This window comes from Sphaerodactylus townsendi, linkage group LG07, assembly GCF_021028975.2.
Source record: "Sphaerodactylus townsendi isolate TG3544 linkage group LG07, MPM_Stown_v2.3, whole genome shotgun sequence".
In the NCBI taxonomy this organism is placed as follows: Eukaryota; Metazoa; Chordata; class Lepidosauria; order Squamata; family Sphaerodactylidae; genus Sphaerodactylus; species Sphaerodactylus townsendi.
In genome coordinates, this window is record NC_059431.1 from 37,008,729 (window position 1) to 37,151,554 (window position 142,826).

Consider the following 142,826-nt stretch of genomic DNA (forward strand, 5'->3'; position numbering starts at 1 on the left):
AAGGAGAAGGAGAAGGAGGAGGAAAAGAAGAAGAAGAAGAAGAAGAAGAAGAAGAAGAAGAAGAAGAAGAAGAAGAAGAAGAAGAAGAAGAAGAAGAAGAAGAAGAGGAGTAGGAGTAGGAGGAGGAGTAAGAGTTTGGATATATATCCCTCCTTTTTCTCCCCCTTTTTTATCAAAGGGATTTACAATCTCCTTTCCCTCCCCCCCCCCACAAACACCCTGTGAGGTGGGTGGGCTGAGAGAGCTCTGAAGAACTGTGACTAGCCCAAGGTCACCCAGATGGCATGTGTTGGAGTGCACAAGCTAATCTGGTTCACCAGATAAGCTTCCACAGCAGAGGGGACAGAGTGGGGAACAGAGACGTACTGGGGGGGAAATGGTGCCCGGAGACATCCGTTCTCTGGGTGCCCCCTGTCTGGGGCAAGGCCCACTCCCCCCAAGTTCTGCCCCCCCTCCTGGCTGCCAGCTCTGAGCCGGCAGCTGGCAGTCTCCTCTGTCCTTCCCTCTGAGGAGGACAGAAGCAACTGGAAGGCTCCGTGCTGGGCAGTGGCGTTCCTGCCTAGGGACAGGGGGTACCCTTTGTCCCCGGGCGCCCCCCATTTGGTCACATGGGGGGGCGCCAACATTTCAGGGTCGTTTGTGTGTTTTTTAATGTTTTAAGTGTTTTTTTCACGTTCCGGCCTGCAGGGGGCGCATTTTTAAGGCTAGCGGCACCAAAATTTCAGGGTACCATCCAGAGATTGTTCTGATGATACCACCAAATTTGGTGATGGTCCAGGCAAAGCATGGGCTCTCAAAGGTGCCCCCATCCCCATTGTTTTCAATGGGAGCTAACCTGAGATGGGGGCTACCCATTTGAGGGACCATAACTTTGGTCCCCCCTGAACATAACTTCACCAAACTTGGGTGGCATCATAAGAATAGTTAACAGATGATACCCTGAACATTTGGTGTCACTAGCTTTAAAAATACACCCCTTCCAGGCACCCCAATAAATTTGCCCAAGATTCTTTGTTTTGCAGTGACTTTGCTCCATTGTAGCCAATGGGGAATTTCTGAGTGTGTAGGCAGGCTGCACATTCTTGAAGATAGAGGCACCAGACTTTCAGGGTGGCTCCAGGAGCGCCTCCTGGTAATAGCACCCAGGTTTGGAGACCTTTGCTTCTGGGGGTTCAATTTTATGGGCCCCCAAAAGGCTTATTTTGTTTCCCCGCTCCTGCATATGAAAGCCTGTGGGCTGAGTTATCTCAGAACTCTCTCAACTCCCCCACCCCACACCAGAAGAAAAGCTCACCAAGCTTGGATGCTATTACTCAAGGCCTCTTGGAGCCACCTTGAAAGTCTGGCACCTCTATCTTCAAAAATGTGCAGCCTGCCTCAGAAATTCCTCATAAGCTACAATGGAGCAAAGTCACTGCAAAACAAAGAATCTTGGCCAAATTTTTTGGGGTGCCTGGAAGGGGTGTATTTTTAAAGCTAGTGACACCAAAATTTCAGGGTATCATCTGTTAACTATTCTTAGGATTGTCACCCAAGTTTGGTGAAGTTATGTTCAGGGGGACCAAAGTTATGGTCCCTCAAATGGGTAGCCCCCATCTCAGGTTAGCTCCCATTGGAAACAATGAGGATGGGGCATTCCATTTGGGCATCCATAACTTTGCTGCCCCTGAACCAAACATCACCAAACTCGGGTGGTATCATCAGGACAGTCTCTGGATGATGCCCTGAAATCCTGGGGCCCCCAGCTTTAAAAAATGCGCTCATGCAGGCCTTAAACCCCTCAAAATACCCCCCCAAAACCCCAAATACCTTGTATCAAAAGATTTGTTCATATTTGGGCAGGACATAACCGACAATTTTGTCCGGAATAAAGCCCAATTCTGCCCAGATTCCAGCCAAAACTGCTATTTGTTTCCCATCCACCCTCCAACCCTCAAAAGTGATGCTGTTTGAGAATCCACCCCCCAACCGCATCACTTTCAATTTTGTTTTAACCGGGGACCCCAGATTCTCCCTTTAATGTAGATTTAAAAAGAAGAATTTGACCTAGTTTAAACACTCCATTGAAAGTGATTCTGTTTGGGGTGGGATTCCACTGAGGTGTTTTGTGAGAGATGATGCTGACATTTGTTTGGTAAATCGTTTTACTGGGGTGACGTAGAGAGATTTACATGCTTAATACCCACTGCACTGGCTTGGAGTTGTTTTCTCAGGCTAACAACCTACCTCTTCATAGGGTTGCTGGTGATTAGGAAATTAGGAAAAAGAGCTGGTGGGAGAGAGCCATGTATGTTTTGCTGGGAGTGGAAGGTGTTTGTGAGCTGGGTACAAAAAATCATTGTTTGGTCATGGTGGAGGGTGGCCGCCTACACGCTGGGGCCAACCCAGGTTTTGTCCCCGGCCAGTGTGCCTAGGTATCGCTCTCTGGTGTTAGTCCTTTGCTTTATGTTTGGGGGGTGGGCCTATGTCTCCAAGCTTATAAAAGCAAAGGCTCCAGTGCGGAGCCTTCCAGTTGCTTCTGTCCTCCCCAGAGGGAAGGACAGAGGGGACTGTCAGCTGCCTGCTCAGAGCTGGCAGCCAGGAGGGGGGGGGGCAGGACTTGGGGGGAGCCAGCACCCGGGAGGGGGGCAAGGCTTGGGGGGTCCTCTGGCTTCCTTGGCCCTACCCATGTCAATGATTACATGGGCAGGGCCATGGGCACCAGAAGATGACAAGACAGCAGGACTTTCTGCTGCCTTGCTGTCTTCCTGGTCACGGGGGGGGGGGCTGATTTTGCACCCCCCACGTGACCAGATCAGTGGCACCCAGGGACAGAGGGCACCCCCCTGTTCCTAGGCAAAGACGCCACTGGCAGGGAATCAAACCTGGTTCTCCAGATTAGTGTGTACCTGCTCTTAACCAATACACTGTGCTGGCTCTGCAACTGCAACGCTATTGCTAGCTTCAAACCTTGGTTTCTGTCAGTAAAAGGCATGGAGAAGGGGTAGGGCCCTTCCCAGGGCTGTTTAGGTGTTTACAGAATGACTAATCAGACCAGATCTGGCAGCAACCACTGACCAGTTTGATACCATGTTACCTATATGATGCAACCACGACTAAGTGGTTGCTACTGTTGAACAGCAACTGGTCCTTGAATCTAGTGTGATGTAGTGCTTAGAATTTCAGACTTGGATCTGGGAGACCCAACTATGGATACCTCTGCTTTGCTATGCAAGATCACTGGAGGACCTTGGGCCAATTACATATTCTCAGTCTAACTTACATCACAGGGGTTGTTATGAGGATAAAATGGAGGAGACAGTGATGACGTGGGCAGCTTTGGCTCTCCATTGTGGACAATGGCAGAGCAAAAATTAAGTAAACAAATGCTAAATATGGCTGAAGATAAAAGTTAGGTCAGTAGTCAGATGGCAGGAAGTGAATGAAGCAGGGAAATGTGGGGGATCTGGGGTTGCCAAGAGGAGTGAAAGAGAAAGTAGTGTGGAGAGTGTGAGGAATACAGGGGAAAGTTAGGTGCTTCTTACAAGTGGCCAGCTCAGTTGGGCCATAGTTTTCTTGAACAGGGGCAGCTGGGGGTGGAAAACTGAACACAGTGTGCAAATAAATAGTAGAGGAAATAGTAGAGGAAGGAGAAATTAGATTCTTCTACAAATCCTTGCTGATGATGCCCCACTTATTTTCTAATTTTGTAATCCAGCATGAGAGGTTTTTTGCATTGCATTATGCATCACATTGTTTAGAACAATGGATCTGCCCCAGGCCTACATAGGGACATAGGATTCTTATCTCAGTACAGATGCTAATCTTCTGCACCCAAGCATTTCCCCTTTGCTCTAAACAAGCTGATTGCAACGTGCATTGTACTTTTGCATTCTTTACAAGCATTCTTTACAACATGTCAAAAGACCAGGAGAGAAGGGGTGCATGCCTGTCTTTGCCAAGCATCTTCGTCCTTACTCTGGCATTGAGTTCAGTGTTGCTTACACTTCTTGTTCAACGTCACTTGCTGATTCAGCATGAAGCTTCTCAGGAGCTCCGTCCAGCTATCCTGGCTGCCTGGGATGGCCTCCGAGGTACACCACCCATGCCTGGAGCCCTCGCCTCTTGCCTCCTCCTGGCAGGATTTTGGCTCACCTCCTGCAAAGTCACTCAGGCTGTCCCGGTATTCCAATTCAGCTTCTGAAGCACCATCATAACTGATGACCACCGACCTCCAGTCCTAAGCTCCGCAGTCCAGAGAAGTCACAGCAGTGATGTAGGTATAGATTTTTAATGGGGTGGCCCTACCCCCACCTGCCCCTGGGGGCATGGCCCTGCCCCCAGCCTGTGCTTATAAAAGCAGCTCTCCGAGGCCAGGGATGGCAGACTCCCCTCCCCTTCCCCCACCCACTGGGCTCCCAGCTGGCAGTCTCTTCTGCCCTCCCCTCCGAGCAGAGGCATAACCGTGTAGCTAGGAAAAATGGAGCTTGGTGCAAAATCTGAATTTTGCACCCCCCCCCCATGGGTGGCTGCTGTGATGCTGGAATCCACCCCCAAACAGCATCACTTTCAATTGTGTTTAAATTAGGGAGCCCAGATTCTCCTTTTAAATCCACCTTAAAGGGAGAATCTGGTCCCCAGTTAAACCAATATTGAAAGTGATGCTGTTTGGGGTGGATGATCCCCCATCCTGAAACAGCATCACTTTCAATGTTTAAACTGGGGACCTCAGATTCTCCCTTTAAATCCATGCAGAAGGGGGGGGATTTAAAAGAAGAATCTGGGGAAATTTGGGTGGTGCCTGCTGTCAGGGGTGCAATTGTTAAGCTAGCAGCAGCAAACTTTCAGGGTATCTTTAGGATACTCTCCTAATGATACCACCCAGGTTTAGTGAAGTTTGGTTCAGGGGATCCAAAGTTATGTAGCCCCCATCTTCTATTAGCTCCCATTGGAAACAATGGGGGATGAGGGCATCCCTTTTGGGAGTCCATAACTCTGGACCCCTTGAACCAAGCCTCACCAAACCTGGGTGGTATCATCAGGAGAGTCTCCCAACAAATCTCTGAAATTTTGGTGCTGTTAGCCTAAAACTGTGCCCCCTAATGGCCAAAAACTGAAAAAACACTACAAATATAAAAAACACAAATGGGGGGGTGGACTTCGGACATGTAATCGGGGGGTTGAACCCGAGAACCACCATCCCCTTACCTATGTCCTTGAGTCACAGGCAGGGTGGGGAAGCAGTTTTTATATCAGCTGTATTTAGATTGTGTAAAAATGTCATGAAAGAAAAACAATTAGGAAGATCAATATTAGGGAAAATGGGGGTTAAGCATGATATTACAGGTAGAGAAATGCAATAACCCAGTAATTTCTTGGTACGATTTTTAGATGCCCCAATAAGCAAGAAACATCACAAATTTGATCAAATGCTGTTGCCAATTGCAAATATTCAGAGTGCTTCAAAATGGTGTTCTCTTTTTGCAAACAAATGGCAATAGTGTATCTTAACAGTAGACATGTCTAAAGTTAAAGGATACATACAAACTAAAAATAAACGGGAGTTGATAAGTCCATGGTTTGTGTTAGGTGTGTTTTGAAATAGTATTTCTGTTTCTTCCTCCTTCCTAATTTTATACTATAATTCATAATTTTTCTAAGCAACTTAATCAATTTCATAACAGTGGGGAAAAAAGAAAAAGTGTGCCTGTTCATACTTCCACTGGCTGTCCAAGGAGTATTGTTGTGTGACGTCGCCATCTTCTGGCCAGATGGTTTAAAAAAAATTTAAAAAAACAGAACTCACATTAATAAACTTTGATTAGCGGTGGGGGCAAAACAACCAAATAAGTAGGTTCTAGCTCAGGGGTCTGCAACCGCCAATTGGCCATGCTGGCTGGGGCTGATGGGATTTGTAGTCCATGAACATCTGGAGAGTCGCAGGTTGCAGACCCCTGTTCTAGCTCAAATCAAGCCTGAACTATCCTTAAAAGTTAAGATGATTGAAGTGAGGCTGTTGTGGTTTGGTCACATAATGGGAAGACAAGAGTCACTGGAAAAGAAAATAAGGTTGAAGACAGCAGGAAAAAGAAAGACCAAACATGAGATGGATTGACTCTGTAAAGAAAGCTGTTGCTCTCAGTTTACAAGACCTGAGTAAGGCTGTTAATGAGGACATTGATTCATGGGGTCGCCATGAGTTGGAAGCTACTTGATGGCAGTTAACACGCACACACACACAGAACCAAATTGTCACACAGTATGTGAGCTTTCAAGTCCATGTGAATTCTTCCTCAGGCTGGATGTTACCTAAATAAATATGCTTTTAAAAAAAGAAAGGAAAACTCCTCAGAAATGAGGGTGAGTCCAGGTCAAACCTGCATGTGTTACATGCAGAGCTGCTTTACATGGTGCTCAAATGTAAAGTTTGCATTCTTTCAGCTTAAAATCTACTACGAAGTCATACGCCTGGCAGATGAAGCGGTTCAACTATCGTTATGGTAAGTGGTTGGCTTTAGCATGCTTGGAATTTGCTGGAGGCAGGGATCATCCTTTGCAAGCTTAGGGAGATTTTTTCCCAGTACTTCCTGACCAGATGGAAAATCAGATTCCTGCAGGTACCTCAGCAAACTTCTGCCTTGCCACGGATTGGTTGATGGGACTGACAGTCCAAGAGTTTGTTGGAGATGTAAGAGCAGACTCTTATGAGGTGCTGTAGTTCTTCCTAGAATTTTTTTTTAAAACACAGAATGGGGAGAATTTAGATGTACCAATTTGTCCCTTTTCTCCTGTGTCATGGAAAGACAGCTATGAGGTTGGAAAGGACTTGCATGATGGACTGGAAAGTATAAGTGTCAGTGATGTGTCTGTGAAGAACTTGGAAAGTAAGTGGTATGTGCACAAATGGAACGAGATACATGAGGGCTTAGCACAACTGTGTAAATAAAAAGGAGACATGGTGTTGCCAAAAGAAAGAAAAAAATTCTCCAGATTTTTGTGTTGTTACAAGTGTTCAATTGAACTGTTCTAATAGCCATGGTCTACCAGCTTTAGCCTACCGATTATTGTGATAGGCTAATACTCCTCTGGCTATTTTAAGCTTCAGCAGGCATCTATTTGCCCTCCCCTTCTTACAGAGGCACTTAATGGGAATATATGTGTATTATTCAGGGCAGTAGGTATCATCAAATGTGGTTGGAAGTGGTCAAAATGCTAGTGCGTAAATGCATTCTTTAAAATTGTATATGAATACATTTGATTTTAATTGCAAGAGCACTAACCCGCCCCCACAGCTTTTTTATTTAAGTTATTTACCCTAATCTTAAAAACCAAGGTTTATTTACTTCACTTCTACCTGCCTGTCTCCTCAATGGAGACACAAGGGAGTTTATATCGTTCTCCTTTGCTCCATTTTACCTTCGCAACAAACCTTGAGTTAGGTTAGACTGAGAGGTCCAAAGTCACCCAACAGATCTTTCATGGTAGAGTGGGGATTTAAATCCATCTCACATCCCAATCTGACACCATTACCCCCACACTGACTCTCAGATCACAAATAGGGCTGCTTGGGAGGAAAAAACATCCAGTCCTTTTAATGGAAGCTTAATGTTTGGAAATGGGTAGTTGAAGCTTTTCATGAAACTGAGGACAAAAACATAACCTGATAAATAACATTCCATCATGATTCCATGAAAGATATGAGACATTTCTCTTTAGGCAGCCGGCAACCATATTTCACAAGCAAATATTCAATATTCGGCTCAAAAAACCCCCTAAGTTATCAAAAGACCCATATCTCTAAAACACAAATTTGCTTAGAAACTTGCCAAAATTAAACCGATGCTGTGCTCATGCATACAGAATTTTAATGTATTTAAAGTTCATCTTTGTGGATCTTCATTTGGTTCAAAACAAGACAAATGGCACCAGCATTAATACATTCCCACAAAATACATAGCTAAGTGATAATGAAATGATAATGTGCCCCAAAATCAGGTCCCCTGCTATCATATGTAAAACATGAAGCTTCCTAAAACAGAGAGAATTTTAGATTATTCTCATTTGTTTTACAGCTTCAGAGTAGTATATCAATGGAGCAGATAAGAGTGAATTAAAACATAACCTCTCATCATCACAAGGAGTTTGACGGGGCAGCTGGTTTTAGGACAATGACAAATATAGTAGGTGTGGTCCCAGGTGCATTCACTCGCAGCTCAGTGACAGAGCATTTAATTCTGTGAAAATTTAAAACAGTAAACTGGCACATAATTTGTAAGACACATTTTTATTGCAGTTGAAGCTGAAGCACTTCAGCTTCAACTATATGTATGCCTGGGGGGGGATACGACTTATTTTGCGGCCCAATCCTACATGCTCAGTCCCCCTTGGATTTATAAGTGTGTTTAGAATTGCAGTCTTACTAGAACAATCCGATTGAGTTTAGTAGTCCTTGTGTCAGCATAATCATGCTTATGATTGCAGGACCCAACTCTGGGAAACACAAATCAGCTATAAACATCTTTTATTGGAATATATCTCTTGCAGAGTTCCATGAAAAATACCTGCATTGTAAGAGCCCAAGTCATTTGACACGCCTACTTTTTGTCCTGATAGTCTTTTCTTTTAAAATTTAAGCACCACCAACACAATTACATGCAGGTGTGTGTGCAGTTAATACCCTCATCAGCTGACTTCAGATACATTTCAGGAGGTCTGCAGGGCCACCATCCTATGCAAACTCACTCAGTCTAAGACAATTGAAATCACTGGGTTCAAGCCTCTGCATTGGGATTATTTTAGGACAGAATATCCTTTGCTACAGAGTGAAGTCTTCTTTGTAGTTTCATGTTTTTAATTTAAACACGCATCTCTTTTTTATCTTTACAGGGGCATTCTTATTGTGTCCCCTTCACCTATACTGGAACAGTAGACAGACAGGCACAATGCTTCCCCTCCCTCACCCACCATTCCCTGCCCATCGGTCTGTACGTTACTGGCACGATCTCTCTCCACTGGTTTTTTATGCAGCCATTGCTTTAAGCCCTGCTGCAGCAATCCATCAGCAAAGATGCCGCTCCTGAGCCCCTTCCCCGAGAAGGCGCCGGCGTGACACGGCAGCGCTTCCCTCCCGTTCAGACGCGTGATCCGGCTGCTTCCCGCGGAGGCTGGTGGGGGGCTCCAGATGTGATCCGCCGCCCGGTTTCTTTTGTTGCAACAGCAGCAGGAGAGGGCAGCGAGTGGGTGCAGCCGAAAGCGTTGCAGAGCCAGTGCGTCAGCTGCCTCGGCGAGCGCGGAGAGGGAGGGACGCCGGGGATGAGCTCAGGGGCCGGGCAGCGATAGTGGGAGAAGCCCAAGGTGAGCTCGGGTGGCTTCTTCGTCCACGCAGCCCCGCCGCCCACCTTTGCCACCCTTTCCTCCGCAGCCCCCAAGGACAGATTGGGCAGAGGTGAGCGACTGCTGGCGCAGGGGGGCTGGCGACTGCTGCCAACCTGCCGGCGCCGAGGCTGATTGATTTCCCGTCTCCTCTTCTCCCCCTGCCAGATAATCCCGGCCTGTTTCAGAGCTTGGAAAGCATCTGCTCTGATTCCGGTGAGGAGCGGGGGACGCATCTTCTTTGCTAGGGGTTCCGCGGCTGCGTTTGTGGGTGGGGCGCTAATGGGACCCTGGGAACCCGAGGGCGGTGTCAGGCAGGTAAGGGGGCGCCGGTTCCTGGGGGTAGAAACCCTTGCGCCTGTCTCACGCGCACACCCACCTCCGTCCATGTTCTTTAGGCCTTTATGCGCCAGCTAGGTGCGTGCGTGCGTGCATGTGTTGGCATCCCTTATGCAGCCCAGGGGATTTGGCTGAGCCTCCTGGCGGCCGCGTGCGTGCTCCTGAACTCCCCCCCCCCCCCAGGATCGCCCTGGCCTTCTGCTCCCACCACCCTTGCCCGATTTCCCTTGCACGCCCACCTCTGCTGTTAGTGGCTTATCTGGGGAACTCCGGGAATGCAACGGGAGTGGAGCGCGTTCATGCCGGCCTCAGCTGGGCAGAATGAATTAAATCTGCGCTCCGGGTTCAGGTTGCTGCCCTCAACGGAATAGCAAAGGAACGAGGGGTCTGGAGGAGGTAGATAAGTATTGCAACCGCCGCTCGGCAAAATTCTTCTGGCCAGCAGCCTTCTGTTTGCATTTTTCCTGTAAATCGCCCCGTTCCCCCTCCCCCCAGCTCTTGTAATACCGCGATGTTGCTTGCAGCCTTTCCCTGCCGGGCCATTGAGAATGGTCGGGCAATAGCTAGAATTGGGCTGTTTTAAGTCTGTGGCGCGGGAGGTGGGTGTGCAGAAAACAGTGTATTTCCAAAAATCTGTGAAAGGAATATAATTAGTTAAGGATGCTGGCAGCTTGTATGGTTTTTCTTACAGCCGGCTGTTTACACAAAGGCTTTGGGCAAAGGTTTGCAACCAGTAAAGGGTTAACTTTGCCAGTAGGAGGGCTTATTGAAGGGTGGAGTTGCACATGCTTAGACGACGGTGGGCTTTGGCCCATAAGAGGTATTTAGGTAAGTTGATGTTACCAGGAAAATGTCTATTTGAATTGTTTTTGGGAAAATTAGTCTGGGGACTATTGAGGAAGGCATGAGTAACTGTGGCTTTGCTTGTAGATGGTGTACGTTGTTGTTTGCTGGGTTGGCTTTACTGTAGTAAAACCTGCTTTTATCAGTGTGGAAAATTCACATGGTATGTAAATGCTAGTGTTGTAACTGAAAGTGTGTGCCTGAAAACAGATTGCGCTCCCCCTGCATTTTCGTGTGACTTGCAGAGGCATAATAAATCTGAAGTGCCTGAGTAAAGCTGGTCTCCTGAGCTCTTCCATCTCTTGTTGACATTAATTATCTCAAAGCATATTTCCCACTCTCTCTTGCAGGTTTCTTTCCTTTCATCTATTTAATCTAGGCAAACTAACTGTTTTGCATCTGTCTCCTGTTATATTTGATGAATCACAATTTTTCTTGCTTTAGGACAATTCTGGGGCAAAGTTGGAGAACCTAGACTACTTGTTCTAGTCGACTGAGAATAGTTTTAACATCTTTACAAAGCACCTGTGCCCTTTGGACTTCCACAGGACCTCACTAAATGCATTGATTTGACAATGGGGTATGACAGCAACTGTTACACCACAAATAGTTGCACCATAGTTAGAAATTCAAATCAAATATGTGAGGTGGTTTATTTTCCCATGGATGGATCTCCATTTCTAATTATTAATTGCTTCATAAAATCAATTAACGATGAATGAATGGCATTTCTAATACAATATTAAGAAAGTTTGGCAGTTAGAAAAGTTATAATTAATGTTTTTTGGGGTGATTAGCCTGAGGGATTATGTGAGATGGTGCAGTGACGTTTTATTGATTTGAAAACTGGGATTGGGGGGATAAAACTACAAATTCACGAACAGATGAAGTTGCCTTATGCTGGATCAGACCTTTGGTCCATCAAAGTCCGACCAGCCTATTGTGGGTTTGTATTCCGTTTTCAGATAAACATGGATTTCATAGCCTATCAGCCCCTGCCAGCATGGGGCCATGCTGGCAGGGGCTGATGGGGTTTGTAGTCCATGAACATCTGGAGAGCCACAGGTTGCAGACCCCTGGTCTACTCAGACTGGCAGCAACTCTCCAGGGTCTCAGGCTGATTGAACCCAGGACCACACAGATGCTTTACCACTGAGCCACAGCCTCTCTCCCAATGCATAAACTTACACATAGAAACACCTAGTTAGGAAATTCATGTGGTTATCAAAGCCAGTGCTAAAACTGTGTGACATACTGAAAGAGATCACTGTAGTCCTCAATCTGACATGGAGTTTACAAATAATGTGTGTTCCACATGGACATTTTGCCCTTTGAGATGCCTTTCCTTTTTTTTGGCAGGCTTAGAGGAGAGAGCCTTTGCAGGTCAATGGGCTCATGGGCTTCCCCTTTAAGCTAGAGCAAAGGAACATAAAGAGAAAGTGGTTGGTGCTGTAAGGCAGAGCCTCTTTGTGGAAACTCAATCCACAGCTGGTCTGGAGAAGGGTAGAACTCAACTCCAGCTTCTCCAGTGCCTGTTAGGCCTTTAACTGTGGCTCCGTTGTGAAGGGACAGCTGAAAATGTTAACACACTAATTTTGGGGGGAGATTTCCAGTTCTAATTGTTCTGGAAAGGCCACATCCTTGTTTCTATTAAGCATGAAAATAGTATTGAAATAGGGGTTTAGTTTTTACATGTGAAGATTCTATTCAGATGTTCCAACAGAGATCTTGTTGTCGTCTTACTCTAGGTAAGAACTGCCAAGAAAAGGAATGAGATATCAAAGGGAAAAATATGTGTCTAAGGCCACTTTTGGATGGATTATTTCATCCCAAGTTCAGTGCTTTTCCCCTGCTTCCCCACACCATTCTGGTACATTTGTGGGTTTTTTATTCAATTATTTAGTGAAAATCAATTAAAGAGACTGTAGTGAACTCTTTAATTTGTTGCTGAAGGCTTTCATGGCCAGATTCAACTGGTTGTGGTGGGTTTTCCGAGCTATGTTGCCGTGGTCTGGTGGATCTTGTTCCTAACGTTTTGCCTGCATCTGTGGCTGGCATCTTCAGAGGTGTATCACCGAGGGAAGTCTGTTACACACTGTGTCTGTTACACACTGACACAGTGTATAACAGGCTTCCCTCTGTGATACACCTCTGAAAATGCCAGCCACAGATGCAGGCAAAACGTTAGAAACAACACCTTTAATTTGTCTTCTCCACTTTTCTTTTTGGAAACTGTTGCTTTGCTGGAATAATATTCAGCTTTGCTGATGTAACTATTTTTTCTAGCTGCTTCTTTTGTACTTCTCCATTCAAAGTGACATGTAGTCTTGGATTTAGAAACCAAACTTCTATCCTGTGTGTGTGTCAAGTGCCGTCAAGTTGCAGTTGACTTATGGCAACTTAGTAGGGTTTTCAACACAAGAGACTAACAGAGGTAGTTTGCCATGGCCTTCCTCTGCATAGTGATCCTGGAATTCCATAGTGGTATCTCATCCAAGCACTAACCATAGCTGACCCTGCTTAGCTTCTGCAATCTGATGACATCAGGTCATCCTGGGCTGTATCCTAGAAGAACTTGATTGATGATTGTGAGCGAACGTTGCTCTACAGTTGTATGTTAGCATGCCTGTGTTTGGCTATGCATGTGCACTTAAAAATCCAGCGTTCCTTGCAAGTTTTGTGTTGCAAGGGAAGATAGTGGATAATGGCTACCAATCTCTTTGTTACGGAAAGCCTGATAATCTTCTGTGGAACCCTGAGGTTCCTGTGTTTGAAAACCAAGCAAATAATTAATGAGATATGAATCTGTTGTACTAGGTCTAAGAGAATAGTGTTGCACTTAACAGAAACTGTAGCGCCTCCATTGGCAGATGTTAACTGTAGATCCTAATAAATTTTTTAACCTTTCCAGCATAAAGTGTTTGACAACATCATATCCCCAGGCACTGTGAATATTTGTTGCACTATCTTTTTTCTGATCTGACCATGTCCAGTTTCTATAATGCAGGGTGAAAAAAAATGCTGAAAATGTTGTGTAACAGAAGTGCGCCATGCCGCCATGCATGGCTGCCAGAATAGCACATATTTTGTGAATGTATTCACTTGGTGGCTTTGTATCCTGTAACAAAGTAATGTGTGCTTGATGAAATTCCACAAAAGCTATACATTAGTTGACTTGAGAAAAGGATTTATTTGCAGAAGTGATTTTCAAACTAATCCTAAACATTGGAATTAATTCCTCAGCCTCTGCTGAGATTTGCTTTGTGGTAAGCATGGTGAGCATTGCATCCCCTATTGAACTGAATTTCCTCATCCATTGTGAACTACTACTAGCTCCCATGTTGTTTACTTCAGTTAACTATATGGCTAAATGGTTTTCTTACTAGTGCTGTAGAATGGTGTTAACTCACCTTTAGCAGTTTGAGAATGGGGCTTTAGATCAGTGGTTCTCAACCTTCCTCATTCTGTGACCCTTTAATACAGTTCCTCATGTTGTGGTGACCCCCAACCCTAACATTTATCCATTTTACAGATGGAGAACACTGATGCAGAGAGTCTTAGGCCACCCCTGTGAAAGGGTCGTTCGGCCCCCAAAGGGGTCCCGACCCCCAGGTTGAGAACCACTGCTCTAGATGAAGACAAGTAACAACGGCACTTTTAGAGTAGTGAGGCAGATTTGTAGCTGTGCTTATAGTGCAGAATTCAAACATACCTTTCTTCAGGACTTCAGCTGTGAACAAAAAAGAGTATACAAGGCTTTAGGGCAGATGTTCATGGACTACAAATCCCATCAGCCCCTGCCCATTGACTGTGCTGGAGAGCCGCAGGTTGCAGACCCCTGCTTTAGGGGAAGCTGAACTCAACGGTGATGGGGTTGGATCCAGCACAGAGCTTCTGCAGGTTGACTTCTACCCATGGAGTGCACCTTTCTCAATTTCCTCCACTTGTGGCAGCCCTAAATGTTCCAGGAACCCTATTATTGGGGGGTTTCTCATTCCATTTTTGGGCTGCCATGAGAAGGGAGAGCTGAGAAAGTCTTGCTCTGCAAGCTCTGCAAGCGGATGCCCTTGTGCTCTCAGATGCCATGGTGGATCCAACCCAGGGGCTGGAATGCCATGATGCCAGCAAGAAAACCTCATTTCCTCATTCGAATGTGGACTTTCAAAAAAATCAGTTTCAAGTGACTAAAGTGAAAAATGTACATGTGGGAAAAGATAATGCCCGATTGCATTCCCAAAGCTTAGAGCGGCAGTGGCAAGACATTCGACCCAACCAATATTTGATTTGTTCACATGTGCCTCTGTCTTATCAGTTTGTGGCTGTAGGAAGAAGCCAAATTCACCCTGCAGTTGAGCAGTACACTGCTGGGAGCCCATTTCTCTTTTCACCTTTCACTGTCCTTTTGTTTTGATTCTCATGAAACTAATGAGCAGAACTCAAGTCACTCACACATGCATACATTTACTGAAAAAAAGAGGTCATTTTGGTTCTTTGGATTTGGAGGAAAGTGGAGAATGCTTTTTCTGAGTGTCAACTACTGATGGTGTGGTAAAGGGGAAGGACAAACTTGAGTGTGGAGGGTTGGCTCTTGTTTCATTATTTCATTTGGATTATAGCAACCAAGAGGAGACACGCACTGTGATATCTGAAGGCCATTCCATACACTCTTGTTCTTGTGGGAAGATTGCACAGTGATAAAATAGCTTGTTGCTAGTTTTAGGAAATTGGTGTTAAGCACCAGATGTACTGGAATTGTGAACTGTTTTAGGTTCTTTTATATAGGAAAAGTAGGTATGCTAGTGTTAGAGGTTCTATTGGAGAGTGTCTGTGCCATCACTTCACAAGTACTTATTCTTGCAGTAAGTTCTGGACTAGTTTGTGCTCCACATCACTATAGTCAATTTATAAAGTGGGGTAGACTACTCCTTTTATTCATGCCCTGCTGTTTGATGATACCCTGGTGTCAGGTGGGTTTTTCCATTCTTATTTCTCTGGAGAAACACTTGGAGATGCTACCTCAATTAGGAATCTAACTGATAGTTATTTCCTGCAATGTGCTTGCTGCATGATGGGAGCGAATGTCCATCGCAGCATGATTTCTTGTAAGGAGCTGTTTCCTCAAGCCTCTCACTTTCCATTCTCTCTGTGGCAAGCGAGACTGCTTTTAGAATGACTTTTAATTTGCTTTGCTGCCAGAATGGGACAGATTTGCCCTGGAGATCTTTCTTCCACCCACAGCCAGCCTTCCCTCTCCCTTGCACCGCTTTGCACGCCTTCCTCATTGCCCCCCCCCCATGTTGCTGACTGCTTCAAGTCATAGAAAAGAAGTTCACTCACACTCATACAATACTCACCTCTAATTTTCTTGATATTTTGAGATATTGATATAAAATTGGCTTCAGTCCTCCAACAGCAGCAGCAGAAAGTGTTGTGTGGAGGGAAGGGTAGGGGAGGTGGGAGAGAATATTTGCTCTAGGATGGTCCTCTTCTTTAGTAGCCTGTGGTCCAGGGAATTGTTTTGCCTTTTTCATTTGTGGCAGGAGGGAGGATTGCTTTTGGAACAGTAATATAGACATATGTACAGCTTAAAGGGCTAAGTCAGCAGTCTTGACTACTAGGTGTAATGAGATCTGTTGTCTTTAAGAAACACTTGACAGGTGGTGTTAGAAGCAGGCCTGGAGAGCTCTCTGCAGAAAAACGCCAGGGAAAGGAGGGCGTGCCTCCTCACATGTAAACAGAGAAACACGAGGAAAGCCCTCTGCAAGCTCACTGTGCAGAGAAGAGTCCTGAGATAAGCATTCCATGCACAATAGGTATGCATTGCCTGCATCAGTTAGATATCTGCAAGCCCAGATATTTTCCTTTATCAGAAATCCTTCGGTTTCTGATAAACTCTTTGGACAGTTTCCAAGTCTCTTCTTCACTTCAAGAATTTGTTTTGAGCAGAACTTGTGCAAAATGAAGGTGTATCATTTCATTAATAGATTAGGCCTGCAAAACTTCCATTCTGCAAATTCAGTATACTAGTTAAAGGGACCAGGCAATTTGCAAATCAGAAAGTGAAAGAGGTATCTGGGTGTCGTTTGCATGTTACTATGAATGTCAGAAATTGCAGATTGTTGATGTTCCCTGATAAATGACAACCAGAGTCTCTTCAGTGTCAATGGCTTGAAAGCTGGCAATTTCAAATGCTTATCCTGTCTGTTTGGCATAGAATAAGGAATAAGCTACCAATGCAGGCATTCATAAGAACCTCCATGCTTAGAAGTTATTTTGGTCCTGGAGGAGGAGGCAGTTTGCCTTTGTTTTTTGCAACAGTTTATTAACCACCACTGAGTTCTTGTTCTTATCGTGTGACTTGCAAAGATTCCCTGTTGAAGTTCTTAACAAATAGGCACAGTATTCCAAGGATCGGTGTCAGTAGTGCATTAACTATACCAGGCTACCTGCACTATATAAGATTCTACTCCAGTATGGTGTTTGAGTAGGCTTCCGTTTTGGGGTCTGCACCCTGGAAGAGTTCTCGTGTTCTACCAATCCCCCCTGTACATTTCTAGGCCTATTGCTGTTGCCACCTGCCTCTTCGGTTGCCAGAGTGAAGGCCCAAAGGGCCTTGTGCATTCAATGGAATCTCCATGAGCAGATACTGTGGAAATTGTGTTTCTCATAAGAGCTCTGTGCCCCATCTCAGGGCAGTTCAGCCTGGTGCAGCCAAAACAATAATGTCTCGTGGTACCTTGAAAACAAATAATACAAGGATTCAGGAGCCAGAGTCTATTATACCAGGTGCATGGTTACATTTTATAATTAGCAAATATAATTAATTTAGAATATTAGAAAATAATTAGAAAATAATTAATTTAGAATATAATTAGAATTTAATTTTTTTCCTTCTTGGAGCTTGTCAATTTGACAGGAATTTGGAGAACCTAGAGTCCAAATAATTTGATTGGTTTGGACAAACCTGAAAACACATAAAGCAGGGTATGTAAAATTGACAAATTTTGCTAATATTAAAATGTCTACCAAAAATGTAGCAGAACTAGTAGGGTAGGACCTTTGAATTTCATTGAAGAGGAGATCTGCTTGCATAAAAAAGATGGCTGTGCTGTTTTGACCATGTCTTTTCTGACTGAAAGGCTTATGGTATTCTAGAGATGGGCTACCTACAGTGTACAAGTTATGTGAAGATTTCTGGGATAGTTCTGGGTGGCTTACAGATGCTTATCACAGAGTCCTTATTTTCTGTGACTGTTATGGCCATAAGGGAGAGGTCATGGCTCAATGGAAAAACATTTGCTTGACATGCAGAAAGTCCCAGGTTCAATCCCTGGCATCTTTAGTTAAAGGGACCAAGTAGCAAGTGATGTGAAAGACCTCTGTCCAGTGGTGGGATCCAAAAATTTTAGTAACAGGTTCCCATGGTAGTGGGATTCAAACTGTGGCGTAGCGCCAATGGGGCTGGGTGGGGCACGACGGGGGCGTGGCCGGGCATTCTGGGGGTGGGGCATTCCTGGGCAGGGCTGTGGCAAGGATGCAGCCGCTGCGCTGGTCCTTGGGCAGGAAACGAATGCACGCAGGCGCAGGCTGCCACGCACACCGGTGCACCTCCTGCTAGACTGCTTCAAGTTCTGCGCACTACTGCTGAGAGGAGGGGCGTAACTAAGGCAAAAATCACATGGCAAAATTACCAATTAGTAACCCCCTCTCGACACACACAAATAATTAGTAACCTACTCTCGGGAACCTTTGAGAACCTGCTGGATCCCATTTCTGCCTCTGGCCGTTTCCGCATGGCCTCCTGCTGCCCCCACGCCGCCAAGAGTGCGGGCGGCGTGGGGGCGGAAGCCCATTCGCATGCAAGCATGCGAACGGGCGAAGCGGAGGCCGGCAGACGGCAGGCGGCTCCGCACGGAGCCGCCTCTGCTCGACCCCACTCCACGGTGTCCTTCTCAGCCTGCCCGAGGCGCCACAGCCTCGCCTTCATGCTGCCCTCTGACCCCTGGAGGTCGGAGGACAGTGTGGGCGGGGCTGCGACGCCCCGCAGGTGACGAGGAGGACACCGTGAGTGGGGCGGAGACGGGAGACAGCGTCTTCCCGGCGGCGCGGTTCGCACCGCGCCACAGGGAAGACGCTCCCTCCCCAACAACAACCCTTTAGAGGGTTGTTGTTTAGGGCGGCTTGACGCCGCCCTGGGGGGAGGGAAGAAGAGTCAGGTCGCCGCTGCTGCCTGTGCGAACGGCGGCCTGGGGGCGCCTTTTTTGGCGCCCCCAGGCCGTCATAAATGGGCCGTGCGGAAACGGCCTCTGTCTGAGACCTTAGAGAGCCACTGCCGGTCTGGGGTAGACAATACTGACTTTGATGGACCAAGGGTCTGATTCACTATAAAGGAGCTTCTGGTGTTCATATATTTAATGTAAGTTGCTAGCTTTAAAGGTGGCAGAGATATACCAAAATGTGATAACAAATAATTCCAAAAGATTAAATACAGTGTGATGTGATGTTGCAATTTACTGGTTTTGAAATGCCGCGTAATGGAATATTTTTAGGGGTAAGTTGGAATTTTTTTAATGTGAGAGAGGGAACTGTTGATAAAGGAATAATGATTGAAAACGTCTGTGCATACTACTGGCCATTTGGTATCAGTGACTCAGCTGAAACATGACGTAGATGATCCATGATCTGTTTCTATCTGTTGCTGGTGCAGAGCAAGTACTATTTGTGTTACCTTTGTGATTCTGGCAAATTAAAGATGCAGATGTAGAAAAAAGATATAGAAAAAGATTGAAGAAAATTTAATTCCATCACAAACTTTTCATGCATTCTATCACATGAATTGGACTGTAGTCCACAAAAGACTTACGCAGCAACACTGTCGTTGTTATTGTCTTTAGTGAGTCACTAGACTTGTGTTTGTTTTGGGCGGCAGGAGGCTAACATGACAACCTCTGAAAGGATCAGATCAGAAATATTTTTCAGCTCAGTATTAAATGTAATATTCTGGTTGATCTTTATGTCTAAGATGTTGATAATTGCAATGAGTATGTCCTCCCCACCCCCCCAAAAATCCCCCTGATCTTGCTATTGTACTTTGAATGACTACTGCCTTAAACAGGAACTATTGAAACTATATTACTGGCTGATGTTTGAGGGGGAGGAGAATGAATAACTTCAGTTTTACTTTGTGTTCAGATTGAAAGCTATCATTTTTCTCTCTTACTAGTACGCAGCATCGTAAGCTGCTTCAGAGAGATTACTCATAATGCTGACTGCATTAATTGGGTTTGCTTTGTGGCTGCTGACAGTTTATTTTTGCATTAGGCAAATGGAACTTCAGTGGGTTTCAGTGTAATGTTGGATGTCCTGAGATCTTGTGGAAGATCTTATTTTTTTTGCTTTTAAACAGCTGCAGGAAACTGCCTGCAGGGATTCGGAGTGAGATGTCATAAGTATGCTGATGACACAGTTCTGTTTCTTCTTTACAGCTGAACCCGGTGAGGTGGTGTCATATCTCAGTGGCTGCCTGATTTCATGAATGGACTGGATCGAATGAGAAAGGGCAAAGAAGGGGGGACTGGGGGGTATGCCTGTCCCTTCAGGGGGAATATGACCCCAACTACAAGTGATGGATGTGACTTGTATTTGTGATTTCCTCCAAGGCTCAGCCAGCTTGACAGGGCTAGCTTTTCCTGTAGACAGGGTTAAGCTCCAAAATAGAGATTCTGCAGTACTAGTCTGTTAAATTTCTTGGTAGGCTCTTTTGCTACTCATCAAAAGGCTGTCTCTTTTCTCCCCTTCCTCTATGTGCTATTTGATTTCTAGTTCTTGTAAGGTGTCCTGAATTGCTCTAGGAAATTCCTGGTCAGTTACCTTCAGGGAAACCTGCAGAATTTTGAGACCCTGTAAGTTGAAACCCTGTCACAGTGATGACCATTGTGTTTCCTGCCAGCATTCTGGTGGTTACCGCCAGTATGTTTCAGCTGCGTACGCTGTCAGCCAATCATATGGGCTAGAAGCTTGTCCCTTAATGAAGCTTGAGATTGCCAGGAAGTTGAATTTGGTGCCCATTATAGTGCTTCATGAAATGATGGGGTACAACTACAGTTCTTGCCAAGAGAAAAAGAATTCTGTCCTTTTAATATAGGCTTAATGGGATGTTTTCTTCCCTATCATTGAAAAGCTTCAAGTGTCAATTTCTATACTTTATTCATTTATTAAAGTGACATCTCTGGTCCTGTTTTGCTTCCTGTAAAAATCACTCATTAGCTCATCATTTATACAACTAATTTCGACGATTTTGACATAAAAATGATGTAGAGACACGTTCTCTATTTTCGTTCTGTGATTCCTTGTATTGAATTCAAATGCAGCAGAACAACACTGTTACTAAGGAATGTGCTGCGTGTAGTGTAACCATTCTGCATGATCATGGCAAGATTGAAAAGCCTTGTGGCTATTATAGAGGAAACCAAGCTTGACTTCTGGGTCTTAGTACAAAAAGCCTTTAATGCTGTTATGTAAGCATGTATTGTGGTGCCTCCATGTGTGGTTTTTTAAAAATAATGTGAGAAAATGAGTGTAAACTTATTTCAGTCATAGAAAGAAGCATTCCCCTAATTGTTCCTTAATTACTGGATTTTCCCTCCCCCTTTTCCCTTTTAATTTCCGTTTTGCACGAATGCTCATGACAGCCTAGTTTGCTTTAGGCTACATTGACTTTGCTCAGCCAGCCAGAATATTTACTGGCCAATCGGGTGGTTATCCTATGAAGAGAGTACAGTCCCAGAGAACATGACATGGATTTGACCTGACAGGTCCACTGTCATGCAGTGTGCAGAGGCTTAAACCAATGGGAAGGAGTAACAGATTTAAGCTTCACAAGGGAGACTGTACTATCTCCCTCCCCAAGAAAAAACTTCAGTGGAAGGTGCTAGGGGCTCCCCAGAATAGCAGCTTTGCTCCAGTAGTACCTGCTAACTTTTAAAAAGACCAGCTTCATGTTTTAAAGAGCCAAGAGATGACAACCACACGTGTGTTCAGAGTTCCCCAAATGGCAATTCTGAAAATATCTGCCGTCTGAAAAATAGAGTGCAAACCGGGGTCTTTTAAACCTTGAGAAGCTTTTTCATGACTTCTAATTTTTAAGCCTTCAGTAACTTTTTAGATGCCGTCTCTCAGACAGTCGTTGGGAAGATTAGGCATAAATATTTTAAGAAAAACAAAGCTGAGGATTAAATTTGCTTTTTCAAGAAGTTTGTTTACATCTTAATGGGGATTTTACATTTTTTTATTGCTGTCTTCTGGTAAAAATAGATTATCCTATAGAAATAGTGATTGAAATGGAGAATTTATTTCTCAAATTGTTGCTCAATATGTTTAAAACCAAAAATGAAAGCGGAAGCAATTGAGACTAGTTCAGTTATGCTTGACAAGTAGAAAGAAACAACTTCTCTGTGAGTTGTATGTGGTTTTCGAATTTATAGCCCACATTTCTTGAGACTCAGAGCAGATTATTAAAACAATGTAGTTAGTTAGACAGCATACAATATCCAATGAACAATGCAGTGGGAGTAGTATCACAGAAAGAAAAGATAATTCAGACAAAAACATTGTTGTGGCCTGGGATAGCAAGAGAGGTGGTCCAGAAGATATGTGAATTCAAGGCTGTTAATGGCTTTTAAGGTGATAAGTATTTTCAGTCAAACACATAAATGATTGGTAACCAGTAGAGTGACTGTAAAATGTGTGTGATGTGCATTCTTCTTAGTTCCTGATAATGACCAAGCTGAGCCAATTGGAGTTTCTGAGTGGACTTTAATTACAGACTCATTCAATAAACTGATTTACTTCTGAGTCAGGATGCGTGCTCATATAAAGGAGCTTGCTAAATTCTTTTGCTCCTTCCTGAATGTTTTAATAATTGGAAATAAAGTTGGGTGTGTTTTTACACAGCTGTTGCATATTTTCTGCTTGGATTCTACTTTATTCTAAAAATGTCAGGAATGATGACCTAGAGGCTTTGTTGTTGTTACACCAGGTGGTTTGCGTGTCTTGCCATTGTGTAAGCATGAAGGAAGCTTATACTATAATATGCTGTGATTCCTCTGTACCCCCTCCCTCCTTTTCAAGAAATACACTGGCTTTCTTAGGTGCCTCAGTTCTGATTAATTCATTTTTGTTGTGTTGAATAAATGGCTTTTTCATTTATTAATTGTGTGCTTGATCCTTAGTTGTGCTTCCTTGTTATAGATCTTCAGTGAAATGTCATACTAGTATGACATACTAGTAAAGTAAAATGTGTGTTCAGGGTTAGTAATGGGTCCTGGATACCAGTTCTACCAAGGAATTGCTGGAAGCTCTCCTGTTTTAGCATAGCGTTCTGCAATTCCTACAGAGGCATTATGTCACTTCCAGATTTCCATGGAAGCGACACCACTGTGTTTCCAATGAATCTTCCCCGTCTCCTGCTGGTTGGCCTGCCAACCCTAATCATAAGCCTTAAGTGTAAACTGTAGAAGACCAGTTTTTCCTGATTACAGATACAAATGTGCTTCAGCATTCCTTTCTGTCAGCAAAGTCATCTAGTCCTTTAATAGTGCCCAAAGAAAAGTGTGTATGAGATTATTTTGATTGAAGATTTCAGTTATTGTCTTGGTTTTAATACAACTGGTAACAGTTTGCTGCCTAGGTTGAAATCTCCATTTTTCTGTCTTTTGTGAGCCAGCAACAGGTATGACAGGTTTAACATCCAAGGCCTACCCTCGTATGAACGGCTTTGCAGACACTGCTCTCTTTTTGTGGGGCTTTTAAGAGCAAGAGACCTGCATGATGTGATAGTCTGTAGAAGCATACTTGTGTTGTTGAATATATATGAAGAATGGGTGTTAGAGACCTTTCCTTGCTACTGTGCCAATTTTGTTGCCTTCTAAAATAGCTTCTGTTGCTCTAGTGGGCCTGTAGCAATAACCCTGTGTATGTGATCTGTTTGCAGGGGATGGCATTCCCTGTGGACCTGCTGGAAAACTGTAGTCATGAAGATCTGGAGAGTTCAGCAGAAGACTACCTTTCGGATCTTAGATGTGGGGATCCGGAAAACCCAGAGTTCCTTTCTCTTGTCAATAATGTCAAAGTAAGGCTCAAGGGGAAAAAAAAACCTCTTCTGTCAGCTGTGTTTAAGAACTTACATTGGGATACATTTACCGCCCCAAGTCAAATGCCACCATATTGCTGGATAGAAAAATGCTCCCCAACAACAAACTTGTTTTTTGTACCTGGTGTTTTTCAGAACTCATAAAGATTGTTTCAGACATCCAGAACTTCTAAAGGTTGTTTTAAACACCCAGACCTTTCACATGAATTGGAATGGCTTTTTGTTTAGATTGTGGTTTCCCTTTTTTCAAACGTTACCGTGTCATGAATGTTACCCTGTCATGAATATTACCATGTCACCTTTCTGTGAAAATGGTTCTGCTTATCTGGATCAGTATTTTCTGGAAGAACTCACGGAGTACTTTTTATCCCAATATCACTAGTGCAATTACATAGTCTGGGGTTAAAAATTGCTTTTTATCTCTTTTAAAAAATTAGTTAATTTTTCTGGTTTTATGTCACATGGGCTTTTATTTACAGGAATAAAACCACTATTGATAGTGGTTATATTTTGGGTACATTGTTTGCTAATACCCTAACAGGAGAAAGTTGTAGAGATTCTTCTCTATGCTTTCTGCTAACAAAAAGTACAATGAGGCAGGTATTCACGTCTTGGTAGATTATGTGGACTGTTGAGAATTTAGTGGATTTTCAGTTTTGTATCTCCAACTGTTACAGAGGGTACATGGGTGCCTGCTAACCAGGCCAAAATGTTTTGGACAGAATATTTCCAGGAAAGCCAGATTATAGAAGAATATGTTAATTTATTATTCATACCTTACCTCTTAGATTCCTTGACACTACTTGCAATTTTAGTTCCCCTCCCCAGTGTTTCTTCCACATTAGTTGGGCTTGTGTTAACATCCCCCCCCCACACATGAACAACACCTAGATCTAGATCTAGATCTAAACTCGGGGGGAGGGTACTTGTTCTGTGTTACCCTTGGACCCTTTAATGCAATTGGGAAACTGAGCCTATTGTCTCCTCTTCAGCCTTTTATAGCCTGTTGCTGTTCTAACAATGTACAAAAAAGTCAGTTGAAACATGGTAAACTTCCTGTTCTCCCTCTTCCCAGATTCCAATTCGCTTGTCAACTGTAGGCTTTGTTCCCCTTTATGGCGGAGAGGAGAGACACAAAGTCCTCGCTTTGTTTGCTCCGGAGGATTCACTTGCAGGTCTTATTTTAAAATTTTAATCTCAGAATTGTATCATTCTGCTTTGTGCCTGTTTGCTTCTTGTTCTTGCTCTGAAGATCTAATGCGGTTGTAGTCTGGCTTTTGTTCTGTCTCTGGCTGTCATGGTTGGGAGTATAAAATTGGCACCTCTAAAAGTGGTCATAGAGTTGCTAGGAGAAGGGTAACTCCTTCCAACCCTGTTATGGAATGTGGAAAAATATTGATCTGGCCCCTGCTTTTCTCATAATGTCACTTATAGGCTTTCTGACCATTTGTAGATAGCACAACAATCATTCTAATGTTGTCCTAGAGGTAGCTGGACGCCTGACCCAGAATGCTGGTACTGTACTTTTCAGTTAGTACCTGGAAGCCACATACAGTACAGTAGGGGCCAGCCTTTCTCCCACCTCATTTCCTAAATCTTATTTGGGTTGAGCATTGACAGATGTGATGAGGATTCTCTTCTCCCAGGAGCCTGCGAGAGACCCCGAGGGTAGGCAGCTGTAGAGAAATGAGATTTCCTGTTTTTCCTCTGAGTGCTGCTTGTTTTGAGGTTGAGGAAGAAACCCTACGTCGTTTCTGTCAGACTCTTGCTCTCCGTTTACTTTCTTTCTTATTCGTTCGCTTCCTTTTTTTTTTTTGGTTGGGAGAAAACTGTGTGCTTGGAAATGAAGTCCATGAATGCTAATATAGGAAAGGAAATAAAGAAATCTGAGAGTTGCAGATGTGGTAATTGATTATGGAATGATGGCTGTGTGTTTGCTTCAAAGCCCCTCGACAAATATTGATGTTTATGAATTCATATGCATTGAACAAGTATTGCATTCTCGTCTATAGAAGTGACCTTTAATAATATTAGAAAGTGTGTAATGAAGTAAGTTTCTTGGACATAACCAAGGCTAAACATTTAAAGGTGCACTAACATCAGACTCCCATTTCTCATTCCAGCTGTTGCCCTGTTCCTTGCAGATCAGTGGTGGACTATTGATGATATTGTGAAGACATCTGTTCTTTCTAGGGAAGGACTTCAGCAGGTAAATAGTACTGCTGTTCTATTTATCACATTTCTGAAATCTATTTCCAGACTCTTCAGACAAGAAATCTGAAAGCACCACATGATTACGAGGGTTAAATTGATAAGTTGTTCTCAGATTTGTGTGCAATGAAACTGGGGTTGCGTTCATGTAATGCATATAGCACTTATTATGATTTCTGTTTGTATTGTAAGTACCTTGCATTTGGGTTTGAGGTCATTGTGAGATTTGGACTGAGATGCTGCAAATATATGGATGACACTAAGCTCTATCTCGTATTTGCACGGATCCCAGGAAAGCTGTGGAAACCGTGAATAGGTGTCTTAACAAGCTGAAAATTAATCTTGGAAAAATTAAAGTCTAACAAGCTGAAAATTAATCTTGGAAAAAATGGAGGTACTATGTAGAAAGGATTTAGGTTTGACTCAAGAAATGGTATATTTCCTGTTCCACATGGGATCCGTTGCACTCTCCCTGACAGAGCAGGCTCAATAGCTTGGGGTAACTGCTGGACCTAGGTCTTCTACTGGTTAACAGGTGACAGCCATGGCCAGAGGTGCCTTTCACCAGCCTTGGCTGGGGAGCTAGCTGCAGTCCAGATCTTGCCGTTATGGTGCATGCACTTGTAACATCAAAATTAGATTACTACAATGCACTGTTCATGCGGCTGCCCTTGAAGACTGTCTGAAAGTGACAGCACAGAATGCCGCAGCTAGAATGTTGACTGAAATGGGTTGTAGGGACCATATCATTCCAGTCTTGTTCCATCTACATTGGTTCCCAATTTGTTGACCTTTGAAGTCCTGTTACGGCTTGGGCCAGCATATCTAAAGGATTGCCCCCACCCCCCCCAAACTCAACTCTACACTCTGGTCATTTTTGAAAGCCCTGCTGTAGGTGCTCCAGTCAAACCAAGAAAAGAACTTCTTGGTTGTGGGGTCAAAACTTTGGAAATCAGTTTCCAGGGAGACGTGTCTGTTTCCTTCTATCGTCTGCCACTGGGTGATGATTTTTTTGGTTTTGTATGTTATGAGATACCCCGCCCACAAAAACTTTTATTGGCTCTTCTCCTTGGGGACCCTATTTCTATGGAAAGAAAGGATAGAAATTCTTTAAATAAATACATTTTAACTATGAAATACATGTATGCTAAAAATCTGGTGACTTTCTATTGGAGGCAGAAGCTGTAGTTTTCAGTGACTCATAAGGCTCTCTAGCAGAGTTTATTATCATGGTTCTTCATAATGAGTTGCAGTAGTTTGAATCACCTCAACTTTGTAATGCAGATATGTCCAATCTGGTTTTTATCAAATGCTTCTTTGCATGGCATATTTTTAAGAAGGTATTCTCTGTATTTTGCTGCCCATTATGAATATTTGCAAACTCTTAAGTATAAAGTAATTTTGAAATGAAATATGCTCCTATTAATGTTTCAAACATACTGTTCTCTGTGCGTTACATAGGTGAAGTCCATTGGGGAAAGAGTGGTGCTTTATGTATTAAACAGAATAATTTATCGCAAACAAGAAATTGAGAAAAATGAATTCCCGTTCCTTTGTCATGGTAGCCATGATTATGCCAAGATCCTGTGGAAGAAAGGAGAAGCAATTGGCTTTTATTCAGTTAAACCTACAGGTAAATCTTCTGTTAAAACTACAAAAGGCATTTACTGTGAAGCAGAAATAATCAATTTTACACCAGTCTGGATTGATATAGTCTTTTTTTGTTGTGTACAGACAATAGAAACCTTTATATATAACCCTTATCAAAAATAGAATTGATTCCCAACATTTTATTTTATAAAAACTGCATCACAAAGAAGTTCATTATTAGAAATGTTAATGACTTTGCAGAAGCATAGTGAAGGCCTAGTCGCTGCTTTCTTGGGACTGTGGCTTAATTTCTAAGGAAATTGGTTGTCAAGCATGTTATATGGCCTTGACAACGGTTGGAAACTTGATATTCAGCCAGATGGGCCTTTGGTCTTGTCAAACTTAGGTTTTGGAGGTGGGGGTGGGAAAAAAGAAACAATAAGCAGATGGCTCTGTCTCTCTCTCCTTCTGTCCCCTGTAATTTTGACCTTGTGAACAGGGTGTCTATTTCAGAGCTTCAGGTCTCTGGATTGTTTCTAGTCACCTTACTATCTGGGGGTTTATACATATGGAGGTGATTCTTCTAAAATTATTTTAGGTAAATTAAGGGTTGCCTTGTCATGAGAGTGTGGAAGCTGCAAAGGTGGATTTAAATAAATTGTGTCAAATTTGCAGCTCTTAAATTGCACCTCAAATGTTCTACCTCTGGCAGTGCTGTCAAAGTTTGGTCCTCCTTAGCCAGAAGATTCATGTTGGAGTAGAGGGGTCATGGAAGTATGGATGTAAAATAATTAAACATTAAAATGTGAAATATTATTTTCTGCTAGTATATTGTTGTGAAAATTTAAATGTGCTTGGGAGGAGCTGCTGTGCAGAACTCTCTTTGGTCCAAGTATATAGACCACCTGGCTGAGTGCAGGTTTATTATAACTTTTACAGTTGCCGTGCTAGCAGATAATTCCTGCATGTCTGGACAACTTATTTGCCCAGCAGCAATGTCAGTTGCCCTTGGAGGCAGGGTGGCCTACAGTGAGGCAAGGGCCAAATATCTTTGAAGTTTCTAGAAGCTTGGAAAGTAGACCTCCGACTCCTCCAGTATAAGATGCCCTTTTGCCCACTGTAGTTTTGAGTAATGCCTGGGATCACTTCACAAACGAAAGTTGGAGGGTTTGTTAAAGTTTAAACAATAACATTTCTAATAATCAGAATGGTTGTTGGCAATGTTGAGATAGGACTAACAGCTAAGTTTTAAATACAGTTGGAGACAGAATTCAGAGAGTAGTGCGAATAGAAGATTCAGGTTACACAATGGTTATGTGCCTGGGTAATACTGAAGCTGGCCAAAGATGATTTAGGAAGAAAGATGAACGACAAAAATGTACAGTGCTGAGTTCTCCAGACAGCAGTTTTGGAGGATGGGAGAAAAGAACCTTTTGGGGATCCCATCTTGGAAAAGCTTTGTCATCCAGCACTTTATAGGGAATGCCTGAAATTCAGACTTATTGTCCCAGCCGCTACCCAGAGGAGCCCTCAGCACCCAAACCCCACCCCATTGACTGGCTGCCTGCAAGGTTTCTGGCTGAGCTGACTCAACAGTTCAAGGCAGGCAGAAGGGGAAAGATGGCATCAGTTGGCAGATCCATCTGGCAGAAGCCCAGGAATGGTCATGGGCATCAAGCTGGCTGGCTAGAGAGGTAAGAGTGGGGGCATACGCTGAGCTGTGGTGAATGATGGAGAGGAGCTTGCCGTTTGGATGAAGTATTGGATAACAGAAATTTTACTGTACTGAGGAAATTATTGTTTGGGAATGTTAATAAAAGCTGCTCTTAAAAATTGCAGGGAGCATGTGTAACGCATTCCTTACCCAGAGCTACCAGCTTCCAGTCATGGACACAATGTTTGTGAGGAAGAAACATCGAGAGAAAGATTTTGGACTGCTCATGTTGGAAGATTTTGTGGATTCGTTTATGGAAGACACACTTGGCCTGCGGTACCCAATGACATCTTTTATGCATTCTGGTAAGCCCTTCAACTAGTTTTAGGGTGTAAGTGCCGATTACATGTGCATTTTACAACTTGTTGGTTTTTTTAAATCGTGAACTTTCTAGTGGATTGTATCTGTAAAGATATATGCCTGCACATGCTTTGTGCATGTAAAGATGGAGCAGATGGTCAACTTTCTTTGCAAGAATTTGGCGTCTCGACTCTTGAACTCTCTAGTGCAGTGGTGGCGAACCCATGGCACTCCAAATGTTCATGAACTACAATTCCCATCAGCCCCTGCCAGTATGGCCAATTGCATGCCATAGGCTCACCACCATGGCTCTAGTATATGCAATTAAGAGAAAAGGCAGATAATAGCCTTGACAAGGAGGAAGAGGGAAAAAGTTGTCACGATGGGGAAGAATTTCTTATACATGAAATAAATACCACAAATTCCCTTCCTTCCGTGTTGCTATCAAGGACTTTCCCCTGGGAACAGAATTTCTGGGGGCATTCCGGGAGAGGTTTCATTCTTCAATGCTAGAGTCCCTGGCTTAAGAGTCGTATCATCCATTTAAAACATTGTGTCTGTGTGTGTGGCTGTGCATGAGCCGTCAAGCCAAAGTTTGACTTAGGGTTTTCGAGGCAAGCAATGTTCAGAAGTGGTTTGCCACTGCCTGCCTCTGCATGGATTGAAAGAGTTCTGAGAGAACTGTGACTGGCCCAAGGTCATCCAGCAGGCTTCATGTGGAGGAGTGGGGAATCGACCCTGATTTTCCAGATTAGTCTGCCACTCTTAGCCACTACATCTGGCTCTGGTACAACACTAGTCAGTGACAAAAATTTCTAGTGCTTCACTGCTTTTGATAGCATGCTGCGAAGGACCTCTCTCATACAACTATTCCCTGGGCAAAGGCAGTGAGTATGTATATGCGTGTATGTGTGTATGTATATGTGAATAAAATTTTGTATAATAGAGAATGCTGCCAAGGCTTCTTATCAAAACTAATTGTGATTGTTTACATATTAGAGTGAGCTTCTGACTTCTTTGTTGCAAAGGATAATGATCACGTTAATTATGTGATTGCTTCTACCATTTAAATACTTAAGAAGACACCATTCGCAGTAGAAATGTCATAAATCTGGGGGTGAGAAAGCATCATGTAAAAGTTCAAATGATCTTCTTTTCCCAGCTTGTCAGAAGTACTTTGAAAAGTACCCAGGAGATCACGATCTTCTGTGGGAAGTTGAAGGAGTGGGTCACTGGCATCAGAGAACCCTTGTTTCCAGTATATTGAAGAGAGAAACTCTCAAATACAGAGGTAAGATTGTAGTGGTTACCCTGAAGCGCTGGGAAATCTGTACCAATACTTGTAGCTGCAAGGCATGTATACATCTGTTTGAATTTTCTCTGAATTTTTCTGCGAGTAGGAGACTTGCAGAAGGAAAGCGGCAGTTCTCAAGCAGAGGAGAGCTTTTTGCGGTCTGCTGTGGACCTCAACACCCCAAATGAACAAGCATCTGATACCAGTGATATGCAGCTAAATGTAGGTATACATTATGACTTTTGTGTGCTTTTTGAAAGTTTCACGTGCCTCTCCATTTGGTTGTTTTTTTGGAATTTCTGAGAAGAGAAAAATAAGGAACACACAGAGTGATTTTATTTGACACTTTCCCACCTTCTCACCACCTTATACTTCACAAAGTAATTCCTTTTTGTAATTACACAAATGAGTTTTAGGGATTGAACTCACAAAGGGCAGGTGAAGTGCTGCAGTTATTTAAAACAGGGGGTCTCCTTTTTGAGCCTGCAGACACCTTTGGAATTCTACCATAAAATGGTGGCTGCAGCCACAAAAATGACTTCCATAGGAGAAAAAAAAATGATTTCCAAATGAAATGGCTGCCACAGCTTACCTTCAGTCACACAATGAAGATCTTTGTGCTGTGCGGCAGCTGCTGGCAAAGCAACAGTTTTAAAAAAAAATCTGTGCAGCTAATCAGAAGCCTTCCTGGGTAAAATCCCTACCTGGCCTGCCCATTTGCTAAAAACACTTGGTAGGCATGAGGAAAGGTGTTGGACGTGCCATGCTATCCACAGGCACCAAGTTAGTGACCCCTGGTTTAGAAGCAACTCTTTAGAAGCAGCACTTCCCAGAGTTCTACTCAGAACTACCCAGCTTATACTTTTAAGGAAAGCAAATATTCTCTCTGTAAGGCCTGGCCTGTTATGAAGCCAGTTCAATCTCCTGTCTCGGTTGTCAGATTGGGGGGTGGAACTTTAAGTAGGAAATTTCACTTTGCCCAATGGTCATGAATGAAATGGGCAGTGTAGATTTTATTTTAACTGTGGGAGCACTGGGTGTGAAATGCAGGGGTAATGGATAAGTGCCACAGTCTGGATGATTTCAACTCAACTTGATTAGAAGAAACAACATAAAATCTACTCTTTGTGCAGTTATTCTAAACTGAAAGAAAAAGATCACTTCCATTCATTAAAGGAAATTAATTTCACTTCATCAATATCCTGGCATAATATATAATTAAAGCATGAAAATAAAACAATTGTGTATTTGAAAAACATGGCATAGTAGTTCTAGAACATAAGTTCCAGCCTCAGTTATGTGGTTTGTTTTCCATACCTCAGTGTTTTTCTCTTCTGCAGATGGACTCTCATAAAAACAAAAATGGAATAGATGGATGTGAAGGGACATCTGAAGGTAAAAACTGCACTTTGCACCTCTTCTATTAAATCTTTCTCAGACTTTCCCCCCTTAATTATAACTTCTGCACAGAGATTATGCTGGATCACGGTTTTCACAGAAACCGAAAACTGGAGTGAGACATGAATGGCACTTTAGAAAGTCTTTTCAAGAAATAAATCAGAATAAACTTAGGACAGTTCCTCATTCTGTAGGGCAAGGAAAACAGGCTGCTTGGTCAGGGAGAGGCAAACTGTTTTACTTGAGAATTGAAAACGAATACAACACCTTTCATTGGGGTGCCACCAGTGTTTGGCTAGATATCCCGGGAGCATGGTAAGCTCCAGTGATGATGTCAGTACTTCAGTGATTTGCCTTCAACCTGACTGGTAAGTTCATGTTTCTAGGAAGGTGAGGAAGGGTTCTGTTGCCTTCTGGGCAGCCAGCCTCAGTGATAATGCCAGTACTTCAAGTTCTTACCTTGATAGCTTGGGTAGAGAACAGCTCCTGCATCCCGAGCAAAATGGCCTGGTATCCATTTTGAGCTGGGGGTTGCCTACCCATATCTAGTAGCTTTCAGAGGTGTAACTCATACCCTTCCAATTACGTAGGAGGTTCTGGAACATGTCTTTCAGAGGATGAGGGTGCTGGGCAGTCCAATCCAGAGCCACACAGTTCCTCTGCCACAACACCCTGTTTCCTCCATGGGGCTTTTGGCAGTGCAGGGAGGCAGAAAAACCAGCAGCTGCTGAAAAGCCTTCTATAGAGCTTAATGGACTTAGGCCACCCAAAAGGGTGTTGTAAGGCAGCAGTGCAACGGGCCACAAGCTTGGGGTGGAAGCTGGCTTCACCTCGGGCAAACCTCTGGCATACTGCCCTGCCTGGGCTGGTGTGGTGCGTGCGTCGTGTTTGGGTATCCCAGAGGACTACAGCTCCCACATGCTGCAGGGTTTGCCCCTTCGCCATGGTAAGTTCCCCTCTCTAAATTGGGCTGTTCAGGATACATGCAATGCCCGTGTGCTGAGATCACTTGTAGTCTATACCAAAGAAATTGTAGTGTATACCAAAGCAGTGCAAAATAGTGTGATTAAGAAGAGCTGTGACAAAAAATCTTTTAAATGCTTAGACATCAGGCATTCAGGGCAGTCATGTGCCTAGTACTCCTTCCTTCCAAACTCTCTGATTTATTTGTGTATCAACCATTCTGTGCTTCTGTCCAAACTACCCCTTAGAACTTAGCGCTACGCCACTGTCTACTCGATCACGAAGCAATCATCTGAAACGTCCCAAGTTGGGAAAAAGGATCCAAGAATCAGATGTTGCTGACGGTGAAGATGGAAATGTTTATGAAGCATCAGAAAACAGGTACGCTGTAGGTGAACATTTCAGTTGCATCAGACATGTCCTGCTTAGTGATTTTAAGAATGTTTTGTACAAATACCTGTTAGTAGTATAGTCCTGAGTCCCTTTCCTGTCTGTACCTTTAGGCTAGTTGATGTGTTCTCCATTCTTGTGCCTTTATAGTAAACCAAGAGCAGGCGTCAGCATTACATAGTTCTTGACAGATGCGCTTACTTTCTACCTTGTGGGCAGATTGGAACCTGCTGCTCGTATATCTGAAAGCTCAGAAGAGTTGATAGAAGAGATCGAAGAAAATATAGCTGAACATGAACTGGAGGAGTTCACTGACAATAAAAGGCAATCCGTACAGGAAGTGCAACAATTGTCTGAGAAACCAGATGACAGAGAGGTACATTTTGGTTAAAGATTCTAAATTGAATCCAGACTTCTGTAAAGAAAATGGTTATGTAGAAGCAGATTTTTCCCTGTCTTTCCCCTCTTCCTGGTATTTTATTCCTGGGATTCTTCCCAACAGCTGCTGACAGTTGGAGAACCTTTCTGAATAATGTTCTACAAGTTACTAAGGACTGCAAAGAGGATTGGGTGATGGAGCAAAATGGCTTAATGTTCTCTGAATGGAACAAAAGTTTGTTCAAGGTTAAGAAGGAGAATTTCTTTTGCTTCTCCTCATCCAATGCTGCATGACACATTTTGGTTTTCCCCCAGCCCCTTGGAGAGTTTGCAGGAGCTTGAACCTAATCCTTTGTCAAGATGGGACTGTTGGAGTTTCTGATTATTCTGTGATATAAGAGGAAGTGGAATCCTTGTATCTGGAACATATGAGTCTAGTACTGTCATCATTTATATACTGTTCTCCACCATATGCATGGCCAAGGGTATACTACAAACCTGAGGCTTACTAAGGTCTAACTTCAAGTAGTAAAATGTTCATCTAAACTAGATTTGTATCCATTGTTACTGCTGAATAAAATGTTGTTAGGAAATTCAGATGGAGCAGTGGATAATGAATACCCTGACGTATGAATGTCATTGTAGGAATCAGATGTAGAGCCGCTCAATGGAGAGTTAACAGAACATGCTATCAAGGTTTCATTGGTGACCGAAGGGGAAATAGCAAGTGAAGCTATGGATGGAGAATCAAAGCTGCAGTCGGATAGTTCTGAAGAAGCAACTTTAACTTTACTAGTCCCATTAATTCTTGACTCTTCAGAGAAATCCCCTGAAGGCAGTGATGACAATATGTCAGATAAGGTGAGGGAAATGTAAAAACAAAAAGTATTTTCTATTCTGTTGACTCATTTTCTTATGAAGATAACATTTTCTTATGAGTAGCACTGGAGAGAAGGTAGAAAGCATTGTCTCCTATTATTGTGCGAGGATAGAGTCTTAAGTCAATTAAATAAAAATCTGTTGTAGCATTTCAGTTTCCGCAATGTATTGTTAAAGGGGTGGACAAATATTCCAGTTTCCCCTCCAGTTTCTTATGTAAAATCTTTGGAGAATTCCCAGGGGCAGAACATAGGAATGACAGATATTTATGCCGGCAATACCTTTTCATGCCTGATATAGTTGTGACTGCTATTTAGATGATTTTAAATGAGGACTAGGCAAATTCATGGAGGATCAATCTAGCAACAGCTAATAACCTTGATAGAGAGATGGAGCATCCATGTTTAGAATCAGTATGTCTATACTTGGTGCTGGGGAGGGCTACTGAAGGAGAGGCCTAGTGCATTTTTGTCCTTGGGCCCGGTTAGACTTCTATACATCTGTATGCTTTGTGTAGCTGTTTTACAGTATGTTTGTTTACTCAGAAGTAATCCACATTGAATTCGTGAATATCAGATTTATTGCCCTGGATTAGAGAAAATGGCATATATGACATTCTAGCAGGGGTAGGAATCTATGCAGCAGATGTTCAGGAACTACATTCCATCAGTTTTCTGTCAGCATGGCCAATTGGCCATGCTGGTAGGGGCTGATGGGAATTGTAGTTCCTGAACATCTGGAGAGCCGCAGGTTCCTCATCTCGTCAGGAGTGACTGAGGAGACTGAGATGTTCATGGGATTGAGGCATCAGCCTCCTCACAGCAGGGCCACTGGCCTTGCTTGCTGGCAGGGGCTGATGGGAATTGTAGTCCATGAACATCTGGAGTGCCATAGGTTCGCCACCACTGCCCTAGGGTTAAACATTGATACATTTGCCTAAGAGATTCCCTATGAAGTCCCTTTCTGTTCGAATAAGCTTAAAGTTGTCTGTATTTTTATGTATCAGCTTGGATCCTGAATTACACAATTTCCCAATCTTCCCCCTTTCTTTTCTACTTCATATTGCCATGGCTCCTAAAATTCTGCTCATGGGGTTTGGCGAACCTCTGGAACAGTGAAGAAGTGAGAACAGTGAGAAGTGAAGTCGAAAACTGCCATGTGATTGTGGGTGGGATCATCCATCCCTTCAGCTCTTCTGAAGGGATGGAGCATGGTTCAGCTTTAGAACAGCTGCTCTGCCATGCAAAACGACCCACGTTCAATATATCAGTTGACGGATAATGTGAAAAACCCCTACCTGAGACTCAGGGAGCTCTGCCAGTTAAAGCAATGAGACTGCTAATTGGTAAAAGGCAGCTTCATCCATACCCTCTTCAAACAGAAAAGGAGGTTGGGATTTACGCTATTCTCTGGCCCTCTGTCTACCTTCAAGGTTGTATCCTTAACATCCCACGAAGTGAGCGTTGTTGTCGGTACTGTCCCAACTATGGACTCAATTCCTCATATCCTGCTTTACTGTTCGGGGTATAATGACATTAGTACCAATCTGGGAGCTTTACTACCTCTAGAATTTATGTTTTTCTCAGACAAACTAAAAATGTCTAAGCTATTGAACAGCCCTAATGTAGAAATTTCTGAACCAGTTGCCACATTTTTAATCCGTGTTCTACATGATGTGTAACAATGATCCTGTTATTGTACTTGGAATGTAGGGTACTTCTGGTTTTATGCCTAATAAAAGTTTTTGGATTGGATTGGCTATTCTCTGGTTGCAGGGCCTTTGCATTGGCTGACAGCCATGGGAAGCTTTGGCCAAGTTGCCACTTCTTAGTCTTTTGTAAAACTTAACCGTATGTCCTGGACTGGGGTGTGGGAGACCAGGTGAGAATTGCCACTCTGCCAGAAAATTCATTGTCATTCTCAGCCTAATCTACCTCCTAGTTTTGTTGTTAGGATGAAGTGGAGGAAGAGCAGAACGGTGTGTGTATGCTCCTTGGAGAAAAAGCTTTAGACGCTTATGTACGAAAGAAAGTGGAAGAAGGTGGTTTGCAGATTAAATGTGTCACCTAAAACACAAAGTTATTTTTTCTTCCCTCAGGTTGAAAGCGTGGCTGATTCAGAAGCACCTCTAGATGAGGAACAGGAAGCAGCGCTTAGGAAAAGGGCAGGGGTTCATAATACAGATATTGTTGCATCACAAAAGGAAGAGCCTTCTAATAATGGCCTCTCAAACTCTGTCGCTACCGAAGCTTCAGAAGATAATGTTTCTGAGAATGTCACCCCCAATACCACCTGTTCCCTGGAGGAGCAAAGTGAGGGAGGTCCTGACTCGCCAGGGGCCCCAGTTGCTCTGGGTCAGGGATCCTTAGTGATGGTTGAACTGGAGGATATTGCATTCCAGCAGCACACAGAGGGGCAAAAGAATCAGATGGATGAACAGTCTGAAGAGTCAGCTGAGCCAGCCTCTGAGAGAGCTGCAGACAGCAGTTCTGAAGAAGTGGAAGTCGAAGTTCCCGTAATAGACAGGCGGACCTTACGAAGAAAGGCCAAAGGGTACAAAGGACCACCCAAGAAAAAAGGAAAGCTAATTTAAATCGTGAGCCATTGTCACAGCTGGAACAATTACTTACTGTGTGTGTACTTTTTAAACTGGTTATTTAAAAAGAAATTGTAGTGAACCTAGATCTTCAAGCACTATAAGTCATCCTTCTCCCTTTTTAAACCACCACAGACTCCTAAAGTATGGAGAAAAAATGGCCAGTCTTGACAAACCATAAAGTGAACTTGCTTAGCATAGTAGTTTGGTAGACAATACTTTTGCATCATCCTTGTTAGGGAAATTAGAAAGGCCCTGCACATTTCATCAGGCATCCTAGTCACTCAGATGTGGTTTTCAATTGTGATCTGGTTTTTTTACAGTAACCAGAAGTTTGAATAGTATCCATAGTTTAATATGAGCCATGTGGCACACGCTTCAGTGATTCCCATAACTAGACATTTTTTCGGTTAATGCCCCATTAGACTGATCTACATGGAAGGATTAATCAAACATTTTGGTATATAATAATAATTTATCAAGAACATTCTAATTATACTGTTTTCAGACATAATTATTTCATAGTAAATTAAAATCTCTTTGGTTGTAAGAAAATTCAGAATATCTGACAGTATTTGTATTTAGGTGTTAGTATCTTTTCTCAGCTTCAGGATATTTCATCCAACTTTGTTAATCAAACCAGTGGTATCTGCTCCCAGTTATGGATTAGTTAAACTGAAATGAAGCTCTAACATAGCTTAGAATGGTAGTAAATGTACAGATAACTCAAGATTTGTACTGTTACTCCTTTTATAAGTAATTAGAAAGATTAATAAAGAATGTCTTAAACTGAAGTAATTTTTTTAGTGTATATTAATAAAAGTTCACTTGCATAGATTTCAGTGATTTATCTAAATCTGCTAAAAATGGGCTTTCTTTCTAGGTATTTTCTAATAGCACCTGTTAATGAGACATTGCTTTTTAAACTTGTCTTCTTGAATACTAAGTGCTGTTTGTTATTTTTTAAAGTGTGTTGTTTGAAGCTTTGGATTTGAAATGTATGGAATTGCCAAGATGGATCTGGATTTCTAGGGTGTTACACTTAACTCCTCAGTGTACAGTTGCATGTTGTGGGTCAGGAGTGTGGATGCAGGATTGATAGTTGCTTATAACAAAATATATTCAAGTGAACTTTCAGCAATTCTAACACTGACTGAATACTTTCTATGAAGCACATGAAATCCAATTATGAATACCTATGGCTTGTCTCTTTCTTCTAGTACTAAGATTTTTTTTCGTAAAATAAATGCCTTGATAATTTAAGAACTGTCTAGGTTTTGCTATTTCATTAGGATGAGAATTTTTGAAAATGATGGAGAGTTAGATTTAAAATACCCTGTGTACAGTGTTTTAACAAATATAGGATGTGAATGTTAGATGTATGGGTTAAGCTTTAAGAAAGAGTATGTTTCATGTGACTTTGAAGATTCTTGATCTGTAGATCTAACTACATTTTGTGAAGTGACTCAAAACTGTATTCCTGTTATTACTTCTGGATTGGTGACTAACTACATGGTTTTGTGTGTTTAAATCTATGTCTTTTCCTTAAATGTCTTGTTGCATTGAAGGCTGTTTAACTTTGTTGGTGAAGTCAATTAATTTTTTGTTTTTTACTCTGAAATTCTCAATGATTTCAAACATTTGTTTCAGCTATGAGAGATGAACTTCACTGCAAGAACAAGAGTGTTCATGTCTTAGGGAAGTCTACTCTTAACTTTAACTGGTTCTAGGAGTGCAGCAGTTCATATGAACTGGATTAATTTCTGTGGATACGTTCTGCTGATTCTTACAAGCAAAACTAAAAACGATCCCTGGTCTTAAAGTCCAGTGGAAGATGGCCTGAATCATTAATGTGTGCCCAGAAATGTTGCTGTATCTAAAAAATTGACTGATCTAAATCGACCAACAGTGAAGCCCGAGTTAAAAGTCAACATTGATCATAGTTAGGGACTGCATGGCTAATTATACATTCCCCTCACCCAATAGCATATTTCCCCCGCTAATTGTTCCAGAAACTCTATTAAGTACAGTTGTTCCTGCATACTATGGTAGTGTTCTTGTGTGTTAACAAAAATAAAGCACTTGCTAATGTGCTTTTAATTTTAAGTTACTTGGTCAAGCAAGAAATAGCAGTACTGTACTAGCAGATTTTAAGCAGCCATTTTTGGCAGAAAAATCTGAAATATTCCAGTTTCATAGAGGAAGTACTCTTTGAGGGGCAAGTTACCTTATTCTTCAGTACTTGATATGTTAATAGACAAAAGTTCTACTTGGCCATAAAATATCAAAGGTGACAAATATTGAAGTATAGTATTATCTCTGATCTCTATTATTTGATGGGACAAGGTCTAAAAATTAATTAATTGTATGCACTGAGGTCCAGATATATTCTGTTAAATGTTGTTCAGATAGTATGGTTTTTCTGATGATGTCAAGATGTAGATGCATCTCATCACTTTTTTCTAAGGTTTAATTCATGTACACCTTGTTCAACTAAAGTTGTAGCATGAAATGCATTAGACTTAACCTTGTCCCAGGAATAAAACTTTTCATTGCAATTCTTGGTATTGCCACAGAAATATTTCTAGGATCATAGGCACTAGTGCTACCATTTGCTGCAGTACAAGCACGAGCAAGAATAGTTCAGATTTCGGCTCCACTTTCACTATTGGTTCAGTCTTTAGTTTAACAGTTGTCACAACCCTGACCTGTTTTGTAGACGTGTGGTACTGTTTATGAATCTCTTACTGTGATGCTGTAACTACACTAATGCTTGTGTGTTTTACAGTTTGTCCCTTTTTAGCATATCTTGTTTCAAAATAGTTATTAAAGTTTTTTGTAATTTTCACCTGGTTTTAGTCTGTTTAAAAGTCTGCTCTTTCAAATTTCACAGACCACCTTGGGTAACCATGTAATACATATGGTCTTGGGCTGATCTTATACTTGCCAGACTTGGTTCTGTCAAGTGCAAACTTGACAGATTAGTAAATACAGTTGGACAGGATAAGCAGAATCATCATCTTCCTTTTGGATGTTCTGTCAGGACTAAGTGAGCACGAACATATGTTGTTCCAATTGTAGTCAGAAATTTCAGTTGTCTTATCCACAGTTAATTGTATGCTTTTTGCTTTCAATATCTAACTGAGCCACTCCTGTAAACCCCACTGACCAAAACAGAACTGCACAAAAGGAAGTCACACTGAAAGGCAGTCCTTTCTGCAAAACCTTGTCATTACAATGGATGTAAAAGACCCTGATGAGAAAGTTATGTAGAAATCAGCAAGGCACGGTACCTAAACATAGGGCTAATGCAATAAGAGAATTCACGGCTCGATGATGCAAGGTAGACTACAACTAAAATGCTGTACTTCATCCGTATTGCTTTGTGTCTGAATAGTGCATTCAGCAGTGCCATACTCACTTGCACAGGATAGGTATATCTAAGCATGACAAAGTATGCACAAGTACTGATGTCAGCTGTTCTGGGGCTAAGGCATGAAGAAAAAACCTTCAGGGTTTTTTTTTAATGTTGGACACAGAACTGTCTTTCAAGTACTCTGGGGCCAATTCCATTTTTAGAACTACATGAGCCATACAGAGCCCAGAATGCCCCTCTATTCTGACCAGACACGGCTCATTTCTGGCTTCTAGAAACTCCAGATTTCATCAATCTCTTCAGTCAAAATTGGCTCCTTTTATTACTGACAATACACATTGAACAAAATAGTATACAGATTTTCAATTCTTCCGGCATTGATGTGACAAAACAAGCTCTTGATCTGTCCATAAATTAAGGCACTCATTCACTTGGAAAAGTTAGTGAAATTTTGTGTGCCACCTATACAAGCAGAAGTGCATTAATGCACCCATCATTTTCTGGATTGTTGGTCACTTGTGCATATTTTCCTGAAAAAGAAAAGTTGTTTTAAAAACCTTCAACCAAAATGGAACTGCAGTCTGTACACCGGTTACTGTAACTGGCAAATCCAATGAAAGTACTTCCTAATCCAGGGGTGTCCAACACTGGCGCTTCAGATGTTCATGAACTACAATTCCCGTCAGCCCCTTGCTGGCATGGCTGATGGGAATTGTAGTCCATGAACATCTGAAGTGCCAGAATTGGGCACCCCTGTCTAACCAGTATCTACAGAAGCAGTACTTGTAAAGTTCTCTTCTGCAGATGTGGGTTGTACCATTTAGAATGGTGCGGATAAATAGACTGCAAACCCTCCAGTGTTTCCACTGGGGAAGAAGACCTTGATATGTTGTTGTCATTAAAAAAACAATTTGAGTGGGATGAAGGAAGTATCAAGCCAGTGCTGCTTCTAATAAACTGCTAACAAGGTACGGACAGCATGTCGTATGCAAACCAGCCTCAGACTTTACTATCTATAGAGTGACCAATTCACACTAAGTCAAACTCAATGCCTAAAAGTCAGCCTAAGAAAAAAGAGAAATTTATCAATTATGGCCATTTTTGCAAATGTGCTGTCTACAAATATGAATATCAGAATAATAATCCTGAAAAAAGCCTTTCTGGGTGCACATTTGGTGTCCAGTAAGATGTCTGAGTTAGCTGATAGCTGTTGCCTGTCTATCTCAGCCCTATTTCCATTTTTAATTGGTATTTGGATGCTTACCCCAAACGACTTTGCCTCCTTGTGTCACAAGACCAAGTTCACTAACGTTCACCTCGATGACGGTGCCTTTTGTAATTACTCCCAGAGACGTATACAGAGGAGAAGAAGGATTCTTTTTTACGCCAAGTATAGGGAGGCAAAAAGTTGCTTTAAGCTCAGGATGTGTCACGTGGGCCTTCTTAAACCGCAAACCCTGTTAGTATTGAACAGATCAGTTATATTCTTATTCAAATAGCTACTTCTACTGTTAATGTTTTTGTCAGCATCTTAGTCCATGAATTACAAATCACATGTAGTTAGTGTTAGAACTTTACTGAAATGGCTGTTAACCAGAAAACAACAAATTACCCACCAATTAATGAAACTAGGAATGCATTTACCATTGGCCGAATGAAGCGTTCATATTTTGGAGGTTTCCGGGTGAAGCCATCACCAACAAAACACACTTTCGTGACCATCCTCTTCCATGCCTTCTTCTTTCTCTTTCCTGTCCGAATCACTTTAAGAACTTCGGTCTCTCCCTGGGCACGGACTTTTGGTACCGGAACCTCCCATTTCCCCTACAGCCCCCCCACAGAGACGACAATATTAGTGGGGGTGGAGGAGGATGAAAACATAGTTTTAATCAACAGGAACATGACAGTTTTAAAATGGCCTTAGAAAACATTAGAAAAACAGTAGACAGTAGAGTTCATTTTTTGTGCCGTCAAATCACATCTGACTTATGGCAACCCCATAAGGTTTTCAAGGCAAGAGAGGTTTGGAGGTGTTTTGCCATTGCCTGCCTCTGCATCACAACCCCGGTGTTTTTTCGAGGTTGCCCATCCAAATACTAACCATGACCGATCCTGCAGTTGTCCACAGGTTTACATATGAGGTAATTTTCAGTAGGCAGTAATTTGTGCTTGCTGGGGTCCTAAACCACCAGTCAATCAAGGAAGACTCTCATAAGAGATTATTGTTTCAGACTAAGAGGATATACAGAGGTTTTTTTTAACAGGTAAGAACTGTACCAGCCACATCTTTGTCCACTCTTCCTACCAAGCCACATCATCCGCTCCTCTACCCCCCCTTTTTTCTAGGGTGTGTTACCCAGTCAAAAGAGATGAACAGTCCTAGACTGCTTACGGCCCAAATCAGGGTGGGTGGGTGCTGAAGGGCCTCCTGGAGGTGACGTGGTCCTATGCCGGCAAAAATGCCCTCCATAGGCAGAGGGGCAAATCGGCTTGTGGGCAGCCACTGTGGCCTCCCGGGATGCCCCAAAGTGGTGCTGAGCACATCGGTGCCTCAGCACTCCACCAAGGTAGCAGAGGCATTCCAGCAGTGTGGCCAGAGCTGATGTTAGTGGGCTTCTACCCCAGTTTTCCCTCTAGATGTACTGTGGCCCTTGGAGCCCTAAGGAGGGATTTCTGGTGGCGGGGATAGGCTTTTTTATTTTTTGTTTCTTCCCTGTGCTGCTGAAAAGCCCTCTGGAGGTGGCAAGGCAGTGCGGCAGTAGCACCATCCCCACCTGCCCACGCTCTAATCAAGCACCAAAGCCATTTCTGCAATTCAGAATTTTAAAAGGGTTTTAAAAGAATTTTAAAATGCAAAGTAGCAATAACTGGAACATTCCTATTGTTACTTACTGCTTTCTCTTTCCGCTTCTGTTTAATCATGTTGGAAAGAACTTTAGCTCGGGATTGGCCTTCTCTGTCTAGCAGGTATGCTGGCACAGCTCCTTCTGGAGTTTTCTCATCATTCTTCTGCTTGGTATTTCTCTTCTCATGCATCTTAATGCTAGAAGAAACATAAATTATATCAGGAATATACTAGTGGAAAAAACTGTCAACCAGAAATCAACTACCACTGAGAATAGTTTCAACAGCAACAAATAAATCTTAAATTAGTCATAGCCTCTCCTGAACTAATACAAAAAATCATAATTTAATTGACACAGCAGTTCACACTCCAGTAGGGCCAATTCTATTCTGCCAGAATACTTTGAGACAGAATCAGTGATGACTCACGTCTTTTTCATCTGTATTTTCTCCGCATGGCGTTGTTTATGGTAAAGTTTGGCCTTCAAACCAATCATTTTCTTGGCTTTCTTTGACCGCTCATGAGCCTCACGGCCCTCTTTCTTCCTTTTTTTCTCATGGTAATCCAAGCGATAACCATAGCGCTTACGATGCAACTCTATATATTCATTCTGTGGCTGTTAAGATAACAAAGATCACAAGTTTGTAAAATGAGAGATAAAATAAAAGTAGAAGCCCCTCGTTTTGTTGAAGGAACTTTTCTGAAAGCTGAAATAAATCACAGACAACTATAAATTTCATACTTTTATAAAAATACATTAGCAGGGTCCTGTCTTCTGTTAAATCAGCATACACTCAGTTCAGAAAATGTTAAGTAAAAACAAGCCTATCTTATTTATAAAACTGTAAGGCTAACTAATTTCAATATTTTGGATTTATCATGACCTGAAACCAGCTGGTATCAGAGACTCACACTTCTGTGTAAAAGATAATCAGTTGTTTGGAATGTATAGTCAGACATAAGCCTTATAGAGTTCAACAAGATCTACATAAGATGCTGTATTGTTAAGTAATATATATCTATTTGCAATTATTATATGTTGCTGTCAACAAAGAGTTCTCAGAGAAGTTTACATAGCAAAATTGGATAACAATTACGTATCTCCATCCTAAAGAGTTCACTGCATTTTTTCTGCTTTCTTCCTCATTATCATATTTGATCTTAGTTGTAAAAAGGTGTTTTAATAGTGGATTAATGGTATACTATTTACCTCTAAATCATGAAAAGCTTCCACCCATTTCAACACTCTTAGTCTCTACTAAAGGGACAGAACATTTTTCTCCAGGCTTACTGACAACCACATACTTGAGCCTTATGAGACCCATGACCATCGGCAGCTGCTGTAGTGATGGCGGATCTAATTTGGTGAACTGGGTTTGTTTCCCCACTCCTCCACATGCAGTCTCCTGGGTGACCTTGGGTTAGTCACAGTTCTCTCCAGACTCTCTGAGCCCCACCTTCCACACAAGGTTTGTAAGCCACTTTGAGTCTCCATAAGATAGAGAAAAGCAGGGTACAAAAAACAACTTTTTCTACATAGCTTTGAGCTCCTTGGTGGAGATAAATGTGCTAAATACACTTTTATTTTAATATGTGATTGTTAGATCCTGGCATTTAAAAATCCATGAACTCATTTTAATTCTCTGTGAGCTAGCTCAACATTTTTGGTGAGAAGAATGGAACAAAAATTACATAAATTACCACGCTGCATTCAAAGGTAGTGGGGTGAATAGATACGGCAGTAAACCACATGAGCACACATATCAAAATTTAACAGACACCACCAGTAGACACCAAAACAAATTTTCTATGTCTGCTCCTTTCAAAATAACTCCCAGCAGGCAGCTCAGTTTCATACATCCTTTCTCTTGAGTCGATACAATTCAGCCTGCTGCATAGTTCTATACATCTAGTGAGTCACGTGAAAGAACAGAGTCCATGTAAGTCCATATTCTCACAAATAAGCCATGTCAGAGTAACCAGTTAGCCCCATTGCCAGACCAGGCGAAGTATTTTCTTTCACTGGTTCCAGTGCCGAGAAAGGAAGACTTCTAGCACCCAACCCTCCAAGGACAGAACCTCGGTGGTCCTTGGAGCAGTTGATGAGCATGATAGAGCGATTCTAGTTATGTGGATTCCGCACAGCACATTTATAACGAGTTGCAATCGTTATAAATGTGCTGCGCGAATCTACTTTACAGAGACCCAGCATCGACATCACCCCTAATCCGCCTGCTTCGGCACTCACCATGACGGCTGAGCGGCAGGGAACCAACTACGTCTCCCGGTCAATATGCAGAACCGCTCCGTAAAGCCCGGCGGCCTTACAAGGAAAAGGAACGTCCAACAGCAAAACGGTCCCGGGTAACAACCGCTTCCATTTTATCTCGTTCCGCTGCTCCAATGTTTGGCACCTGCCAAGACTTCTCCCTCTGTTGGGTATGGAGTCCGGAGGAAATGTTAAACACCGGAATTGTCAAGTAACCTCTGAGGTTTTGGGTATAAGTGATGTCAATGAAAGTTTACTTATTGCCTTCCAAGACAGAGAAGGAAGACAATAAAAGTTACGCTTCCTGCGGAAGTAGCGTGCTTTCCCTTGCTGAAATCCTAAAGATACCGGAAGTTGCTGTAGGACGAGCTAGGGCCACGCCGTTCGGTCTCCGCTATCGTTTCCCCTAGCTTCTGGGAAGGAAGTACCGAAGTGGATAGTTCGCCGGTTTTCATAGCTTTAGGCAGGCGATGTTCTCGCTGCAGTGTAGTAATTTTGCAACAATATAGGTCTAATTTTTAATTTAAACATTTGCCTAAATGGGTGCCTGGAGCAATGGACATTAATAATCAGTTTTACTGGGGATTCTTCAGGCTATTATTTTAAGTGTAGACCTCTGTGTATGATATTTGGTCTATAGGCAAGTTATCAGTATGCTGCGAAATAAGAAAAAACTGCTACTGGGTCCCCTGAAAAGGGTGTACTTACACAGTCAGGTAGGTCTTTGTTCAGGTGTTCATTTTGGAAAAAAACGTTAGTACTTGATAATTGATACCTCGCATGTCAAACTGGGCTATTTTAATATGATGTACCTTTGCAGAGTTGAATAAAATACAGTAGACTTCGTGGTGCTAAGCAGAAGCTGTGGATAGTGCTTAGGATAGCAAAACAGTCACTCTATACCCGTGATGGTGAACCTATGGCACGGGTGCCCAAGGCGGCACTCAGAGCCGTCTCTGTGGGCACTCATGCCATCATCTCCCCTTCCCCCCTCGCCCAGCCAGAGGCAGCTGCCAGCAGATGTGTTAGGAGTCACGCTGCACAGGCTGGCCGTGCACAAGGCGCTCTGCCAGCTGGGGCTGAGCTTCAGGAGGTCCTCTTGAGTCAACTTGATTTGCTGTAAGAACCATCTACCACCCCACAAGTACCCCCCCCTCACAAAATTTGGGAGACTGGAGGCTGGCACGCTTTTCTTGGCATGTAACTTTTGGGACCAAACTAAAACTTTTGTGGTGGTGGGGTTATTGGGTTTCAGAAAGTGAAAGTTTTACTTCCCTCTCTCCCCCGCACCCCTCCCCCTTCCCCCGCCAGGCCTCCAGTGTGATAATAGTGTTTCAGGGAGATTATTAGCATTAAACTTCAGTTTTGGGGAAGCAGTGTAGGTAACATTGTTAAGCGCTGTGAAACCCCACTGATTTTTATGGGAAGAACTAAAGCGCGATCCTTTACCTGGGAGTAAGCTCGGTTGCTGGCAATGGGTCTTGCTTCTGAGTAAACCCTCCTAGGATCGTGATTCACCCATTCAAAGTATTGCACGGTTGCTTCAAAGCAAAGCTACTGACTACCACCAAGCTTACTCCCGAGTAATGCACACCTTGGAGCCAACCTTTTTTCTAAACTAAAACCTCAGTATTCAGGTTAAATTTCCGTGTTGGCACTTTGTGATAAATAAGTGAGTTTTGGGTTGCAGTCTGGACACTCGGTCTTGAAAAGGTTTGCCATCACTGCTCTATACCCTTTTCCACCAAAAAATCTAAGTAGAATGTTGTTCCACATGTAGAATTGGTTTTGTTTTAGAATGCTCTGCTTAGATCCTAGCGCCTGCCTACCTACCTAACAGAACCAAGTAGGCCATAGGACCCAATTGGAGCATTCTTAAAGACTTTCCAGTATGTGGAGGATGAAGTTACACTTAGATCTTTTGGTGGAAAAAGGTATATCTGTCTAGAAAAGCTTAGTGTTTAAACTTTGAAACTGAATTTGCTATTGAAGTTTATAAGGCTTGTTAGTACAAGATTCTGGTAATCAAAATTTTATCTGAATCTGATTTTTTCCTTTCCTTCAAAGTCAATGTATTGCCCAAAATCAAGCACGCTATGTATAAAAAAGTTGAGAAGTCTTCTATATCTCCAGAGGAGTTATAGTTCTACACCAGGTAAATGTTTTTTTATATTCTGCAGTTTGTATAAATATTTGCTATACTCTTGTAGAAAAAGCAATATTATTGTTCCTTATCCTCATTTTCAGGATGCATTTGAAAATAGAGCCCTGGATTAAATGCTTATTGAATAAGATTATTTCTGTGCTGCCTCTTCACAATCCTGCTCAAGGTGGCTTATAATTAATTTTACCACAATATTTACATTAATTCATTAAAGATCATTGGAGCCATTATGAGGCTGTACCATATGAGGGGACGATTTCTTGTGGCTCCTGCCCTCAAACATTTTGTAAGCAGGACTATTCCCTGTCTACTATTTGGCATAGAAATTTGGAGGTGGAAAGAACAACCACTTATTAGCTCAGAATCTCCCCAAAACTCTTTCATGAGACAGATTTTTGCACTTTGTAAGCAGTCTCCTTTGGCACTGCTGAGAGTGAAGCTTGGTTTCCCTTCATTTACATCTAGCAGTATTAAAATTTTGGAAGAAAAATGAAACTTCAAGCACAGATTTTTTTAGCCACTAGTACTATACCCTTCCGAATGACTTGATGACCTGGGAGGTGGTATTCACTTACAAGACTGGGTCCATAATAACTTGCTCCATGGTTTAAACATAACTTGCTCCATGGTTTAAACATAACTTGCTCCATGGAGCATAACTTGCTCCATGGTTTAAAACAATACAAAAAGACCATTCTAGAGCATTGTATGTGGTAAACCTCTCTGCATGTAACCTCAGGATTGCATTTATATCTGAGGTTTCAAGCAATGCCATTGGCTCCCCTTACTGGGCAACATTTTAACATTCTGTTATCTCAGCGCCTATGTATTGTCGAATCCAGTTGTCGAAAATCTCCCTCATGTTCTAGATTGTCCACTTTATGCAGATCCCAGGAACAAATGTATTGTTAAAATAATCCCAGGCAATCTTGATTCAGATGTCGATAAATTGATATATATGCTGTCTGATACTGACCCTTCCGTGTCCTACAGAGTAGCTCTGCACTGGCAGCAAGGAAGATTAGAGCCAAAGAGTCTATAAAGAAAGCACCTACTCTGAAAATGTTGGTGAAAATGTTTTTTTAGTGAAAGATTATATTTTAACATATATGTTTCAATGCTAAAACTTGTTTTTTTCCTCTCTTTTCTTTCTGTTTTACATTGTGAGGGCCTTTGGCCAAGTACCATAATTTTTTAAACTGAAGTAATTCGTTGAAAACAAAACAACTGGTGAACATGGAACAGAATAATTAAAATCCAAAGATGCATTTGAAAAGTTCTTCCAGTTTTTTGTTTCTGTTTTGCTGTCATGCCGTTACTTGAATTGGTGTTGAAAATCTACAGAAATTGATAGCATTCTTAGCTTCTAAGGAGTTCTTAGGATTATTAATGAATCATGGCCAAGTATTCTTTTGCATATTTAAGTCACATTTGTTCAGTCTGTTTGGTGGAGTTTTTTTGGAAAAAAATCCCATTAATTGCTCTTTCTGATCTGTGTATACAAGGGATGCTAATAAGGGAAATATCTTGCAATTCATGGAAAGAAGTAATTCATTTCAGTAGTAGCAAGAGGGTTTTTTTGCCAAGGACCTTTATGTGTTCCAGAAATTATCATATTTCATTCATTTGAATCATTAGAGTTGTAAATTGTGGCTTTTTGTTAAACAGGTGAGGTTAAATCTTTACGGTCTATTATCAGTCCACCTGCATCTAAGTAAGTAATATTTGTTTTCTTTCTATAAAGTGTACTGATAGTTATTTGCTTGTAAGTTTGATGTTATTTGCTTTGTGCACACATGAAAGGAAACTAGGAAATGTTTACAGTGATTTCAGACAAATGTCTTAGCCTAAAATATGGCAGTTCTCATAATAAGAACATAAGAACAAGCCAGCTGGATCAGACCAGAGTCCATCTAGTCCAGCTCTCTGCTACTCGCAGTGGCCCACCAGGTGCCTTTGGGAGTTCACATGTAGGATGTGAAAGCAATGGCCTTCTGCGGCTGTTGCTCCCGAGCACCTGGACTGTTAAGGCATTTGCAATCTCAGATCAAAGAGGATCAAGATTGGTAGCCATAAATTGAACTTCTCCTCCATAAATCTGTCCAAGCCCCTTTTAAAGCTATCCAGGTTAGTGGCCATCACACACCTCCCCTGTGGTAGTGTCTCCAAAGCCACCAATCACACGCGTTATGCTGGAAGAAGTGTTTCCCTTTATTAGTCGATTAATTCTTCCCTCTCAGCATTTTCAATGAATGCCCCTGGTTTCTAAGTCAATTGCAGAAGAGACAGTAAATTTCTCTCTCAACATTTTCTACCCCATGTACATAATTTTATTGTATCCCAATCCTTATCTCCTCTCAGGCGTCTCCTCCTCAGAAGCCTAAAAGAGTCCCAAACGCTGCAGCTCCTCCTCATAAGGGAAGTGCTAACCAGTCCCTCAATCATCCTCGTTGCCCTTCTCTGTATCTCTTTTCTATCTCTTCAATATCCTTTTTGGGGAGATGTGGTGACCAGAGGAGGCAACTGAACACAAGTACTCTCCAAAGTGTATTGAAAGGTCGCACTACTGCTTTTATATCAAAGACGGCTTGTGACAATCTTTGCAGTTTTATTATCAGATTCCCTTTCCCTGATTATCCCCAGCATAGAGGTTTGCCTTTTCATAGCTGCCCATACATTGAGTTGACATTCCCATGGAACCCTATCGAATTAAAGACGCCTAAATTCCTTTCCTGGTCTGGCTTGACTGCTTTAGCACTCCAACCCCTGTAGGCGATGTGTATGTGAAGTTTTGGATTTTTTTTGCCCTATGTGCATGCATCACTTTTGCATTTTGCTTCCACATTAGACTGAACTGTGCCATTTACATGTTTCTTAGCCCACTCACCCTAATTTATCAAGGTCCGCTTGGAGCTCCTTACCGTAATCCTTTGTGGTTCTCTACCACCCTAAGCATAATTTGGTATCATCTGCAAACTTCATACCCACCAGCTACCCACCCCTACTTCCAGGTCATTTATAGATATAGGTTAAAGAGCACTGGATCCCCATCTGGCGGATCGCCTAGGGGACAATTCACTCCCACATCTCTCCATTTGTAGAGCATTTCCATTTACACCCCATATCACTCTTGCTTCCCTGTTCTCAAACCAGTTTTAAAATCCATAGGAGGACTTCCTCCTCTCTATTCCTTCATTGCCTGAGTTTTCTCAAAGTAGTCTCTCTCCTGGTGAGGTCCTTGTCAAAGCCTTTTGGAAATCCAAGTAGACAAATAGCATCCACTTTACGGTTCCCCTTATCCACATGCCTACTTACATCCTCAAAGAACTCTAAGTAAGTTTGGCTAAGACCAGGATTTGCCTCTGCAAAGCCATGCTGACTCTTTCTCAGCAGGTCTTGCTTTTGTACATGTTTTATAATTTATTCCTTTAAATTTACAGATTCTACTTAATTTACCAGGAACAGATGTCAAACTGACTGGCTCTGTAATTTCCGGGTCCCCCCTAGATCCTTTCTTAAAGATTGGTGTGACATTGGCCATCTTCCAGTCTCTCAGGGATGGAGCCTGATTTCAAGGATAAGTTGCATATTAAAGTGGAGAAACATCAGCAATTTCATGCTTGAGCTCTTTAAGAACTCTTGGGTGAGATGCAATCTGGTCCAGGGGATTTGTAGCATTTAGTTTATCAATGGCTGCCAGAACTTCTTCCCTTGTCTACCACTATCTTTGTTAGTTCCTCGGATTAAGCCTCCTAAGAAGCTTGGTTCAGGTGCAGGAATTTTCCTCCACCTCCTCTTGGAGTGAAGACAGATGCAAAAGAATTCATTCAGCTTTTCTGCAATCTCCTGTCATCTTTTAGCACACCCTTTGTTCCTTTGTCATCTAACTGGCCTACCGCTTCCCTTGCTGGCTTCCCTGCTTTTGATGTACTTGAAGAACTGTTGTTTATTTTGATGTTCACAGCCATGCGTTCCTCATAATCCTTTTTTGCCTCCCCTTACAGCTGCTAACCGTGCTTCCTCTTTGCCACCATTTGTGAGCTCTCTGGTCTTCTTTATCAGTTAAGTTGGACTTCCATTTTCTAAAAGGCGTCTTTTTTTTCCTAATACTTTCCTCAACGTCCCTTTGTAACCATGATGGCTTACTTTTGACTGGGCTGCCTTTCCTAACCTGTGGAACACATTCCAGTTGAGCTTTTAAGACTGTGTTTTAAATAACCTCCAAGCATCTTGGACATTTTGACTCTCTTGATTTTCCCTTTCAGCTTCCTGCACTATCCCCCTCATCTTTGAGAAATTTCCCCTTTCTTTAGTTGCTGCATGTAACTACATTAGTAGTTGTCACTTGTTCTGCATGCAGAGATACTGAATCTGACAGCATTGTGGTCGCTGTTCTCATCGGCTCAACAACACTGACTTCCCGCACTAGGTCCTGGGTCCCACATAGAATTAGATCCTAGGATCACATCTCCCCTGGTTGGTTCTACAACCATCTGCTCTAAGCCACAGTCATTTAGCATATCCAGGGAATGTTCTCTCCTTTACTATGACCTGAACATGCATTTTCCAGTTTTATATGGGGATGGTTAAAATCGCTAATACCACCCACATTTTGCTTTTGTTGGCCTCTCTAATTTTTTTTTTTCCATCTCAGAATCCTCTTGTGAAAAGTTTTGGTCAGGGGACCATAATATATTCCTAATGTTAAACCATGCTTCACCTGGTATTGATATATCCACAGTGCTTCTGTAGAGGAACTAGCTCCCTCCTGCATTGTCTATTTTATGTGACACTATGCTCTTTGGATGTAGAGGGCCACCCCACCCCCAATACTCTGTCCTATCCTTCCTGTAGAGCCTGTAACCTGGGATATATCCCACTGGTTCTCCTCATTCCACCATGTCTCTGTGTGGATGTTCCACTATATCAATGTCCTCCTTCAAAACTCTGTACTCCAGCTCCCCCCATTTTGTGGCCTAATGCTTCTGTACTATTAGCATAGAGACACTTGTATACCTCTGTCTCTGTCCCAACCTGGGATTTATGTGTTTTGCCCTCTAGCCTTTTGTAGACACTATCACTTATCACATTGCTATGTTCCTCACTTGTATGTGGTTGATTTAAAAAAAACCTCCTTCTCTGTCTGCATCCCCATGGACTCTGTATTCAACCGAAGTCACCTCAGCTCCTGTCGGCTTTCCCCAGGGATCAGTTTAAAAGCTGTTCTGCCACCTTTTTAATGTTATTTTCTACAGCCTGGTTCCTCTTTGGTTAAGATGAAGCCGTCCCTTTGTACAGGCCTGCCTTATCCCAAAGGTTCCCCAGTTCCTGACAAATCTGAAACCCTGCCTTGCACCACCTTCTCATCCACGCATTTAGACCCTGTATCTCCGGCTTGCCCTAGCTTCGCCCTCTATGCGATGGAACAGGTAGCATTTCAGAGAATGCCACCTTGGGGTCCTGGATTTTAACCTTTTCCTGCAGTCTAAATTTAGCTTCCAGAACCCTCCGCTACATTTCCCAATGTCATTGGTACCTTGGGCCGTGGACCACAACTGCTGACTCCACCCCTGAAATGTCTAACAGCCTATCTAGGCGTGGCGTGACATCCATAACCTTTCACAAGACCAGGCAGGCAAGTCACCACAAGGGTCATCAATGCCTGTCACGAACCCAACTCGCGATATTCCTGATGATCGAATCACCCACTACAAGAAGCCCCCCCACCTCCCCCGAGGGTATCCTCATAGTATGAGAGGATAGCTGATCACCAGTTGCTGGGATCCCATCTAAGGGAGCATCTTCCCCACCTCGAACTGGCACCCTCTGTCACCCCAGACTCTCATTCTCCATGACATCTAAAATATTGCCACTTTGGGAGGACCTGGCTGCTAGGTCCCTGAAAGCCTTGTTTGTTGCCCTCTGCCTCTCTCAGCTCCAGGTCTGCCACCTTGGCTTCAAGAGAACGGACACGCCTTATGCTGTGGAGCTCATCGTTTGGGCACACCGCGACTTCTGGCCTAGTGGCAGAGGGTCACATGTGACACTCAGTGCAAAACACTGGCAAGCCCCCATCCCCTGCTGGCTTCCTGCCTTCATATCTGCTTTTTTGTTTGTATATTCTAGATATTAAACTAGTGGTGCCTGGAGCTATCTGTACCTACTATCCCTCAAGGAAATGTCCACCAATTAACACTCAATTAATTTTAAAAAAAAAAGAAAGAATTGCTTGTTGGTTCCAGAGACTGAACTAAAAGACTGAATGACTCACCTCAGGAGCCCCACCTTAGCAGCTCCAGGACAAAGAGTAACCTCTGTTAACCCTCCAAGTGCTCTGCACCTCCAGCAGTCTCAGCTCCTAGTAGCCTTAAGGAGAAAAGAGATAACCCTGCAAACCCCTGTTAAAAAATACACTGTTTTAAAAGATGTGGCTTTGAGAAAAGCCCTCCAAAATGAACACCAGAGTCACTCTGTTCTTCCTGGCCCAGATGCCTTGTCCACTGCTGCTCCTTTCTGCTGGTTCCAGAGACTGAATGGTTATAAGAAACACTGTGCACTTATAACACTGAATGGTTATAAGAAACACTGTGCACTTTATATTACTAACAGTAGAAACAATTCAGTTTAAAAACACTCAAGCTAGTTGATTTTTCTCTCACAGAATCCGAAATATTGGTATCATGGCTCACATAGATGCAGGAAAAACCACCACCACTGAAAGGATGCTGTATTATTCAGGATACACAAGAAGCCTTGGAGGTTAGTATTGGACTGTTTAGTTCTGTGAAGGGTTGCTGAAATAATTACCAAAATGTGAGTAAAATTTAGAAAATGTTTTTTAGGTCTTAAGGACCTGCCTTGTCGAAGATGCCTTTCTCTTTACTTTTCCATGAAAGGCAACATCCTGTTATTCAACATGACCATTTCTCATCATGTCTTTTGCTTCTCGGGCTCTTTTTGCAGTGGTGCTTGGCTAGTCGTTTGTTTACTGTTTCTTTCCCATTGAGACCTTTTTTTCTGCCCTGACCCATTTTTGGTACAGAAAATGGATATAGAGTGTGGTCTGAGGGAATGATATCTCAGGGCTCTGTTCTAGAAGGTGCTTTTTGTGGTGTTTGTATTTTTCTTTCCCTCATATGTGCAGTGGGCTGTGTTGCGCTTTGTGTTATTAGTGATTATGTTTTTAAAGTGCAGCCTTGCTGGTTTTGAGAATAAGATGCTAAATAAACATGCCCTTCCATTCTCTTGTTGCCTTTCTCTGGCTTCTGCCCCCTTGAGGGTTTAGCCGTGCCATGCATGGTTTTAATATACATGTGCAATTGGATTTTCCATGTTCCTTGTATTATTGCAAGGGATGAGTCCCTGAGCTGTATTGGTGCAAGATAGAGGTTGCCATCCTACCACCAGTGTGAGACTAGTTTATTGACATCCTATCCAGTTCACCCCACATTTTGACTTTAGCTGGGATCAGTCCCTTAAGCATTTTATTACAGTGTTTTGTATCATATTTTATTCTATTTTAATGTAACGTAGAAAGGTTTTTGACCAAATTGAAACAGTGTATGATCTTCCTATTGGCCAGATGTTGATGATGGAGACACAGTAACAGATTTCATGGCACAGGAACGAGAGCGTGGCATCACCATTCAGTCGGCTGCTGTGACGTTTGATTGGGCCGGCTGTAGAATCAACCTAATAGATACACCAGGTACATTATTTTGAACTTACGGTTCTTGACCTTTTTTAAAGAGTGTGGCCAAGTAAAGCAAAGAGTGGTGTTGAAAATGGCGTTGAGAAAACATACATGGGTTTAAAATGCTGATGTGACCTTAAAACTCCCCCTCTAAATTAATAGATTTATGCATTGAGCCTTATCCACTAGGAATCTCACATATGTTAACACTAGTCAGATGAACGGGAGTTGTACAAGAGGGGATTCTAGATAACTGAGTCATTCTGCTAACAAACAGGAACTATCTTGTTAAGAAATCACATAAATTTGCTATAGCTTTGAAGTATATGATGTCACTCTTGTAGAGCAAAGCAATCTGCTCTTTAATAAATAGCCTCTACATTCAAAGACAACCCAGAGTCACATCATTAAACTCCATTGAATGCTATCAGAATACTGGCTTTCTTATACAAAAGAACATTTCTGAACATAATTTTACAATCTAGAGAACAAAGAACAAAGTCCAGATCTTGCATTCTATTAGCTCTTATCTTTTCTTAAACATTTGCATTTAAACATTTAAAACATTTCTACCTCTTACTTGTAAAGCTATATTTATACAAAACATAAGATTATTATATATTAGCCTGGCTGTATGGTCGTGTTCTTTGCTAGAACACTGCCATACAGCTCAGCCTAAAAGTGATTCCGGCCGTGAAAGCCTTCGACAATACATAAGACAATATATTTTCTCAGGATTCTATTTTTGCTGCTTCCATTTAGGAACAAGTCCTCCTTTGCCAGAATTAAACCTGCTGTAACTAAAATGTCTATTTCATAATATAATGGTCTAAACCTAGCAAGGATTGTTTATTCTTGAATTAGATATTTGATTCATTTGTTAATGTAACGTTGCCCATCTAGTTATTATTAAACTATTACAGTTATTTTGTTTCTTATTGCTGTTCTCTGTAAACTGAATTTTAGGTCATGTGGACTTTACATTGGAGGTGGAACGATCTCTAAGAGTGCTGGATGGAGCAGTGGCTGTGTTTGATGCCTCGGCTGGTGTGGAGGTAAAAATGAATGCATTGGCTTGACCTAGACTGCTTATATACCATGATTTTAATGGGTAAGGCAGGGCATGAAGAAACCCTCCCATTTTTACCAGTAAGTGTTTGCTCCATATTTTGAGTGGTGTATTCATGTTCAGGGCCTGGATCCCATGTAGTGAAAAGCATTTTTACGCAAGAAAGCAGCAGAGGGTTTGGAGGCCAGTCAGTTATGAACAGTCATGTGTCAAAGCAGAGTCCTGAGTTGCATAGATTCACAATTAAGGTCCACAACAGCATCCTCTGCAATGATTGCATAAGCATTGGGTGTTGCCAGATCAAATAGCCCGTTAGGTCCAACGTTGCCTCCTGCAGCAGCCAATGAAATTTTGAATTTTTCAAATGGCTTTTTGATTGTCAATCCCTTCTTGTCAGGGCCCAGTGTCTGCTGTTTAGAGGTGCAGGCACTGTTGTGTGCAGCCATTTTGATGGATTGTGCTGAAAAACTGAGTTTTTCTGATTCCTTAAAAAAACCATTTAAGCAGCTGGCTATTGCTATGTCTCGGTGGTCAGTTCCTCAAATAAATTTTGTGTTGAGTGAAGTAGTACGTTTTGTCTCTTAAAAACTTAATGCAAATGGACTTGATTGGTGATCCCAATAAAGTAGAATGACAAAGAGTATTTATTTAATGAGTTTAATAGACTGCTTTTGTACCTGTAACTTATTTGACTTGAACAAAAATCCAAATTAAAATTATTTAGCCTTTTCCTGATGAAAGGGGGCTGCAGTCCCTTCATGTTCTTCTGTCGTTACTATAAAGCACTCACTCAGTTGTTGTGGTCCTTGTTGGGCTAGAGAGGAGTGACTGGAGTCAGTGCTCCCTCATGAGTATCTGTGTCGTAAGGTTCCTCCTTAGTTGCTCTCTCACTTCTGCATCTTGTGCTGTGCTTAAAACATCGAGGGTTACAACTTTTTAGCGGATATTAAGAGACAAATTGACGCTAGCAAGTGAAAAGGATTGACACTTTCCGTCTGTTTAGGCACAGTCTCTGACAGTGTGGAGACAAGCAGACAAGCACCACATACCACGAATTTGTTTTTTGAACAAGATGGACAAACCTGGAGTCAGGTATGAAGACAGCTGCTCTTTTTCATGGCCCAGTCCTACAAGCAAAAGAGTTTTATGATTTAGTGACTGCTAAACAGGGCCTGCAACCTGCGGCTCTCCAGATGTTCATGGACTACAGTTCCCATCAGCCCCTGCCAGCATGACCTAATGAACATCTGGAGAGCCGCAGGTTGCAGACCCCTGCTGCTAAAGAATCAGGCTTGCAAACAGCCTCTTCGTTGGCTGCTTGAGATAATTGAGAACTGCCTCCAGGTACCCAATACATGATAACTTGACAAAAAAATCAGAGTCATTCATGTGTTTTTCTTTAATCCTAATTTAGCTAACATTGTGTATAGTGCACAGCTTAGTTATTTGCAGGGGAGGGAACTGGTGATTCTGAAGAATCACATAGTTCAATGAGCAGAAAAAAAAAGAAAGGGAGAAGCTTTTCTTAACTGTAATGAGCCTTTCCCTCCCTCACAACAAAAAAACAGTAGGTGGGGCTGAGAGAGTTCTGAGAGAGCTGTGACTGGCCCAAGGTCACCCAGCTGGCTTCATGTATAGGAGTGGGGAAACAAACCTGTTTCACCAGATTAGAGTCTGCCAGTCATGTGGAGGAGTGGGGAGTCAAACCCAGTTCTCCAGGTTAGAGTCCGCTGCTCACTGGGTCTGAAACTTGTTTATGAATGGGTTGCCTGGGGAATCTTGGCTGCAGTCCTTTTTTTAGTTTCCTATGTTATCTATATTTTTGTGACTTTGGGAAGAAGGGATAATTAGGCAAATGTTTTTCACACCGATGGAAGATTAATTTGTTTTAGTTTCAGATATGCTGTGGAGAGCATTGAGCAGAAGCTGAAGACCAGGCCTTTGCTTTTACAGGTGAGCACTGAGCATTTAAAGAAATATTGTGCCGCTTGAGTAAACTGGGTGTTTTCTTCAGGCTGCCGTACTTACCAAGTTGCTTTTCTTTTTAAAACCCTGCATACAGTTGCCAATTGGGGAAGGCAAGAGCTTTAGAGGAATAGCTGACGTTGTGACCAAAGAACAAGTTATTTGGAAATCGGCAACTGGAATGGATGATGGGAAGAACTTTGAGCGGAAACCCTTAAAAGAAGCAGACAGTCCTGACTTGTTAAAGGATACCATTGATGCGAGAACTACCTTAATAGAACAAGTAAAGTTCTAAAGTAAATACATAAAGTATTTGTATGGTGAATTTAAAATTCTGTTTTTATGCTCTAATTACAACTGCAAAGTTGACAAGTCTGGTCCAAGTCATTCTAAAATGACTTAAAAATGCTTTTTGGCTACCAGTTGTGAATGTTCATGTTTTCACTTGGTAACATTAACTTGATGTGGTAGGTGGAGATATTTAGAAAAGCTTTTTTTACCTACTGATCTGATAGTTGGCTAAACAGACATTTTGGGCCTTCAGTAATCTCTTTGTGTTACAAGGTCGCAGATCTGGATGATGAATTTGCAGAACTGGTGCTTGGAGAGTTCAGTGAGAATTTTGATTCATTGCCCGCTGATCAGGTATGTGGTGTGGGAAAATCATTATATGGATATTGTGGAATCTTTTGTCATCTTTAGTAGAATATTTAAAATGTTCATAGCCCATCTTTTGGTTACAAGAACATTCAAAGCAGTTAGCAAAAATATATTTAGAATCTAAACACATTAAAATACCACGTAGTAATAAACAGCTACAGACTTTCAGAATGTTAGGAAAAATGTAGAGAATGGCTTTGATCTCACATTCCACCCCACTGTGCATAGCATACTCCTCTGGAGGGTTTCTTTGAACAGTCGCTTTTAAAGGGGAAAGGGGGAAAATATATATTTCTTCATTAAGCCTTTGGATTTAATTCTTTTTTCACTGTGGTTTACTGAAAACAGAATCTGGTGTAAGTTGTCAGCTTTTGATAAGTCATGATTGATTATCTCGGCATTAGGGAGTGTAGCTGTCTGTGATGTTGTAAGTATGGAACTCAGTTATGTGATTCTTGTTTAGTGCCCCGTCCAAAGGTGGGGCCAAATCCGCCCTAGGGAGTGGTGCGCTGTCTGTGCTGGCCGATTCATCTTTTCTAGTGCACTTACCCCGGTGGAGGGGTGATTCTGCAGGTGCACTGCTAGCCCCCTGGCGCTGGAATGTGATGCTAGCGTCTCAGTGTCCCTGCCGCCCCCACTGATGTGGGGTCTGGTGGGGAGACAAGCTGGCATTAGTTAGCTCCATCCCGGCCTTTGTCAGCGTTGCGCCAGTGGGCCACAGGTAAGACACAAGTCAGCCTTTGGGTTGGCATAAGTTTATTGTGGCCTATAGAGGCTTCTCAGCAGCGCAGAGACTTTTTGACTTCCCCACACTGCTCGGAAGCCTCTTCGGGGGCAGTGGCCAGATGTCCGGCTCGTGCATGGGACTGTTAACGTTTTTAAAAGAAATAGGTTTTGAGATTCAGGACAAACAAGTCAGATAAAGAGAATACCTTGTATTTCTATTGAATAGTCCCGTTGAATAGATTTGAATAAAATTCTGAGTAGAATTCTGAGTAGAAGAGAAGAAGAGGAGGAGTTTGTTTCAGGTGTGCCCCATTAAGAAGAGAAGAAGAGGAGGAGTTTGGATTTATACCTTGCTTTTCTCTCCTGTAAGGAGGGTCAAGGTGGCTTACAAACTCCTTTCCCTTCCTCTCCCCACAACAGACAACTTTTGAGATAGGTGGGGCTGAGAGAGTTCTGAATGAACTGTGACTAGCCCAAGGTCACCCAGCAGGAATGTCGAAATGGGGAAACAAATTTGGTTCACCAAATAAGAGTCTGCTGCTCATGTGGGAGGAGTGGGGAATCAAACCCAGTTCTCCAGATTAGCTCTTAACCACTACACCACGCTGTCTCAATTAAGTGCTTAATTGAATGAAAGTCGGTCTCTGTCCAAAACGTGAATGCTCTTTGTCTACTGCAGTTACACTCTGCTGTACGAAGAGTAACCCTGGCTCAGAAAGCAGTGCCGGTGTTTTGTGGGAGTGCGTCGAGAAATAAAGGTGTTCAGCCCTTGTTGGATGGCATTACCATGTACTTGCCCGCTCCAGACGAGCGCAGTTATGACTTTTTGTGAGTATGAGAAGATAGCACATCTTGATAACAGTTTCATTTCATAGCTTTTCTTAACATCTTACTGGGGAGCACAAATAACTTGTACGCTGGGCAGAGGAGAAGAGCTGGTTACTTAATTCCTTGAAGGTATTGCACATATGTCTGTGAATGTCTGTGATGTTCAGCTTAGAGGAGGGCAAGAGATCTGTCTCTTTAAGTCCTCTGCTGATCTCCCTCTGAGGTTAAAGACAGGGACAGTTCCTCTAGTTTGAATTGCTGTTCATCATTTTCATTGTTTCAGCCTAGCTCAACTAATTAATATGAATCAATACGTCATTCACATTTCCTGTTAAGTATAGCATTGGAATGGTTAGAAAAGACAGTGTCCTGAATTGAAGTTTGATTCATAGCTTTTTCCTTTATGTACAATTACTGTTCTGATGTTGTTTTTCAGGCAATGGTATGGGGATGACCTGTGTGCTCTAGCATTTAAAGTTCTCCATGACAAACAGCGTGGGCCATTGGTATTTGTGCGCATTTACTCAGGCACAATGAAGCCTCAGTCAGCTGTCTACAATATTAACAAGAACTGCACGTGAGTAAACAGAGTGAGGGAGGATGGGTGAGTCTCAATACTGGCGTCTAACCTGTGTCTTCCGTTGCAGGGAGAGAATGAGCCGCTTGCTGCTGCCTTTTGCTGATCAGCAAATAGAAATCTCTTCACTAGCAGCTGGCAACATTGCCCTGACTGTTGGGTTGAAACAGGTGACCGGAAAAAAAATGTGAATCCTAACTGTTTATATAACATTGCACGGAGAGCATTCATGTTTGCACACAATGGATATTTTGGGGATTGTATTTATTTAACATAATTTCCCTTGTGTTCGAGTGGATCTATGCAGTAATTTCCCTGTCTTTTACAGTATATGTGTATCATTAAATCAACCTGAAAATGCTCTTGTGTGTTTCTTTAGTTACAACTACAAGGGACGCAGCTTATTTTTTGTGTGTTGAGGGTGGTTTTATTTGTTTCCTCATTTTTAATTATGACTGTCTTATGTTGGCACCAAATACTACAAGATAAAAGTGGCATAATGCAAAACAGAAAACTCTCTCTAATTGCTGTCATCTCAGATTGGCTTGCCTTTCAGCTACAAAAAGATAGCCTTCACTAATTGGTCAATTTGCAGTCCTTTGGAATATAAACACCATTTATATGTTGATAGTACAGAATGTCATTTTCTGTTGGCTTGTATTAGAGTGCCACTGGAGACACCATTGTTTCGTCAAAGGCTTCTGCAGTGGCTGCAGCCCAGAAAGCTGGGAAAGATGTGGGGTCAAGCCATGGTCAAACTCGTGGAGCGGAGAGCCTTCTCTTGGCAGGCGTCGAGATCCCAGAGCCAGTCTTCTTTTGTACAATAGAGCCTCCGTCCATGGCAAGACAACCAGGTGTGGTGCAACTGCTAAAACAGCTGATACTATTCTTTGTTCTCAATTCTAAGGAGGTCCAGGTTTTCAGAGATATTTCTCAATAATGCGTCACATCACCATGAAAACTACAAATGCCCAGTCTTCTCGTCTGGGACATTTGCCCCATGGGGAGATGAGCGTGCTTTGCCAGTTTAGAAAAGTTTTTGAAGTCTAGGCTGAAAGAAAATGGTTTGGATTCCATGGATTGGATAAAGTGGTCACCTAGAGTTCTAACAAAGGGTTCTTTGAACTTGAACAACAGTACATAGCAAGGGTTTTGCATTGGGGGGGGGGGACAAAATAGTTTGTAATATGTCATGTAATATGTCATTCAAAGATAGGGGGAGTTACATGTACCACAGAGAGAAGAACAAAACTTGTAGCTGTGTCAGCCCTGGCTGGATTTGTCTTTGCAGCTTTTTAAACTCTTTGCCTGCCCTTGTATTGTAGACTTTTTCTTCCTCTTTAGTTGGAAAGCATATACGTTTACTGTAACAATGTAGAAATGAATAGATACCGAAAAGGGTCTTTATCAGTGGTTTTACCCAACATAGCTCATGTCAACCCAGCTAATGCAGTTTCTGTTTTTTTTTGTCCTTGCCAGTCCAGCGTGTCCCTTCTCCAACCTTTTAGTGATTTTTTGAATTTTTGGGAAAGGGAAAAATAATAGGTGGCATTGCATCTTTTATTTGGAAACTATTCACTCCCACATTTCCAAAGACTAGTCTCCTAAGATGCTTTCAAACATACCAACAAATGCATTTTCAATCCATTTTACTTATTGTTTACAAGTGGATTTTGTTTTTTTGCATAGTAAACTCCAGTTGCAAAGTTCATTAAATGTGGACTGAAAGTATATTGTTCAGTGTGTGTGGAAGCAAAACCAAATATGGTCTTTATATGTAATGTAATTTGACGTTTTATTTCAGATCTGGACAATGCTTTGGCTTGCCTGCAGCGTGAAGATCCCAGCCTGAAAGTCAAGATAGATGCTGATACTGGACAAGTATGGTGCATCGTTACAATTCTCTCCATATTTTAATGTCTGTTTCAGTGTGGCATTTTAAGGGGAAAAATATAAACCAAGTGCATTGCAACGACCATGGCAATTTCTTAGGCTGTAACTAAATTATGCATTTGGTTGTATTACAGTTGCTTTCCTTCAGAATTGTAGTTTTCTCAAGAACTAGATTTCTAACATTCTCAGAAAGCTAAGACACAATTTGTGTGGGAAGCCATAACATAGCTTAAAACCACTTTGCATTTTTAATGTATTCTTCGAAATGTCTGTTTGTTTGGCCAAATAATTCTGAAAGAAAATTGGGAAAATAGAAAAAATAGCTTTGTTCGGTGATTGTAGGAAATTGGTGTGTCAAATAGAGTGATAAGAGTAACTTCACCATTGCTGTGATTTTTTTAACCTGTTAGTTGCACACAACTTGTTCCATTACCAGTTTATTTGCTTGAAAAGTAATTGAGATGCGACAAAGAAGAATGAAGTCATCTGAAGTCATCTGCCTGTGCAAAAATGAATACTGTCAGATTCTTTGACTTGCTTATATTCTGTAAATACATTTGAACTAGATGACGGGCAGCCCAATCCAGATGGGGGTGGTGGTAAAGGGGCGTAGGGAGCACCACTGCATCTGCCCTCTACACCAGTGTTAGGGGCACCATGATCAGTGGAGAAGACAAAGGCGCTGGAGTCTGGACACCCCACAGCTCTGTGCCGGTCAACCCTGGAAGTGGACACTGCCATGGAGCACTGCAGGTGTCAAATTGGTTGCCGGCATAGGAGGGTGGAGCCCACCCCAACCCAAATGGGTGGTGTAATTCCCATTAAACCCTACAGAGGGCTTCTAGGTGGCTTTTCCCCCTTTCCTACTTGTTTCACTTCTTCCTGCCCACCAGCCAATGGACCGTTATCTGTGCCCCTGTTTTCAGCTTTCCATTCTTTCCTCCTCCAGCAACCCCTTTCTGGGAAAAGTCTAGACAAGCTGAGCAGTGGCTGTTGGCATCAGATTTTTCATACATGTGGGACTGACTTCAGATTTGTAGAGAAAACCCCCCACCTGGCCCTATCTCCATTTCACAGATCTTTTGATCATCTCCTGTATGGCATGGGTTAGAATCAGATATATCATGTTTTGTTTGGTTTTAGGTTTTTTTTAATATATATAGCAACTTTTCATTCCGAGTCAGTTTCCACTACAAGGTGGAAAAGTTGCTAAATTCAAGCAACTCTTAATACTCATAGCTTTATGTTGGCTTTGTAAATTGAATTTATCTAGCTGTGCTCTATAATGTTTAACTTCAGAACTGCAAATAAATATAAATGCTTGAGTTGGAGCCTCAGAGGTTGCCTTAAACTGAGTTGCTGGCAGTGGCTTTCCAGTGTACGTCTTTCCTAGTAGGTCTCCAGAACTAGAGATTTGTTCATTGAATCTGAGATCTTCTGAATGCAAAGCATAGGATTGGATCCAGTCACATTTTTAACTCAGTCTCACCTGATTTCCATCCATACTGCAACCCTCAACCCACTTGGCTTGTGTGCATGAGGGTTCCATGTTTCTCAGCATACCTTTTTGGAATGGTCGGAGATACTTCCTTTTTCATCAGCAAAAAAGCTGATGGACCCACAGACTCTAGCTCAGTGATGGCGAACCTTTTTGAGACCGAGTGCTCAAACTGCAACCCCAAACCTACTTATTTATTGCAAAGTGCCAACATGGCAATTTAACCTGAATACGGAGGTTTTAGTATAGAAAAAATGGTTGGCTCCAAGGTGCACGTTACGCTGGAGTAAGCTTGGTGGTAGTCAGTGGCTTTGCTTTGAAGCAACTGGTCAACACTTCGAATAGGTGAATCACGACCCTAGGAGGGTTTACTCAGAAGCAAACCCCATTGCCAGCAACTGAGCTTCCTCCCAGGTAAAGGATCACGCTTTCGTTCTTCCCATGAAAATCAGTAGGGTTTAACAGCGCTTAACAGGGTTACCTACACTGCTTCCCCAAAACGAGGCTTTATGTTTAATGCTAATAATCTCCCTGAAATAATTACACTATTATCACATGACGAACTCTGTGCACGCGTGCCCACAGAGAAGGCTCTGAGTGCCACCTTTGGCACCCGTGCCATAGGTTTGCCACCACTGCTCTAGCTGTTGAGCAGAGGCCCTCCCACCATATTCGCATGTTAATCTATGTTCAACTAATTTTGCAAGCTGTCCCAGCTGTGAGCTAAATTAGTGGTGCTGTCCCAATGACGACTGAAACCACTGCCAAAATGCAGATTGCTTACCGCTGTACTGCAATTCTCTTTTATCAGTGCTTTCCTTGTTTCTTATTAGTGCTTTCTTTGCAAGTGAACATACTTGCAGAATTTGTAAAAGCTTACCCACTGATGTTTTCAAATTGCTTTCATGTTTTTTACACAGACTGTCCTTTGTGGCATGGGAGAGCTGCACATTGAGATAATTCATGACCGAATCAAACGAGAATATAGACTTGAGACCTACCTTGGACCTCTTCAGGTAGCATACCGAGAAACCATTCAAAACACAGTCCAAGCTACGGGTAAGAGGTCTAAAATCCTGCATCTGTAGCTGGACTCTTTGAAAAATAGCTGTTAGAGTTTTTTACATTTGCTTTCTTAATCAGAATATTTAATGCAATTCACGGTATTAAATAAATTACCACAGATACGCTGGACAGAATTATAGGAGAAAAACGACACCAAGTGACTGTGGAATTAGGCCTGCGCCCCTGGGAGGGAGAGGAATCAGCAACAGCGCCGGTTATTGAGTATGCTGAAAATACCTGCAGTTTGCTTTCGCCAGAACTCCGCGAAGCTGTAGAGAATGGAATTTGTACCTCATATGTGCAAGGTAAAAACTGCTTTAATTTTTGGCATTCAATTCAGTTGAATAAAAGTACATTCACTGTGGTGTAGTGGTTAGAATTGGGCTGGGAACTCCAGTTTTCAGTCCTTCCTCTGCCATGGAAGCTTGCTGGATAAGAACATAAGAACATAAGAACAAGCCAGCTGGATCAGACCAGAGTCCATCTAGTCCAGCTCTCTGCTACTCGCAGTGGCCCACCAGGTGCCTTTGGGAGCTCACATGCAGAAGGTGAAAGCAATGGCCTTCTGCGGCTGTTGCTCCCAAGCACCTGGTCTGTTAAGGCATTTGCAATCTCAGATCAAAGAGGATCAAGATTGGTAGCCATAGTGATGGCTTTGGGTCAGCCATTTTTCTTGGCCTAATCCACCTCATATGAGGATAAAATGAAGGAGAGAAAAAACGATGTACGCCACAGATCGGATCAAAGGCCCATCCAATCCACCAGCTATCTCTAGGAAGCCCACAAGCCAGAAGTCTCCAGCAGCGTCATTATACTTGTACTTCCCGCATTTAAAGAGGCAAACTACCTCTGGTATGGGAGGGGGTAGATACTTATTAGTAGCCATTAGTGGCCCAGTTGTCTGTGAATTTGTGCCCTCCCCTTAATTCTTGATAAAAAATGATGACTGATGTTAAATCATGATTCAGATATGCATTTCATTGCTGAAAAACTGTAGGAACAGATTTGTGTAAGGAACTAGACCAAAATAACTACTTTCTCCAAGGGATCTCCTCTAACCCATAAATATACCTTAGTTTTGAGAGTATCATGTGATTGTATTCAAATACAGGTACACCCTGCAAGACAGTTACATCCCTTGTCAACATTTGAAAATGTCTTGCATCCCAAAATAAATTATCTGCAACATCAGCGCATTTAGAATAGCACTCTCATAGTTGTAAATAACATTAAATAGCAATCTAACTTTAATGCAAAAGATAAAGAAAAAAATATGTTCCTTTCATGGCTCAAAGTGAGATGCTAATGCAGTGTTTGAATTTTGCTTGTTTAGGACCTCTCCTGGGCTTTCCACTTCAAGATGTAGTTGTGTCAGTGCATGCTGTGACTGCTAACACTGGCACCTCCCCGACTGTGGTTTCTGCATGTGTTTCTCGATGCATGCACAAGGTATGAAGGGACTACAGTAGATTAGACTCTAGGGCAGGGGTAGGGAACCTGCGGCTCTCCAGATGTTCAGGAACTACAATTCCCATCAGCCTCTGTCAGCATGGCCAATTGGCTGATGGGAATTGTAGTTCCTGAACATCTGGAGAGCCGCAGGTTCCCTACCCCTGCTCTAGGGCATTTTAACCCATGCTTTCTAAATCATTTAGTTTTGTTTATTTGTGGGCGGGGAGCCCTCTGCCTTATCGGTACAGGGTTAAGGACAGCTTTTAGCATTTCCTGGGTCATCGCCCATATGTTAAGATTAAAAAAAAACTTCAATATCCTTATTTATGAATTTCCTTTTACAGAGGTTGATAGTACACTGGGTTGCTTAATGTACTTCCTGTGGAATGTAACTGTCCTCTTTTGCACAGTAAGCAAAGGTATTATGAACTAGTAGAGAGTTGGCTATGTATAGTTACAATTTAGTTAGGTTGATGTTTGTACTGAATAAGTAAATGTTGCTCTTAATTTCTTTTTCAGGCTCTGAAAAAAGCAGACAAGCAAGTGCTGGAGCCTCTCATGAATCTGGAAATAACAGTGGGTGAGAGTCATCTTGGTACGGTGCTAGGAGATCTGGCACAACGAAGAGGCAGCATTCAAGAAATTCAGAGTCGTCAAGATAACAAAGTCCTGATTGCATCAGTTCCACTAGCGGAAATGATGGTGTGTTTGTGTGTGTATGCATGCAAGCTGACCAAAATGAAAGCTACAAGCACAGCTCTAAGTGTCTTTTAATTATACCTGCGTCACAGCATATTTTTGCACCTCACCTGAACAAAGTAGGGCCTGCCTAAATTAGTCATTAAATTGGCTTGAGTAGCTTTTGTAAAGATGTATGTATGTGAGCTATAAGGTCTTTCAAGGAGGTAATGGGAATTTTTTTTTTCATTACAACACGAGTCAGGAAATCCTTGAGCTTCTGTTCAAGAAGGATTTCCTGACATATGTTGTAATAAAAAAGAACTCCCATTACCTCCCCAAAAATCTTATAGTTCTCATACATACAAGATTGAGAAGCTTCACTGAGGCAGGAGTTCTTTGCTTTGTCTCATGAGCAGAAAGACAGAGAGTTTGCGCAAGGATGTTATGCTGGCAGGCTTGACTACATTGCTGCTTTCTTCTCTTCACTAATCTTGAGATAAGGAAGGCCTTTATGGAAGGCACCTGTCAACAGCAAAAGATGCCTGATATGGAGCTGGTTCACTGGAACATTTAGCTCCATATCTTTTTCTGTGACTCCCCACAGGCTTCAGCTGAAGGTCTTTCCTAACACCTTGTGCCAGGGATTGAAGCTACAGTAGCCTGCAAAGCAGATACTTGCCACTGAACCATCACTCATATCTTAAAGAGGCAAGCCTGCATAAACAGGACTTGTCCAATATCTGAAACTGGAAATGAATGAGGTTGGGGCAGGATTCCTTCTTTCGATGTACAGATCCCAGAGTAGCTCAGCTGTCAAAAGGCAGAAAGTAGCATTTTAACTGGCTAAAATCTTCTGTATTCCCTTCCCCTTGTGGAACTGAGGTGCTGTGCTTTCAGTAAGGCATACAAGGCCTTCCCATGAAGTGGTACTCCACTGTTCCTTGTTAGGTTTGTTAACAGTAGTGGTGAATCACATGAAAAAATTTAGTGGTTAAACCAATTTACTTTTACAGTATTGAGAATCATTGCAGTGTTGAAGAAGTTTTGAAGAGTGTTGGATTTATATCTCTCTCCTATAGGAGACTCAAAGGGGCTTACAAACTACTTTCCCTTCCCCCTCACAACAAACACCCTGTGAAGTAGATGGGGCTGAGAGAGCTCCAAAGAACTGTGACTAGCCCAAGGTCCCCCAGCTGGTGCGCGCTGGAGAGTGCAGGCTAATCTGAATTCCCCAGATAAGCCTCCACATTGCACAATCAGTCCAACATATTGCACAAAGGATGTTGTAAGGATGGAATGGAGAAGAGAAGCTCTGAGTGCATTAGGAGAAGGGCAGAATAAACATGAGGTTAGTAGGTGGTAATGTTTGTACTGCCTACTGCAAAAGCATGTAAGAAATAGACCACTGATTCAATCTAGACTTGTATTTTTTCAGTCAGAGCTCCTATGAGTCAGAAGTTTCAGAAGCACGTTTTCTAGCCTTGCCACTTGAATGTCTTTTAAGTAGAGCAGCTGGAATTAAAACCTTGTATAGGTTCAGAGACGTTTATAAGACAAATACAGCATGGGGACAAAAGTAAATCCAGTAGAGAACAGTGAAAATAGTGTGAAGAGAAGCCAAGGGAACCTAGTTCGAAGTGCACAGCAAAAAATTGGCTGTGATTTCTGTTATTTCAGCCTCAGGATTGTTGAGCAGAAGAATCATATTTGCGTTGGTCCGTGAACCCAGCCGAGGTTAAGGCAGAGAAATCAGGCCTAAATCTGTTATACTTTGGGCAAAACAGCAAGATCTGTTCAAGAGAGTCAGTATAGGAAAGGCGGAAAGAACAATGTCGATTTAAACATAAAACTTCCCTTTAAACAATGTCAATTTAAACATAAACTTCCCTTTAAACATTACTTCAGCGATTCTAGTAGTTTACATTTTTCCTACCTACAGTTGAGTTTAATGTCACATGTTTAGAACAGGTACACTTCCATGGAAGTTGTGCTACAGTGTTGCTAATGAGAGTTTCTTCCCAATTTATTCACTTACAGCAAACTGCTTGTGTGTTTTACCGTTTTTTTCACTAATCTGTGCTTTGGTTTGTCCTAGGGATATTCGACAGCTTTACGCACTTTAACATCCGGCTCTGGGACATTTACTCTGCAATTGGCGAGCTACCAAGCAATGAGCCTCAGTGAGCAAACTGCTTTGCTTAACAAGAGGATTGGACTGGCATAACGTGAAAGATTATTAGACTTATTTTGGTCTGTGAAGTAGCTAAGAGCTGATGATTTGCCACAGTTAAAGTATATGGCCGTAATTGTGCTGTCCTGTACTCTGTGGTCTGAAAGTATGAAGACATAACTTGAACAGACAAGCATCTACGTATGAGCATCTTCACGTGCTTTCACTGGAATAATAAAAACCAGAAGCATAGTGAACAGACTGCAGACATTTTCTGTCATTTGTTGCTCCACACAAGTACCTGAAAAATGCAAAGACACATTCATACTTGACTTGAGGCCCAAATTAGGCATGAAGGAAATGGCTGCTTTGTAGGATGAACTGCCTGGCAATATACCATACTGACCTGGAGGCTGACAACCCTAGAAGAAGAGATGGAAAATAAGTGGCTATGGCAGTTTTCAGGAAAAGGGAAGAGGAAATAGTGGGAGTTTAGGGAATGAGATGCCTCCGGTAAGTCTTTATGGGTTCCCACTTGTTATATATCTGATTCTGAGCCTGGCTGTGGAGGGTGAATCAAAAATGCACGCAGGGACAATTTTTGTGCTAAATCGAGAGAAAACCCATATTTGCTAAAAAATCTAAAATCTTAAACCTTTCATGTCCTGCTTTTTTAATCCAAATTAGAAACAGTATCTGTAGCTTTAAGAAATTAACTCCTGTTGAGATCTTGTGAGACTACATCAGTGGTGGCGAACCTTTGGCACTCCCGATGTTATGTACTACAATTCCCATCAGCCTTTGCCAGCATAGCCAATTGGCCATGCTGGCAGGGGCTGATGGGAATTGTAGTCCATAACATCTGGAGTGCCAAAGGTTCGCCACCACGGGACTACATTCTGAAAACTTGGCTATTTATGAGGTTGCTGGGCAGCAACTATATTATTGCTGGGTCTTCTATACCTGGGATCCTGCCAATCAAGGCAGGGGTAAGGACTGAAAAAGGTAAAAGATGGGCGTGAAGGAAGCAGGTAAAAGGGAGAGAAGAAGCTGAAGGGGGAGGGAATAAAAAAGGGGGTAGGATAGATACTATTGGGGCTAGTTGGGTAAGAAAAGAGAGTATAGGGTTGGGGAGAATGAGGTGAAATGCCAGTTGAAAAAATGTAAATGCTTTATATTATTGAAAGAAACTTCTGTGCTACAGAACTGTGATGTGTTTTTATGGAAGTGTTTATTAAAGAATGAATATATTCTGTATTATCTATACAAGGATAGCAGTCATTTACATTTAATTAAAAAAAACACTAACAGTTTAAATAAACAAATCAGTATTTATTTTTAAATTAGCTAATGAGAAGAGTCCTTCCCCTGTCAAACATGTGCAAAATTTAATTCTATGTAAAGTTCCAGCATTTTGAAGTGGATGGCTCCAGTTCAAATGTTTGATGGAATGTGCAAACTTCCTGATCCAAAAGGTACTGCTAGTAACCTCATGCCCTGAAGATGTTATGGATTTCTCACTTCATGGCGACAGAATCCAACATTCAAAGGCTGTGCTGCTATTCCACGCCTGTATAAGAGAAAAGATTGATTTCGAGACAACATGGTTATTGCTGACTTTGCCTGCTCTGTTGAAATAACATTCAAGGGCTTTGCTTTTTACCCCTGGTTGCCAGGTTATAGTGAAAATAGCCTGGTGAATTATGTTCTTGGCATTTTAGTGAAGTGTGGAAAGGCTTAAAACCTTTTCCTTTCTGATTTACAGAACCTCAGTCCCATACAAGTAGACCTTACTATATGCCAGTGGTTCTCAACCTTCCTAATGCTGCGACCCTTTAATACAGTTCTTCATGTTGCGGTGACCCCCAACCCTAACATTTATCCATTTTATAGATGGAGAACACTGATGCAGGGAGTCTTAGGCGACCCCTGTGAAAGGGTTGTTCAACCCAAAGGGGTCCTGACCCCCAGGTTGAGAACCACTGCTATATGCCATAGCTGTCCAAATACTATTGCTCTGACCTGGCAGGGGATAGGAATTAGGAGTAGGGAGAGTAAAAGCTTTGTTATCTGGAACTTGATTGTCCAGAATGTCAGTTAACTGGTATTGCCTGGTGGGCAAGCTCTTCCTCCCCTTAGCCACCATAGCCCCCCTACAGCTTTGGATACATGTGCCCCCCCCCCCCCCCCATCTCTCCAGTCAGTCAGCTTGATGCTTTAGGCTTTGGATTCATCCTCAAATCAAGCTACTGGAAGTGAGCACTGCTGGAGGGCTCCCAGACAGCTGACCTGCTTGTCTTCCTGCTGCATAGGACAGCTCCGTCACTCAAGAGGAAGGATATAGGACAGAGCTTGCACACTACAGGTTCCTCTGGGTAGAGGATGGGGCACAGCAGTAAGCTTGATTATCTGACACATTTGATTAACCATCAATTCCAATTTTCCATGAGTGCTGGGAACAAGTTTTTACTGTTATGTGCTTACTTACCTGGCTGAAAGACTTCCTGTATTGTTTTGCTTCCTGAGAATGCAGTGGAATTCTCAGTGGAAATCTAGTCTCAATTATATTTTTTAAACTAAATATTGGAGGACTAAGCAGTTCTTACATGTAGGTTTTTCGTTTGCCCCAGCAAGTTGCCATCTGGAAAGGGCCTCTCAGTTTCATAAATATAAACTGTTGATGGAAATTGAATAATTTACTCTCCCCCCCCCCACTCCCAATATGTCCTAAGCAACTTATAAAGTATATCCCACCTATTAAAGTCAAATGCAGAGTTTTGTTATTTTCCTACATTTCTAAGGAAGTTTTACCATTGTTTGCTTGGGTCAGGCAGAATACTGAGAAGCTAGAAATGTTAACTGATAGAGATGGGGAAGAGAAGAGAGCATAGCATCTCAGATGTCACTCTCCATCCAACCTTCAAGTTAAGGATGACTTTTAATACGAAGTCCCAGTGATGCTTTTGCCTAGTAAGGGCTCATCAACTCAAGGTGCACCCTAAAAAATTATTGGAAAGTACAGGTGAGTTCCTCAAAAGAGACCCCATGCCTGTTAACACCTGATAGAACACAGAGAAGTTGTATACTGCTGTGTTAGATTAGAACATTTTTAATTTAGTCTTTACCTAAGCATACGGCAGCGATGTTCAGATAGTCTGCTATACGCATCTTCAAGATCAGTCACATTCTTACTGCTCCAGAGTCTCTCACCAACAGCACTTGCACGAGGCCTGGAGTTATGAGAGGGTGGGCAAGAAAGAAGTTTAAAAATGTAAAATATGAAGAATACAAAGTTTACACTCAGAATAAGAGTTTGGATTTATACCCCACCTTTTCTGTTCTGTAAGGAGTCTCAACGCGGCTTACAATCTCCTTTTTCTTCTCTCCCCACAACAGACAACTTTTGAGGTAGATGGGGCTGAGAAAGTTCTGAGAGAACTGTGGCCATCCCAAGGTCACCCATCAGCTTCATGTGTAGGAGTGGGGAAACAAATTCAGTTCACCAGATAAGAGTCCACAGCTCATGTGGAGGAGTGGGAAATCAAACCTGGTATACCAATTTAGAGTCCACTGCCCTTAATCACTACACCATGCTGGCTCTCAAACTCTGATTCCTTATCTAATAAACTGAGAGAATGTTGATTTTCTGAGTTGGGCATTGTTCAAATTATGGTCTGTCCATATGGCTTGGCTGACTTCCATGGCTGTAACAATTAGTCCTTACTCTGGAAAGTTCTGAGCATCTTATCTTGAAGAAAGAGATCTTGCTTAGAATCTTTACATATGTATGGAAAGAACCAAACCAACATCCTTAAAAACCTTAAGCATCATTCTATAGCGCAAAAAGCAATGAGATGTGCATGGCCAGAGGCTTTGAAACATGTTCTCCTTGGGAGAGGATGGGCACCGGGACCCACCTGGCACCCCCCACGTGACCAAAAGGCATGCGCCCGGGGATGTGGGTTATCCCATGTCCCTATGGGCAGTATGCCAGTAGGTTACAAGAAGAATGTTAAAAGTTCAGGGTTAGGGCCTTAATGTAGTCTCCCTGGAAGCTGACTGCAAATAGTGTCAAGTATAGGAGCATGGGCAAGAGAGGATTAGGTCCAATCTAAGTCAACAGTTTCCATCTAGGAGCAGCATTTGTAGAGAGGGGTGGGGGTGGGGAGTGAGGCAGGAAAGTTATGTTGTTCTATTGGAAAATTTTGTCCAACCCCAAATGCTTACAAGTCTTCCTAAGGTGACAGACTGGTTTATTTTCTTGTTTCCTCTCAATCCTTGAAAGGCAGATCACTTATTTAAGACTACTGGTGCTCCTGAGCCAGTACAATGTAGTGGTTAAGAATGGCGGAGTCTAATCTGGAGAACCAGGTTTGATTCCCTATTCCTCTACACAAAGCCTGTTGGGTGACCTTGGCCTAGTTACAGTTCTCAGAAAATTCTCAGCCCTATTTAACTTACAAGGTGCTTGCTCTGTGTGTGGGGAGGAGGGTGGAGGGTAATTTTAAACCACTTGGAGACTCTTTATGGTAAAGAAGTAGGATATAAAAACCAACTCTTTCTGACACTAGCCAGCTTGGTGTAAGGGCATCTCTTTTTCTTTTATTTATATCTCACACTGGTCTGAGCTATGCCATTGGGTATAGGTCCACTGATTAATATGATAGCAGGGCAGTGACACGGATGGGAGGATCTGATTTAGTCGTTTGCATGCTCAGACAGTATTCATGGGAAAGGGGGGTGCAAAATAAAGAAGAAAATAGCAGTCTCAAACTCTGGCATAAGACAGTATTAAGACACTGTTGCAATCATCATTAAAGTGAATACTTGTGATAAAATGTCCAGTAAGCATATACCAGAGTCTTGGAATGAGGTTAGTTGCATCTACATATTCTCCCCATAGACAGGCTTCTCCTCCAAGCACCAGTTTTTTCTGTGTTTCACAGCCTGTATTTAAAAAAAAAATAGAAAGGTTAGGAAAATCTCTCAGAACTGAGTAATATGACCAATTATCACCATTAATGAAGCAAGTATTGTACAACTACACTTTCTCAGGGGTATTCCAAAACATCTATTTGAACAAACTGCTACTAATGTCTGATCATGACTAGAATGAAGAGCACACGACTGATAAAATAAAAAAGCAACGTCATGTGTTACATTAAAACAAACTAGGATACAATCTCTCTACCAATAAACTAGAGTGTTAACTTGAATGAAAGGTACGGGTAGATAAATAGTGGGTCACTTATTTTCTTAAATTGGAAGGTATAGCAGCAAGCTATATAACGATTACATTGAAAAATATCAGGATTTAACCGTATTTAATTTTGATTGGAGCACTTCCGAAGAGTGGAGTTCAACAAACCCGAAAAGCTGAGTGGTTCGACTTTGTAATATTTCATCCAGTCTTGGCCATAGCTAATGTAGTCTAGGTACCACGGTGCTGCCAGAATTGCAGGGAGCCCTTCTTTTGTTACTTTTCTTAATTCTTCTTCATAGGAGTTCCCCATCCAGACTTCAACAACTGAATCTGATGATAGCTAGCAAAATAATTGAAAGACATGGGTTTTAGTAATACATGGATAAGCCTTCTGGGCACAACAGTACAGCTCCCAGCAGAACTCAACAGAGCACTGTTTTTCTCCCACTGGCCCCTATGATATGCATGCATATTATACATGAGAACAGTGTGTGTGGAGTAGAAATTCTTCTAGCCTCTCCCCATCTTCCAGCCTTCTTACTTTGTACAGTGCAAGTCACTCAAGTTGTATGTCCAAGCAAAGAAGAAGAGCTAGGCACAGACAACCCATACAGGATAAAATTGCATTTGCATTTAGCCCAGTGAAGATCCCTGCATGTGAGCATTACACTTATGGTAGGAAGGCTTCTCCTTTGAATATTGATAGCCTGTTTTGCTTACTTAGTCATAAAAGTTTTGTCTTGGTTCAAGACTGTGATTTCTAGAAATAATCTGCTATACTTGTTACCTTTCTGAAAGAAAACACATATCCTTTACTTTAGGAAATAACATAAAAGTTTTTATAAAGATGCTGCAAATCATTCTGGCAGGGGCTGATGGGAATTGTAGTCCATGAACATCTGGAGAGCCACAGGTTGCAGACCCATGGTACATCTAGAGCAGGGATCTGCAACTTGTGGCTCTCCAGATGTTCATGGACTACAATTCCCATCCACCCCTGCCAGCATGGCCAATTGGCCATGCTGGCAGGGGCAGATGGGATTTGTAGTCCATGAACATCTGGAGAGCCGCTGGTTGCAGACCCCTGATCTAGAGAATGAGAACCTTTGAAAAACTGCTTTGACACCAGCAGGAGCTTTAGAGAACCAGCTGTAATGTGCATGTTAGAAATTGGACAACTGACAAAAGCATACATGACCTTCTCCATCAAACTATGTAGTTTTGTTACCCACAGATTAGTAACTTCTTTGTAATGAAGTTTGCTTGCTTACCATTTGGATGAAAATCAGCCCTAGATTGGTTCACATCCCAAATAGGTGGACCTGGATAGTATTTTCACATGAAAAGCACTTTCAGATTAATGCAAAGCAAACAAGATAATCTCTGACCATACCTCTGCTCCGTTATCAAACACTTCCTGCCAGACTATGGATTTCTTGTTAAGGGAGGATACAACGTCCAACATTCTAGAAGAAAGAAAAAGTAACATTTATAGTTACTTTCTATAACCTGATGATGGTGCCGAATTAAAAAAAACCCAACATAATGTATGTAATGTCAAAAGAGGTTATGAAAGTAATGGAACTGTTATAACAATCTGAATTTGACTTAAAAACTTCTGCAGTTAGTGCATCTGGCCCTGGGGCTTTCCCCACTTTTAGGTTGTCAAACAGGATGCTGACTTCTGCATACAAGCAACCTCTGATACTATGTGTTTGAGCAAATGTCGTATGTTTGCTCTAGGATCTCAACCAGTTGCATCCAAAGTAATGTTTCTACAGCAGCTTAAAATGCCTCCTAACAGCTTGTTCTTGGGAGCCCTTCTCTTCCAAGAACAGGATTTTGAGTGGGAGGGGAATCATCACTATCAAGTTTGCCATCATCGACTGGGAGCAGCAGTGGCGAAGTGGTTAAGAGCAGATGCATTGTAATCTGGCGGAACTGGGTTTGATTCCCCGCTCTGCCACCTGAGCTGTGGAGGCTTATCTGGGGAATTCAGATTAGCCTGTGCACTCCCACACATGCCAGCTGGGTGACCTTGGGCTAGTCACAGCTCTTCGGAGCTCTCTCAGCCCCACCCACCTCACAGGGTGTTTGTTGTGAGGGGGGAAAGGCAAGGAAAGAAAGGGGGGATATAAATCCAAACTCCTCTTTCTCTTCCTCTTTTTCTCCCTTCTTTTTCTATGTACTCTGAAAAAAATTGACATCAGTTGCCAGTGCCAGCACTTGAAAAATAAGGAATTGTATAGATTTGTGAGAAAACACACAATCATATCTACTGACGGATGTAAGATTCTGGTGGCTTTGTTACTCATAAGTTTGGTTCAAGCCACCAGACTGTTCATGGAAAATTTGGGGCAAAAAAAAAATTCTTGTAGCAGCCTTGAGGTCAGACCTGTGGTGTGCCACAGCCTTTGTGTGAACTTGAGACTGAGGTTCTGCACAGTATCGAGTGTATGCAGGCAGCATACCTAAAAGTTTAAAGTCACAAGAAATGTTCATTCCTCTTAGCCTACAAGATTTATTGCCAGCCCTATTCAAGAGGTAATTGGGAAAGTAGCAATAATACAGGAAAGAATGCAATAGGAAATCTTGAAAGAGAGAAAACTCACTTGTCAATGTAATAAGATTCCAGTTTTGTGTAGCTATACCAAACCCCTTGCTTCCTCACAAATTCTTTCACAGCAGGGTTGGACTTCCTATAAACAAAGAAGAATATCTGCATTTCTTGCAAAAGCCGTGTCAACCCACTATAAAACACTGTTTTCAGTTTCAGAATCTCACTCAGAAGGCTCAATGCCCATGCCAAGCTATCTTTCGACAGAAAGTGGTTGAAGAAAAGGGGGGGGGATGCCCACCCCCAGAAATGGATTGGGCAAGACCAATAAAAAAACAATATATCATACAGTATGTCATCCACCTATAGCATTTAGTGTTGCAGCACATTCAGATTACAGACCGCAGGGGCTTTTCTACAGGACAGAGGACAGCCACATACAGAAAAACAGGAGTTTATAATAGAGCTGCTATTTTTGCTGCCTGCTTGGGACAGTTTCCCCCCACCCCTTCCCGGTAATGGTAGAGATTGCCAAGCACCTAGTGGATTTCAACACACAGCTTAACAAGTCTCTAGTTCTGCAGGCTACCATGTGGTCTCTGAGTACTGAGGGTGCATCTCCCATCAGGTGATATAAAAAAGCTATTGTACTTCTATCCTGCTCCCAAAACTGCCCAAACCTTTCCGACCACTGTCTATTAAGATGTTACTAAGCTAGAGGGACTAACTATGTGATTCAGCCTGACAATTCCTGTGATGACAAGTCTGAACAAGGAAGGAAAGCATAAGCACGCAGGAAGGTGCAACCACACTGGCCTGTAATAAAACCTCTGGCTTCGCTTCCCTTATACAAGTGCCAGAAGTGGCAAATGAAGTGTAATCTGATGTCCACTCCTGGGGACCCAGAATCAACTAAGCTGGAGGCTGCGCTTGGTAAGTCATAATAAAGCTAGTACAATTATTAGACATCTTAGCATTGTAATAAGGGCTGTGATTTTAAGGATAACCAAGACAGGACACAGAACTCCAGGGTTCAATCCAAAGTGAAGTATCTGTGAATCCTACTGTTCTACTAATTCTTTCAGTGTTTTCATGATACATGCTGTGCTCTTACATGCATCCAAAGTTTTCCCAAGATGCCTCATTCTAAATCTACGCAAATCAGAAAGACTACAGTGAAGTCTGGAAGTGGCGATGCTCTTGCCACTGAGCTCCTCTTCCCAAAACAGTGCTCCACGTTGCCTGATGTGCAGATCACAAACTCGGGAACTCTGAGGAGATTTCCAATTGAGTGGCGTTTCACTTTACTTGAGCCTCTGAGTGCTTCCAGACTATGCATTGCTGATAGGGGCTATTTTGCCGGGCTGTAGAGCAAGTTTTTCTTAGCTGTTGCTTCCCCAGATACTGGGGGCCTTAAATTTGACAGGTGGACCACAAGAGTTTGGATTTTAGACCTAGTTCTGAAAAAATACAAGATCAGCAGTGTGAGTGAGCTGCAGAGCTCTTCGAAACATCTCCCCACCTTTTTGTTTTTCTCCTCATAAATTAATAAAAACAACTAACTCAGGAATTCTGGGAATGCATGCATGGAGCTACAGTCAGGATGTGCAAACTCCAGGAGTTCTCTTTATCCTAGTCCGTTACTGTTTCTGTCATGGCATAGAATTGAGGCATAGTAAAAATTTGGACTTTTAAATGCCACACATTACCAGCAACTGAAGTCCACTTCATCTCCTCCTAAGTGGATGTACTCATCAGGAAACACTGTGCCAACTTCCTTGAAAAATTTAGCCATGAACTCGTAAGTTGCATTCAAAATGGGGTTTATGGGTCCATAAGAGCCAGTTGGATGTTCTCCATTGTAGCACGGCGTGAGGATATCTTTCTGTCCTTAAGCAAACAAAAATACATAAGATAACTTCAATGGGCGCACATTAGTTTTAAAGCATGCAAAGTCCTAGCCTCTATCTTAGTTTTAAAAACCATTCCTAAGTAAATATTTTTTCAATACAATCAGGAACGTGAAAAATGTTTTCAAACCATTTTAAAGATGCACGCAGCAGGATGAATATAATTTTCCAGGTTTCAGACTTGGAAAAATGTGACTCAGGAGTTTTAATTTGCTTGATGCCAGGGATCAACACCACTGTTCTGAATTCAAGGCTACTGAAAGACTGTTTCCATTATGCTGAGTTTCCTAACCTTGTTTACCGGTATTAGTGGAGACACAGCTTACAGTATTTCACACCAGGAACATTTCAGAACCTCCATAGCAAAAAATGTGCTATGAGAGCAACAAATCTATTCTACTGTAGCATGCAGAATTTTTGCGGGGATGGAGGGGGATAAAAGCCGAATAAAATAAATAAATAAATGTATAAAAACACCCATTAGCAATCAAATTCAAAAGCAGAGATTCACAATAATTTTAACAGCTCATCCACTTCAGACTGTATTCAGCTCTTTTGCAGATGATGCTTAAATTTAAACTGAACAAAACTTGGAAGAAATTAAGTTACATGTAGTGTGTACTGGTTGCTTTGCTTCTAAGATCTTATAGTCAGGCTAGCCTGGACCATGCAGGTCAGGGCAATTTAAATTGAGCCCTTCGGGGATAAGGCGGCCTATAAGTCTAATAAAATAAATAAATAAATAAATAAATTATACTTTGTACTAATTCTGCCTTTGCATTCCATTAGTAATTTGTTTTGTACTGGTTGGGTAAAACTGTTTTTCTGGACTACCTCCTAGTCTTTTCTCCACCTGCCCGCCCGCCCGCCCGCCCGTCCGTCCGTCCATCCATCCAACAATATGCATCTTACCTTTTCCCCAAGACTGTGTATGGCCTGGAGTATCAAATTCTGGGAGGACTCTAATGCCACGTAATCGAGCATACTCTATCACCAGACGGACATCAGTAGGAGTGTAAATGTGATTGTAAGAATAAGACCCCTGTGAAAAATGTCTACATGTATTGTTTTATATTATACCAAGAAAATAAATCAATGAACTGTAGAGCAAAGTCATGGTACATTCATCAGGGATTGATATAATCCAACTTACAAAGCACTTTGTAATTCTTATTGATCCTCATAATTTATTCTTCACAAAGGTGAAGTAATTTTGACTTAAAGGAACTTGCCCAAGGCTTGTAGTGAGTTTCACATTGTACTCGATAGTGAAAATTTCTAACAAAACAACTCTTAACACCATGCTCATTCCTCTTGTGGGCTGTCATCTTGGTGTATCTGCTGAATATAAGGCAAGAATAGGGGAAGCCTGCAGTTTTGCAGATACCACTTGAACTAAAAACCCAAGTGGGTTAAGGATTCAAGGCCAGAAGGCAAGTAAGCAATTGTTTGAGACAGATTTTGTCCAGATCAGCCCACATCAGCCAATGTTATGAAGCTAATAGCAAAAAGCATTTTAAAAACCCTCAAATCAGTAATGCTATCTGGAGTCACTAAATTAAATAAATTTAAACTGGGGGCATCAAGGAAGCATTAAGAGCTGGAAATAATCATTTTCTTCGTTTTTGTAGAGTTGCAACCTTGGACCATTTAACATATTAATGTGATCTCCAGATTTCCTCACCAATTAATTGGTAAGGATCTTAAAGATAATCTGGTCTGTTACAACAGTACCTCTGAAATCGTTCTGGAAAAGACATTGTGGTAGTTCTAGATATCCTGGAGAAACAGCCAATAAGTTGTGGCTTATTATGACTTCTAATTAGCAACAAATATACAATAATTAAGAGTTCTTTTTTCAAGGCAGGGCATTTTTAGGAGCTTTCATACTACATTTACTCACCTGAGCACTCAGTTCAGGAAAAGTGATACTCTGGTAAGGAAAGGACTGGTCATCTACAATATGCCAGTGCAAGACATTGAATTTGTTAAAAGCCATGGCATCCTGTGGCACAGAAAGCAAGACTGTGTTTTAGTTACCAATCTCCATTCACAAACAAGATATTTTTAAGAGGGGCTTTTGCCTATTTCTTAACAAAGCCTGGTTTCAACAGTAACATTTTGCAGTTATCTGAGAGCTACAAGGCAGTAATCTTATAATTGCTGCTGTCCAACCCTGGAGGTCTGCTAGGCACTGACTCTACAAGGGTTTACGCACCTGGCCAAGACCACCCTCTGCACCTGGGCATACAGGCGATCCCTCCTGGGTGGTACCTCCCCTGCTACTCCCTCTGCTATACTCCCTCTTATTTGATACCTGCTATCACCATACCAGCGCTCTACTGGTTCAGCCCCAGCCCAATTTTTTAAAGAAGGGATGGTTGATTATATATTCTGGGACGGTTTTCAAGTAGATTTTATGATGGTTTTAAGATTGTTTTATGGTGTTTTATGATTGTATCCTGCCTAGGGACTTGAATGATGGGTGAGAAATAAGTACACAGGTGATTGGATAGATAGGTAGGTATTTTCTGAATCTGGGAGCCCATAAGGAAACTTCCACAGATGCAGGAGAGGAAGACAGGAACAGCTGGCTAGAAGATGAATAAGCCTCTGGCTGAGTCTGTCCTGAGGTGTCCAGAGGCATAAACAGAAGGGTTATGAGCCAGGTGTTGGGTGGAAGACCAGCATTCAGAAGCCTGCCTGCCCTTTTCCCTGTTTCTTTTGGTTGTATTTTCACCCTGCATTTTAGATGTTTTGGGCTTCCACTGGAGAGAAAAACAGAATATAAATAATAAATAAAATAAATAGGCAACACTGATTCCAATTATATTTGCTTCCAGTAAATGCTCTTAGGATGCTTTTCTCCCTAACCATCCACAACTCTGGCCCCTTCCGCACATGCAAAATAATGCGTTTTCAAACCACTTTCACAACTGTTTGCAAGTGGATTTTGCTATTCTGCACAGCTTCAAAGAGCACTGAAAGCAGTTTGATAGTGCATTATTCTGAATGTGCGGAATGAACCTCTGTTTTTTAAAGTAAGTAACAAATGCAATTGTAATTGTAATAGAACAACACAGATGCCGAAGTTATCATTCAATGACCTTCCATAAGCTGCAAACTTAAGAATACTTTCCTGAAAATAAGCCCTATTGAATAAAATGGGACTTATTTCCATGTAGACCTGCTCAGGATTGTTCCCATAGTAACCACACTATTGGTTACCAATAAACAGAATAAGAGTTCCCCAGTAGGAAAGTAGACAGTTTTAGTGAAATTTACAGAGGAAAAAGAAGTTTGACTAAACTGCTAACTTACCAAAGTGGTCAGGATACTTTTCAAGGGTAGAAAATGTCTTGCTGTGTCAATTAAGATTCCTCGATGAGCAAATCTTGGGAAGTCGGTAATGTCAGATGCATTGATAAAGAACTTTGACAACAAAGAAAAAGAAGATGTAATAAGTAATTTTTTCCCTATGGTGTTATAGGAAGCACAGGAAGCACAACACAAACTGGTATATATTCTACCAATGGAATGGCTTATCCATTTATCAGCAATTTCCACCCTTCTCTTTTCCTAATGCACTAATGGGGCATTGACAGTCTCTAAGATACCCAACACCCAGTGTTCACTGTCCATGAGGTTTGTCATTATAGTCCTTCCTCAATGATTTTAAAAATTTTTTTAAGCTAGCCAATTGCTTTTAGAAACACAGAAAAGTATGAAAACTGAAGTCTTCACTAAGAACTGTAGCAATCAACAGGTAGCGTACTAAATATCCCAGTGTGCAGTCCTCGGCAGTCACGTGTTGACTGCTACACTGGGATTCTCTCACTTCAGGAAAGAGCGGGTTCAGGAAAGACTCATGTTCAACCCACCACACCAATTATCTTTAGTAGATCCATTTAACTGCAGCTGTAACTCCATCTAGACTTCCATTATCTATGGTGTCTTTGTTTTCTGAAGCTTATCTCAGTTAATCACAAACTTATTTCTTTTTAAAAATATGAAAGTTGACAAACTGCAGATTCCAAAGTGCTGGTTTAAGCTGTTCCTGGTAGCCATCATGTTATATAGGGCACAGTCTATAAACCAGGGATGTGCAACTCATTTGTTATGAGGGCTGAATATGACATAAATGTGACTTGGTTGAGCTAGATTCTGGGAGTGGGGGGTGGGTAGCTGCCTTGGCTGGTCCCAGAAAGGCCCTGGGTGTGTTTGTGTGTGTCTGGACTAACAATCCTGCAGCAGGATGCGGTAGCTGCCTTCAGAGGGCTTATTAAATCCAATAGTCAGCTAGGCAACCTTCCCTTGCTCCCAATCAGGAGCAAAGTGGTGGGGTTGCCTCAGCTGGTTTGTGAACCTGATAAGATTCCTCATATCAGGTTTGTGGACTTGATAAGATTCAGCCCCCCAGGCCACATGTTTTAGATCCCTGCTCTAAACTGTCTTTGATGCACCACACCACACATTATTTTAAGTCCAAATCAGAAGAAAACCCTAATATGGTAGTGGAAATCCAGAAAAATACTCACAGTTCCATAGTCATCTTCAAATACTAACTGGCTGAAAGTTTCCAAACCTGGAAGTCAAACAGAATGAGCGATGACCCACAATTGGCAAAGTAACATCAAAACCGTGCAAGAGCCACTTTGGAACTCCAAGGACATTGTGAGAAAGGAAATACAGCTGATTTGTACTTTCCATATTTGAGCCTCATCTAAAGGAGAGAAGCGCATACCCTGTACAGATGGGTGTGTATTCTGATGCTGGGCAGAATGTATTCATATGGCCCATGGAGAGACCACCTCCACAGAGAGGCCCAGAAACAAGGGGTTTCTTACTGCTTCCTTGGAATATCTGAAAGGCTCAAGGGAAAAAATCATTATCATCAGAAATAAAAAAAAATGATGGCCTCTATTAAATACTTTTGCTCATAAACCACCTAGGACTGATTCACAAAATGAACTTTTGGGCTCATTTTCAACACAGGGGCGTTTTCTGCACATGCAGGCTTGCAGGCTTGCATTGGCATGATTGATGTAATGCAGAAGCCCTATAGGCGCGACGCATGAATGGCTCCACGGGCTGAAATGGCTTGACTGGCGGAGCATGTCGCTCCGCGCGCTACCACTGCACGCTCCACACACTCCGCACAGCCACACAGCCCCCCGAACAGCGGCCTACCTTTTCCCTGCCTTTCGTCGCTCTCAGGAGGGAAGGGGACACGTCCCCTGTCCAGAGCAATGGCTGAAGCGACGGAGGCAAGGAGGCGTGTCCCCTTCCCTCCTCAGAGCAACGAAAGGCAGGGAAAAGGTAGGCCGCTGTTCGGGAGCGTCACGGGAATATGCCAGCTTCCATCTGTTGCTGTTCGCTCGGCAACTGGCGTATACCAAAACACTCGCCCCCTGAGTGAGTTTTGGAAGCGGCGGCTTCACGCCAGTTCAGGGCTGCCAGGATGGTGCTGCCGCAATGCAGCAGCGCCTCCTGTGCGAACAGTGCCCCAGGGACCTTTTTCTCCCATCCCTGGAGTGCTGTTGTTTCCCCGTGCGGAAACCGCCAGGAAGAATGTGTGTGTTTGCAGGACGGACATGACCCATTGAATGTCAGTTGCCACGGGTTCCAAATGACTGTATGCGTTGAAAAATCCTGGACCAGAAGCATTTGTAAACAAGAAAACAGTTTAGAAAAAGATGACTCAGAGGTAAATTAGACATGACGTATCTATGGAAAATACAGCAACATGCAAATGAAAACCCTGCCCTTTTCTTAGCTTGTCATTCTCTGGTACTCTTTCAGCATTTTTCTCTCAGCACAGCATCAATACCAGAAGTGAGTCAAGTGGGAAATGCTGATACCAGCAGAGCACAGCAATCTAAAGGGATAATGTAGAGGTGAGTTCCCTTCTCTCTCCATTTTTTTTAAAAAGCTCCTCCACCTCTCAATTAGACCAGGAGGGATGGACATATATATGAATACATGTGGACCTCCATTACATGAACTCTATAACTGGAAGTGAAATCAGGACACAGAAAAAAAAATATTATATTGCATATTGCATAACCTATGGAATTTGTTGTCACAAGGCTTGGTGATGGCCACTGCCTTAGTTTTAGAGGGGGATGAGATAAATTCATAGGATACAAATCTTTCAATTATAATTCACTGGGTAGAGCAGCTACCAGTCGATATGAATAGGGAAAACTGCCCTGTTCATGGTTTCTTAGGAATATCTGGCAACAGGATGCAGAGTTAGATGGATCTTGGGCCTTAAGTAGTTGCCTTCTTCCACACTCACCTCTTAGTGCTCCCCAAACCTTCTCTGCCTTCAGTACCGCCACTGGCTCACCAATGGAGAGATTATCTTCAAAGGAAAATTACAATTAATACAGAATTGCTTTTCAGTAACTGCAAAAACAAACAGTGATCAGTTTAAGAAAAACAATGTTAAGAATCGAGTTACAGTTTTGCACACAGACTGTCTATAGCTACTTGAAATAAATGCAGTCTATATGCAAGATGGTAGCTGTAGTGACAGAACTGATGGATGCGTTAGAAAATATCCAGAAACCAAAGTCCCTGGGGAAGGAAAACAAGTTCAAAGGTTTATCAGGAAGAAAGATTACTTGTGACTAACCAAGCCAAGCACAGCCCATGGGATCTGCTATCTGTTTGCCTGCCTTTTGTTTTTGGAGTCCAATGTAGGCAACTAGAAAAGTCAAGATAATAAAGCCTCTGGGACGCCGCTACATGTTGCTGGTGGCTGCATTTGGCTTCCTGAGAATCAAGGTGTATATGGTCTGGTCTATATAATTATTTGGAATTAACAACACTGCCCCCTGCCACGTGCCCTGTTCCCAACACACATGGAAGCACACTGTGTCAGAATTAGATGTTATTCCTGAATGTATTTGTCTTTCTTCTCCTTCAAAGCCAATCACACCTGTTCAGCAGAACCAATTAAAGCCCAGAGGCACCAACATTTCATTAAACACAATAATCCTTCAGAAAGCTGTCCAAATGGGAAGTAACACTGTATTCCCTCTTCATCTTAGATGGCGAACATTCAAACCAATTAGCCAATTCCAAAACCTTTATTAGGCATAAATATACCAATTAGCACACAAAAGCCTATATATCCAGTCAATTAATTAGACTGAAACGAATACAGAACATTTTTGTTCTTTGCTTTAAAAAAAAAAGGGGGGGGGGCACCTTAATGCAGAAATGCATTAGCAGCAGGCTTCCACAAGCCCTGACACCTGACACCGGATGTCACTACCCTGAGTCCTCAGCAACTGTTTCCCTCCATGAGACCTCTCACGTCACAGTTATCTTTGGAGCAGATAGGAACAGGGTAAGAGGTAAACACCAGCTGCAACTCAGTTTTCAGAATCCAAGGAAAGATGAGAAATCTTCTCTCAAACGTTTGCAATAGACTCGCAGAGGATTTAAAAGGAAAAAAAATACATACAAGCTGTGGAGCAGGCAGAAGCAGTGCAAGATTCTGAGGACCCAGAGAAGGTTTGTCTCAAATCATGCAAGGGAAATAACATAGGATTCCCCAGATCGGCTTGATCCAAAGCTTGGCATGATTTGAGAAACTCCACCCATTTCCCATTCTGCATGGTAGAGGATTGAGGGCAGGGGAGAAGTTGTTGGCAATCACAAGTACTAGTTGATGAGCCAAATGACAGTGTGTGTACTTGCAGCTGACAGTGAAGCAAAAAATATTATTACTTTTCACTCCTGCTTGCCCAAACAAGGCTTCTGACTTCTCAATAACCTCATTTCGGTGCCACTACCTTGAAAAATGTACCTCCTACAGAAACCTCCAGAAATTCCTCAGATTCTTCTATTATGTACTGATTTGGCTCTGTTGTATCTAATAGGGAATTTCTGAGTGTATGCAAGGAGCACATTTTTTAAGATAAAGGGACCAAACATGCAGGGTGGCTTCAGGAGACCATCCTGGTAACAGCAGCCAGGTTTGGTGAAGTATGGTTTAGGGCAGGGGTAGGGAACCTGCGGCTCTCCAGATGTTCAGGAACTACAATTCCCATCAGCCCCTACCAGCATGGCCAATTGGCCATGCTGGTAGAAAAATAAATTCCCTGAACAGCCCTGAGGCTGTTCCCTACCTGAGACTAGGGGTCCAGTGCTATGGGTCTTCAAAGGGATAGCCTTCATCCTCAATTGCATCCTAAACCAAACTTCACCAAACGTGGGTGCTCTTTTCAGGACTATCTCCCAAATCGATCCACAAAGTTTGGTGCCTATGCCTACAGACACCACCAGAAATTCCCCATTGGTTACAATGAAGCCAAGTCAGTTATAAGAGAATACACATGCAGAGCAATTCTAAACAGATCTTACTAGAATCCCATGGTATTTACTCCCAGGAAAGAGTTGTTAGGATTACACTGTTGATATTTCCAATGGAATTTATGACAATTCTTTTTCTAGATAACTCCAAATTTATTCAGCTATGCACAGCATGTTGGTGCATTCATCTTCAGCTTCCTTTCCCAACCACATCCCTCCCCAAATGTGCCACACCTGTTCATGGAGCACAAAGAAGAAACAAAGAGGCCCTTCAGTGCTTATATGATTATTTTCCTATGTTTAATTTGGCAGAACTTATAGCATTTATCAGAAATCCGGTGTTCAAGAAGGCACTTATTCTGCAGTATGCTGTCAAAAGTATCTGCTGCTCATCAATATAACATATATTTTTAAAAGTTTTACCTCAGAACCAAACAGTAAAAGCACACTATGTTGTTAAAATTATTATAAAACCAAGATATAAGCAACAAAAACAACATATTGCGCATATTCGTGTATATTAATACTGCAGATTAATACTGCACTGAGCATGGCATGTCAAGCGCTATGCAATTAAGCCTGACTGCCTAAATGCAAAAATCTACTACCATGTTTTTACCACTCCAATGTTTCTTGGAAACCATTAACACAGTTACTAATCTAGATGAGTCAGGGTTTCTTTAGTCACTGAGGCAAGTACTGTCTTAAACAGTGCATCTAATAAAAACTGTTAAATAAGATGGATTGCAACAATCAACTGTGATTGAAAAAAACAGAGTGCTTTAAACATATGCAAGCAAAACTCTGAAATGAAAGAGGCATTGTAACGAACAGGTACTGGGGAAGGAAGAAGGTTCCAATGGGATGTCCCTGTTTATGATGTTAGATACTCACATTCCTCATCTGATGAGATGTCAGGATATTTGTCACAGTCAGGTTCCTCTGAAGTAATAATAATTTGAAGTGCAGCTAACTCAGTATTGGCCAAAGATTTTTCTTCATGTTTCTGATGTTTGGAATATCCAAACAGGTATTCATAATACCTAAAAGTTAATCAAAAGACTCATAAAATGTTCTCACTCCACCAACACCACAAACAGGAAGGTTTCCTAAGAATGGTTCAGGTCGGTTGAGTGAATCTCATAAAGTTTAACCCGTTCAACGAATCTCATAAAGTTAAAAGTTAACACATCTTGAGGACCAGCATTTCTCCACTGAGTTTAGTAGATGGATTGGTTGTAGTTTTAAAACTGGTATTGTTGGCTTCTAGCTGTGGTGTACTGTGAATGGACATAGAATTAATGGAATGGTTGGGCCTAGTATGCCAAAGACACCAAGGCAGAGAAAACTGCAAGCGGAGAACCATGTTGCTTGATGGTCCTGGCAAGCTGAGCGAGTTAATCCAGGGAAAAGCAAAATCATGAGGTTTGGCAGTAGAAAAACTGATATGGACAATGGTGCAAAAGAATGTTGTGAAAGAACAAGTTGTGTAGCAGATAAGTACAAGGACAATGGCAGTGGTAACTGAAGGAAAACATCTTGCACATAGATCATCTGAGAATACATCATATCTAAACAAGAGCCAAGAAGAAGGGGCTTTCTACTCTCAAATGCATATACGTGCATATATTCTGTTGTTAGTCTTTCAGGCGCCAGTCCTCTTTAATTTTACTTCCACGGACAAGCACTGCTACCTCTGCACATCGGTAGGTCTTTGGGAATCAAAACTAGGGAATACCTTCCTTCTCTGTGCACTCTGGAAACAAAAATGCTGAGTTATCGAAACCTTTCTCCCCCTGCGAAACAAAGCAACCCCGCATTTCTATGCCAAGATAGCATCTCTATGTCGAGGGCCAAGAAAAGTGAAAAAACCAGTTGTCAACAGCAAGTGGCATTTTCTGATAAGCCTTTCGCCCTTTGTGCCTAATTGCACGGCCCCGGGGCGAGCGAACACCCGATCCTGGTCCCCTCGCACCAAAGAGGAAGGCAGAAGGTTGAGGAGGAGGAGGGATTTTTCACCTGCGAAAGGCGTCCTGCAGCAGGGAACACTGAGGCCCCGCCGAGGACCCGGCGCCGTGGACGATCTGGAAGCGCCTCGGGGCGAGTTGCAGCCGGTCTGGGGAGATGCGGATCGAGCGGGGCAGGGGCCACACCGGGCCGAAGGGGGACGAGCTCTGCGGCGCCTCCGCACTTCGGGGCCGGCGCGAGGAGGAGGAGGCAGCCAGCGCCGCCGAGAGCCACAGCAGCCGCATCAACACCGCCGACAGCTCCATGCCTCTGCGCCCTCCTGCTCCTCTGCAGGCTGCCAGAGCGCCGTCCCCCGCCGTCACCTGACGGAGAGACAGAGGGCAGGGGTGGGGCCGCCTCCTTTTTTATCTCCCCGTTGAGGCGGGAGGGGTTTCCCAGGCGAGGCCTCTTGTCGGGCTCAGTGCATACAAATATCTATATTGCAGAATTTGCATCCAGGACTTCTTATCAGGCTGCATGTTAAAAAGGGAAAAAGAAAAGAGGCTGGGAGGACAACCGTCAGCAAAGAGGAAAGGCTGGCTGGGGGATAAATGTGTTAGTAAATTAATAAATAAAGGCGGGGAGGAGACAAAATTCATCACCTTATGGGCTGGGCTTGTACACTCAGTGGAAAGCTGAGCAGGTATGTGGAGATAAAATAGTGCCACGGTCGGCTTGGGAAAGAAGGTAATAATAATAACAACGATATTCAGTTCAATTAAAGTACGGGTTAAATACAATACAGGAATAGAAGTCATGGGATTTGATTAATATATTTTAATGCGTTGGCTCCTCTTTTTCTATTTCCATTTGGATGCTTCAGTTCCACCACCACCCATTTTTTTAATGCCAGGGTAAGACGGAGGTTAAGAAATGGTGGAGATATTTACTCAGGGTGTATAGGATGCTTCACATATTTTTGCCTGGGTGTCAAATTGTGATGGGCCGGACACCTGTAGAAGCTATCAAAGAAATAAGTTTATAGTGTTGTTATCCATGGCATTCCTTAGCTGGCAAAGGCACACCAGGCAACCAGCCCGATTTGGGTACCAGAGACCTTGCGCTGCTGTGTGTTACTTTCAACTATTGTTCCCAGCAGTATATGTGCAGGGAGAAATTTGTAGTGTTGGTGTTTTTCCCTGTGTTGCATTTGAAATTCCAAGGCCCCACCCCTTCAGTGATTAATTCTAGTTGTATTAGGTTGTATCTTTACAATACACTTTTGATACTAGGTATATCCTTCCTAGTATTTAAATTATTTTGGGGGGTGGATATGTTGTTTATGTGGCTGAGATTCTCACTAATTGCCATGTATGTTTTCTGTTTTTAAAAATGGCCCCAGTCAAGAAGAAAATCTACCCACCTGAGCTCGCTAATTGCTATCTCTCACTTCATAGACCACCTCCTAGACCTCCTAGATCACTGCATAGCTCTACTATTTTAGAATTGTCATACTTCCCCATGGAACTCAAATCTTATTGGCTCCTACAGGTGCAAATAATTTATAATAATGATTACTGATGTTTTAATTTGAACCTTTTAAACCTTGAGTTTAAAATTGGCAGGGGGTTGGACTTGATGGCCTTTGTGGTCTTTTCCAAGTCTATGATTCTATGAATGAGGGAAACAAATGTGGGAAACAAAAAGATAAATAAATTCAGAAATAAAATGCTATTTAAATCCTTGGCCATATTCCACCTTTTCTGGATCCGGGAGACATTTTAAAGCTGTTGCTAATGTTAGAATGGCCTGTCCCTGGAAGGTGATGAACACAAAAGATTTCCTGGTGATTGTGGTGAATTTTCTGTCTGGCAGACATGTTGAAGAGCTGGAGGAATATTGAAGCCCTCAGGCAATTCACAAATTATTCCCTCTGCTTCTCACTCAGTTTATTCCCTGGCTCTTGCCAGAATTTACAAAGCTGAAGCTGTAAAGATGAAGATTAGAGGAAAGGTGGTGGAAAATATGGGCCAAATCTGACTGAAAACCGGTTAGCGCCTGTTTGAGAGCCTACTGTGTGGCAGTGATGGTGGCAAAAAGAAAATATGTCTCTGCCAGTGTTTGCATCTGCAACAATTATGCGGTTTTGGTTAGGAAAAGGTTTGTTCCCAGGAGCAAATAATGGAGCTCTTAGGATCTTCTTGTGATCAGTTTGCTAAACATCTCTTAGATTAAATTGCTAGCAACTGATCTGATTTGGACAGCACGTTAATGCAAGTAATAATATGTGTTCTCCAGTTTTCTTCCTGTCAGATTCATATGGATTGATTTCAGTTGACTGTAGATGAGGACATGGACGAGAACCTTGGAACGTGTTCTTTAGACCTACCTTGAAAGGGGGGATATAAATGTTTTAATAATAAATACATGTCCATCATGGCTAATAACATTGGCTGGGTTGTAGTTCTGAACAATGATTTGAGCAATAAATTATAAATATATTTTTGGAAGAGCTGTTTGAGAACAGGCTACATTCTGGAGATGCTCTTGAAGACTGTTTTAAAATGTCAATTTGCCCAAAATATTGCAATAAATGTTCTTTTGTCACAATAATAATACAGACGGGATTTATGAAAGTAATAATATATAAAGTTGGCATTATTCCTACTACCTTGGGTGTCAGTTTGTTTTCAGGGGCAATTCAAGGTGCTGATATTAATCTTTAATATCCCAAATAGCCTGGGCTCCTAGGATCTGAAGGACTTCCTCCACCCATACTGTCCTACCTTGTTGTTCAGAGTCTGAATGGTGCTGTCATGCAAGGATTGGTGGTAAGAGAAGTGAGAAAGGCTGGGACCCACAGGTTTTATTAGTGGCCTGAAACTGTGGAACTCCCTACCCCTGGAAGTTAAATCTGCACTCTCCCTCAAAGCCTTCATAAAGGGGGGAAAAGGTTTATTTTTTAGAGGTCGTCCAATTTGAACTAGATGTCAGGGCATGGGTTTATCTGTTCTTTCTGACCACCTTTCAATTGAAGTTCTAATGTAAATGTTCTGTTCCCCAAGTAAAACAGTCTTAGGTGCCCTGTACTTGGTCAGAACAGAGTGGGAGACTCACAAACAAGGTGTAACAGTTAAAAAAAAGGTTTATTGCTTAGAAGAATTGAGACCATAACTCCTCCCAGTGTCTGACTAAAAGAAAGTACTTGTTTGACTGGAACAACTTGAAGCTTGAGACTTTGATTCTTTCTTAACTTCTTCTAAGAAAGTATACTTTTTTCTGTGCTTCCTCTTGGTTCCTTCAGTGTCCTTTATCTGGATTCTACTCTCTGATAACACCTTAACTTGATTCTTTATACTTTATACACCTTAGACGTAACAGATATTGCATCCTTCCAGCTTCCCTGGCAGCTTAGACTGAAAACTAAACTGAACAAGGGGACTACTGAGTATTGAAAGAAGACTGCCTCTAGGGGGGTTTCTTAAAGGGACAGGGTCTAACTACAGTTTCCTCCCTTAGAACATTATACAGAAGAACTAAACCCATTTTAACTATAGGGACAACTGATGCTTAATAAGAAAATAATAAGAGCTTCTCTGGGGGCATGACAGTGAATAAATGTATTTTATTATTTATTGTGTATTGCCTTTTTAAATATAAAAATTTGTAGCTGTTATGATTGAATAGAAAAATTTGAATATGTAATGGCAGAATGTCTCAGAACGTTTTTAGGTGTTGTACAAATTGCCCATCCTTGCTAAATGTTGGTAAGAGCTGCATAAAACCACAATGTTTTGAATACAATAGATGTACAATTTTTTTGTGGAGGGGAGTTGAGGTTAGAATGCAGTCAGGTTGCCAAGTTTTTTCTCCTCAGTGTGAAAGATGAGACTTTTGTAGTTCAGTCTAAGGCCAGATTTTTCGAAATAGTTTTTGGCAAAAGACCACCGTTCTTTGCTCTACTATTATGAGCCTTTTATGAATATGAAAACTCCAAGGGAGGGAGCTGGCATTTACTCAGACGTGATATATATCATGTCTCACAATCTAGTAGGTGTAGCTATTCAAAACACATAACAATTATAAGGGAAATGCCACATCACATGGCTTTACCATGTATACTAATTAAACACTTAACATAACATAAATAGTCAATCTCATAGAGCTGTATAAAAGTTCAGGTAATATATAAGCCACGGCCATTAACAAACAGTGATTTAGTTAATTATAATGATAACCTAAGCAATAAAATTATGACTGATACTTTGTGGACCATATGAGAAAAGTGTAATCACAAGCAAATGAGAAGATAAATCAGCCCTTTGTAATATGTGTCAAAAATTATGACTGATACTTGTGGACCATATGAGAAAAGCATAACCACAAGAAGATGAGAAGATAAATGAGCCCTTTGCAATTGTTTCAATCTCACAACACGTTATTTGTTGTTCTCTAAGTACTGACACCCTAACCAAAAATTGCTGGAAGCTTGTGGCTTTGCTTCTCTCAGGCGAGAGAGTGTCAATGGGTGCAGTGTGGTGCAATTTGGGACGGGCGTGGGGGAGAGCAGCACTGTGACTGGGGATAGTGCAGCAACAGTGCAGCCCAGCCTTGTTCTAAGGGAGTAACTGTGCCACAGCCAGCACCAGAATGAGACAAAAAAGGAAGCAGCGGGGAAAAAAGATCTCTGTGCAAGAGTACCAGCTTGGAAGAGATGGGACTGGAGCCCTGACTGACAAGTCAGCTGACAGCCATCGTCAGGAAGGCAGAGGAAGGGGATAGATGCAAAATGCAAAAAGTAGCCCAGGGGTGGGAAAGGGGAAGGAGAGGTGGTTCCAATATGCCCTTGAAGAGGCCACCCGAGGGTGGAGTGGGATAGCCTCCTAAGGGCAGGTGGACCCAGACAAAGGCCTGGGGGCTGACAGTGATGAAGGCAGTGGGAACATCAGGTCAAAAGTGCCCCCAGCACCCCAAGGGATGGCTACTTTGATAAAGGCAACCCCTGTGGACAGGTCCAGGAGGCGCCACCAGCAGGAAGGTGGGGGCTGGCACTGCAGGGGGCTGAAGAGGTTAGGACAGGGCATTCAAGCCCCTTGCATCCATAGTTGTCCCTCAGTGGCACCCCATTCCACACCAAACAATGCCTCAAGTTGGCCTGAGACTCCTGAGAGAGTGGCAGATAGACCCTCCCTCCCCCCTCCCTCCCTCCCTCCCTCCAGTTATCTGCCCAGAAGGCAGATTCCAGCCACTCACAGTGCCCTTCCAGGCACTCCTGCCCACATGGATGACAGCGTTGGGGTGGGGGGGCTGGGCTGGAAATGGCCCCATGTCCAAGACCAGGAACAGTGCCAATGTCACAGGAGGGGAGGGACTGATGACCGAGGATGGTGAGATCTTGTGACAGGCACCGGGTGACAGGCACTGGGCAGTTGCCAAGAGAGGAGCAAGACCAGCATCAGATGAAGAGGAGTTAGCCTGCAGGGACAGCTCAGTCCCTTCAGTGGCCCCTGGTGACTCAGCAATACCGAGCAAGTGCAGGACTATAGGGGTGCAGGCTATAGGGGTTTAATGACAGCAGGGCAGAACAACAGGAAGACAGAAGGTAACAGAGGGAGGCCAACGAAGACATGTCCCTAGTGATACTACAGCCCCATGAGATCCCCTTGCCCAATACCATCTACCCACAAGAGATCCAGACACCAGTGAGCTGGAACAAGCAGGGTCCTTGACAGCTGACACCTACCTCTGCTCAACTCCAGGAGGAGATGGGAGAAATGGCAGGGGGTTCAGACTAGGCTCCTCATTGGAACACCCAGAGCATTTGAGGAGGGGGGAACAGGGCTTGGTACAGCAGCTGGACCCTGGCCCCCCAGTGAGGGCAGCTGGCCATCACATGATGAAAGTCTTGGCCATCACATGACAAAAGTCTGGGAGTTGGTGACACTCTCCTGAGAAGAGAAGACACAGAGGGATGCATCCTCAGTGTTGACCTGCATCAGGGGGAAGGGGCTGACAAAGTAGGAACATGGACCCAGCCTTTGGGGGTGCAGGTGAGACAGGGGACTCACCAGTCAGGACCTCAAGCCCTCAGCTGGCCATCACAGCATGACAGCACCAGGTCTGGGAAGGCCATCCCTGAGCCCCCCCTTGAATATACCTACCCACCCCCTGGCCATCTTGCACCCTCTCCCTGGCCTGGCAGAAGGATTCCTTCAAGAACATCAGGAAGGATGCTGTCCTTCATCAAGCTGAGTGCGGACACACATTCAGCAGCCATCCACCAGAAGTCCTGGCAGTGTGCTGTGGTGCTAACCCATCTGTCCAAGGCCAGTGCACACTTGCACTGTCCGCAACCATACCAAACACATACACCTTCTTGACATCTGTCCAGTTGGACTGGCATTGGTCCTCAGTGCTTTGGCAGTGAGGCTGCAGCCATTGCTACAGTGGCAAAGGATTGCTTGGGCTGGATGCCTTGCAATGAGAACTCCTCATGCCCACATATCTCCCATACCTCTTGGTGACCCCCATGCCCCCTGGAGACTCATTGGATGAGATGGTAGAAGACTGGCACAGTCATCCTTCTGGAGCCATCAACAAAATTGCTCCTTGATGCCCCCTTCCCTTCTCTTTATAGGATTAAGCTAGGTTAGGCTCTGGCTCATGTATGACTCCATCTTTATTACAGCTGTAAATATTCAACTTATGGTGGTATGCTTATAGTTTAACTGTGTTATATGTGTCATTTCTGAACCTCTGGAAAGGACGCCTGAAAGATTTTTAAAAGGAGAGAAGAAATTCAGTTTTACTTTTCTTTTCATTGGAGACCCTCAAAATTGAGTGATTGTGACTTTTGAGAAAGCCGAGCTTGAGGAGTAGGAATCCTACAAAGTCATCTTGAATGCTAATTATGAATGATGGATTTGTCCCAAGCATAGCCTTTTCTTGCTTCCGGGCTTTGTTTTACAGTATTTGAGTGCCTAGGTAGAGCTAGGGACAACACATGACACATGTCAGTCGGGATCAAAGCAAAAATGATCCTGTTACTCCTGACGTTGACGTTTGCACATGGCGAGTCTGAGCCTGTGCTTGCATTCTAAAGTGAGGTGAAGGAACAGAAACAGGAAAGCTTCAGGCAAAGCTCACAGTGGCTGGTGCCAAATTGCTGCCTTGTTCTGGCCCAATCACGCTTCTTCCATCAGCTCCTGTGGAGGTGGCTATGAACGAAAGACAAACGTGCGCTTCTCCTGCTGAAACGGGTGGAATGGAGCCTGAAGCAAGCACATGGCTCCTTGTGTGAAATGCATGACGTAAACATGTATCCTAAGTGAAAGCAGTGATGCTGTCTTTTTTACTAACCCTCCGTCAAACAACTGGACTCCATCCACAAATGCTGGCTTTTATACACACATATACATTTCTCCCAGCCAGCTCTCAGAATTCAAGTCAACAGGTATCTTTACCTTGGGAAAAGCTGTTCCAGAGCTGCTTAAAGGCAGAGACACAGCAGCTTAAAGGCAAAGACACAGCAGCAAAGATCCCCTGCTAAGGGGGTCACTTGAACTCTGTAGTTGTCTGTGCATCCCAGACTGAAGTGGAATTATTTTTGCAGAAGAGCCTTGTAAATATTTGGAATGCTATTTGGATAAATGCTTTGCTCCTGACTGTATATGATGTGTGGGTGGAATGACAAACATGGAAACCTGTTTGTAGACTGTACTACACCCATTTGGGAAGTTTTGTTAAATCATTTTGAAGATTGCAGATAAGAATACAGTGATCACAATTGCATTTCAGCCAGCAGATGGCGCTGAGCACATGACAATGATGTTACCGTGCTACCCGGGTAACTTTAATGATTTCAGTGAGATTTAAGCTCTCCGTAGCACGGAGGAACAGAAATCGGGACCCAACCCAGCGAGTATAGTAAACAAAGAAATATTCTTTATTGCGATGCTGACCTAAGTGTCATCACCCTCGTTCCACAGCAACTGCACTGCCTAGCAGCTTTACAAGGCATTTTAAACACTTTCTCCCGCCAGGAAAACCGGAAGACCCCGGTACAACCCACCACCATTCATTAACAAAAAGAAGAACCAATCACATTCCAGAGGGCAGTCCCTTCTTGAATTTCGCGGTGGATTCAGAGCAAGGTGCTGACGTAGGTGCGGTCAAGTCCAAGGCGGGAAAAACCAAAGGATTTACTGGGTGATGAGATCAGGAAACGAAACCTAAGGGTGATTTACTGGGTGATGAAATTAAGGCAGGCTGATGTCCGTCTTCTGGGGTTTCCTTTGTTACAAGTCTGGTCTTAGTTTTGTGAATGAAAAGGGACATACCAAGGTGGGGCAGGACTGGGCTGTCACCAGCATTTCTGCCTAGGAGCAGCAGTGGCGTAGGAGGTTAAGAGCTCGTGTATCTAATCTGGAGGAACCAGGTTTGATTCCCAGCTCTGCCGCCTGAGCTGTGGAGGCTTATCTGGGGAATTCAGATTAGCCTGTACACTCCCACACGCGCCAGCTGGGTGACCTTGGGCTAGTCACAGCTTCTTGGAGCTCTCTAAGCCCCACCTACCTCACAGGGTGTTTGTTGTGAGGGGGGAAGAAGGACAAGGAGATTGTAAGCCCCTTTGAGTCTCCTGCAGGAGAGAAAGGGGGGATATAAATCCAAACTCTTCTTCTTCTTCTTCTTGAGGAGAGGAGAGTTTATATGAACACAGAACAAATCCTATTTCTATCTAAACTACAGAAAAATAAAATAAAGTTTCATCTTATTTGGAAACAAAGATCAGAAATGGATTTCTTTATTTCTGACACCGCTATCACTGACTCTTCAAGAGTGTGCGGTCAGGAAATGAACAGCCGAGTTGAAAACAAATGAAATTAACAGGGTTAGATTAAGTGTGCAAATTTCATAATCAATTCCCTCTCTTTCTCCATCTGCATTTTTTTTTGTTATTTTGAAGCATTCTTCTGGGATCACATGCTGGTGACTATTTATTAATTATTATTTATTTATTTATTAAAAGCATTCCTGATTTTTCATCCCAATATGTAGATACATGTAAATCAGCTGCTGCTTTTGAAGCCTGACATTTAAAGTAATTAAGGTGCGATCCAGTTATCCTTCCCTTCTCTTCAGTGAATATGCATCTTGCCCTGTGTTCCCCCTCAATCTGTTTCCCCTCCCTCCCTTGCTGCCTGCCTAAAATAAACAGCCCTCTCAGTGTGTCCCTCACCTGAGCTTGAGAGGCTGGGCCAAAGATGTTTGGAGTAGAAGATGCTGTGATCTAGTTCTGTTGTCTGGGGTATGATCTGGCTGGGATGCTATGACATTTTTTCCGTTCATATAATCACTTTTGAGTGTGTGACAGAAAAGTGGCATATAAATATTTTAAATCAATGTACTCATTTTGTGCCAATCTCTTAATGAATGAAAAGAGTCTGAGATAAACCAAAATCTCCTGCTTCTTTCAAATGGCAATGTACTGAGTGTCAGGCCAAACTGGTCATCATCTACAAAGCACTTCATGATCAAGGGCCCGCTTGCCAGCAGGACTTCCTCTCCTCCTATGGCAGTGGTGGCGAACCTATGGCACGGGTGCCAGAGGTGGCACTCAGAGCCTTCTCTGTGGGCATGCACAAACAGAGTTGCTCCCACCCCACCCCCCCACAACTAGGCTGGCCTGGGCCGCTGGGCTCGATTCTTAGCATTAAACCTAAGACCTAGTTTGTAACAAAGGAAGCAGTGTAGGTAACCCTGTTAAGTGCTGTTAAACGCCACTGATTTTCATGCAAAGAACGAAAGCGCAATCCTTTACCTGGGAGTAAGCTCAGATGCTGGCAATGGGGCTTGCTTTTGAGTAAATCCTCCTAGGGTTGTGATTCACCCGTTGGAAGAGTTCAAAGCAAAGCCACTGACTACCACCAAGCTTACTCCCAAGTAATGCACGCCTTGGAACCAACCGTTTTTTCTAAACTAAAACCTCAGTGTGGTATAACATCAGTATTCAGGTTAAATTGCCGTGTTGGCATTTTGCGATAAATAAGTGGGTTTTGGGTAACAATTTGGGCACACAGTCTTGAAAAGGTTCGCTATCACTGTCCTATAGTCTCCCACAGCAGTTTTGCATATCTGAACAGTGGCGAAGCCACCAGGGAGTGGCGGGTGCGTGACGCACCGGGTGCACCATTTCTAGTCACATGGGGGCGGAAAAATACCCCCCCTGCCCCCCCCCCCCCCACGGTGCACGACTCCACTTACTTTTAGTAATGGAGCAGGCCGGAAGCCTGCCTGCGTTGCCTGGGCCTGGTGGGAACTACATTTCCCAGGGGCTCCTGGGAGGTTCCCACCAGGTACTGGCACCAGGCACCTTCCAGCCTTCTTCTCTGGCCTGCTCCTTTCCTAAAAGTAAGTGGGGTGGGGTGCACTGCGAGGGGGGCACTAATGAGGGGCGGATAAGAGCGCCGCTTAGCCGGGAGTGGCATAGCTGACGCCCGCGGTGTGTGCTGCAGGGAGGGGGCGCAAAAGCCAGAGTGTGCACCGGAAGCACTCCGGTCTAGCTACGCCTCTGTATCTGAACAAAACCTTCCAAAGGTCCCTCCCTGCAAATCAGTAAAATCAGAAACTGCTTGCTTGTGCACATTCCCTGTGTGGTGGCTCTCAGCTTGTAGAACAGCCTGCCCGAGGAGGTCAGGAAGGCTCCCACAGAAGTATCATTCTACAAAATGTCCAAAATACTAATGTTCAGGAGGGCATAATTATAATGGAATTATTACTCTAGTAGTAGAATGGTCCCCCAGAAGGGAGTGGGGAGCAGGTACTGCATTGCCTTGAATATTTGTAATTCCACATTCTGTACTGCTTTTGTATTCCTGAACTGAAGGCTATGGCTTCTTTTAGTGAGTCGTTCTAGCAACTCTTTTGCTGTCACCTTCAACTTTTCCTAGGGTTATTGTCTTTTCTAGTGAGTCTGGTCTTTTCATAATGTCACCAAAGTATGATAGCCTCAGTTTAGTAATTTTTGCTTTTAGGGAGAGTTGAGGCGTGATTTGATCTAGAACACACCTATTTGACTTTTTGGTATCAGTAAAATCCTCCTGCAAAGCTACATTTCAAATGAATAAACTTTCTTGCTGTCAGCTTCTTTTGGTAGACTTCCATAGCTCAGCCTAGGGTCCATGCTAGGAAATAAAGGTTGCCTACCAGTAAAAACAATTCTTAAATGAATGGTGCCTTTACAGATAATCAGTGAAGTCACTGATCACCATTGGGCCCTTCATATAATGAGTTTTTAAAGAAATCCAAATACAAGCAAATTGATGCCATTTGTTTTGATCTGAAGAGCTGTTTCTCTATGGAGCGATTCCATATTACTTACACACGTATGAAAAGATGCATTCTTCTTTTGTACAAGTGGAATAAATGGTGGGATGTGCTGAAGGCCCAAGCGGGGAGGAGCCCATTGCTAAACCTTTTGCATAAACATAAACCGAAGTAAAGAAAACACTTGACATTTCTTAAAGGCATTCTGCAGCACATTTCAATTAACTAGGGCTGATTCCGCACAGGCCAAAAACAGCGGTGTGAAAACGGTGTGAAAACAGTATAAACCCTTTTACACCGTTTTAAACCCCTTTACACCATTTTCGCACTGTTTTCACACTGCTGTTTTTGGCCCATGCGGAATCAGCCTTTGATTCTGCAGTACATTTTGAAATAGTGGAGTAGGACCATGGGCAACCTGGGTTAAAATCCCCACTTCCACTATGGAATCTTGCAGGGTGACCTGGGGCTCATTGCAACTGTCAGCCTGGTCTACCTCATAAGGTTGTTGTGAGAAAATGGTGTGTGTCGGGGTGGGGGAGGAATGATGTTCTAAAAGCTGCTTTAAGTTCCAACTGGGGAGAAAAGTGGGATAAAAATAAAGAAAAATGTAAATAAATCCAAGAGGCAGATTTGGTAACAGAACCACAATCCCTCAACAAATCTCCAAAGAGAGCACCTACACTTCAAGGTTATTTTCACCTAATGTACACTGTTTCTGTCTGTCTCCTCTTCCCTGCCCTGAGAATCTCTGTTTTCACACCCTTCTACACCCTTTAATCCTTTAAGTGATAATTGGTACAGTAGGGTAACCAAGCTCTGAGGAATAAATTCTTTGAAAATACTTTAGAAAAACTTTCTTACATCAGAAGATCATATTCCAAGAACTAGCTCCCTACGAAGAAACATCAGTTGGGCTATTAGACTTACAAAGAGACGTTCAGATGGTCATTTAACAATATCATGGTTAAAATATAAAATGTAGTTTTAAAAATCTGAACCTGAATTTTGTTTGATTTCATTTTGCATTTCTGCACTCTCTTCTGCATATAGTTGTCATGCGTCACACCTCCTCCTCAAATTGTCATAAGACAGATGTGCAAAGACAACGACCACGGATAAAGTCACTCCTGCCCTTTGCAAATCGCCATTAGAATTGCTGAGCCTTCCTGCTCCCATATGTGGAGCTCTCCTACAGTAACATAAAGCACATGCTCTGTGTGAATAGATCATGCTCAACTATCATGACCATGGCCAGCCATCTGCTCCACCATGCTGTGCTAATCTAAAGCAGCCATAAAGCTACATTGGCGAGACAGTTGAGACAGGTTTACATCTGCTTTGAATTCCAAGAACATAACAAAAGTAGCCCTGGTGTATGCTTGAATCTGTACAATATCTGAGAGGAGTTAGAAATGGTGACAGATTGCCTCCTTCTATCTAAAAATCCTCCCCCCTTCCTCTCCAGCAGTTATGCTGATATAATTTCCTGAAGCCATCCTCTTGGGGAATGCACAATATGGAGACTTCTGTACTGTTGAAAAAGGATTTAGGGAAGTGACAGCCCCGGAAACCAGTCTGGAAACAAACAACTTCAGTGAGAAATGCACTGCCTACCCCCAACTCCCACCGGCTAGCTGCAAAATCCTCAAGTGAGAAGGCAGGCACCTGCACAGGACATCTGTTAGAGATCTTTCATACCCTACTCGTGGTCAGTAATAGTGGAGCAGAAGTCCTTTTTCTGTAGTCACCCAGATTTCAGAGGCATGGTGCAATTTGCAAGGGATGTTGGGCTGGGAATCCTGCTGCCAAACTGCCCCGGGCACTCCATGGAGCCCACGCAGCCTCTTACAACATATAACCCATTTCTTAATGCTCAGCCTTTCAACAGGTCCTTCCACTTTCAGCCTATAACAGCGGTGGAGAATCTATGGCACGGGTGCCAGAGGTGGCACTCAGAGCCCTTTCTGTGGGCACACGGGCACAGAGTTCATGGGGGGGGGGGAAATCACCCTCCCACACACATCTAGGCTAGCCTGGGCACAATCCTTTACCTGGGAGAAAGCTCAGTTGCTGGCAATGGGTCTTGCTTCTGAGTAAACCCTCCTAGGGTCGTGATTCACCCATTCAAAGCTTTGCACAGTTGCTTCACCAAGCTTATTCCCGAGTAACATGCGCCTCGGAGCCAACCTTTTTTTCTAAACTAAAACCTCAGTATTCAGGTTAAATTGCCATGTTGGCACTTTGTGATAAACAAGTGGGTTTCGGGTTGCAATTTGGGCACTCGGTCTTGAAAAGATTTGTCATCACTGGCCTATAACACTATCTTTGGTGGCTCTGTCCACTTCCATCACTGTTCTTAGCTATGGTACCAGTGTGTGGTGTCATTACATCATACTTCAAAATGAACTTTTTTGGAACTTTTTCAAAGCCAAGTTTAGTGGTAGGCACCGTCAGGTGACTGTCTCAAAAAGCAGCAAATTTTGAATGCCATGGAAGAGTGGAAATTGCCAGCTACTCGGTGTAGGGAGGACAACACTGATTTTATTTTCTGCCACAGGCACTTGAGCTGGCCCTGGGTGCTGGGGCAACGGAGCCCCAGAGCAGAAGAAGCTTCCATTAATAACTGCCATCATACTTTATGGAGTGTGGTGAGGATAAAATGAGATATGGGCATGATGAAAGTCTTGAATCCTTGGCATCGTATGTATTTATTCGCTCCATTTACAACCCAGTTTTCTTACCAATAGAACCCCCCAAAAAGTGCTCGTCTTCACCTTTTTGTCCTCACAACAAACCCATGAGGAAAGTTTGGCTGGGGTTGTATGACTGGCCCAAGGTCACTCAGCAATCTTCCATGACGGGGGGCGGGGGGGATTTGAACCTATTTTTTCCTCAGATCCTACTCCAACACTCAAACTACTACATCACATTTGATCTGGCAAGGACATGCATTTCATATTTATTACTAAGTTCTGTAACTATATGAACCATGGAAGCTCACCTCCAAACAGTATGGGCCAAAGAAATACGTCCTGTGTTTACTTTGCATTGCATTGACTAATAAACATTTCAAATATACATTTCAGGTGTACTTATTACCTAATTGATTCTTATCATGTTTGTGTTTACCTATTAAATAGCAATGGAATACTCCACACTTCGAAGCATCACTACCCTATACTATTAAATATATTTTAGAATTATGGAGATATATATTGATGATGCAAAAAAAGTATGAAGTATTTGTTTCTGCTTTAGAGCAGTCTGGAAATTTTATGGCAGAGTTAGCTAAATGCAATTTTTATGTAATAAAATTATGAAGGAATTAAATTAGACAACAGTTTCATGTGACATGCAATTAACTTTTCCCCACAGGGTAACCTTGTCCCACTCCCCTTCAAATAAATGACTTCAATCAACTGTTCAATAACACTACAAGCAATAAAACATCTGGAAAATTAAGCTAAATGGATAAAACAGCACCATGTTAGGAGTATCTGGCAACCCTACAAACTCTCTATAATGCACATTTTTATGGACCAGATGTGGTCTTTATGTGTTATAAAGAAAAGAGGTATGTTCGCTCATACATTTTATGGCATTTAAAATGTAAGATATATTTTAATAACTCACAATGGGAATTGTATCAGAGTGATTAGAGGCTGTCAATGTCAGGTTTAAATTTTGTAAACATGAATGTATCTCATAGAAAACAACGGGGTTAATGTGAATTGACATTTAACTGTATACTTACAGGGAGCTGGTGAAGTCAGGGGAATGTGGCTTATAAATTTTCACTGACTAGTGAAATAAAGGTGATCCATGTATCCTTTTGATCTTACAGTTGTTTATGTTCTGCACAGGTCTGTGTTCTGTTACATTTGCAGCACTGCGGAATAATTACTTCTTTATATTTATTCTTCAGCCTTTCCCATTTTCTCATTAAGATAATAACTTTGCACAAAAGCCACCTGCAAAATCTCTGTTTTTAAAGACCTCCGTAGGGGGTTCTGCTTGGTGAAATTCACATATGGGTCTTAAAAGAGCTGGTCTACACCCATTGAGCTCACCTTAGATGTGGCTGTTATTTTCCAAACTCATTTAAAAAGCAAGTAAAGCAAGCTAGGTCTTTTTTCTCTTTGTCTAGGGATGCAATCCTAGGTACACTTCTGGGAGTAAACCTCATTGGACTATGAATATATATAGCTGAGTTGGACCAGTAGATAAATTGGCTCAAGCTTGTTATCATCTCTACTGATTGGCAGTGGCATTCCAGATTTTCAAGCCATGAAGGGCATTCTCAATGCTGCCATCTGAAATCCTTTAATGGAGATGTTCAGGAATTGAACCTGTGGCTGCATGCAAGGCATGTGCTCCACCACAAAAAGGCCCTTTCTGTACATAAGACTGTACTAGTACAGTTTTGGTCTATTCTGCATTAACCATCAAGCTGAGGCAACATCCAGATTAGCTCTTTGTTGGCGCTGTTCTAAACCAAACCGCTGATTACAAATAAAGAACATATTTATGGTTCCATGCCAGATGGGTTTATTTAGTGGAGTGTGCAGCCCCTCCCCAATCCTCTGAAGATGCCAGCCACAGATGCAGGCAAAACGTGAGGAGAAAATGCTACTGGAACACAGCCATACAGCCCGGAAACCCCACAAAACTCCAGTGATTCCAGCTGTGAAAGCCTTCGACAATACATTGGGTTTATTTAGTACATTTTTATTCTGCCGTTCCTTGAACAAGCTCAGAGTAGTGTATGCTGTTTTTCCCTCATTAATTTTATTCACCGAACAACACTGTGAGATTGGTTGGTCTGAGGGAAAGTGAATGGCCCAAGGTCACCCAGCAAGCTTCATAGCAGACTCGAGATTTAAACATTGGTCTCCAAGATGTCAGTTCTATGTCTTGTCATTTTGACTTGCCCATCATCTCTTTGAGATTCTTGATCATCTCTTGATGACTGCAATATCAGCGGTTGGTCTGCATTTCTGAGTTAGTTGTTACAGATGGAATGCTACAGGTAGAACTTTCAAGTCACCCCAAATGCTGCATTTTTCATCAGAAAGTCACATATTCAGCTGTTGGGAATGTACTGGGAAATTAGAAATCAAACAGTGTACATGCATGTGTGAAAAAGTTACAACAATTGATCAGGGCCGGAGTGAGGGGGAACTGTACCCAGGGCACGCTTGCGCCCTGCACCCCTGCCCCGCCCCACCCCTGCCCTGGAATGCCGCCCTCCCATCCCCTCACCTGGGGTGTTGCGCGCTACGCCACTGCAATTGATAGATATGAATCTATTTGAATAAAAATAAGTAATCCACCAAAACATCAATTCAGAGCCTTATCATCTTGTTCCCTCATTTTGCCTGCTGTTCTTTGTGTTTTTTTGTGTTTGCTGCATTTTTAGGTGTGGGAAAAGTTACTTGGCTCAACTATTGGTGACTGGTCTGTACTACTGTGTATAGTTAGCTGAAGGTTGGAGCCTACTTTGTAATTTTGCATCACTTAATGTGTCACATTAACATTTATGCCTTTTTTCAGTCCTGTTTTTAGGCTCTGGTTGGTTCTATAACCCAAATCCTGTCTCACTGTCTATTGAGTATCCCATCTTGTCAATTGTATTGACTCATTCTTTGTCACCTACCTAAAATCCAGCTCAGAAAGGTAGACTATAAATAGTATTAATAATAAATAAATAATAATAAACATCAAATGTAGTAAAGTCCTTCCATGAAGCCTTAAAGTATAGTGTTCCATATTCATTATTCAATTATTATAATACCAAGCAATTACTGGCACATCCTTCATGTGAACATTTGGGTGATAACATGTTTGCCAGAGGTGGTTGGGATTCTGTCACCAAAAATATCCAGGTTGTGTAGGCAGGGAGGACTGGAAGTGAGGACAGTACTGAGGTATCGGTGCTGAGAAAGGAGATGCCATTGTGTGGTTGTTTCTTGGCCCATGCGTGCTTGCTTTCTATCCAAAAGAATGTGGGCACTTCAGACCCTGTTTCTCCATTTTGCCTTGAAAATGGTTAATCCTGGGTACATTTACAAATACATCTTTCTTTTTTACAATTTGCAATGGCTTGACTATTTGTTCCTTATGTTGCATCCTAGAGACAAAGCAAGTATCCAACTGATCTTAGCTACTCAACAAGTCTCTTGACTGAACTGGGACAGAAGGTTCTGAGCTGGGTTTTGGAGATCTCCAGATACTGGAAACTTTTTACGTGTTCACATCTGTTTGTATGACCCAGCTCAACACTTTTGGCTGTCAAGGCAACCATGGAGCTGTCCCAAATATTTTGAGCCCAATTCATGGAAAAGGGCACAGGCTAGCTTAAAATTTTATAGTAAGCTAAGAATTTGGTAGTCTGCTAAGATTCTCATGGTCAGCTCACCTGTTCTTTAGGTATTTTGATTTATCCACCTGCTCTGTAAGGGTAGGAGAACAGTCAGAATGGCATATCTCTGGAAAGACATGAATGTGTTTGGATGAAGGGCTGGTTCCAGGTTTGGAGTGGGGGTCCATGCCTGCATGCCTCCCTAGAGCCTGATTTCCCTTCTTCCACTCACCTTTCTCCCAATGCAGTCGGGCAGTGCATGCAGGTGGGAGAGTGCTGCCACCTTGGCTGCCAGGACAGATGTTCATGTGCCTTAGTTACATATCCTCTCCCAGCAGTGTTGCCACACAACATGTACAGCATAGAGCATCATACTGACAAGAAGGCAGGTAAATGGCTACAGGAGTCATTTTGAAAGCAAACCCACCCTGAATTACGTATGAGCTGATTTCAGTGGCAGCTCTGTGGCCTACAAAACAAAAAGGCACACTGTAGGATTAGCAGAGTTGATAATAGATTTCCAGTGGCTTCTTGCAAGAAATCTCAAGCAGCTTTTCATGTCTTTAATTTAAGAAGCACTTGTGGTCTTCAGGCTTGTGTATGTGCATGTGTGTAAAGTGCCATCAAGCCACGGTTGATTTATAGTGACTCTCAAGATTAATGCAGGTGGCTTGCAATTGCCTGCCTTTGCTACTGTGGACTTCCTTGGTGGTCCAAAGTACTTACCAGAGCCAACCCTGCTTCCAAGATCTGATGAGAAAAGCTTGGCCCGGCCAGGATTTGATTTATTGTGAAATATTTTAAGTAGCCATACAAATACCTCTGTTACATCTGTATCTTCATTGTGAATTGAAGTTTCTTTTTGACACGTTCTCTTTAAAGTAACAACCTGGAGGCATTAGGAGGCGCTCTTGTTTCATCCATGCTCTGAAATATCCTTACTCTTCAGCATTTCAGTAGCATCAGAACACAACAGGAGGGGATAATAGGTTGATTACCCACCTGCCTTGATATTTGTCTTAGTCAAAAGGATGATATGAAAAGGAATTAACACTTATCCAACAGTTGATTAATATACTTGATGGAAATCATTTTAAAGTTATTTTTGCCACCTTCAGGATCAATACTGTGTTTCAAATGCCAGAACGTTACTAGCTACAGTATTCATGCCAGGGACAAAACTGTCTAAACTTTGCTTTCCATTCAGATATTTTGTGTTTCTGCATAACAGACAACTTTTAATGATAGAAGTCTAATAACACAATTATTTCATATAGTTACATTAAATGAAAAACAGAGAAATGTCAAGGTTTGCTTAGAAGTCACATTCTATAACTTGGAAGACTTATATTTGGATCCCAGAGATAATAGGATGGCTTTTGTAATGGGAAGACACTCTTCACATACTCATAGTTTCATTATTTATTATTTAAAATTTTATTTATTATTTAGTTAAAACATTTAATGCCAACTTTCCACTCAATTTAGGATCCCTAAGGCAGTGAATAGTAAAAACCATTAAAACAGCTGATTGTGGTGGGTTTCCCGGACTGTGTGGTCATGGTCTGGTACAGCTTGTTCCTAACATTTCGCCTGCATCTGTGGCTGGCATCTTCAGAGGTGTATCACAGAGAGAAGTCTGTCACACACTAGGTAAACCCACCACAACCAGTTGAATCCGGCCGTGAAAGCCTTCGACAATACATTAAAACAACTGTTCTCTGTTGTTACTTGTCATATTCTAAGACTGAGAAAACTGTAGCATTCTACAGGTTCTGGGACTGACTTCAAATAAATTTTTTTAACATAGTTAGAAACAGTATGATAAAGTAAGGAATGAACTAGTTAAAGTGTTATTGTACATGCAACAAATGGATACTTGTCAAGTGCGTCCAGAGCCTGAGGCACCACTTAACACGCTACCCCACTGCTTCCAGAGGGCTTTTGGCCGGCACAGGGAGGCAGGAAAAACAACAAACCTCTCTGGCTGGCCGAAAGCCCTCCATGGCTGAATGGACTTACACTATCCTTTTGGGGGTGTAAATCCAGGGCACCAGCCGCAATGCCACAGCCCAAAAGCCAGGGTGGAAACCGACTATTGTCAACTGCTTCCCTGGGAACACCCTGGCCTGCCCCCTGTGCTGGCTTCCAATCAGATGCCAAGGCAGGGTAGAACACCTTCCAGGTTGCCCACCCCACCGGCACATTTGCCATGATTTTATGTTTATTGTTTCAAGGAACAGGAAGTTTTTTCATATTAATAGAACTGGCTGTACACTAAAAAAAAAGTACACTAATAGTTTCTTATCACAAGCAAAATACCAATGTATCTTGGGGTTAAAATGTCTGATTACATTTGTACATGATGGCAGAACACTGCCGTATTTTTACAATAGTCATACACCTCCAGTTTTAAAACACATTTACACATGAAAGGAAAATAATTGCATTAATAATATTTAAAATGGTAAATTTTGCTTTTAGTCTGTGATATTCTTCTACCCCAGGAACATCTCCATGTGGTGAGATAAATGCCCTGCAAATTGTCAAGAGATAATCAGTTGGGGTGCTGTGTAGTTTCCGGGCTGTATGGCCATGTTCTAGCACAGTGATGGCGAACCTTTTTGAGACCGAGTGCCCAAATTGCAACCCAAAACCCACTTATTTGTCGCAAAGTGCCAAAACGGCAATTTAACCTGAATACTGAGGTTTGAAGCAACCGTGCAACTCTTCCAATGGGTGAATCACGACCCTAGGAGGGTTTACTCAGAAGCAAGCCCCGTTGCCAGCAACCAAGCTTACTCCCAGGTAAAGGATTGCGCTTTAGTTCTTCGCATGAAAATCAGTGGGGTTTAACAGCGCTTAACACTGCTTCCCCAAAACTAGGTCTTAGGTTTAATGCTAATAATCGAGGCCAGCGGCCCAGGCCAGCCTAGATGTGTGTGGGGACTCTGTTTGCGCATGCCCATAGAGAGGGCTCTGAGTGCCACCTCTGGCACTCATGCCATAGGTTCGCCACCAGTGTTCTAGCAGCATTCTCTCCTGACGTGAAAGCCTTCAACAATACAAGATAATCAATTATCAGGTTGAGCTGTGTCCCCTATATAGAATTTAAAAATACTTCCCTAGAACAGTATTTTCTGGGGGGAAGCTCATTTTTTAAACATAAAATAAAAAGGCACTGAAAGAAAACTTGTAAGTGGTAAGTGGTTGTACTTTGGGGACATATTTTAGTTGTTCCTTCATTTTTCTTGACACTTTCCTCACGTGATAGCCAAGGAGCAGCAGGGCCTGCGGATTCCAGAACTTGCCCATGGGCTCTTGCTGGGTGTGTTCCCTATGATACCAACTGATTTACTCTGAGCGACCCTATTCCGAATAGTTTCGGTGATCATAAAATAAATCCAACACTTTCTGTGATGAGAGACAATGGGCCACTATCCACTTACCTCTTCAAACCGCAACACCGCAGCGACCCCGCAGTGAAAAACCTCCGTGGCTTCTGACCACAGAGACATTTGTTCCCCACAGGAAAATTGCGCGGGCAGCAAAGAGCAGAAGTTCCATGGAAATAGGGGGAATAGAGCGTTCCGATTGGCTGGAGAATTTGTGCGTCACGGCCATCCGAGGGCGGGTCTCCGTTTCGATTGGCTGGAACGCTTTTGGTTTTGATTGGTTCGTACGTGCGTACGTGCGAACGTCATCAGAAAGGCGCTGCACACCTTCTCCTAACACGTCTGCATGAACTGACGTCAGCACATTCTGTCGCACATTCTGTCCCATTAGTTGCAATGGGGGATGGGGGCACCCCCTTTGGGAGTCCAAAGCTTTGGACCCCCTCACCCAGACCTCACCAAACCCGGGCAGTAGCATCAGGAGAGTCCCCCAACCTATCCCTGAAAGTTTGGCGCTTCCCCCCCGCTGCAAACCCGCACAACCGAGGAGCTCGAGCAAGAAAAAAGAAATGTTGAGACGTCTTGTTGTGCACACGTCTCAATTTCCGCGAAAGTGCATTGGGTGTCGACACGTGTCTACGTCATCACTACGCGCACTTTTAGACGGGGACACCCCCACTTAACAAGATGGCGCTCCCTGTTCCCTGATTGGCCGTGAGCTGCAGCGTCAGCTTAATCATCAGTCGCGACGCTATAAACAGCCGAGGTTCCCCACAACCCCGCGGCACCCGCGGGGTTTTTTAAAAAGTTGCTCTTTTTAGCGGAGCTAATTTGCCGCGCGGCCAGGAGGCGGGAGAGAGGTAAATCCCTGGCAGCCGCGCAGCGAGCGCTGGAGATGTGGGGAGCATCCAGGATCCCCGTGGCTTTTAAAGAGGTGACCCCGCGGCTTATGGTGAGTGGATAGTGACCCAATAATAGGAATGTTGTCTAAACACAGATTTTCACACGCTGTTATGTAATGAGTGCTTTCTGTGTGTGTTTAAGTATCACCTTTCCAGTGACCAAATACCTGCCTCATAATAAAGAGTTGCCTGTACTGTTTTCATTTCCAAACAACTTTGAATAGAATCCTTTAATTATACCAATGCATACACATGCATTTGCTTTCTACAGGTCCTTTCTTTCAAGTGCAGACATGTCTGGACATGTCCTGAAGGTCTGCATATTATTAAACAGTACACAGATCAAAAATATCAGCACTTTATATACCAGAGTGATCTGGTATATAATGTAATTACAAGTCAGTCATCTGGTTTTCCAGAACTCAACAGAATTCTCCAGTCTGTGAATGTGGCACAGTTTTACAAATGCAAGTCAATAGTCAGTATGAATAAATTTTATTGATCATATTACAAAGCCTTTCAAAGCCCTGCCAGCAAAATGTGTGAGGTAGTTAGAGGGTATGGCTTGATCAATATTTAGAACACAAAGATAATGACCACAATACTGGATACCACTTAATCCCATTACTACTGATTGGTCTTTCGTAGGAGATGGTGGTTTTGTAGTGTTGTAGTGCAAAAATCACATTTTTACATAGCGAATAAAGTTACTAACTATACATTTTTTACTTTGAATGGAAATGAATATGTCAGTATTCTGAAATTTTGCTTTAATTTACAATGATGCATAACTTCTCTCTGAGAGTATTATTGCTTCTTAAGACAGGTGAATTGTACTGTATGATCACCAAAAGGCCTAGAGAAAAAATGTCCCATCCTTTTAATACAGGCCTAATGTGTGGAAATGGGCAGCTGAAGCTTGTCATCGCATGGACTTAAATACTACACCCTAGTAAAAAACATCCCATTAAAACTGCAAAGATCGTCATGCCCTTATATAAAGCAGTGGTGCGACCACACTTGGAGTACTGTGTTCAGTTCTGGTCGCCACATCTCAAAACGGATATTGAAGAGATAGAAAAAGTGCAGAGAAGGACAATGAGGATGATTGAAGGATTGGAGTACCTTCCTTTTGAGGAGAGACTGCAGAGTTTGGGACTCTTAAGTTTGGAGATGAGACGTCTGAGGGAGGATATGATTGAAGTTATAAAATTATGCATGGGGTAGAAAATGTTAATAGAGAGAAATTTTCCTCTCTTTCTCACAATACTAGAACCAGGGGTCATACATTGAAAATGCTGGGGGGGAAGAATTAGGACTAATAAAAGGAAACAAGTTCTTCACGCAACTCGTGATTGGTGTTTGGAATATGCTGCCACAGGAGGTGGTGATGGCCACTAACCTGGATAGCTTTAAAAAGGGCTTGGACAGATTTATGGAGGAGAAATCGATCTATGGCTACCAATCTTGATCCTCTTTGATCTGAGATTGCAAATGTCTTAACAGACCAGGGGCTCGGGAGCAGCAGCAGCAGCAGAAAGCCATTGCTTTCACATCTTGCATGTGAGCTCCCAAAGGCACCTGGTGGGCCACTGCGAGTAGCAGAGAGCTGGACTAGATGGGCTCTGGTCTGATCCAGCTGGCTTGTTCTTATGTTCTTATGTTCTAAGTCTCTAGTAAAAGGATAAGCCATTTTTCTCTGGGCCACCTGGCAACCCTAGTTGAACATATAAAGATTGTTCTTAGCATGTGTAGCAATGCCATGCTCGTGAGTGAAGAGATGACTGGTTCCCAAAAGTGGATTGTGGCAATCATGGGGTTGCCAACTCCAGTTTGGGAAATTCCTGTAGATTGGGGAGGGTTTCTGGGGAGGGGGGAATTTGGTGAGGGCAGGGAGCTCAGCACAGATCTGATGCCATTCAAAGCTGCCATTTCCTTCAGGAGAACTGACCTCTGTAGCCTGGAAATCAGTTAAAATGTCAGAGGTAGGGTGGGGCTGCTGTGTTTCTCCCTTTGCCCTGCAGCCCCATTAATTCCCAGTTCCTCCACTCATTGTCAGCCACTGGCTAGCCACAGGAGCTGATAGATGTAACACACGTTTGTTGACTTCCAGACCTGTGCCACCTGTGGCACCAGAAGGCATAGTAAGCTTCCAAGTGGGTCCTCTTTCAAATAGTTTACCACCGGCTTCAGGTGTTTTCACAAGCAGAGTTAAGAGTACCTCTTGCTTTGGAATACATCATTTGTGAAAGCTATTGATGGGGGATGAAAAATGGAAGGAGACCCAGTTCAAAACAGACTGGGTGATATGGAATGCCAGCCCATGACCAGCATTTCGGACTGGAGGTGAGCAACCTGGTGCTCAGCTGCAAAGCTCTTTGAGTGGTCACCAGTATTGTGTCTCTGCTGAAACTTGAAGCTCATCCATGGGAATGTGTTTGTTTATTTAAACATTTTTGACACCACTCTCTCTACATAGGAGTCCAGGATAAGTTACACAAATATACTAAAATACATAAGTAAATCGCTACAGCATTAAAATACCAGAAACTAAAAAGGTCCCCAAAGAACTTTCAACCAGCGCACAAATTACCAAACTGCGATTGTTATGATAGTAAAACACCACTGTGACTTCCTTGAAGAAGATGAGGATGACAGAGCTAATTACAATCCCGAGATTCATGCTGGAGATCTGAAACTACCAATTAAATGGGAGTTGCGGAGTCACAGCTGTCCTTGCCTATCCCATCCTTGGTACTTTTATTTGCTTCCTTCCCCGCCTGTAATGCAACAGCCTTGCCTGCTACAGAAGGTAGGAGTATGGCACGGACAAAAGGGCTGAAGAAGGACCGGGTAGACAAGCTGCACTTGATGCTCCTCCTGCTTAATTGGTGGCTCTAAAGTTATAACAGGAATCTCTGGGTTCCAGGCTGTCAACCCTGCAGCAAGGACAGGATATGAAAGAGTAGTCCTAAAACACAAAAAGCATCACTGGTAAAAAGGGACTTGGACTTATTTACATACTATGGCAGGGGTGGCCAGCCTATGGCACTCCAGATGTTCATGGACTACAATTCCCATCAACCCCTACCAGCATGGCCAATTGGCTGATGGGAATTGTAGTCCATGAACATCTGGAGTTGGCCACCCCTGTACTATGGCAATGCCAATTTTCAAGGGTTGTGTAATAGTTTATGTGCTGGTCTGAATCCTAGAACTGGCATCAGAAGTAGTGCTAAGCTAAAATCATGGGTGGTTCATTACACAACTGTTTTCACCCCTTGCAAAATTTCCCCCTCCTTCCACAATTTTTGGCATTCCTTTGAAAAATTGTTATGACAGTATTTGCAATGCTGTCATAGGATAGGAAAGAACATATTTCCCAGGCAATGATATATTTATGTGTAGGTGGTCAGCTTGGGCAGAATATGGATTCATCCAAATGCATGAGTGATTCACTGTGCATAATTGTCAATGGAATACACTTTTGATAGTGCATCAAATATCCCCATTCACATTTCACTCCAAGCAGCCAGACTTAAGCTTGATCATATGTGACTTGAACTTGACAAAGCAAATGCTGTGCAAATGCTTGCAATGCTGTGCTGATTGGCAATGATCACACAGAGAGCCATGTTACCAGGATTGTATTCCCTCTTACCTCAAACTTTGAGCAAAGGCAATGGGAAAGCCTCATTTACCCTCACTGGTGTTGACTGAAGTCAAATCTGATTGGCTACAGAGCATTATTTGTCACTGTGTTCACTGTATGACCACTGATTGGCTCCAATGATGAAGCAGATAGTCATTTTGAATAAAACAAGACCCAAGCTTGAGAAACAATGACTTTAAAAAGGTATAAAAAATACATAAAAGAATGACAGTAGGAAATGAAAGTAATGACAACTTTTGTATCAAAAACTAAACATCATGAAAATTCAGTGCATCAGGAGGGTATTTGAAGCTTAGCTCAGCAACATGATAAAGTAGGATTTTAAAACATAATAATGGGTTGGATTCTTTATAAGATCTTTGGCACCCCGCATTGTGTCCCCTATGGTGTTCTTTGTTTGGAATCAGGGCAACATTTATTAGAAACAAGGGCATGGGTTGTAACTTTTAAGTTTTGGCTGCGTCTTTGTTTTTGCACTGACCCTAACAGTTTGTCCCAGTTAGAAATGAGAGAGCTTCAGCTTTCGAAATGGTGGCTACATATTGAAAAAAAGATCTTTTCCTTGGGCTTCTCTTGGGAGGCCCTACAAATGCTCACCGCTCCGGAGATTTACCATCGCTTAAAGTCTAGATTATTTGATCCAAAGAGTACCAATTTCTCTGAAAGCAAAGCACAAAGCTCTTGCTCTCAATAAGTCTTTGGGATCATCCCTCAGAAAACTAGCCCTGCTATATATCTGCAACAACTTATTAATTACAATAGCAGATGGGTCATGACCAGAGCAAGGTGTAACTCTTTTCCGTCAGCACATCTTCAAGATTCGCATTCTCTGGTATTCCCACAAGATGAGCGTCGCTGTCAATTCTGTCCCTGATACAACTGTAACATCTTTCTCATATTCTGCTCCATTGTTCAAAAGTACAACAAACATCATCAAGAACCAATTTGAGAACTGTGTTACCAACAGGATTTATGCTCCTCTCTGATAAAACAAAAAAGGCTAAGCTTCTAAATAGCTCTAGTGTGGAAATATCTGAAGCTGTTGCTATGTTTTTGCTCGGTGTACTGCAAGTTGAGCAATAATGATCTTTTTATTGTATTTGAAATTCTTGGCACTGGTTTTATGCCTAATAAAGGTTTTTGGATTTGGATTTGGATTTTGGATTCAGCCAGCGCTTCCACTCATCAGTCTGGTCCAATTTCCCTGTTTACTACAGCCTCCATCCAGCATGATGATTGTTGATTCAGGTCCCATGATTCCCCAGCATAGCCATTTTAAGTGGTCAAAGGAGGTTCCTTTTTCCATTTTCACCAGTGGAACAGCAGGGATTCAACTCAGTGAGTCGTGGAATTAAGTAAATAATAGATCAGATGTGGAAAAAATAAATCACTAACTTTTAAAGGACAAAAAAACTGTCTCAAGCTTTCAGATTATGTAAGAAATCTTCTATAATACAAGCAGGGATGTTGCAATTATTAATATGTAAAAACGTCAGGATGTAGACCATTGTGATAACTTTTGCTTTCAAGGCATGCTGCATTCATACATTCTGACATTTGACTGGCAACTTGACCGTGTGTGTGTTGACTCGGGGGTGAATGGGCACTTCCTGGCTATTAAAGCCCCAAACCACAAGGGCGATAATGTTTATAGGATGTTAGAAGCAATCCTTAGCAGGGCTACTCGACATTTTATTCAATGGGGCTTACTCCCAGGAAAGTGTTCTCAGGGTTGCATATTTAATTAATTTAAAAGCTTTTGATATTATTTGAAGAGAGGACCATTTATGCATTTCTGATAACATTACAATCTTGTCCTGGATGGCCCTGGAGAGCCTGATCTTGTCAGATCTTAGAAACTGAGAAGGGTTGATACTTGGATAGGAAGAGTGGTAGTAGTAGTAGCAGCAGCAGCAGCAGCAGCAGTAATTTGGATTTATACCCCACCTTTCTCTCCTGTAAGGAGACTCAAGGTGGCTTACAAACTCCTTTCCTTTCCTCTCCCCACAACAGACACCTTGTGAGGTAGGTGGGGCTGAGAGAGTTCCGAAGAACTGTGACTAGCCAAAGGTCACCCAGCAAGAATGTAGGAGTGTGAAAACACATCCGGTTCACCAAATATGCCTCTGTCACTTAGGTAGAGGAGTGGGGAATCAAACCTGGTTCTCCAGATTAGAATCCACCTGCTCTTAACCACTATATCAGCAGTCTGAAACCTGCGGCAACCTGCGACCAATTGGCCATGCTGGCAGGGGCTAATGGGAATTGTAGTCCATGAACATCTGGAGAGCCGCAGGTTGCAGATCCCTGCGCTACATCACGCTGGCTCCCAAGGACCATCAAAGAAGTCCAGAGAGTTTCTAAGCAGAGGCACAATGGCCAACCACCTCCCAGCATCTCTTACTCTTGAAAACCTTATGTGATTTCTGCAAATCAGCTGCAACTTGACAGCATTTTGCACTTCCAGTTACATTACATACAAGCATATTTAACCATTAGCCATTTTTCACTAAAAGCTGTTTTGGGAGTGTGTCTGATTGTGGTGAAGCAGAGGACGATGGGATGTTTATCAACTTCTCTGCTATCACTTTCCACTTCCAACTGAGGTTACCAGTGGTTTTCACTCTGTGCTGGGAGACATGGCCAGTTCTGAACAACCAGGCATAGAATGATGTGGCCTCGGCAGTGGGCCTTGACGTATGATAGATTCTGCCTCCACCCCAGCCTTGCCCCCGCCTCCACTGCCACCTCACCTCGCAGCAAGGAACTGAAGCACTCACTGAGCACTCACAAATGCTCCTTCCCTTCACTTTTGTTGGCATTTAAACAAAGAACAGCAAGCTGCTGCATACACCCAGCAGGGAACCTGAACTGTCATGTGTGGAAAAGAGATGGCAGCAAGGAATGGCTACTGCGGCCAATGGCCTCTGGTGGCAGTATTGAGCCACCACTGATGGGAGACAGGTGACACATACTTTGAATCCTCTCTCTTTCTCTGATTGAGTGCGTGTGTGTGAAAGTGAGGCACAAACACACGTACACACAGTGCTTCTGAGAGATGATTAGGAACAGGAATGTGGCAGCTGGGAAATAGTGAGTTCTTCTTTCATCATTTCACAACTATTCATTCTGTCATCCCACACTGACTTTAAAAAATGCTGTTGGGCTACAATTTCAAGTTCCCATGTAATTTGGTTCGAAACATGTTTAGAATAAGGTCAGTCTCCCAGTGGGGTCTGGGGATTTCCAACCTTTGCAATTTGTTTCCTGCCGGCACTCTAGGCAGTGGTAGGAAAAAGGTTTCTTTAAAAATGGCTGTTGGTTTACAGCATGATGTCACTTCTCTAAGATGATGTCATGCTTCTCTAAGAAAAGTGACATCATTCTTCTTTAGGAATTGTTGAAAACTCTATGGTATGCTATAGACTTTCCAGAGATTCCTAGAGATGCATGATGTTGCTTCCAGGTTCCCCCTGGAAGTGATGTCCCACTGTTATGGATGGTTACCTCTACCCAAGTCTCCATCCATTCTTCTGCTGGCACCACTACCCAGAACTCACAATGTATTTTCAGATGGTGTGAGAAGTACTCATGTGGCATGTCTGTTTGTGTGTACAACTTCCAAGCCCGACTGTTTGTCTACACACGTTCCCATACAGGAATCCAGCGAATGTGTGTGTGTGTGTGTGTGTGTGTGTATGGGAGGCGGGTGCATTAAATCTTTTCTTTTAATCTGGATTTCTATTTTTTTCTATTTTTGTATTTTGCTTTGTATGTGTGGTTTACAAACATGTACACAGAAAGCTGTTCCTCCCCCCCCCCCCAGAAGGGCGTTGGCCTAACGTTTTTATATGGATTTTAAATAACTATTGGAATGGTGCCATTCTGTCATTCGGCAGTCCATCCTTAGCTTCTCACCCACTGTTGACAGTACTCTCCTTACCAGATGTTTTACATTCTCTGATAGGCATCAAAGCCTAACAGTAATCCCGGAAGAATGGGGGTGGGGACAATGCCTCAGGAAGTGAGGCATAAACACAGGAAAGTCAGCTTGCCGGGGAGGAGCCCTTCATTCCCCGCCAAATGACCTGATTTTCAGTTTAGTTTGCCACAGGAGCAACTGTGACATGGAGAAGAACAAAGTAAACAATTACTGTGCAATTGACAGCATAATTACCAAACTCGGCTACAGTTTTACTAGAATGTAGCTGAGGAAATCGTGAGAACCAACTTTTGTTCTGGAGATATTTGGCCTGCTCTGTGTAATGGCCTTCCTCAGCATGTCAAGAGGGTACTCATTTTGTTGCAACTCTGATAAACTTTGACTGACTCAGGAAAAACTTCCCTAACCAATGCCTACGTTTTGGTGGTAAATTAAAACCAGATTGGTCAACTGTAAGGTCCTGTGTGATTTACGATGTAGTTTATGGTCCATGCATACGTTGGAAAGATCTTTTGGGTATGTTTGGCATTGTAACTTGCCTTGAGTTTGTCAGTCACTTTAGAAAGATTGGCTAAGAGGACTCCAAATAATAAATGTAACTTTCATAATAAATGGACAGAAATGTAACTTTTTTTTGGGGGGGGGGGTGAGAAACAGATGACCATTTGTATATGATGAAGCAACAAAGTCAAGTTAACTACTGCACAGTTTCCAAGGGGTCTGTGCAACTAGTCAATGTCCTCATAATATACATTTTAGCATGAGTTGCATAGGAAATAAAAGTATGTTCAGTCACAAGCATTGCTCAGGGCAACCTAGAGAAACCCATACAAATAAATGGCTAGGAAAGGCAGGTGTTGGCTATTGTGGAATATGTGGAGCTGCATTATTTCCAGAGACTTCTGGTGCAAATAGGGCTGCTCTGTAGTATTAATTAGATAATTCTAATTCATTCCAAGTGTGAATTCGGAAGCATAAAGTAAAATTATGTGTGAGGGATGTTAATATGTTTAACCTCATTTTATTTACCTAGCAGTTTAACAAAACAGTATTAAAATGTCCATGCTCAGGATGCTGCTGCTTAATAACATTAGAAATAGATTCTTATCCTGTGATGTGTGCAAACTTTGTGCCCTAGTGCTTTAATGATAGGGAAAGTTGCCTTTACAGGGCAGAACTGGGAATAACTATTGAGGTCTTCCCAAAGCTAAACAGGTAGAGTGCTACTTATCTATTTATTTTTGCTTGGCCGGGGAAGGAGGAAAGGGAAAGGAGGAAGCAGGATTACTCTCAACTGCATAATGCTTCCAAGGATTTCCCACATTGTGAAAAGTGATGCTACATTCTTAACCAAAAGTCACCATGAACTGATTGGAAGAAAAAGAGTGGATTTTCAATCTCCTGTCCCTGTCAAGACATAAGCAGAGATGGACAGTACCTTCCCACTTTAAGAGCCATGGAGTTCAATGTAGGGTTCAAGCTGTGGCACAGCTCAGCTCCAGAACTGGTTCTGATGTGAAGCAATAATGAAGACAAGTGCCTCTGAGCATGTGCCAAGTTTATTTCTTTGTCACAAAACAGCTCCAAAGACATAGCTTATCCTCCCATGCAATGGATTACTGGGCAGGCGTCCAGCAAGCTTGAAGGACAGCAAGTCTCTTTTTAGAAAGTAAGTACTGATTAAACTACTTGGCTGTTCACTGAGCTGTACAGAGGAAACAATTTGGTCACAATCCATGGTTTGATGGGACTTAACAGGGTAGTGAATGCTGGGACAATCATGGGGTACATTTACAAATGGGATACCATGCGTTGAGTCCTGGAAACAGCAAAGGTCTCTAGGTAGAAAACACTGGGTGGTTCCAAACAAAAAAAAAGGGAGGGGTGCTAATCCTGTTTTATGGCAACTGCACCTTCTTTAGTCCCCACATACTAACAAAAAAAATAACTTTTTGTTATCATGTCTCTCAGCACAATGAAGTTATAGGGAAGGTTCAGAACATCTCCCAAATGTCAAACCAACCAGTTAAGATCTGTCTCCCAAGTGGGCATTTTCAGTAGAACCAACAGACTTGCCCTAGTCTGGTCACCCTTTCTGAGATTCACAGAAGTTCCAGTTTGACCTATTAAGTGTTAAGCAAACACTTGTATATTGGCATGTATATTTCACCAGAGGAAGAGCCATGAAGTTGGAGGAAGTCTTCAAACTTTGCAGAAAGGTAAGATACACATGAACAGATATTTCTGTCCTTCCCTCTCCTTGATGCTCATAAAGGAATATTCCATTATATTTTTGCAGATGTTATTCTCATGTAAATTGATCTTGCATAGAGGAAGAGAGGGAAAAGACATTCTATGCTGGATTTATTTATTTGTGTTTTGCTAGTCAGAAGATACTTTTAATATTTTTTACAAATACTGTCATATTTTGTCCTACCCCTTCTGAAGAAGTTCAGAAAATACGCACATGGTTCTCTCCTCAGTTTCACCGTTATACCCCTATGAGGTGGATTAGGCTGAGAAAGAATAATGACTCAGCCAAAGTCTCCCAGAGAGCTTCATGGCTGAGTTGGAACTTGGTCCTCCTAATTTCTAGTCTGACTGATAAACCACAATGCCCAATGATGTACCACAATGATGTACCACAAAGGCTCCTTCCCAAACTTGGACTGTCTTGGTTATCCATCTTGGCTAAACTTACACCTTGCCAGGTATTTTAGGGCTTAGCAATGCCTTTATTTGGAGAAGGTGAAGTCGGTGCTCTCCTTAGTCTATGTGCTGATGAGTGAATGACTAGTACCTTGGGGGGAGACTGACCTTCAGAAAGGACATCTACATGTCTACTTGTTGCCAAGCCAGGCAACCACCTGGGTCTGTGAACGTAATGCATGGCCTCCTGTGTGCAAAATTTAATGACTATCAAGTCTCCAGGTTGGCTTCATCACTTTCACTTACCTTGCCTGAAAGTCTCCTACTAGTCTGCACCAGGCGTGGGTGAAACCTCCACCCTGCCAGCCACTTTTGTCTACCCAAGATATTCCTCTACCTGGATGCAATTACCTTTTGTTGGCCTTCTGAGAAGCTCTCCCCACCCAACTCAATTAGAGTCAGGAAATCTATGCATGCTTTAACCTGAACTCAGTCTGAATCCCTGGACTTTATATTCATTTCTTTGATGTCCTTTTGTGCTTTCTCCTGTAACTATTGCTGCTCTATCATCCCAAGTGTGCTGACGGAACACAGAGACTGCTAACTGCACCTTTCTTTCTCCAGGACTCCAGGAGGCTTCTTTGTTACACAGGAGCATCCCTCTGTGGCTTTATCTTATCATTATTTCCTGAGGATTGTTGGACACTCTGCCTAAGTCCCCCACTCTCAGTTTCTGGGTCAAGATAGACAAGATATCCTAAGATCGGCAAATTCTTCCTCTTTCACAGGAATCAGACTTGCCATTTCCTTTCTCTTCAACTCTACTTTCTCCTTCTTTACACCCCTTGTTGGAGATATTTATATGTGTGTGTGTGTGTGTGTGTTGTAGTAATGCACTGCTGACCCAGCAGCACCGTAGTAGAACGTTGGGGCCTCCAGCGGACTCTCACGGCCTTCTGGTGCCACCGCACCCCACTCCTCATCCCCTATGAGTCACGGGTCGCGTGAACTATCTGGCTCAATCACGGTAGGGACAATGGAGTCTTACCCCAGGTGAGGATCAGAGCTCAGGCAGCTACGCTCCTCTCGCCCGCATTGTAGATGAGATCATGCATCCACATGATGATCTCCCGACCTCCCGTCTCAGCTCTCCCGGAACTCCCCGATCCTCCCTCTACGCCCCGATAGAGATAACAGCCAAAGGTGCAGAGGAACCAGCACGGGAGACTTCGCTAGGAACCACACGGACCTCCGGTCTCCGCTGCTGATCTCCACCAGATGTTATCTCCGCGTCGTCTCGTTCTTCGCTGACCCGTGGGCCCGACCTGAAGCTGGTGCTGAAACCGAGGAATCCTCGAACCTCCACCCTGCTCATCGTCGCCTGGGAAGGGGCGATACCCGAAGTCCGCTGGATGGCATCCAGGGACCACCGTTCGGTATCGCCTGTCCTCTGGATCGGCGCGTCCAGAGACCGCGTCCTGGGACACTCTGCGTCCGGACGGAACACGGTGAAGTATAGGAGCTTGCAAAAGCAGGGCTTATGACAAACGCGTTGGATCGAACTGAAAAGCGTTAGCCCGAAATGCGGCAGGGTCCCCCGTAGAGAAGGGGAGCTGCTTAAGAATTGGTTGAGGAGATTGAAGCTCAGGTGTCCATGGTACCCAGAGGGGGGGGACATTGAATCTTAAGGACTGGGGAAAACCTCGGCTATAATTTCGCTGCAGAGCCTCGCGACGATATGCATGCTACCAGCGTGGAGACAATGTTTTATCGCATTCATCAGCCTGCAGACCCTATGGCTCCCTTGCTGCCAGGCCGCCCTCGCTTCGATCTTTCACCTTCAATTTCAACCCGAATTTTCTCTATCCACTTCGGTGGGCCGCCTCGTCCTCCTTCTGCCCCCCCTGCTCCTTCACCCATTTCAAACTCTCCCGCGGCTCAGCCGCCCCTCCCTACTCGCCTTCATTTTCCGAAGCACACTGCACCTCCGTCCAGCGCATGCATGTAATGGGCGGGGTTTCAAACTCGCCAGAGCGTGTAGCCACTGCATCTGCAGAAGAAAAGAAACCCTGGCGGAAGAGCGATGCTCGCAGGTCTTTGCACTTCCACAGATACTGAGGGTGGCGTCATTCGCCGGTTGTCGAAAACCGCCCTTTAAACTATAACATCCCTCACTGAGCTCGCAAAGCGATGCGAGGCGTAGGGAATCAGCTAGCCCCTAATGCGTGAGAGGTGGCATGCTGGAAACAATGTGAGGAATCACCTAATAGTTCCCGGATCGACTGGAACCAACCACCTTTCGCGATGCTCCTGGGCCCAGCACAATTTGTGATCTGGAAAGCGAGTTCCGCCAACAATGGTCATGGCAGGGGAGCCGCCTCAGTAGCGCCTACACAGCCTCAACTTCACGGTTTTCGATGCTTTACATGGCAACTTTAGCGATCAGGGTGTCCTGCCACAGGGCCGCCCTTACGGTGAAAGCGCACTTGAATTAGGCCTATAAGGCATTTGTCAAAGTCCCCAATGTGCCGGCCAGCCAACCCAGAGTTTCTCCTCCATCCCGGCCAAAAAAACCCCAAGGAGCCCTATGCCGATTTTGTAAGACAGGCTCCAGGAAGCTCAAGAGGCGGGTAGATAGCTAAGAGGCGCCTGGGCGAAATTCTCGTAAGCCTGCGAAAGAGCATCTCCTAACGGAGTTACCTTGCTGGGCGCAATCACGGGCCTGGGCAAAATCCTGAACTGGCCGACATGCTTGGAGCTTCGCCAGGATCGGATCTTCCGTATGAAGCTAGCCTCCCTCGCGCGGCACTTCTCCACGGCCGGGGAGGCAGCCTCGGGATGACTGCTTTTAACTGCGCGCCGAGACCGGACATCTTCCTGGAAGAGTGTAGAGCGGCCAGTGGGGGGGGCCTTTACAACCGGCGTATGGAGGGTCTCTCCCCAGGAGAAGCGCCACCTAAGGCCGGTGCCCACGCGTTGCCAGAAAGACCCACTGGAAGCGACTGCCGATGGGAAACTCCGGCCAGTTTCCTGCAGCCCAGGACCAAGGGAGGAGAATACTGAGAGAGCAGACCCAAACACAGCGCCCCTGCCAAAACCACTCCCCCCTTCGTGGGCATCGGCTGGCTTCGCATGCACCCAGCCTATCTCGCTAGTTCCCCGAGGGTTCTTGTCGCCGCTGGCCGAAGATACGGCGAGCCCACATCCCTTACCGGGACTATTGGGCTGGTGCTGCCCAGGAGAACCTCTACCCGCTGAACAGGGACTGTTCATCGTCCCGAGTGATCGACTCCGCGCACCGTTAACCCATCCATCTCCAGGATCTGGACAGAGCATCCCCACAGGAAAGTTGCTCTGCGAAGACCAGCTAAGCTCAGTTGATTCTCTTGCCCCATGCGCTGCCCGCTGCCGACCCAATAAAGGCTACAAACCCCAGCAACCAACATGCGGCGCCAGCCTACACCAACCGTCGCAGCGTGTAGGCGCTTTCTCGGGCGCTCCGCCCAGCACCTGGGCGGCTTTCGCCATAGAAGGATGTGAAGTTCAAGAACTAATTGGACACCCGGTAGCTGATGTTTACCGATCATCAGAGCAGCGCCGGTGGCCCGACCAGTGGCCGAATCGAGACTTTACCAGCATTACTGGGGGGTGGGGAGACAAACCGCTGAGACGGAGCATCCGCCCGGCTCGCGGTCAACAACCCAGGGCTCGGCGGCATGCTCACAGTCCTTCCCATCGTTTTAGACATCCATGTCAATCTCTGGGGAAGGGACCTCATGGGTCAGGTTAAAAGCGACTCTGGTCTGGGATGGGTAAAGCGTCCACGGATCATTGATCCCCAATCGATGCTTCAATTGCTTTCTAAGCTTTCACGGTAAGAAAGCTGCTTCCCTCTCCCTCCTCTTCTCTTTCTGTTTTTTCGACCAGTAGAGGCGGGAGGGCCAATTGGCTGACTGGGTTCCTCCCTGGATTAAAATCTGGGCCGTCCTGATGCCAAGCAGCACTGTCAGGACGGGCCCCAGTTTAAAAAGGGGCACAGCCATTATGCCCCTAATACTCCAAACCCGTTTGGGTTATGGCTGCCAAGCGCCCTGGCAACTTATCCAGTACACGCAGCGTTAAGGCAGGCTCGGCCGAACCATATAGGGCGGTCACCTCGGGCGGGTGACAATTCCCAAAGATAATTCGGACATCAAAAATTTTGAAGTTAATCATCCAGCTTCACTGCATTAGCCACCAAGCAGTCACGGTAAAGGTGCAACTCCTTGCAAAAGACCCCCCCCCCTCTTTCCCTTTGTGTATGCGAGGGAATCTGCCTCCCTGTCGCCTGATTGCTTCACATTCCCGGATGCACACATCCCCAAAAGCGCTTCAAAGCCCCCCCCCCTTTGTGTTGCTGATTAAGCATGCATACCCTCCCACCAATCCCCCCAGGACCGCTTGTTCCCTCCCCTCGTAGGCTCGGACCCTGGCCTTTGACGCACCCTGATGGCGCTCTGAAGCCAATTTCCACCAGGGTGCAGCCTACCTCCTGCCCTCCCTGTCGTAAACAACTAAAGAAGAGGTAGTAAGCCCTCAGGAGGAATTGCAGTAAAAGCAACCAGTGCAGGCTGCAAAACAAGCCTTCTTATATTAGAATTCTAAACTCTAAACCCGATCCCGATCTTCCCCGCCATTTAGAATTCCGCTCTAGGGCGGGACTGGCCGGGACCCATTACTTAACCTGGGGAAAGGGGTGTGTTTCCGATCCCTTCTTCCCACCTGGTCCCTGTGGACCTCCATTTGCCACTGACAGGCCAACCCATGGAATGGCTGAGCCGGGAGGAAACCAACCCCATCCCCGGAGATATGGAACAACATCTCTCTAAAGCGATCTCCGCTTAGCCCGGTCTCAACAGCAGGACGCCGTCGCCCAATAGCGCCCAAAGACCTGAATGACCTGGGAGGCGTCCGCCAAAGCGACCACCAGCCAAGCTCCTAGAGCCGCTGGCGCCAGCAAAGACCACCCCGAGACACCGAGAACCTTCTGTGCGGCTCGCTCTTTGCGATCATCACGCCCTTTCGGCGGCCACCATCCTGTTGCCTGCTCTGCTGCCTCCTGCCGATGGCGTCGCCACCCCCCCCTGCCAATGACTTTCACCAGACCCCAACATCTGGGGAGCAGTTTGCTGCCGCCGTATAGCGCCTTCATCTTTTCTGCCTGGAGAAGCCAGTACCTGGAGTCGGGGAGCTCTGCTAAGCTTCCTGCCTGCTCCCCCCCCCCGTCTACAAAGCGCAGGAGACTTAGCGTGAGTCTGGGCTAAAACCCTTCATGAATACCTCATCCATCAGGTAACTCTATGGCGCCCGACTGGGGACCCACGTCGTCCAAACCCTCCCGGCTGGCTCTTCCCCTTGTCATCCAGACTGGCCGTAACCACCGAAATCTAACACCTCGCCGCATCACGAGCGCCAATAAGCGAAGAACCGGAACCGGTCTGCCCGATTCGGCGTGCTTCCGGCCAGTTGGAACTGCACACACATGGGAGGACATCTCCCGTGTTCGAAGCATCCTTCTGCTCTCTCAGGGCTGGTTCTTGGACCTCGCGGGAGAGAGCGTTTAATTACATTCCCGCCCGACTCCCCTGCGGAACTCTTTGTTGCTCTCCAGTAGCCTCACCAGCCGTTCTGGCCTCAGGCTCCACCCGGGAGCCGGACGCCCGCCGCCCGCCGCGCTCCGCTCTGCCGACCCTCACCAGCCGGGCGACGCGTCGCCTCTCTCCGGAGCGGAGTTAGGTCTCCCTCAGCGCACTTCCCTAGTGGGAGTCCCGGACTCGCTTCTTACAATGCTAAGACTGATTGGGCGGCTGGCGCAGTCTCATAGAGTCCATCAACTTCTACCTCCACCGCTTCTGGATGCCCTGGCCTCGAGGCAGTTTCAGGAATCCTTCGTCAGCGACCCTGAGACAATGGTGCGGCTATTGATTACTTATTGTTGTGCATCACCGCAAGGTTGTGAGGAGATAGCTGCATAATATGTGTTGTTTTTTAATCTTTTCTGGATAATTTGAATTGATCCCATATGAAAGTGCGTGAGCTGCAAGAAGTTGTATCTAATCTGAAATTATGATGTTTTGCCCTCCCCATTGGTGGTCAGCCCCTCTGGGCTGGCTGCGTCGAGTGATGGTTGAGTGCTATTGCATTGCAGCTCTGCATTGGTTTAATTGTGTTGCCTGCGTTAGCCGGATCTTGTTTCATTCAGTAATAATGTCTAATATTGCCTTTAACATGTGGCAGAAATTTCGAATTTCCCTTACCCATCGCGAACCAGAAGTTCTAATGTTAAGCACAAAGCAGCTCGGTGAAACTTGACCAGACGGCGGAGGAGACAAGCGTCCCTTTAAGTAAAAGCCCTTAGCATTTTGGTCCCAACACTTTTACAAAATGTAAAAAGGAGGAGGAGATGTAGTAATGCACTGCTGACCCAACAACACCACTTAGTAGAAACGTTGGGGCGTAGCGGACCCTCTGACCTTCTGGTCGCATCACCGCACCCCACTCCTCATCCCTATGAGTCACGATTACCGTGAACTATCACAAGCTCAATCACACGGAAGCGCAGGGGACAATGGTCTTGCCCCTTTGCGGTGAGGAATTAGGCTCAGACGCTTACTCCTTCCTCAAGACGCAGTAGCCAGATGAGATCATGCATCACATGATGATTCTCCCTAACCTCCGATCTCCGCCTCTCCTCGGAACTCCCCGATCCCTCCCTCCCTACAAGCCCGATGGGAATAACAATAAAAGGTGCCAGGAACCAGCACGCGGGAGACTCGCTAGGAACACGGACCTCCGGTCTCCTGCTGCTGGCGATCTCCACCAGATGTTATCTCCGCGTCTCGTCTCGTTCTTACGCTGACCACGTGGGCTGACTACATGTGTGTGTGTGTATATATATATATATAAAGCAGAGTAGAACAGAAGAGACAGATTCTCAGTTGCTTTTTCATAAATCAGTTTACTAGCTATAAGGGAGGGTTACATGGAGATAAAATCCTTTCTTTCCTGTTACACATCTACATTACTGTATGTTTGGCTACATCTTGGCATCTATCTGCTGTTTTGTGCTCGTGGTACTGGTGTGCTCAAACAAAGAAACAGAGTTAACTGTATAACATCAGATGTACGTGCTCACTAACATGTAAGCAATGGCTATCTCACTGACCCAGGGCCAGAGCAAGGGAAAATGGCATCGGGGCATGTGTGCGCCCTGCACCCCTGCCACGCCCCTCCACGGCCCCACCCTGGTGCATCACCCCTCAGTCCTGTTGGTGCTACGCCACTGCACTGACCAATAGTTAATCAACAGATCAGGTCATAGAGAGTGACTTTAGCAACTTGTTTGCATACAAACAGTTAACCCTTTTATAACTGAGTTGTGACACACACTTGCAAAATCCCAACACTGTTCCCTAGCACAAAATTCTCTTTCAGTCAGTGGCTTTGCTCTCTTTCATGTCCCCATCCTATCATTTAACTCTTCAAATGCATGTTCTTCTGGCCACAACAATTTCACCTTTCTTTTGCTTACATACCTTTCAAATTCTGTGGGGTGAAAAGTACCATCATGTCACAGTCAACTTATGAAGACCCCAAAGGGTTTTCAAGGCAAGAGGCATGCAAAGATTTGCCATTGCCTGCCTCTGCATAGAGACCCTTGTATTCCTCTGTAGTCTCCTATTCAAAAATTATCTAGGACTGACCTGCTTAGCTATATTTTTCCTAAATAAATTCTAAACTTTGTTTTGAAAAGATTTGTTGGTTGTATGGTTACTGGTAGCCTATCAGAGGCACTCTGAGATCTCTTGCCCACTCTCCAAGTAAGTGTTCCTAAGCCACATGTTCTGCTCCTTCTAAGTGGCAACTGTGCCAGTTTTCCAAGCTAGCCCAGGCTGTGGAAGTAGGAAGTGGTTTCCCCAGGATGCTGAGCTTCATTCCCCCAAATTAGTCACAGTTCTGGGTGAATGATCTCAACCTGAGAGAGAACACATATGTATCCAAGGATACACATGATGCAGAGTGGATGTGGTAACATCATCAAGACGGGGTGAGTGATCTGAACCCAAGAGAGTGTGCTTATGTATCCAAGGATGCACGTGTGGTAACACCATTAAGACTGCATTATGTAAACTTACCCAGAGGCTGTTGTATTTTTAGGTGGTCTTTGTTGTGCCTGTGTTGCTTTTCTTAATTTTTAAAGAAATGGTTGCTAGTTTTCAAAAAAGGAAACATGTTGCCTGGTTTTTCCCGTTCCACCTTTTATCATCCAATACGCTCTTCCGAACTGCCGGGTGAAATTATGAACTTTCTCTTGGGGAAGTTTAAATGGTTTCTTTTTACCTTTCTGTGGAGCTATTTTTAAACTCTAAGGTGATTTTCCGCTTCTCAGCCAGCTCCAGGCTCCTGCCCCCAGGCTTGGAAATGAAAAGTGACTTAAGGGAGGCAGAGAAGCATTAGCACTTGAGCTAGCCGAGTGCTCAACGCTAAGCATTTTAGCAGCATTAGGGAATCGTCTGTTAAAAGCCAACAACCTTCTTGAATATTCTTTAGTCTGCAGACTGTGGAAAGTCAACGTCCTGGTGGTCCTCTAGGTCCTTTCCCACAGGGACTGCTGGGCATCAGTTGGTCTTCTTTACAAAAAGCTCAGGGGTTCCTGTCTGTGTTATAAGCCTACTAGGAGGAGGAGGAGGAGGATTGAATTCAACCACATGTTAGCCAATTCATGATATAAGGAGCAATCACCTCATTTTTTCAGCATTGCTTTGGGGTGCGTGTACATCAGTGGCAGTTTAATTATCTTTGCTTCGTGTCCATGGCAGCTGTGCTTGAGTAGCTTGTGTTAATATAGACAGATGCATTTGGCTGCCTTCTGTCCCCATAATTTATTCTTTTCTATCAGTTCCATGACTACCGGTAGCGAAAGTAACTGAATTGCTGGAGAAGTTTGCTTTCCACATCAGTTTACTTTTTACACTTTGCTCAATTAGGAATAAGTGCATTTGGGACTATCTGTGCAGCCAATACATTACCAAGCACATCCAAAAAAAAAAACACACCTTCAGAGGGAAGGGCAGCCAGAGCAGCCTATGCTTTTATCTTTGTAGGATAGTCCATACAGTGTGAACCACATGAGAGCTGTTCTGCTTTTAATCAAGTATTGCCAACCATTGGCTGGGAAACACTTGGAAGGAGGAGTGGAGAAATGCGTTGGCTGCAGTGAAACTGGCGTGTTGAGTGCAGAGTTTGAGTGCATTTCTGCTCTGCACCGCTGGACTCTTCCCAAAGAGAGGATATGTTTACATTGAAACCAGCAACACCGCTCAGAGCCCTTTGGGGGTGGGTGGTATACCAAATTTAAAATAATAATGATGATGATGCAAAATGCAGATTGTGCAAAGAAGCTGATGAAACTGAAGATCATGTCCTCAGCTGCTGCAAAAAGATTGCCCAGACTGAGTACAAACAGAGACACAACTCAGTGGCCAAGATGATCCACTGGAATTTATGCAGGAATTACAACATAAAAACAGCTAAGAACTGGTGGGAACATTGTCCAGAGAAAGTAACGGGAAACAAGAAGGTGGGACTTTGTGGGATCCTGTGGGACTTTCAAATCCAAACGGACAAAGTGTTGAAACATAATACACCGTGATCGAGGACAAGAAAGGGACCATCATCGACATAGTCCCCGGTGACAGCAGGGTCATTGAAAAAGAACATGAAAAGGTAACTAAATACCACGATTTGAAAATCGAGCTTCAGCATCTACGGCACAAACCAGCTGAGGTCGTTCCAGTGGTAATCGGCACCCTGGGAGCCATCCCGAAAACACTTGGGCAGCACTTAAAACATCTTCAAATCGACAAAGTTAACATCTGTCAGATTCAGAAGGTAGCCCTTCTGGGATCCGCACGAATGCTTTGTCGATGCATTACAACTTTCTAGGCCTCTGAGTGAGGCTCAAATTGTAATGAAGGCCAAAAACCAGCTAAAGAACTGGCAGCTGTGAAATCAACTAATAATAATAATAACAGTCAACAATCAGCTGAAGAACAGGCAGCTGTGAAATCAACCAATAATAATCCTATCGCTGTAAATAGAATGACTCATGTTGGGATGCTTTGTTCTTTATCAAACCTTAAAGGCATACTCAGGCAACAAAACTACAAAATGAAACAGGTAGCATCTGCAGTTTTTAAAATTCCCATTCCACTCCCCACTCCTAGACAGCATTCAAGCTTCCTCCTCCTCATGCAAAGCAGCACTAGGCACAGAGACTTTCAGTATAATGCTCCCCCACTGCTATCCTGAATACGAGCATCCCATCCCCACACACACTCCACCTACCTGCTTTTAGAAGGCTGCACACATCTCATTTCAATGAGTTATGCCCCATTAGTAATAATGATTTTTAAAAGTTTGTCTTCAAGCTGCCTTTCAGCATCCCTGGCTCTTGGACCTCACATAATTGTGTTGTGTTTAAAAGCTGGCATCAGGACGCACACTGTCTCTTGAAATCTGGCACTGACTTTATGCTCTCTCACCTTTTTGCTTTGTTTATCAGTAATGGTCAGTCAATGAGACACTGATTGTGCAGACAAGGAAATCCACTTATTCTTCCATTCATTGCAGGGATATCTCACTCTTCCTCCAAGGGACTCACAGCATACAAGGATGGGGTGATTCCAGTTTTCCTTACAACAACCTTGTAAGAAAGGTTAGACTATGAAAGAATTATAGCCCAATATTACCCAGTAAGTGCTGCGGTGAGAGGATCTCCAAATGAGATAAGTAGACAGTCACACGGCAAAATGAATAAATGTAAAGTGAAATATTTCTGAGTGTTAAGTCACAACCAATTTACGGTATTTCAGCACGGGGCTTTCAAAGCAAGTTTAGGGGGAAAAGATATGATGCAGGCTTATAAAATTATGAATTCTAAAATTATCTGGTGAATATAAATATTTCTCCTTCCCTTAAAATATTAGACCAGGGATCCCCAATGTGGTGCCCATCAAAACCTAAAAACCAAGAGTTTTTAGGAAGTGGATGGGACCAAGTTGAGCTTTTGCCCAGCAGTTCTTCTGATTGACAACTGGAGATCTGGTTCTGCCTCCTGTGACAGCCATTTTGTTGCTGGGCCCACAATGCTGAGTCAGAATTCCAAATGTGCCCATGAGCTCTAAAAGATTGGGGACCTTAGTAATGAAACTGATAGGCAATAGATTCAGAACATACACTGCCACAAAATGTAGAGATGGAAAACAGGTTAGAAGGCTGGACTTTAAACAAGGATAAGATAAATTAATGGATCATGTCCACCCATGTCTATTAGCTATAACTACTATATTCAGAGACATTGTTCTTTTCTGGTGGAGTTGCTGGTAGAAATGGGAGCTCCCAAAGGCATCTGGTGGGCCACTGCGAGTAGCAGAGTGCTGGACTAGATGGACTCTGGTCTGATCCAGCAAGCTCTTTCTTATGGCTTTTGACCCCTTCCAGTCCGGCTTCCGTGCTGGGCATGGGACAGAGACCGTTCTCGTTGCCGTCACAGATACGCTCCGTATGCAGCTTGACCGAGGCGGATCGGCGCTGCTGGTATTATTAGATCTTACCGCAGCGTTTGATGTGGTCGATCGCGACCTTTTGACCCACCGCCTGGCCGCTTCCGGAGTGCGGGGCACTGTCCTTCAGTGGATTGTCTCGTTTCTCCGGGACCGGAATCAGCAAGTGTGGTGCGGGGATCAGGCCTCCCGAAGGTGCCCGCTTCATTGCGGTGTGCCCCAGGGTGCGCTCTTATCCCCGCTGTTAATATCTATATGCGACCCCTTGCTCAGTTGGTACGGAGCTTTGGGCTGATCTGTCACCAGTATGCTGATGACACTCAGCTCATTCTGTTGATGGAGGGGGGAGCGGCCGTCGCCCCTGCAGCTCTGCAGCATTGTTTGGAGGCGGTTGCTGGTTGGTTGCGACAGAGCAGGTTAAAACTAAACCCATCGAAGACGGAGATCCTCTGGCTAGGGCACGAGGGAGAGGTTGGGGACTTTCAGCCACCGGTGTGGGAGGGGGCCTCATTGGCACCGGCCCCCTCCATTCGCAACCTGGGGGTCCACCGGGATTCATCTCTTTCAATGGAGACCCAGGTGGCCCATACAACCCGGGTTGCGTTTTTCCACCTCCATCAGGCCCGACGGCTGGCCCCCTTCCTCTCCCAAGCGGACCTGGCCACTGTGATCCACGCAACGGTCACCTCCAGGCTAGACTATTGTAATTCGCTCTACGCTGGCCTGCCCTTGCGCTTGATTCGGAAGTTAAAGCTGGTCCAGCATGCAACAGCGCGTTTACTTACAGGAGGTGCCTACTGTGACCATATTCAGCCTGTACTCCAGCTGCACTGGCTTCCAGTGGAATTCTGAATCATCCACAAGGTATGGGTGTTAACCTTTAAGGCCTTGCGCGGCCTGGGACCCTCGTACCTGCGGGACCGCCTTACCCCATATGTCCCTACACCGCCTCTGCGTTCAGCAGAGGCCAATTTACTGGTGGTTCCCAGCCCCTCAATGACACAGCTGGCCTCCACCCGGGCCAGGGCTTTTACGGCCCTGGCCCCTGCCTGGTGGAACACTCTTCCTCCAGCTGTCTCTTGGAGAGTTCCGCAGGGCCTGTAAGACCGAGTTGTTCCACCGGGCTTTTGGGGAGGCCAGCCGTTGAGGGTGAGCGCCCTCTTTGTCTCTCCCTTTTAACATCTTGGGAGCCGTAATTAGATCTACCGCCCCCTCTCTGGGAGGGGTTTTCATAGATAGTTTTTAATTCTGGATGCCAAGTGGAATGTTGTAATTTTATGTTTTAAATATATATATTTATATTAACTATTTATTGTTATTATTGTTTCTGGAATATTATTTTGTTGTTCACCGCCCAGAGCCCTCAGGGGATGGGGCGGTATATAAATGTACTACTAAAAACAAACAAACAAACAAACAAACAAACAAACAAATAAATGTTCTTATGAAAACAAGAACAGGAAGAGGCATTGGCCTCTGTGCCTTCCAGTGATATCTGCTGGCAACTGTGGAAAACAAGATGCATAAATGGACTTTTTCTGATTCAGAGTGGGGCTTCCTACATTCTTACAATTTTATGCCCAAGCAAGGATTTCAGTCTGGGTCCTCTAGTCAAAATCCAGAACATGATCTTGCAACACAGGTATGACAGCAACAGTAATAATTTGTTTTGATCTCAGAGGACTCAATAGGATCACTGGAAGCCAGTAAAGTATGGGTCCTGGGAAAAGATATAATCCTGATGGGTTAGTTGGGGAGGTGCAGCTAGCTAGATGTTATTTGCTTAGTTTTCATTTATAGTCTGCCTTTCTCACTTGGACTCAAGGAGGATTACTAGTACAATAGAACTATTCAGTCAATCAGTAAGCAGATTACAAAATTACAGCATATGACAACACCAAGCAGGGATCTTGCTGGTGCTATCTCCTCCAATATTTTCTCTTTCCCTTTTCCCACAGCCTCCCCACTTTCTCTGTTTCCTTCTGTCCTTCTCACCCACCAGCCAACCCACCCTTTTCCATCTTAAGCTTTCCCCCTCCCTTTAGCAGCCTCTACCTGGGAACATTATGGCAAAATTGTGTGGAGATAGCTGCTGTAAAGACCTCAGTTACGCAATAAGGAACCTATAAGACACATTATTACCTCTGTACCATTCTTCCACATTCCTACTTTCCCTCCTCCAGGTAACTATATTCTCATCAGAGGCGGAGCGAGGGGAAACCACGCCCGGGGTGTGCGCATGCCCTGCGCCCCTGCTGTGGCATTGCCCGCCCCGTCCCCTCAACGGCTACACCTCCGCCGCAGCTCCGCTTGGGGCATCGCTCCCCACCCCACCCCATGGGTGCTACGCCACTGATTCTCATGTTTTCCTGCTTCATTTTCTCCTTTTCACTATTTTATCTGCACCCCCACATTTAGCTATTTTATTTACTTCATTTATTCCACACCTTTCTCCAGAGGCTCAATAAGTTCTTCTCTCCTCCATTTTATCCTCACAAGAAAAACTCTGAGAAGGTTAGTCTGAGTAGGTGTGATTGGCCACAGAAACCCAGTGAGTTTCTTTGGCAGAGCATGGATACAAACTGGGGTCTTCTGGATCCTAGTGTGAAACTTTAACCATTGGCTTTCATGGATGAAGCAGCCAGTCCTGGGTGAGTCATGCAGACTGCACGATATGAAGTTTCTTGGCCACTGCTGTAAATCCTGTCCCTCCACAAAAGCTGAAACAACCCTGGAAAGTGTCTTCTCCTCCCTTTTACTGATAGAAAGCAAAACTTGAAGGCTGCCAATACTGTACTGGCAGGGCCCGAGTGAGGGGGAACTGCGGCTGGGTCATGCGTGTGTCCTGCACCCCCACCCACCTTGCCCCCCATGCCCCTGCCCTGGTGTGCCCCTGGTGTGTTGCACGCCCCCAATCCCCTTGGTGCTACGCCACTGTGTACTGGTTGCCAAGCACTACAAAGGATATTCATTCCTTAAAGGTATGGATACTGCATATATTACTAGGGGAGGTGGGTAGTCTTCCAACGTATTTTTTCCTCATATTTTTCTGCAAACCTGGGGCTTTTTTTCAAGTTTGTAGGAAATCTATTTTGTCTGGCCAGTGCTTCAGTTTTTACATTTAAACACCCACATATTTGGCCATGTTGAGAATTAGATATATTGATGATTTGAATGATAGCATTTGAGTCTAATGATTCCTGGTAAAACTACATATTGCAATGGGGATGGAACTCCCTCTACAAGATTGCTCACTGTGTTGAGTAACAAGGACCATGGTACTGGTCTGTGGAGCGTGTTTATAGTGCTATCTGACACTGTGCCAATGTGAGGATAAAATGGAGGGACCAGATTGTAAGCTACTTTGGCTCCCCACAGGGGACAAAAGTGGTGTATAAATGAAGTAAATAAATAAACTGTGAATGAAGTAAATAAATAAACATGAACTTTCTGAGTTGCACTCCCATCACAAGGGTTTATGCTTTCTCTGTGTTACTGTAGCCTAGAACAGGAATCTTAAGAAAAAAATATTGGGGTTATTTGTATCCTGCAAGTAAATTGCACTCTCTGCCACTGTTCCTACTGTTTCCTACTGCTGTGCAAATTGGGAAGCAGATCAGAGTTAACAAAAGTCCACTGTTCACACATATGGCTACAATCCAAGGTATTGTGTGTGCAACCAATCACATTCCCCATTCCCTGCCCCCATGCCCAAGGACCCATGTCTGTTTGCGTGTTGGCAAACTGTGCCGCATAATTAACCTGGCTACATCCAGCACATCTGAGCTAATATAGAATCTTGCAACTTTGTGAAAGACTTCTGAAACTCACAGAACTCCAAAACAGGGGAGAGAAGAACTGATGGCTGAAAACTAAAATGTTTACACCTTGTGGGAAACTGTGGAAACAGACTTAAAAAAACTGTTGCAGGGCATCTTTTTGTACCCCAGTCTTCAGAAGTGCCTCACATGGCTGATTTAGGATTACAGGTGACCTAAATTATGTACCTGTACTGCACAACTGGTGGGCTTGTGTATTCTGCTAGTGTTTTTTTAATCACCCTCTTCGTCCAAACTGGACGGGAAACCGTAAAGCGTCCCCCACTACATTTTAGCCACACAACTACCCCGTGAAGTAGGTTAGGCTCAACGGGTCCAAGTTCACATAAGTCACAACGACAGTTCGTGGTTAATTTGAACCCCAGCCCGGCGCTCCACCCCCCTGGCTCTTCGTGGGTTGCCTCAAACGTTAGGGACCCCTGCAGGACAAACCCACCAGAGTGCCCCAATTCTGCGGCAGCCAGCCCAGCATGCATCCCGCACATGGGAACGTTGGACGGCGGCCACTGCTGGGCAGCTTTCCCCGCGAACCTGCCGCCTAAACCGAGGGAGGAGCTTCGTCTTGGCTCCTGCCGCCTGGCTCTCTTTTCCTCTCTTCTTCTGCGCAACCCATGTGACAACCTGGCTACGCCGCTGCCTCTCCCGCCCCCTGCGCGTCCCTCCCTCTTTGCATCGGGGACCCTCCCCGCCAGCGATCCATATCCACCCTCGCGCGCCCCGGCCAAAGCCAGAGGAGGAGAGGCGGCCAAGGCAGCGAGCGCGCTGCAGACCCCGCCTCCTTGGGCTTTGCGCAAAGGCGCCGGACAGTTGCCCCGGCAGGAGCGCGCAGGGTCGTTTCCCCTCGTGCTTTCTCTTGTCGAAGGAAGGAAGGAGCGGCACCGCCGGCTCGGGAAAAGGCAGCCGAAGAGGAAAGCGAAGAGGGGGCGACTCCGTGAAACGTGCCTCGTCTGTCTTTCTTTGCCCTGCGCTTCCATGTCATGAGCTGCAGGACGTGAGCGCCCCGAGGAAGCAGCGGCCGTAAGTTTGGTCTCCTTCTCTGACTTGTTGCAGCTTTAAGGGGGCTGGCGGGTTGGCCGGGCGGAATGGATGCTTCTCCCGGGGCAGGTGGCCTTCTCTTTGGACGTGTGTGTGTGTTTTATTCCTGTAATCAGGATGAATCTGGTTTTGTGCAGATTTATTCAGAAAGAAAAACCATTGATGTCCACAGGACTTTCCCCAACTGTGGTGTAGCCCCGAAGCCTGTTTTCCATGCCAAGGCGAAGCCCTGCAACGAATGCAATACTTTAAAAAGGCAGTGCATATGAGCATGTGCAAAGCTCCCCCCTGCGCCCAGTCATACAACCCGTCTCAGCAGTGAGGACATTGAAGAGGGGGAATAGGTGCTGCGCCATGAAGTGCTATCTCCAAGTTTGAATGAAACGTTTCAGCTCTAGTTTTGAAACTAAGATGTGTGTGTGTGTGTGTGTGTGTGCGTGCGTGCGCGCGCGCGCAGTGCACCTGGGGTTTACTCCTGAAGAGGAGGTGGTGATTGTTTATGCAGCTTTGAGAAGCGGAGATGGGTCGCTGCACCCTCCAGGCAGGGCACGTTTCTTCCTTTCCCGTCCCACAGGAAGAGGGAGGGTCAGAGGGTGTGCGGCATGCTTCCTTCCTCTCCCTTCCCTGGATGGCTCTGGTTTTTCATTTCAAAGCCAAGGGAACCGCGAGGCAGCCGTTGACAGAGCTTTTGTATTTTGGCAGAGGGACACATGCTTTGCTGCCCTTCGAGGCGGCTGCGGAACGTGCAAACCGGAGACGGGGAAACGTCCCGAGCTGCGCGCGTTCAAACTTCAGGCATCATATAATAGAATAGATCACTTAGCATTTTGATCTATGGGATCGTAAAATAAATCAAAAGGAACACAAGACAAATTCTATCTCCCCCAGTCAATCTTCGGATAGTTTGGAGGGTGTTTTTCCTAGATTACTAGATGAAGATTTCAGAAATAAAAGATTATAGTCTGGGTGGGTTTTATGGTGGTTGGATGTTATGTGATCTTCTAAATTGCAAAACAACAAAAAAAGGATCTCTGGCCACTGGTTTGCTCCTAGACCTTGGGGTTGGTCATTAGGTGTGTGTGTATTTTTATTGGCCTGGCATCTGCATATTTAAAAAGCTATGTAAAGGATTATCCAAACAATAGGTTCTGTTCTGGATCAAGATAATGGATTTAGGCAGCAATTCTATGCATGCTGACTTGAGAGTAAGTTCCATTGAAAGCTGGACCTACTTCCAAGAAAGCATGCATAAGACTATGTACCGTTTTGGCACCTCAGTGCTTATTGCAAACCTGGGAAGAAAGAATCGTGATTGGTGTTGAGCTAAGTGGCTTTCTTGTGGGAGGTCTGTATAAACCAAAATTAGAAGTAGAATCTTTAGCAAGCCATGTATAGGGGGTGCATGTGATAAAGAATGAAAAAAAAGTATTAATATTTGCTTAGTAACAAGTCTGCCCCTCAGGTAAGTCTTTTGAAGTCAGAGGGCACAGGATCCTGTCCACAGGATTTAGGGGTAACAATCAATCTTCCTTTCAGATTTATGGCAGAAATCTTCCTGTCAGATTTAGTAGAGTAATGCTGCAGCATATGAAGAACACAACGTTGGTAAATCCTATCAGAACAAATCTCTAAAGATCAAAACTTGGCTATGTTTCTATATATATTCCAGAGTAACTTTGGAAAGAAATTACTGAATAGTCAGAAGGAAGATAAGATACCTAGAACATGTTTATTTTATCTCTGTCATGGTGCAACCAAATGAAATCATTTGGTTGACTTGGCCAGCATGCTGTTTTCTAAGTCCAAAGCAAACCTAAGGCGAATTCTCAAGTTCAGAGACAGTATATATGTGAATGTCCTCTGTGAATATTCACCATAATGCCTGACTTGTGAACTTACAACATGTGGAAACAATAGGGTTTAATTCACTTGGCATTTCCTATGCCAGTGATGGCGAACCTTTGGCACTCCAGATGTTATGGACTACAATTCCCATCAGCCCCTGCCAGCACGGCCAATTTGCCATGCTAGCAGGGGCTGATGGGAATTGTAGTCCATAACATCTGGAGTGCCAAAGGTTCACCACCACGGTCCTATGCTATTCCTTAAACCTGCTCAGAACGGAAGAGCATACAAGAGCCATCAACTATGTATATAATTTGATGTGCTGCCTATGAATTCCTAATGGTGCAGTGTTTTGGTTCAGTCTGTATGTTTTAGGTGAGCTATGTTTAGCTGACTGGCCCTTCATTTCTATATATTCTCATACTGAAGGGAAATTTGTCTGAACAGAGTTACCTAATGTCTCTGTAGGTTGCATTTGCTAAAATATTGGAGGCTTACATAATTTGCACAACAAATGAAAGAACAAAATGTTTCAGCAGAACTATTTGAAATGCAGTACAGCCCTACATATTTAGTAGGGCACCCAAAATTCCTGGTTGATCAGAGATTCATACATATGGGTGTGTTTAGACCATAGGGCTCCCTTTGAGATGGCTTGGAAGTCAGCCAGTGCATTAATGTTATATGAAACGAAATTGTCAGGGTTTTTATTAATGAGTGGGGTTTTTATTAAGCCTTTATTTTGTTTTTTTTTAATGATCTTATCAGGGTATATTTTCTTGGTTGGAGAATTAGTGAGAGATAAATGTAAGAAGTATGTGTGTGTGTGTGTGTGTCCAGTTTTGTGTGTGCATAGTTTTATCCAGTTTTGTTCACTCTACCCTGAATTCTTCTGAAGTTACAATTTTCTTATGGAAAGCAGAGCACTTTAGTTTTTCCAAAAGCTTAACAGAGAGCAACCCTACAAGTACATGGCTTTCTGAAATACCTTGCTTCAAGGGGATGCTTTCATGTGCAGAATAGAGACTTGTCTGTGTAATTTTAATAATTGGGGAGGGGGCATGCTTTCTCTTTCCTAGTTTTGCCTTGCCCCATAAATGGCCATTAGAGCACTAGTTGCTAATTTCAAATAAAATGAAGCTTTATTATGGTATTGTTAGGCTGTTGCTCTTATGGTAAGGACTTCTTCCTGTGTGATGATGTAAGACCTACTGGTAGTACATGGAATTGGCCTGACTTTAGTTGTGCTCTAGCAAAACCTTAAAAAAAATATTGCTTAGATGCAAATGTGTGTTAAGTTTCAGGTTTTCTTCCTTCCCAAGGACTACTTATTGAAAGGTCTGATCTATACTAAAAGACAAGACCTCTCTACCAGCCTAGAGGTAAATTTTTCATGTGTTTGAAGTTCTACCCCTGCAGAGCTGAAGGAGAAAATAATTATAATTTCAAATTTGAGAGACCTCTTACTTGGTTGAGTTTTGGGATACTGTTATATATAAAGCTCCCCATGCTTACCTCAGGCATGCTTCTCTTTTTTCACTGTGCTGAAGACATAGCAGTGCTTTGGATCGGATCACATAAGGTAGCATTTTCTTGTAGCAGTGGGATAAAATGACAACAGAATTTCTTCTAGCTATTTGATTTTGACTGAGCTTAGAGGATGGAAGATCTTGGGGGCATCAGTGTTCAGCAATACTGAATCTTGCAAGGAGAAAGTTGACCTTGAGTGGTAGTACAGAAAACTCAAGATAGATTCATAGTATGTACCAAGGTCTAACTGCAAGGCTTCATTTGATGATTGTGAGGAATGATAAGGAAATAAGTCAGCTTTTTCCTAAGTGTAGCAGGGGGTTCATTGAGGGTAATCATTCAGCAACAATGTAAATTTAATCCAGGATTAGTTTCTGAGGCTCTTGAATGTCAAATTACTGTTGATTATTTGTCAGATAACTTGATGACATTAAGTGACTTCTAATAATAA

General features: G+C 43.4%; 5 protein-coding genes across 11 annotated transcripts in view; 3 read left to right on the plus strand and 2 right to left on the minus strand.

Moving 5' to 3' along the window:
- Positions 1–9,205: 9,205 nt before the first annotated feature.
- Positions 9,206–40,244, plus strand: FAM169A (family with sequence similarity 169 member A). 5 transcript variants are annotated; one of them, XM_048503506.1, is made up of 14 exons: positions 9,310–9,424; positions 9,520–9,567; positions 23,525–23,662; positions 24,759–24,858; positions 25,807–25,892; positions 27,356–27,527; positions 29,324–29,503; positions 30,661–30,789; positions 30,899–31,014; positions 32,133–32,187; positions 33,402–33,534; positions 33,763–33,919; positions 34,567–34,782; positions 36,899–40,244. In XM_048503506.1, exons 3-14 carry the CDS (start codon positions 23,528–23,530, stop codon positions 37,391–37,393), a joined length of 1,974 nt encoding a protein of 657 aa, XP_048359463.1. In that variant the 5' UTR covers positions 9,310–9,424; positions 9,520–9,567; positions 23,525–23,527; the 3' UTR covers positions 37,394–40,244. The 5 variants fall into 5 exon arrangements, with proteins under 5 accessions (XP_048359464.1, XP_048359461.1, XP_048359463.1 ...); XM_048503507.1 differs by lacking the exon at positions 9,520–9,567 and having other exon boundaries at positions 9,206–9,333; XM_048503504.1 differs by lacking the exon at positions 9,520–9,567 and having other exon boundaries at positions 9,287–9,424.
- An 826-nt stretch (positions 40,245–41,070) lies between these two features.
- On the minus strand, positions 41,071–46,023 carry NSA2 (NSA2 ribosome biogenesis factor). Its single transcript, XM_048503510.1, has 6 exons — positions 45,866–46,023; positions 44,046–44,233; positions 43,665–43,815; positions 42,417–42,596; positions 42,037–42,229; positions 41,071–41,302 (listed from the first exon to the last, which is right to left on the minus strand). Exons 1-6 carry the CDS (start codon positions 45,866–45,868, stop codon positions 41,235–41,237), a joined length of 783 nt encoding a protein of 260 aa, XP_048359467.1. The 5' UTR covers positions 45,869–46,023; the 3' UTR covers positions 41,071–41,234.
- A 235-nt stretch (positions 46,024–46,258) lies between these two features.
- Positions 46,259–80,014, plus strand: GFM2 (GTP dependent ribosome recycling factor mitochondrial 2). Of its 3 annotated transcripts, none has more exons than XM_048503501.1 (21): positions 46,259–46,602; positions 47,954–48,041; positions 49,719–49,764; positions 54,712–54,809; positions 55,633–55,758; positions 56,710–56,798; positions 57,816–57,904; positions 58,705–58,765; positions 58,875–59,060; positions 59,342–59,422; positions 60,843–60,991; positions 61,428–61,568; positions 61,639–61,738; positions 62,233–62,422; positions 63,373–63,449; positions 65,880–66,018; positions 66,144–66,329; positions 67,358–67,473; positions 67,996–68,178; positions 70,253–70,544; positions 80,002–80,014. In XM_048503501.1, exons 1-20 carry the CDS (start codon positions 46,540–46,542, stop codon positions 70,379–70,381), a joined length of 2,337 nt encoding a protein of 778 aa, XP_048359458.1. In that variant the 5' UTR covers positions 46,259–46,539; the 3' UTR covers positions 70,382–70,544; positions 80,002–80,014. The 3 variants fall into 3 exon arrangements, with proteins under 3 accessions (XP_048359458.1, XP_048359457.1, XP_048359459.1); XM_048503500.1 differs by lacking the exon at positions 80,002–80,014 and adding an exon at positions 71,204–71,584 and having other exon boundaries at positions 70,253–71,059; XM_048503502.1 differs by lacking the exon at positions 80,002–80,014 and adding an exon at positions 71,204–71,584 and having other exon boundaries at positions 58,711–58,765; positions 70,253–71,059.
- Positions 71,540–90,670, minus strand: HEXB (hexosaminidase subunit beta). Its single transcript, XM_048503509.1, has 14 exons — positions 90,345–90,670; positions 89,220–89,368; positions 86,299–86,364; positions 84,536–84,582; positions 83,319–83,429; positions 81,901–82,002; positions 80,910–81,039; positions 79,797–79,977; positions 78,143–78,229; positions 76,924–76,996; positions 75,696–75,870; positions 75,184–75,274; positions 73,453–73,557; positions 71,540–71,897 (listed from the first exon to the last, which is right to left on the minus strand). Exons 1-14 carry the CDS (start codon positions 90,596–90,598, stop codon positions 71,834–71,836), a joined length of 1,635 nt encoding a protein of 544 aa, XP_048359466.1. The 5' UTR covers positions 90,599–90,670; the 3' UTR covers positions 71,540–71,833.
- A 47,959-nt stretch (positions 90,671–138,629) lies between these two features.
- Positions 138,630–142,826, plus strand: part of ENC1 (ectodermal-neural cortex 1) — a 16,754-nt gene continuing 12,557 nt past the window's right edge. Inside the window, exon 1 of the mRNA XM_048503218.1 lies at positions 138,630–138,982. The gene's annotated coding sequence lies outside the window, so the exon portion shown is untranslated. The remainder of the gene's footprint in view (positions 138,983–142,826) is intronic.

What these genes read in the sequence shown, in the direction of transcription:
- NSA2 (XM_048503510.1), bottom strand. An exon ending in AAAATACAGATGAAAAAGAC is followed by an intron (nt 43,816 to 44,045) that starts GTGAGTCATCAC and finishes TGTTTCTTCTAG; the next exon opens with CATTAAGATGCATGAGAAGA. An exon ending in AGAAGCGGAAAGAGAAAGCA is followed by an intron (nt 42,597 to 43,664) that starts GTAAGTAACAAT and finishes GGGGGGCTGTAG; the next exon opens with GGGAAATGGGAGGTTCCGGT.
- HEXB (XM_048503509.1), bottom strand. Translation starts at nt 90,598, where the DNA reads ATGGAGCTGTCGGCGGTGTTGATGCGGCTGCTGTGGCTCTCGGCGGCG. An exon ending in AACCTCATTCCAAGACTCTG is followed by an intron (nt 73,558 to 75,183) that starts GTATATGCTTAC and finishes TCATAACTCCAG; the next exon opens with GCCTCGTGCAAGTGCTGTTG. An exon ending in CATCGCTGCCGTATGCTTAG is followed by an intron (nt 71,898 to 73,452) that starts GTAAAGACTAAA and finishes TCTCTTATACAG; the next exon opens with GCGTGGAATAGCAGCACAGC.
- GFM2 (XM_048503501.1), top strand. Translation starts at nt 46,540, where the DNA reads ATGCTGCGAAATAAGAAAAAACTGCTACTGGGTCCCCTGAAAAGGGTG. An exon ending in CCAGGCCTTTGCTTTTACAG is followed by an intron (nt 58,766 to 58,874) that starts GTGAGCACTGAG and finishes CCCTGCATACAG; the next exon opens with TTGCCAATTGGGGAAGGCAA. An exon ending in AATATTAACAAGAACTGCAC is followed by an intron (nt 61,569 to 61,638) that starts GTGAGTAAACAG and finishes CTTCCGTTGCAG; the next exon opens with GGAGAGAATGAGCCGCTTGC.
- FAM169A (XM_048503507.1), top strand. Translation starts at nt 23,528, where the DNA reads ATGGCATTCCCTGTGGACCTGCTGGAAAACTGTAGTCATGAAGATCTG. An exon ending in AGAAACCAGATGACAGAGAG is followed by an intron (nt 33,920 to 34,566) that starts GTACATTTTGGT and finishes ATGTCATTGTAG; the next exon opens with GAATCAGATGTAGAGCCGCT. An exon ending in ATGACAATATGTCAGATAAG is followed by an intron (nt 34,783 to 36,898) that starts GTGAGGGAAATG and finishes TTCTTCCCTCAG; the next exon opens with GTTGAAAGCGTGGCTGATTC.